Here is a 144,179-nt window from a genome sequence, read left to right on the forward strand (position 1 = left end):
TACAACCTTGCAGCCCAGGTCAGCTGCAGGTGTTTAATTGCAGCGTAGATATACCCACAGGGCCCCTCTTTTATCCCTGTAAGATAAAATAACTCCTCCTTACAAGTTATTTTTTAACTTTAAACACATGAATGAGATCCGATTTTCTTTCAGGATTCCCATTTTATAGAGATCAGAAATAACTGCATGATGGCAGCAACTGAAATTATATTTTTTATGAAATAAAATATTTAAATTACAAAATGAAGGGGGTACAGAGCCAAACACATTGAAGGAGAGGTAGCTGTGTTTTTTTTGACACCTGAAATTTACACCAGAACACCACAGCAATTAGGACTGTGGCCTAATTACTTTTTGGTATTGAATTTTTTCTTAAAAGTTTTCAAACAGCCAAAAGCGATGTTTGAGCTTGTTTTTTCACTGAAAACCCAAAAACTTTAATTAAAAATTGGTATTTCCCTTGCAAATACCAGTTTTGATGAAAAAGCCATTTTTCTTCAAAAAAATTAAAATGATAAATTTCAACCAACTCTACTTTTTATAAATATACCTCCAACCTTCAGTTCCATGGACCGGCTGTGCATGCAGCCCTAACAATTACTATTTTTCAAATGGTTCTAGGACACCCGATAAGTGCTCCATGAGAACAGGCACCTGCAAGAGGCAATTCTCAAAGGAACTAAGTACTTTGCATGCAGGGACCTAAACTCATGTAATTTTAACTTCTGAAACACTAACACCGTTCACCTGTTGGCCACTCCACTCGTGAGACCTGTAACCAAAGTGCAAACAAAACCTTACCCGTAACAGTGCTAAAGGAGGCTAGAGAAAATGTATGGTCTCAACTTGGTTAGTTAATTTGTTATAATGCCTTGAGATTCCTTTCTGAAAAGTAAACTTTGCATATACAAGCCACTGAAATACAAAGTAATGCTGCAGTTATAGGTATGTACTTCTTCCAAGATAACACTCTTGCATTTTTAGTTCACTTTCAGCCAAATGGTTCCCATAACACTTTACAAAAAATTGATATTTTAGGATGGGAAATTTAGCGTGTTGAACATTTTACTAGTAAGATGTATGTGTATCCCCCTTAGCACTTTGCTTGGATACTGTATCCCTTTTCTCCACCCTCTGGTCTGAGACCGTACATTCTTAAGACAGAGACAGTGTGTCTTTTTTGGGAGCACATTTTGGATACCAGCATGGACTAAATCAATATCTGCATATTGTGTACACGTGCTAGTGAAACAATGTGAAGCCAGTCACATGACAAACATTGAATTTATTATGTTCTTTTGATGACCTCATCTGCACTCTGCCCACTGGGCATACTTCTAACAATCCATGAGCATCTTAAGGTGGCTGCAATTAACATGTTCCATAAAAATATTTCCCATTTCTCCCAAATATGGGGCTTCAAGTTCAAGTTTGAGATCTTTTAACCATGAAGGTAAAAAAATTGCATACAATTGAAAACTGAAGATGACCAGCTTTCAATGAAACTACTTCTGTCTCTCACTTGTTAAGATATGAAACCTAAAATCATGTTTACCAGAAAAGTAGACTGTTTTTTGAGATAATTTAATCTATCCTCCTGGGGTCATAGAATCATAGAATATCACGGTTGGAAGGGACCTCAGGAGGTCATCTAGTCCAACCCCCTGCTCAAAGCAGGACCAATCCCCAACTAAAACATCCTTTGTCAAGCTTGACCTTAAAAACCTCAAAGGAAGGAGATTCCACCACCTCCCTAGGTAATGCATTCCAGTGCTTCACCACCCTCCTAGTGAAAAAGTTTTTCCTAATATCAAACCTAAACCTCTCCAACTGCAACTTGAGACCATTACACCTTGTTCTGTCAATTGGTGTACAATTGGTATACAACTGGACTCAACAGAAACTGGTTTTGCAGACAAAAAGACATGAAAAATGTTGTTTGCAGCATAGTTGTAGCCGTGTTGGCCCCAAGATATGAAAGAGACAAGGTAGGTGAGACATCTTTTATTGGACAAACTTCTGTTGGTGGACAGAACAAGCTTTCAAGCTTCATACAGCTCTTCCTCAGGTCTGGAGAGGGTAGCAGAGTGTCCGAATTAAATACAAGGTGGGACAGATTGTTAAGCATAAGGGGTTCTCACATGCTGTAGGAGACCACTTAAAATGAAGTGGAAAAATGCACCATAAAACAATATACATCAATGATATTTTAATCCTCTGGACAGATGACCTGAACTCCCTCAGACTTCCAACACAACTTCAACAACCACCACCCATCCGATGAACTCTCTGAAATACTCCCACTCCAGCACTAACTTCTTGGACACCACAATCAGCTTCAGCAATGGAACACTACACACAACTATATACAAGAAACCCATGGATCACCACATTAATTGCCATAGATCCAGTGACCACCCCAGATACACCAAGATATTTTATCTACAGACAGGCACTCAGAATTTGCTCCAAAGAGGAAATCTGGGATACACACCTAAACTCACTAAAAATCACCTCCACCACACAAGGACTCGCCCACCAGAGAAGTAGATTATATCATGGAATGAGCCACCCAAATACCCTGGGAGAACCTGCTTCAATACATAAAAAACCCACTGACTGCACACCCCTAGTTGTCACCTACCACCCCAAACTAGAACCCATATGGGGTATCAAATAATTACAATCCATACTTGATGGGGACCACTTCCTGAAAGAAATCTTTTCCAAACCTCCTCTTGTAGCTTTCAAACAACTGCCCACCAATCTGCCAAGTTCATCATCAGAAGCAAGCTCCCTACAGACTAGGGCATACCAACTTAAAGTGGAACCAAACCCTACCAGCACAACAGAGACAAAACCTGCAAGCCTGGACACAAAAACTGCTAGGAGGATTAATCACTCCCCGGCAAAACACACCTTTAAGGAGCCATGGGTCCTACACATGCCTATCACAACATGTACCTCATTCAGTGTATCAAATGCCCCAGCCACTATGTGGGTGAAACCACACAATCACTGAGCTCTCAAATGAACTCACACAATAAAAATGACAAAAGACATAAAAGACAAACACCCCATCACCAGTGGGTGAACACTTTTCACAAAACGGTCACTCCATGTCTGATCTCTTAGTTCTCATCCTCAAAAGAAACCTGCACATCATCTTCAAAAGAGAGCCTGGAAATTTAAATTCATAACTCTGCTGGACTCTAAAAAACATGGACCTAACAGAGGCACTGTCTGCATGGCTCATCACAACAATTTGTAATATGCACTACTGCCTGCTAACCCTTAATTGTCCACTTCATTTTAAGTTGTCTCCTATAGCATGCATGAACCCCTTATGCCTAACAATCTGTCCCAACTTCTATTTAATTTGGACACTCTAGTTACCTTCCCCAGACCTGAAGAAGAACTCAAAAGCTTGCTCCTTCCTCAAGCAGTAGCTGGTTCCATAAAAGATATTACCTCATGAAAATATTAATATTTTAACAATACTTGAAAATATTTTTTCTGTGCAATGAGGCACATGCAGAGCACATGATGGTGCGGAAGAGATTTGACTGACAATTGTTTGGCATGACCTGTATTACTCTGTATCAGACACACGGTTTATTCAGGCCATCCCAAACATGTCAATAAGACTTCTAATATAAGAGAATACATAATAGTCATACATTCTGCATACACAAACCAATGAAACATCACCACCTCAAGGTGAAATGTGACATCAGCTTAACAGTGTAAAGCAACTAATTACAACTCCAAGGATAATTTTAGGCAAGTAGAATATAACTAACCAATATGGAAATTGTTTAGGGTAATGTGGATTGAAGTCCTTTTTGCAAGTAGTACATGGAATTTTTAAAGACCACCAACTCCCAGGATTTCTGTTTTACATGCCACTCTTAGGAGGGCAGCTCCAGCAGCAGAACCACTCAACTGTGCTTCAGGGTTTTGTTTATTTGTTTCTAAAACATAATGGCAGCTCTGCAGTAATCAGCTAGGTGGAAACAACTAAGGCCCTGTCTATACTACCGGGGTAAGTTGACCTAAATTACGCTACTCTAGCTAAGTGAATAACGTAGCTGGAGTAGATGTAGCTTAGGTCGACTTACTGTGGTGTCTACGCCACTCTGCATTGATGGGAGACGCTCTCCCATCGATCTACCTTACCCTTCTCAGGGAGCTGGAGAGCCGGAGTCGACTGGAGAGCGCTCTGTGGTCGATTTAGTAGGTCATCACTAGACCCTCTAAATCGACCCCGCTGCATCAATTGCCACAGCGTCGATCCCTGGTAAGCGTAGACATGGCCTTAGTAATTCAATGTGCTGTTAACCAAAAAAAACCCTGGAATTGTAAAATTAGGCACATTTAGAAAACAGTGAAATGTACTAACATAACTCTACAAAAAGCTTCTAGGTTAATTACCAACCCAGTTCAATTCTACCAAACAAGTCACATAGGTACTAAAGTACATGCTCTTTATAAAGCAAATTGACGTATTCCTTCAAGAGTCTCCATAAACTGTTATAGTTGCAATATAGCACACAAAGTTTTCTCATGAGTTCTGGAAAATACAAAGCAAATATTGCTGCTAGATAGTCTTTATTTTCCTTTAACAAAATACACAAAGGCACAACATTCACTTATATATCGTCATTATTATACAGGTATAAATAACGCTCAGTATTCAAGTACAATCAAGTGCAGAGACTTCCTATACTGTATGTAAACACAAACTAATTTTGTATATCATGTGCCTTTGGCCCATCTGCAACATAGGTAATGCCAAAGGAGTTACCATGCAGCTTAGTGATGTTTAAATGCATTCTGTCAAAAAAGTTAAGACAATGACTAAGCTGTTACAGTTATGACGACATTTCCATACTGCTTAAGCTGAATGCCTAAAGACATTTTAGCATGTAAACATCTAGATATTTAAAAGTCACTCAATCCATTTTAATGGGTAAACATTAAAAAAAATCCTAAAAGTTCACAAAACCAAAACTCCACTTGACAAGTTGTTGCCAATTACTGCTGCTTATGTTCAATAACCTAAAACTTAGTATGCATTTGGTTAAGTGTATGGAAAATAAACCTGTAGGTAAATTTTAGTTTTCAAATATACAAATCTAAACTAAAGCGACCTGTGATTATGTTAGACTTCAACCAGCTGCACATTCTGCAGTGCATTAGCTCACTGAAAGAATACATGTTTAATTTTCAATATCCAGTAGTGCACATAGTTTCGACGTACTGTGGTAGTGAGGCAGTCTGAGCTCAAGAGAGATTTTAAATTATACCATTTTTGAAAAGCCCACCTGAAGAGTAACAACTTGCATGAACAAAGCTAAAAGGACTAGCTACAGAAGGCACTTGAAGTACTTATTCTGCTTCCAGGACAGGCTCATCATTTTGTTCAGTTGGAACAGCAGAATCGATTTTTGTAACTGAAGGTTCATTTTCATTTGTTGTTTCTTCTTTAACACCCTCTTCAGATAATTCAACCCCTTGCTGCTCAGTACTCGATGCCTCACCATCTATCTGGTCTGCCTCAATAATACGTGTAACTTGTTCTATGGGTTCTGAGAAAAAATAAAATCATTAAATTAATCATTTGATCACTTCCAGAAATACTGAATATACAGTTCACATTTGTAAAGAAGTGTGGGAAACTTACACTTGAACATTTTCTAATCACACGTTTAGAGTACTGTCACCGTATAAAAGTTCTTTATAAATACCAGGACCAACTTGCAATGGGTTGATATTTCTCTAATGGTAAGGCCAAAAGTAAGAATTTGCAGAGTTTTGTTGTTGGGAGAGAAAAGTAGACAATGGGTGGAAGAGATATTGAAAATTTGAAGCTATCAAGGCAGGCATTTATATATTCGAGCGTATTTGATATAAGATTACACACAAGAACATTATTATAAAATTGCAGAAACTTAAGCACTCAAAAGTTAAATATCAGAATTAAGGTTTCCTATGCAACCTTAATTCAGTACCCTTGTGCATATGCATTATGATATAGTCTTTAATTACATGTTCACATACCATTTTTTCCCCACAGGACCCCTGCGTCATTCTATGGACAAGACAGACTGAATCAGAACTGTGCAATGAAGGAAGCTGTTTGTAGGACCCCTTGCAGCTTCTGCAAGAGATGAGGCAGTTCGACCTGAGTTGACTAGTTTGTGATTTTTACATGTTCACATACCATTTTTTCCACAGGACCCCTGACTCATCTCTTGCAGAAGCTGAAAGGTGTGTAATATTTATAGTACTGGAGGTAGAGGGGTTTAGGTCTGCCGATAACTACAGGCCCAACCCCTCAACTACAGGGGAGGAGCCAATGAGCCCAGACTACAGTGGATTTCTGGGGACAACAAATGAAAAAAACCGGGCACAGAAGTGACGTCAGAGGTAAAGAATAAGAGCTCCAGAGAGAGACACAAAGCAGAGAACCCCAGACAGCACCCATTGCTCCTCTAAGGAGTTTAGGGAGTCAGTGGACACTGCCCAGAGGAACTCTGTCCAAAGACGTGAGCGGAAAAGGGACCAAAAATAGGCCCCATGGTCACAGAGCACCCCTCTGTCTAGCTTCCTCCTCCTGGAATGATGGATGACCATCTTGGCCAGCACCAGGAGGAGGTTGATGAGGAGATCCTGCAACTTTGTGGGGCCACAGATGCAGTATGCATAGATCAAGAGGTGTGGGGAAAAATATGGCCAGAACCTCAGCAAGAGGCTCTGGAGGAGCCAGAAGAGGGGCTGCAACCCGATGTACCCACAGAGATGTGCACCAGGGTCTTCTTCTCATTGCAGAAGGGACGGGCATCAGGGGATTTTGTGAACTGCACCAAGTACATGCCTGTGCTCACAGCCACCAACTGAAATGCCTGGCAGGCTGTGGGACCAAAGTGGAATACAGGCTGGCCCACCAGGGTTCCTCACCCTCCTCTGGTGGCAGCAGGTCCTGCCACTTGGCGTCAGGGCAGGACACAAAGGTGAGGATGTGGATGGTATAAAGCACGAGGACGTACAGATGTTCTCTGGGCAAGGTTTGGAGGCAGACTAGCTGGATGTTGTGCAGTTGGCTCAGGTGGCATTTTAGGAGTGACTGGGGAGGCTCGCAGGATAAGGATCTAATGATGAGTTTTGGAGGGAAGCATCCTCCTGCAGGACTCACTCGAGAAAAGCAAGAGAAGCAGGAAACAAGGCTGCCCTCAGTTCCTGGAGTGCACAAGAGGAAATGTGCAGGATGGAAAGCCCCATGTGCTGGCCAGTAGTTGCAGGGTCCACCTGGCCCCTCTGATCAGAGTCCAGGTGTGTAATGAATGAGGCAGGAGATGCAGGAAGAGAAAGGGTGGTCTCACAGTTAAGAATGCTGTCCTGGAAAACACTGCATTCTATCCCAGCCTCTACACACAGTTCCTGCATGGTGCGAGGCAAGTCACTTAAACCAACTTTTCACAGGTGGTCTCTCATTGTGTGTTCTTTATTTTCTGTATGCCCAACTTGAGATCCAGATTGGAATCTGATTTGCAAGAAGACTGAGCACTCACAGCTGCAACTGAAGTCAGAGCGGTACTCTCATCATATGAGCTGTTAAATTCTCTGAAAAATCAGATCCTAGTCAGTTCAAGTTGAGCACTGAAAGTTAAGGTCAGAAGTGTCCACTAATCTCCAAGCTTCCCATCCTTAAAATGGGGATATCACTACCCTCTCATCTCTCACAAGCGTTATGAAGATACATTAATGTTTGTGATGTACACAGATACTATAGTGATGAGCGCCACAGAAAGGCCCCCGGGGCAAATTAATAATTTTGTCTTCACAGGAGAATTTCAATACCATGCAGTAAAGGCATGGGGACACTAACTGAACAATGAGGAGGAAATAAAATATTTAATACTTCTCATTAACTGGGCATCATTTAACCTGCACACTGAATGAGGCAGGGGGTCCTCTGGACAAAACTATATGTGATCATGTAATAAGGCTATCACAAGGGAGAAAATTAAAGTTGGACAGACAACCTTAATTCTGGCATTTCCTAACTTCTGAGTGCTAAACTTTGCAACCTTAATATTAATTTTAATGTGTTTTTTTAAAAAAATATAATTGACTAGGTCTTTAAGAACACAAGCTATAAAAATAAATTCCATTATATGGCATCATACTGACACTCATGAGGTTCACCGGCAGGGTTGGAATCTTTAAAGCCACTCCACTGATCTCTGCAACTTGAGCTAATGTTGTAAATGGTAGCCGTAGAAGGTTGTCGTCCTCTACACGGATCAGCACCAGAGTGGTAGGACACACTGACAGGGGGGTTCACATATTTGGTGACAGAAAAGGAATGGGGAGATTCAGGCATCTTGGGTTCCATTCCAGGGTCTAGAGGGGAGTGTGATCTAGTGGGCACAGGCTTCTGCACATTCTTTTCAGCTTGACTCCTGCTCTGTTCCCTCTAACCAGTCCCTGTCTAGTCTCTTCCCCACCCATCTCATCATCCCAGCCTCATTCTCCTTACCTCACCAGTCTCAGCCTCCACTCCTCTGGCTTCTCATCCCAACCCCAGTTTCCTGGACCAGACAGTCTGTTTCATCTCCCAGATCCTCAGTCAGTCTCTCTGCTCCTCCTTGGCCTCCAGTCCTTCCCGCCCGCACTGGTTTTCTAATCCCAATTATTTTCCCCAGACTCCTCATCTAGTTTGTCTCTCTTACCTCCACCCCACTCCCTGGCTCCTTGTTCCAGTCTCAGACTCCCAACTCCCAGTCAGATTTCCTTTCATGCCTTACTTCAGTCCCAGTCTCAGACTCCTTGTTCCAATCTACTCCGTTCCTTGCCCAGTTCTTATCCTCTCTGCATTCAAGTCAGATAGCTTTCTCCTCCCTGGGCTCTTCCCCCAGGGTGGGTGGGAGTGCCATTGAAAGCACAGGAGAGACACCTTTCTTCTGCTATCAGTTCCAGTGCCCAGCCGCACCATAGCCTGGAGATTTTTAGCAGCTCAACCAAGAAGTCTGAGCATGTGTGAACTGCAATTTTTCAAAAGCTTATAGCAGCCAAATTTGGGTGGATTTTCAAAGGGAAAACAAAAGGCACATTCAAGCCCCTGAACTGAAGCATAGGGGCACACTAGAGGTCTCAAAAGAAGATTCCAAGAATATGAAAAAAATAAGTGAAAAGTAAGTTTTTATTAATTAAAAATAATTCTGGCAAAGGGCTGAACTGTTTGGGCTGAAACTTTCAAAAAATATTCAGCCTGAGGAGACACTATGCATAAAAAAATTTCAGCATAAATGCTTAAAAGTTGGCAAAGTTGTATGCAACTAAAAACAGGATCTTATAACAGCTCCACCTATTGTATAACAAACTCCAATGTTTAAAGCTTTCATGTGCAAGTACAAGGATTTAATGTTACATCATAACAAATTGGTTACGATTAATGTAAATGTCTAAAGTAATTTAGATCTCAGTAACACAATTTAAATGCTAGTAAAAGCTGTAATTATAGAGGGATAAAACTCTGAAAATTAAATTGAAAAGGACAAAATATTACAATACAAATCTCTTATTTCATTGAAGTCTTTGAGTATTAGCAATTAGCCTTGATTTAATTGAAGGGAAATACACCTACATATATCGGTCTTATACACAACAACTGTTGTAGACTGCTTAAGACAAATTTTAATATGTCAAAGCCATTACCATATTATAACACTTAACAAAAACCTGATTCCAACAGCCATGCATTTCTTAACATCCTTGCTTAATGTTTAGTATTAAACAAAAGCATGTAAACAGAGCCTTCTTCACAGTCAGCTAATGAAGTCAGCAGTCCTACCTTTACAGTAGGGAATGTTTCCTACAACAACCAGTGAGCTCACAATATTATAATTTCACAGTTTATCTAGGAAGGTAGGTATGAGAAAGTTTACAAAAAATCATGTAATAAGTAAATACCAAGTGTAAAGTGTATGATCTAACATGCAGCTTGTTTTTTGGTTTTTTTTTTAAGCAGCTGTGGTAGCGACACATGAGACCAGATTCTTAGATTGAGTGTGGGGAGGAACAGCAGGAGGAAGGAGAGTGGAAAAAGAAGAGAACAGAGAAAAAGACACTCACGGTTGTAACTGTTGTTCTTCGAGATGTGTTGCTCAGATCCATTCCAATTAGGTGTGTGCGCACTGCGTGCATGGCCATCGGAGAATTTTTACTCTAGCAACACCCGGTGTGTCAGCTGTGGAGCCCCCTGGAGTGGCGCCTTCATGGCGCTGGATATATACCCCAGCCGACCTAGCACCCCCTCAGTTCCTTCTTGCCGGCTACTCCGACAGAGGGGAAGTAGTGCGGGTTTGAAATGGATATGAGCAACACACTCGAAGAACAAGTTACAAAGGTAAGTAACCGTCTTTTCTTCTTCTAGCGCTTGCTCATATCAATTCCAATTAGGTGACTCCCAAGCCTTACCGAGGCAGTGGGGTCGGAGTGAAGTACTGTGGATTGCAGGACCACTCTACCAAACGCTGCATCATCTCTGGCTTGTCGGACGATGGCATAGTGTGAAGCAAACGTATGTACTGAAGACCAAGTAGTGGCTCTGCAGATCTCCTGGATTGGCACCTGGGCTAGGAAAGCCACTGAGTCCTTGTGGAGAGAGCGGTGAGGGGTGGGGTTGGAACACCGGCCAGATTATAGCAAACATGGATACACAATGCGATCCAAGAAGACATCCGCTGAGAGGAGACTGGGAGGCCCTTCATCCAGTCCGCCACCGCAACGAAGAGCTGGGTCGTTTTCTTGAATGGCTTCGTACGCTCTGTGTAGAAGGCAAGGGCCCTATGAACATCAAGGGAGTGTAGCCACTGCTTCCGACTACTGGCATGCGGTTTTGTACAAAAAACCAGGAGGAAAATGTTCTGGTTGATATGGAAGGTCGATACCACCTTGGGAAGAAAGGCAGGGTGAGGTCGCAGCTGCACCTTATCCTTTTGGAAGATTGTGTACGGTGGTTCCGAGGTAAGAGCCCTAAGTTCGGAGACATGCCTCGCCGACGGGATAGCAATGAGGAAAGCCATTTTCCAAGAGAGGTATAGGAGGGAACAGGTGGCCAACGGCTTGAACAGGGGCCCCATAAGCCTGGAAAGGATGAGGTTAAGGTCCCACATGGGGACTGGCTGCCATACCTGCGGGTAGAGACGGTCCAGGCCCTTAAGGAACCTACAGATCATGGGGTTGGCAAAGACAGATTGGCCATTCGCTCCCAGGTAGAAAGCCGAGATGGCTGCCAGGTGAACTCTGATGGATGATATATCCAGGCCCTGCTGTTTCAGCCTCAGGAGATAGTCCAAAATGAGAGACATGGATGCTTGGAGATGGGGGCGTGCCACGGTGAGTGCACGAGCATGAGAATTGCTTCCACTTAGCCATATATGTGGCCCTAGTGGAAGGTTTCCTGCTACCCAACAGAACTTGCTGCACCAAATGAGAACAGAGGAGTTCTGAATGGCTCAGCCATGCAGCATCCACACCGTGAGGTGGAGGGATCATAGGTCGGGGTGACAGAGGCGGCCGTGATCCTGAGTGATCAGGTCTGGAAAAAGGGGCAGCGGCACTGGGGCATCCACAGAGATCTCCAACAGTGTGGTATACCAATGTTGCCTGGGCCACGCTGCGGTGATCAGAAACGGCAGCGTCCTGTCCCTGCGCACCTTGAGCAGTACTTTATGTGCCAGGGGAAACGGCAGAAAGGCGTAAAACAATCGGCTCGTCCACGGGAATAGGAAGGTATCTGTGAGAGCCTGGGGAGCAACCTTGGAGGGAGCAAAATGCCGGGCATTTCCGATTGCTCCGAGAGGCAAACAGGTCGACCTGAGGAAACCCCTACTTTAGGAAGATGGAGTGGATGACATCCAAATGAAATGGCCACTCGTGGTGGTCCGCCAACATGTTCTGGACCCCTGGGAGAAAAGACGCCACTAGGTGAATGGAGTGGGCTATGCAGGACTCCCACAATCGAATGGCCTCCTGACAGAAGGGAGGAACGAGCAGCCCCTTGCTTATTGATGTAGAACATGGCTGTGGCGTTGTCTGTGAGGACTGCCACACAATGACCATGCAACCGCTCCTGGAAGGCTTGACAACCCAGACGTACTGCCATCAGCTCCCACACGTTGATGAGAGAGAGCTCGGATGGGGCCTATAGTCCCTGCGTCTGGATGTCCCTGAGAAGGGCACCCCATCACCAGGGCTGATGTGTCCGTGACAAGGGACAAGGAGGGCTGAGGAAGGGGACTCCTTTGCATACTGTCTTGGGGTCTAGCCACCAGTGGAGGGAGGCCAGGACCCTCTTCGGGATGGTGACCACCAGGTTCAGGCTGTCTCGACCTGGGCGATAGACTGATGCCAGCCAGGCTTGAAGCAAGCAGAGCTGTAGTCTGGCATGCCTAGTCACATATGTGCAGGAAGTCATGTGTCCTAGAACACTCAAGCATGTTCTTGCCATCGAGGTGGGAAGCTTTGAAGGCTCTGGATAAGGCTTGCCAAAGCTTGGAAACGAGCGTCCAGCAGGAGGGCTCGCGGTCGCATGGAGTCCAGGACCACCCCGATGAATTTTATTCTCTGGGTCGGTTCTAGCGTCGACTTCGCTACGTTGATAAGGAGGCCTACTCGACAAAACGTGTCCGTGACCAATTGAAGGTGGGACTGTACCTGTTCTTTGGTACGACCTCGGATGAGCCAGTCGTTGAGATACGGGTATACCTGTATCCGTCGTCGACGAAGGACAGCCATACATTTGGTGAACACCTGGGGGGCCGTAGAGAGGCCGAATGGAAGGACCGTGAACGGTTAGTGTTTGCGATTGACCATAAAGAGGATGAAACGTCTGGATGGATCGCTATGTGGAAATATGCGTCCTTCATGTTGATGGTGGCGTACCAGTCTCCGGGGAAGGTATAATGGTGCCCAAGGAGACCATGCGAAACTTCAACTTTACCATGAATTTGTTGAGTCCGTGCAGGTCCAGGATAGGCTGAAGCCCGCCCTTTGCCTTGGGGGATTAGGAAGTAACGGGAGGAAACCCCCCTGCCCCTTAGCTCCCTTAGAACCCTCTCGATCGCCCCCATGGCAAGGAGTATCTGAACCTTCTGAATGAGGAGTTGCTTGCTTGTGAGAGGGGTCCCTGAAGAGGGACAGGGAGGGAGGGTGGGGAGAAAGAAAATTGGAGAGAGTATCCCCTTTCCACCATGTGAAGAACCCAACGGTCCGTGGTTATGAGGGACCAAGCACGGTGGAAACGAGATAAACGATTCAAGAAGGGTGGGGTAGGATCCGGAACGAGGTCCAGTACATCATCCTCTGGCGTCCCTTCAAAAGTTTTGCTTAGAACCTGCCGAGGGCTTGGAAGGGCCCTGGCCCTGCCTGGATTGGTGGTTGGACGGCTTCCTCCTGCCATTACAACCCCGTCTCCTATAAAAATCCTGCCTTGGCCAAGAAGGGGGATAGGAGCGCTGAGGCTTAAAGGGCTTCCGCTGGGTAGCCGGCGTGTGCATGCCCAGCGACCTCATTATGGCCCTTGAGTCTTTGAGGCTCTGAAGCCTTGAGTCTGTCTTGTCCAAAAACATGACCTCTCCATCAAAGGGGAGATCCTGCAACATTTGCTGAAGCTCCAAGAGATACACCTCATTGCGATCCCTGAAGAGAGGGTCCCAGCGGCAGAGTCTGTGGTGTCCAAGGAGGCCTGCAATGAGGTCCATGCCACCCTTTTGCCTTCTTCCACCAGGGCCCCAAACTCTTCTCTGGACTCCGGAGGTACCAGCTCCTTGAACTTCACCATGGAGTTCAAAGAGTTAATATTGTATCGGCTCAGGAGCGCCTGCTGGTTCACGATCTGGAGCTGAAGACCCCCCGAGGAACAGACTTTGCACCCAAACAGATAGAGGTGCTTGGCCTCTTTTGACTTGGGCACTGGGGCTTGCTGACCATGCCACTCCTCATTCACTGAGGCCACCACCAGTGAACAAGGCTGTGGGTGACTGTAGAGACAGTCATATTCCTTGTAGGGGACGAAATACTTCTGCTCAACCCCTTTAGCAGTCGGGGGAATGGACGCGGGCATTTGCCAGATTGTTCTGGCCGTCGTCTGAATGGTCCAGATGAGTGGTAGGCCCACCCTAGATGGAGCCTCTGCGGACAAAATGTCAACCACAGGGTCCTCCACCTCTATAACCTCCTCTGCTTGGAGGTTCATATTCCACACCACTCTGCGCAAAAGGTCCCGGTGGGCACGGAAGTCTATTGGAGGGGGACCCGATATAGCAGTTCCCGCCACCTCCTCATCGGGTGAGGATGAGGAGGCCGCCACGGGAGGAAGAGGATCATCTGGAGCCCTAAGCCCGCGACCTCGGTGTCCGGACCAGGAACTGGACCTGGAGGAGGGCCTGGAGCCGGGAAGGACGACACCACAGTCTCCATGCTTCCAGGAGCAGGACAGCTGGTGGTGGCCTCTTGCACTCATGGCTCAGACGAGGCTGAACGAGAAGCCCCAGATGGAGCACCCTGGGCCTGGTGGTATGCCCAGGGCATCCAAAAGGGCCATTGAGTGGACCCTTGAGCAGAACCTTGCTCCTGTGTCTGCCAGTGTCCAGCCCGAGTCCAGGCAGCTGTGATCCAAGTGGCGGCGGTCTGAGAAACTCGACCCTGCCTCTGACTCTGAAGAACAAGAGGCGGAACGCGATGGCCACAGTGGTGCTGAGTGGGTCTGCGCACAGTCACATCGATGAGACGATGGAGAGCGGTACCGCAAAGCTAGAGATTGGTGCCGCGATGGTGGAGAGTGGTACTGTGACGCCGGGGAGCAGTGCCGGGACCTGGACCTAGGCCGCGACGATGACTGGCATTGGGAGCAACGTTTGAATCAAGATCTACTCCCGGACGGTGACTGGTGTATGGAGCGGTGTTGAGAACGGTACAGGGAGTCAGAGTGGTGCCGCGAGTACGACTAGCGCCGCGGCTCAACTGACGGTACCGGTGGGTGAATAAGAGCCAGCTTGCCCCGGAATGGTGCCATACAAACAGGTGCCGGTGCCTTGGTCTGCTGAGGGGATGCCGACACTGTCATGGCAATCAGACCCCTTGCAGCCACAAAGATATCTGGAGTAGACGGCAACTGGACCTCAACCACGCTGAGAGTCGGGGAGTCCAGTCGCACCGGACTCAACGGTTCCTTTCTCGATGCTGGAGTCAATGGTGCAGAAGCCGCCACTTGTGCCCTGGGACTCGGCTCTATAAACAGATCCAGGGAGGGTGGCACCTGCTGAGGTGGGCCAGCCTTTTCCGGTTTGTGGTGCCACTTCTGGCCAGGCGAGTGGGAGCGGTGCTGGACCGATGATGTCGGTTGTGGTGCCGGGGAACGTCGGTGCCGCGGGTCTCTATCAGAGTCCAACCGCGGTGCCATTCCTACCGCTGTTGCTGGGGCGCTGCGCACCAAAGCACTCGGTGCCAGGAGCTATGTTAAGCAAAAGTCCTGCTCCTTCTTAGTCTGGGGACGAAACCCCTTGCAGATCCTGCACTTGTCTGCTTGATGAGACTCCCGCAGACACTTCAGGCAAGAGTCATGGGGGTCGTCCATTGGCATGGACTTAGAGCAGGAACTGCAGAGCTTAAAGCCCGGAGCCTTGGGCATGAGCCTAAGCAAAAGATGGGAAGGAGGGAAAACCGCTTCCATCCCCACTAATACAAACAACTATACTATAACTATTAAACTGTGTAGGAAAAACGCTAGGGAGAGTGGAGAGCAGCAAAGCCAAGCTCCACAGTTCCAGTGACCGTCACGTAAGAAGGAACTGAGGGGGCGCTGGGTCAGTTGGGGTATATATCCAGCACCATGAAGGCGCCACTCCAGGGGGCTCCACAGCTGACTCACCGGCTGTTGCTAGGGTAAAAATTCTCTCACGACCGTGCACATGGTATGCACATACCTAATTGGAATCAATATGAGCAAGCACTCTAAGAAGAACAACCCATTGCCTATTCTCTAAAATTCTGAAGCAAGAGACTTTTGTAACACTTCTGCAGCAGTGATAGCATCCAGCCACCTGTAATTCTACACTCAAGGAATCCATCACTAGCAGCAGAATTTCAAGAATCCTGGCTTTTCATAATTCTGTTCACAAAGCCTCAGACACAAGAGAATTAAACCCTTTCTGAACTAGAAAAATCAGTATGTGATTAAATGGTTTCAAATTCAAGAATTCTCTGAAAATCTGCGTTATCAAAAGTGAAACAAGTTTATTCAGTTCAGCCTAGCACTCCACAGAATGTCAATTCTGTATGACAAGAATGGAACAGCAGAATTAGAGTTCAGGGATATACATAAAAGCTGTGTGAACAAGTTACTGTATACAAAAACTTTTCTGCATTGTACCACGCTTTAGCCACTATTAACAACATTTCACTCTAAATAATAAAGGTCATCCCAAAAGTTTCAAGTTAGAGTCCAGGGATTCACATTTTACTCACTAAGAGTGAAGTGTGACACAGGAAGATATTTGAAAGTTTTCATCTAGTTACACACAAAGCAAAATAACTATTTTCAATGCAGAATGCCAGGTTTCAGTTTTATAGACCACACGTGACATCAGCATTGTGTCATATAGTCAACTCCACTGTGTTGCATTTAGATTGAATGAGGTTTGCCAGTCAACCAAAGTGCACATTTTGGGGAGCTGTATGAAGTCCCTTTATTAAGTAAATTTTAAATATTCAGAAGAACCAACCACCTGTTAAATAAGGATTACTGGGTTAAATCAACTCTTCAACTCCCAACTTTAAAGAGTCTCATGCCCAGACTTGCAAACTACAGAACCGTTACTAGTAGTAAAAGCATGAGAGGCAGTGCATGCATCACCTAGTCTGGAAACATTCTGTAACAGAGGAATAAGACAGACAGAACGACTGACTCTCTCTAATAATTTCTTTAGTTGTTCCTTCCATTGGCAGAAGTGATCTCAGAACCTCCATTTGCTCCTTTGCATTGGGCAAACTCATTGTTATTTTTATTATTCTTAGTACAATGCAGGACAGCTTAGGAGTGGACAAAAGCAACCAAAGGTCTTAAAGTAACTCAAGTTTTTGCCCTTTATATGAATTTTCTCTAAGACTAGGTTTCCTTCTCTACCTTAGCAGACCCAGTGAAATAATCTGACTTTTAAAAATGTGCACTAGTGAGATACGCACTTTCCAGTGTCTCAAATACCTGCCTGAGGGATATTTGTCTCACACGTATTCTGTGTGCGTGGCTTCTATACCATGAGGAAGGAAGGAATACATGCATTTTAGTTTTTCTTGAAGGAGAAAGCCTAACATTTACACATCCATATGCCCGTGACAGTTCTGCCAAAGAGGTAGATCAGCGCTCCTCAGCAAGTCAGACTGAACTGAGTAAAAGGGTCAACAACTTAGGACATTTTTACACTGAAAAAAAAATCATATTAGAAGTAACTGAATCCAAGAAAATAGGATTAATCTCCTCAGTCCTCTGTGCCAGTGTCAGGAGGTCTGAAGAAAAAAAACACAAAAAAGACATGCGGGGGCAGAAATGCTTTTCTTCCAAAGAAAATAACTTATGGGTTTAAGAAATGGTGCCCTAGTGCTATTCCCTTACAGAGCTAGAGGATATTAAGCCTTACTGGTTAAGAGACAAGCCAATTCTTTGCCAACAAAGTTTGCTTTCAGATCCAGTTTCTTGAACAGTCATTCTGAGCGGTCATTCAAACCGAGCTAAATTTATTCCCCTATAGTAGATACTATGTCTCTGCTGCAAGTATCTCAAAAAACATATCTGACATTTGAACCAGTGTCTATTCTTCTGGAGCATCTGGTAGGTAGCCAAACAATGGAGTCAACACTTAGTCTTAAAGACATGCATGGTTGTCTGCTGAACTTCAGTCTACAATTCTGAAGCTCCCTTTTGAAGGGTAGGACTTTTTTACAGCTAAAATAGATGAGCCTGGAAAAATAAAAAGTATCAGATCATCTGCCATATTGGCCTATTGCCTGGCCTGCCCCAACTGCCATTAAAAAAAAAAAACTTTGAACACCTTTTTGTTTCTAGTAGTCCCCTTGTGGAAGATGGTCTTCATAATCTCAAAACATGAGATACCCAAACAACAGTCAGATCAGCAGTTTAGGAACGGTCAGATGTGCAGTAATCCCCTCCTGCTTGATGTGCAGTGAGGACTGTCCTCAGCTATAACTTAGCATCTGCTTTTAGATATTTTCTGAGAGTGAGGAGGTCTTGAGACCATTTGTCAACCAGCTGCAGGAAAGGAAAGTGTATGTAAGCAAGCCTAGTTGCTGCTTCTACTACCTGTAGATTGCAGGTACTCTAGCTAAGCCAAAGCTTGAGAATTCAGCTGTTTTTGCCTATCGGTCCTCTGGTTCATAGGCCAAAATGAATCGAGTATTGGACAAAAGTTATCTGTTCCTTTAACAAAACGGGCTTAGTGGGATACAGTTCGAATGAAACACTATTATGAAAAAAAATTAAACTATTTTATGCTGTGGAAAAGAGCTCTCTATAATACTTAACTATATTCTAGCTTTCCTTATCCTAAAAGGTAAATCACTTCAGACAAAAAAAGCTTTAATTTCTTTTGCACTTCTGTTTTGAACTTGTAACTCGGAAAGCATGTCTTGCACTGTTCAGTCTTTTGATTGATCACTTTAACAACCTCAGAATTGTTGTATACAGTGGATTATTTTTTTCCAGTTGGATATTTTTGGAACCCTATACAAATATCACTGTCCTTGTTTTATTTTAACGTGCTAAACTATGTAGCTTTATCATTCGACTTATGTTTTCTTTTAATCAACTGTTGGCTTGGGTTTAGGTGGAATTAAATTAGGGAATCATACTGGAAAATGCCACTTACTGGTGGTAGTTTAAGGTTTGGAAAGTACTATGGGTTAAAGTGCAAGTTCAACACTATTATATCTTCTATGTCTGTCCATGCAATGTGGTTCTTGTATTCAAATTAACAATCTTAAGATAGGCTAGGGAACCTAGAGCCCATATGAAACTCCTTGACTTACTCTACCCTTCTGTATTATTTGTTGCAATATTTTCCAGCACTGCAATCACCTTTGATTGATGGGTCTTGGAAGTTAAAGTTTACATTGAGTTAATGGCATATCAAAACTTAACCTCCTTTCCGGGATCTTTCTTATAACAAGTTTCTAATGGAAAACTCATGTCCCTGTCAGACAGAAGCCATGGAACTAGAGCCAGAGCTTTATTGGGGCAGAAGTTTTACTCCAACTATCCTCAGAGAAAGAAGTTTCTGTCCCATTCTTGACAACTGCAAATGGAAAAAACTGAAACAGAAGTTTAGGATGGCTTCTCAGTAGCTACTATGGCTTATCTGCTTTCTCTCCTCCCTTAGTAAACTGACTCATTTTTATATCACAATTTATAATCCTATCAACCCTTGGAACACTTGTAAAACTCATCAGAACCATACATGTTCCTTTCAGACACATTAGCACTACTACAAAGACTACTGCTTTCTTCTTCAGCCTTACACTATTTTTCCTAAGGATGACATGGCTTTAAATCCTCAAGATACATTTTTGCATCCAAGGGGGTCGGAGACTTCTACATAAATCAATGTATTTTGCTTCCACTGTTTCTTCCAAGACATGATCTCCATGGGGAGAGATTAGCTATATCTGTTAAAATGACTATTTTGTTTTATTTAAAAACTCAAATTTAAAAGACTGTCCATTTGGGGCTATGGGTGCCTTCACTGTCAGCTAAAAGCACAATACAAAAGCCAATTACAAAAATAAAATCAAAATAGCAGAATTCTTCTACACACCAGTCACTAGTCAGCATATTACATATTATCTGCCAAACAAAAAGCCTACAATCACAGCTCGGTCTAAATGTCAACTCAGAGAAACTTTGTAGGATGCTTAGGTCAGATCTGAGATACTTTAGAATTAAGCTGTGTACCACCGGGCCGGGGGGAGGAAGATGCTTTCCCAAAGGACTTCACAGAGAATGCCTTGCCAGAAGCCTGTTCTCTAAAGGTTCAAACTGAGTACCTACGCAGATCTCAAATTGTGGCAGTATGGCATAAAGAGACAGGAAGGCCCTTGGCCATTTAGGGCCTTGTAGGTCAAAACCAACACCATAAACTCTGCATGGAAGCCAATAGGCACCCAGTGCAGATTCTGGAGCACAGGTGTCACATGTGCGCCACGAGATAACACACTTATGAAGCATGCTGATGTATCATGCATTAATTTCAGCTTCCAAACAAATGTTAAGTATGACCACCTTGAAGAGCATATTACAGTAGTAAAAAGTACAGGCGACAAAAATATGAAACAAGGACAAGGTCAGCATCAGAGAGAGGACTGCCATCTCCTGATCAAACAGAGAGGAAAAAAAGTCCTTATCACTGCCACTTGTTGATCATCCAAAAGCAGCTGGTAATCTAATCAGACCACCAAACTACAAACTTTGGTTACAAGTTTTGTAGATTCACACTCAGTCAGGGGTACTGCTAACTTCCGCCAGCTTGTCTGCTTCCTTACTGCAACTCACCATTCACTACCTGAGTCTTCTCAGGATTGAGTCTCAATCAGCTCACTCTCATTGCACCCAGACACTAGGAAAAACACTGAATCATACTCTCTGGATTGGTGAGATATAAAGTTGGCAAAAAGAAAAGGAGTAATTGTGGCACCTTAGAGATGAACTAATTTATTTAAGCATAAGCTTTCGTGAACTACAGCTCACTTCATCGGATGCATTCGGCTGTAGCTCACGAAAGCTTATGCTCAAATAAATTTGTTCGTCTCTAAGGTGCCACAAATACTCCTTTTCTTTTTGCGAATAAAGCCTAACACGGCTGCTACTCTGAAACCTGTCATATAAAGTTGGGTGTCACTAACTCTAGCAGCCCCATATATGCAATGAAGAGGGATTAGAAAGTAGATCCTTGTGGTATGCCATGACAGCCCTGGTGAGGGGGAGGGAGGGAAGAGCAAATCCAATTACTATCCTCCATGGTCTATCAGGAACAAACAAAACAAACTAAGGCAATGAAGTGCAGCCCTGTCCATTCCCTTCAGAGATCCCAGGCATGTTCAACATCACCTCATGATTTAAGGTACCAAAAAGCTGATTGAGGCCTATCTTAAAATAAACACCTTATCTTTTTGCATCAGGTGGTTGTCAATACAATAAAGCATTCTGTGCCATACTCAGGTTGGAATCCCAGTTGCTCAAGGTCAAGTAAATCAGAAGCACAGATCTTCCAAGATTTGTCAAGATTTGCTGCCTTTCTACAGTTTTAATTGGATATAATGCTCTATTTTTGGTTATCAAATATTTTCAGCGTCAAGATTTGGCTTTTTCCAACAGGGACTAAATATGACGCACTCAACAGGAACATTTGGAGACACAGACCAACAGCTGCTGATCCCAAACAACAGGACAAAGAGAAGCACTTTACTTTAAAGCACTCTGTGCTCTGTCTTCAAAAGAAACCAGAGGAGCAAAATGGATAAAACTGTGCTTTGTAGCTTCTTAAAAATTCTGTTGGAGATTTAGTACTAAAATGACTCAGGTTTTAATCTACTATAGGAAAGGCAGCTACCATGGCTTCCCTAATGAATTTCTCAATTACTGAGATATATTGAGGCTGCCATTAGGAGCTCAATTCAAACATTTACTAAGCACTAGTCTTTTGATTTAGATGCAAGATAAGATGGTAGGCATGTGAGAGCAATTTACTCAACTAGTTTTCCTTAGGCACATCTCTGCTGGCTAATCTCTATCGAGTTGAGATCTGCAGAAGCAATTTCATGGAGAAAAGAAGAGCAATCACCTTAGTGTTTTAGTGTCAACAGGTACTTTAACCCCATCCCCCTATGTCTGTGACCCCAAAAGAGTATGCAGCAGGCTAGTGAATACTTGGACACAAAACTGGAGGGAGTGCGGGGATTCAACCCAGTCATCTTTACTGAAGGTGGCTAGTCGTTTTGTCCATGCGACTGTGGTTTTGCTATTTTGGTAATGGCATTAGCCTTACTCCAAGGCTATGGTTTAACAGGGTTACTGATCCAAATTATGTTTCTGAATGCTGTCAACATTTCGGTAGAAGTTATTTCCCTGTTGCCAACATCTGTTGTAATTATAATTAAACATACCCTTTTTTGCCAGTAGAGTTCCGTCTTAATAGGTGATCTGCAAAAGCCTTGCTTACAGTTTATACCTCATTAAAAGGAAAGTTTAGTAGCTTAAGTTTACAGAGTCACATTAATTAAAGCCTTTAAAATCAGTATGGGTTAAAACTACCTGTAAGCAGAGTTTACGCTATAAATTAGATCTGACAAAAAATGGCTCATTGAAAATACTTTTTGACAGATTGAGAGAAAAGATTATTTTCATAAGACAGCTGCTCAAATGAAATGCCTTGAACCAAGTCATGGGCAGTTTGTGCATAATGACAAAATTACAAATTAGCATCAACCTATAGTGCACCATCTAATATGGGTACAAAAAACATTTTCTTTTGGATAGTACAGTTAGAGAGTTAATATTTTGTTTTATACATCTATTGTAATAGATTAAAAGACAGCAGGTACAGTATTTATCTAGTATATTATATGGCTGAGATTTTCAGAAAATAAGGAAATTAGATACCCACATTCCAGTAACAATGGGTGTTGGGAACTTAACTCCCTTTTTCTGTAAACCCCAGCCTGTTTTAAAAATTTAGTCTGGTGCACATAGATTATACTTTCATACTTTACTTATTGACAATTAATTTACTGACAATCTGGATTGCATGTTTTGTTTTAAAACACCTTAATCCTTTTCTAATTATATCAGTGACTTCCCTGCTTATCTGTATTCTGACTCTGCATTCTACACAGAGAACTTTGGAAAATAAGAAATGGTTAATTCAAGGGAGGGATACTTTACAATTTTATCTGCAATAGCAGCAGGAAGATCTGGGTCTGTGTTCAATAAAGAACTCAACGTTTAACTAATATAACGCAAGATCACACTGGTAAAACCAAAATGATGGCCATCACGATTTTCATGATTAAAAATCAATTGAAAGATGATCTCATAGTTAATACAGTTCAACATAATATTGGGAATATTAATGTAACATACATGAGAAAATACAAAGAAAAAATACTTCTTTTTAGAGAAGCAGAATTACAAGGTATCTTTAAAAATGGTTTGCTTCGCCAGCAAGATTTTCCCTCTATGAAGGTTGAGTTCACAGATAAAAGAAACTACACCTTGGGCTGCTCTAATCTATGCGGGGGAAAGTTACCGATAGAATCAGCCTCGAGAGCAAGTGAGGGCTGTATACAGCTACTTTGGAGTTCCTTCACTTAGCTGCACTCAGAGTTTATTGGGTGCAACTAAGGATTGAGCCTGAAACCTCTTGGCTAAGGAAATTAAAAGGTAGGAAGACTAATAAAGCCAATATGGCTCCAGCAGAAGCTCTTTAATGATATGAAAAATCAAAAAGGAATCCTACACAAAGTGGAGAGATGGACAAACTGCATGGGTTTCTTCCTCCTTGTTGTTAATATTAATTGTTAAGCATCTGGCCACAGTTAACCTTATTAGTGAATGCTGAAACAAAATAGGCATTAAACACCTCAGCCTTTTTGATATCATCCGTTATTAGCTCTCCTTCCCTGTTAAGTAGAAAACCTACACTTTCCTTAGAGTATGTCTACACTGCAACGTAAGACCATGCTTGAGCCCGGGCCGAAGCCTAACCTGACCAATGTGAAAAGGTTAAAAAAATTGGGCTTGAGAAAAGACGACTGAAGGAAGTCCTAACAACAGTTTTCAAACAGAAGGGTTATTTTAAATAAGATGATCAATTGCTCTTTATGTTTACTTCTTGTCCTCCTTTCTGTGATGGGCTGAATCTGCAGTAAGGGAGATTTAAATGAGATGTTAGAAAACCCTTTTTAACTATAAGTGTAGTTAAGTTCTGGAAGAGGTTACTAAGGGAACATGGGAAATCCCCACCACTGTTAAGAACAAGTTGGTAAACACCTGTCAGAGATGGTGTAGGTTTTCTTGGTCCTGCCTCAACTCAAGGTTTCTTCCAGCCCTGCATTTCTATGATTTTATGATTAAGTATGATTGACTAGAAACTGGAGAACACAACAAGGCCCTGAATAAGGGCTAAAGCAGCAAGAGGCACTCCCACATCAGATTTCAGAGTAACAGCCGTGTTAGTCTGTATTCGCAAAAAGAAAAGGAGTACTTGTGGCACCTTAGAGACTAACCAATTTATTTGAGCTCAAATAAATTGGTTAGTCTCTAAGGTGCCACAAGTACTCCTTTTCTTCTTCCCACATCAGAGCCACTGAGCAGTTCCTTCACTGACCAATCAGAAAGGAACTGTCTGCAATGTTCTGGATAAGGTTATGTCTATACTGCAAAGAAAAACTCAGTGCCAAATCTCAGAGCCCAGGTCAATTGGCTCAGGCTGTAGGATTAAAAATAGCAGGATAAACATTCCCACTCAGGCTAGAGCCCTGGCTCTGGAAGCCAGAGGGGGTGGTGGAGCCTGTGCCCCAGCTTGAGTGGGATGTCTACACCTCTATTTTTAGCCCTGTACCCCAATGCTGAGGAGCCCAAATCAACTGACCTGAACTCTGAGACTCCATGCTTCTGGTTTTTCTTTGGGTGTAAACATACCCCTGAGGTACTTGAAGTTGGAGCATATTCAGCAAGTTAGAGCTCTCAAGCCAGCCTGCAGGTGCCTCACCAGATCAAGTTTCTCAAGACCTAGAGGCAGTTTCCCACATGACTCATGCTGAGGCAGGAGACATCAGTAATGAGAATTCTGTACAAGTGGTATTTTTAGAGAACTCACAGCACTATTAGCAAGTAATTAGACACTAATTGTGTGTGTTTTTAACCAGTTTAAGCCATTAAAGATCTTAATACACCACTACAAAAACCCCCAATTTATTAATCTGTCCTCTGTGCAATGGCAAAGATGATCACCCTGCCTCTTCATGCCACATACAAAGTGAAAGACAATGGCACTCTGTCCCCAACATGAAAAGATTACAACAGGAAGGGAGTTTTATTTGTTAAACTACTAGAACTATTTCCTGTAGTCAGCTGCCTTTTAAACCTCTTCAGCTAAGCACATAGTGACATGAACTGCTCCATACTCCCTAGCCCCACATGCTTTAGATCTTGTCTGGTTTGAACGGAACCGTAGAGAAATCCATACCTCTTTAGTAAATAATCAAAAGTTAAGTCTAACTGAAGATTCTTTGGTTTTAATTACAACTCTTTTCTAAACTCTCCTGAAAACATTGCATCTTCTTCTTGGCTGAACTCTAGACACCTACTGTATTTGCAGACTATAAAACCTCTCAAAAGGAACTTTGTTAAATTAAAATTGACAATTTGTCTTTGAACTCTTGATTTTAAGCAAGGCAGTTTTACTAGATTTTCCTGCCCTGGGGAAAATAGCAAAACTAACTTAAGGAACAAAGGCAGGAATTTCAACCCACCTCAACCAAATGACCTGCTGAAAAAACAGTGAAATTTAACCACTTAGGGGCAGATTATCTTGTTAATTATGCACATAATATACAGTTTAGATTTGATATTTGTTTATCAATAATAAAAAAGCCAGGGATTTCATTAAGCAGTATTTTCAAAGGGAAAATAACCTTGCCAGACATGAGTAAAGTAAGACTGAATTTTAAGGGGTTGTATGGCTAAAAACCCTTCAGCAATGCAGATGAAGAGTAAATCAAAAACACTAAGGAACAAACAATGCAAAATACACACACTACAGGAGAACAAAAAAGTTAGAATGCTTTAAAACTGCTGCACTTTAAGGAAAAAAGACAGAACCAAGAAGAGCAGTGACAAAAGGATTTCAATGAACATGAATAATGGCAACCTTCACAGGATTAGTACACACCTTCCTTTGGTGGATTCTCTTGTAGTTTTACCCCTCCAGAATGCAAAGGTCCAACCGTAGTCTGCAATTCTGTTGGCTGCCTCTTTTCACAACTGAAGTCTGGGAGTCGTGGAGCTTGTGGTCTAGTTTTTCTTGCAGGATTCAGGAAAAAGCAGTACGCACACCTAAATGCTGCACAGAAGATTACAAAAGCATACACAATAATAATCTCACTTTCAGCTCTGCTGCTGCTACTTGTGAACATTTCGGGTAATCATTACTAGGGGTGTCACAAACATCAACAAAACATGATTGTCTATGGAAGAAAAGTATTCTTAAAGATTTATAAGACCAGTTTCTTGGGGTTTTTTTTGGTTTGGCTGGGGTTTTTTTGTGTGTTTTTTTTTTAAATACATACTCCAGTACGGATATCCATTCCCTTTAAATTATTCTGTAAAATATTATTATTCAGTCATTTCCTTCACTGAGGGCTACACCTTGATGTGGTGGGAAGGCTTGAAAGTTCTCATGACCTGGAGAGCTTTGCCAGCAGGAGTTTAACTTCTGGTAGAACCACTCCAGCCAGCCAGGTCAAAGACTAGGGACCAGACAATAAGCAGTCCATTGCTGGGGTAGACAAGACTCCTAGCCCCAGTAGGCAGCTCGTCTAGGAGAAGACATACTCTGTATTAAAACTGGAGCTAGCCAGTCATGGCCCACAGACTTCGGCGGAGCGGCCACTTTCTTCTTCAGTCTGCAGCGACGTTTGGCTGTGGGCCATGACTGGCTAGCTCCAGTTTTAATACAGAGTATGTCACTTTGACCATCAATGGGATCTGCATATGATTGTCTCAATTGTTTCTCCTGCACATTGCAAAGTGCTGCATCTTTGTTTGGCAGACCACCCGTTACAACCTTCTGCACCAGTAGATAAAATGGCCAAAAAGGATGAGAGAATTACGACCAACTTGCTACCACTTTGAAAAATTATTTGTGTAGCTCATCCATCAGACTCAATGGGAGACTCCATTATTACTTGAAAAATAATCTGCTCTCATAGTATTTAGTAAGGAAAGCCACGTTTGTGTTGGAAAAATATTATATGCTGTCCAATAATTTAAAATACACTTTTACAGAAGACCAAACAAGTCTCTTTCTTGCACATTTGGACTGTTTGTTGCTCAGACGGATACACAGAATACATGCTGTCAGATCAGTGAGAAATGAAATATATTGCCTATTGTGCTGTATATTTTCTCCCAAACAGAGAGACAGACCCCCATGCGCAATGGAAAGAGAAGAGAGATGCCTGAAACTATTTCTTACACATTAGACTTACTGTAGTTTTATTTTGCCTCTTTTGTACATCATCTGTGTTCAAAAAAGAACTGGGTCTGTCTTAAGTTATTGTCAGCCATAAATTGACATATAACCTCCAGGGCTTGTTCCTACTCCTGTTTTGATGCCTCCTTGAGATCTTCTTGCCAAAACAAGATTTTCTATAAGTTCTGGTAAAGCGGAGAACTTTAACGTCAGATAGTTTTTAGCTATAAAACCCTTTTGAGGGCTATTCATAGCCCACAGTGATTCTCAAGGATGTTTTGGAAGAGGCTTATTTCTCCTGAATAGTTTTACACACACAATATACTCGGCCTGAAGGTTGTAATAAAGTACTTTTTTAAAACTTAAAATGTATCCTTAGCTACTGAATAGTAAATTACCATAAGTGGCATTTCTTAGCTTGTACTAAGTACTTAACTAGAATCTAAATGTTACAGTACTGTAACAGTCTCTCAAGAAGTACAATACTTATTTTTTAAAAGAACAGACTATGTAAGTTAGTTCTTACCAATGTATTCAAACTCCTCCTTCAGAGCCATACCATTATGAGAAAAACACTGTTGACATATAAGGGCATACCTTAAAAAAAAAAAAAAGAGTAAAAATACAGGTGTTAAGTTGAAGCTAAGTATTCAGACAATGGAACTGCTGTAGAGTATTAAAGCTGAGCAACTTTCAATATAGTTAAAATGTTAACAACAAGTAATGCCCAATCCATTTATGAAGAATGTACTGGTTAGCAGGGTCTCTTCATTTACACATCAGCAAAAGACAAATTTTGAATCATAATCTTAAGAATTAAACCAAGATGGTTAGGTCTTAACCTATCACATAGCTGCAATTTAAGTGTCTGTTTCATACTAGACTCAATAGAAGCCACATCAAAAATACTGGTAATTCAACTTTTATGAGGAAATACAATGATCTGATTAATAGTTCCTCTAACAGAGTTAGAAGGCCAGCTCAAGTGGGTTTGGGACAATTCAGCAGGCAATTAGTTATAAGCAATTAAAATGATGATACATGTGAAAAGAAATTAAGAGTCTCGGATGTTTTTAGGTGATGGTTTAATTCATTCTCCCACTCAAGCTTCAATAAGGCTTTTCTTTTTCATTAGTGCACTATCATTTTAAAACTGCTCCTGCTAGAGTTTACGCTTCTGAGAGTGGGGTAAAAGAGAGTTCAGGCAAGGCTTTAGAGAGCCAGTTCATTAGGAAAACTGTATATGAAGCCACCAACAAACATAAGCAGCAGAATTCTAGAACATCTAATCCTGCACAAACAAAAACCAGACTTTCAACTCATTGTGTATGTGCTGTTACTTACTATCAATAGCAAAATTTTACCTGTTCTGTGGACCATCACCAACTAAGTATTCAACAACTCTATCCAAAGCTCCCCTGTCTCGAGGAAGAATAGGTCTTGCTAAAGGAGGGCCTGGTGGATGGAGACCTAACAAATGAAGTAAGCATAATGAATTGACTTGTAACAACAAAGTCGTACTACATAACGTACTAGTTCTACTGTACATGCTAATACCGGGTATTAATATGTGCAGTAATTTTAAACGGTCACATTTGTGAAATCCACTAGGGAAGTTGTACCACTTTAGATAGTTGGACTGCAGCTAGTTTTCTTTTCTCCAACATGTTATTCTTAAAATTCAATTGCTCTTGCTGTTTAAATCTTTCAGTTTTATCAGTTACTAAATGTGAAATCAAAGTTATGATTTCTAAACCACTTATTTAAAAATACTGGTAAGTAAGTTATTGTTGTTCAAAAGTCAAATCTTTGAGGAAAAGGATTATAAAAAAAGCAAAAATCCACCCTTGTAAACTGAAAAACATTTGAAGGAATGTGTATGAACACACAGCATGTCCAATTCTCATTTATCTTAAGGCCCTTTAACACCATGTTGTCAGTGTAAAGAGATGCTTACAGTAGGTGTAAATATCAGAGCACGCACTGGTGCTTGTGTATTTGCTGGAATAAGGGATCTCACTTCAAAATACTTTTGCTCTCATTGCCTATGTTAGCCAGACTAGGCAGAAACTAGGGGCAGAAATTCACCTGCTCCTCAAATGTAGATTACCAAAAAGCCAAAAGGTTAGACAAAGTCAGTCTAGACAGCCCAAAATTAGAATCTTAAAAATATAATCTTGCGTATCAGCATCTTAATACCAACAATGGACAACAATCTCTCCTAGTACCAAAATGGCATTATTTAAAATAGGTACTGCAGAGAACAAATGAGAAATCCAAGATTGAACACAAAAATGCTGTTATAAGCAAAGAAATTAAGCAAAGCTAAAGAGTGATCTCGTTCTGCAGTACAGTAGTTCGGGAAGGCTATTGGTGCATTCTTCCCTGTCAATTTAAAGGATCAAACAGAAAAAAATTAAAGTAAATTTACGATCCCAAACTATTTCAGAGGGCAAGCCTTAACTTTTTGCATTGCCATGAGTACTACTGAAAATTTAAGACAGGTTTCAGAGTGGTAGCCATGTTAGTCTGTATCAGCAAAAACAATGAGGAGTCCTTGTGGCACCTTAGAGGTTAACAAATTTATCTGGGCATAAGCTTTCATGGGCTAGAACCCACTTCATCAGATGCATGGAGTGGAAAATACAGGAGTAGGTATAAATACGTGAAAAGACTGGAGTTGCCTTACCAAGTGTGAGGTCTGTCCAACCAAACAATTCAATTAACAGTAGGATACCAAGGGAGGAAAAATAACTTTTGTAGTGGTAATGAGAGTGGCCCATTTCAGACAGTTGACAAGAAGATGTGAGTAACAGTAGGAGGAAATTAGTATGGGGGAAATTAGGTTTAGGTTTTGTAATGACCCAACCACTCCCAGTCTTTATTCAGGCTTAATGTGATGGTGTCCAGTTTGCAAATTAATTCCAGTTCTGCAGTTTCACGTTGGAGTCTGTTTCTGAAGTTTTTTTGTTGAAGAATTCCTACTTTTAGGTCTGTTATTGAGTGACCAGGGAGACTGAAGTGTTCTCCTACTGGTTTTTGAATGTTATAATTACTGATGTCAGATTTGTGTTCATTTATTCTTTTGCGCAAAAGAATAAATGGACACAAATATAACATTCAAAAACCAGTAGGAGAACACTTCAGTCTCCCTGGTCACGCAATAACAGACCTAGAAAGCTTATGCCCAAATAAATTTGTCAGTCTGTAAGGTGCCACAAGGACTCCTCATTGTTTTTGGAAATTTATGAACACCTGTGGTAGAAAACCTGTCAACTGTTGCTTCAATGAGGTTTCATCTCTAATAGAGATGCCATATTATGGATCATCTCCCTCCTATTTGAAATCATGAAATCTCCCTTTTGGAAACTATAGCAGTTGACGCAACATGAAAAAAATAGCGATGAGAAAGAATTTACGTACTTTTAGTCAATTTTCATAAGTGTTTTGTCCTCTCAAATGAATTAATCTCACAATCAGATTTTGCTTCTTTTTGTCTCTCCTCACATATAGAAGTAAGACCACCCAACTCTCCACAGACCAGAGTTTGGGAACAGTGGGTCTGCTGTACAAGATATAGGCAACCTTAAAAACCTGCAAATTTTATTTCCTGTAGCTTTAACTCTTCTCTTCCTTACTCCTGAAGTTGTCAGCCACATTATGGAAAGATTCTTGTCAAATTAATTTTTAAAATCTAAAGTAGTCTCAATTATACAAAACCAGTCAAGTGTTAACAATTATTATTCCATTTCCCCAAACTCTCACATTAGCGGTCAAGAGTCAAAATTTGGCCAAGAGCTGAATGAATAATAATACAGATACCCTGTGATACACTGATAACAAATACTGGACAGATTTTACTATGGTCAATGCCAGCTGCCTCCTCTCCCATTACTGGATGCCTACATAAATACATTGAGTAGAATTCCATATTTTAAAGGGAAATTTGCCTCAAACCCAAAATAGTTCTATGTCCTGAAATGTGCAATTCTCTAATCTTCGGAAATAAATCTTACATTGCCATATCATTTTTCTAGTGTCCCATAAGCGAGTTTGAAAGTTTGTCCAGACTTTATACTGAAAAATTTTTTGTTCCAAATTTTAAGCCGTTCATCAGTCAGCAAAACCCAAACTGCTTTTGAAAATAGGGTAACAATGCAGGTGGTAAGGATGAATACCTTTGGCTCAGACTTCATCCACACTTAATAAATTGTTTCAATTCAGATTTGTTAAACATAAAAGTTAATAGATTAAAGCTACAATCCAAACGCTGATTCGTGAATAACCAATTTTAAGGTAAACAATGTTAACAAACATTAATTACAATGTACTGTTGCAGTACTATTCAATGTCAAGGCCCTAACATTTGACATCCCTCAAAATGCAACACAGGAAAATTTCTGACGATTTTTTTTGGTAATGATTCACAAACAAAACTGTACTTTGAATGAAAAAGGCCTTTGAAAACCTATGTTTAAGATAATAAAGAATGCTGACAGAAAAGGTTTTTTGTGTTTTCCATAACTCCCCATTCCTGCAATAGATTAAGGGGTAGAAGAGTGACATACATGTACTGAAATATAGAATGAAGAATTGCAAAATGGTAAAATTAAGAGCTTTGTTAGCTCTATTTTAATAATTTGTAATTCTGGATACCGAATGGGTTTAGATGAGGCAACACTTAGGCCAAGGCCTTGCCTGGCATAAGTGTGGTTTTGCCAATCCCTCTTTGATATAAATTGCCGTTTTGTATAAAATGATATTATTGCTAGCAAGATACATAACGTGTCACGTTGCAAGATGTAAAGAAGATACACAAACATGTAATGATAAATATAAAATCCTAGGTTTCTGGGAAAGCTAGGAACAGGGTGACATAGAATGACATGACCCCAAAACTGCAAAACCAGCAGGAAAAATTAGGTAAGTTAAGTAACTGAAGTTTGCACGTGCATATTGTATGGGTTACACACACGCACACATGAAGGGGATGATGTGATAAAAGCCTACTGGATAAAATTAAGTAATCTAGAAATGTGTAAAAGACTCAAGTGAACAAAGCCCAAATTACAGAGACTGCACCAGAAGCTGTAGGAATAGGACTGAAGGACTAGACCAAGAGATCAGAGAAGGCGATGATCATCATGGAAGGTGGAAGAACTTTCCAGTGCTCCAGAAGGCAGTAATTTGGGCCCATTTACCTATTCTATCTCGTCTGTTATTGGCATAAGCATATGTTCAGACATTATAAATTACAATACTTCTGTCTGAAGTTGTATAAATAAAGGCAAAAATTGATTAAGCCTAAATTGGGTGGACTTGTGACTCAGTTTCCCACTTTGACATCGAACAATGGCATCCCTGGGTGGGCATGAGTCCATGATGTCTTGCTCCTTGTGGTCACTTCCAGCTCTTCAGGATTATGAAGGCTCCAGATACTAGGATACAGATACAAGCCTAAGGCTTGGAAGGCTATAGAGAACAGTGCCCTGGCCTCCAGCCATGGTGTTGTCCAACACCCAGACAAGAAAGTAAGTTCTCAATCATAATGGAGGAGTATGTTAATATAATTTGCCACAGAGAGGCATTTGAAAGAAAAGTCTTAGCCAAGGAAGAACCTTGGGATATAGCTGAACAGACTTAACAGTAAAGTTGAGAATAATAAGAACTATAAAAATTCCCATGAAAAGGGACTGTATATGGAAGTAGTATATTTCATGATCTTGTGTCTGAGGAACAAGTTAAAGAACGCTGCAACTAGTTACAAGTACAGAATAGAGAGGTTGTGGCCAATGACCAAATGACAACCACAGTATTTGCTCTTGGTAAAAATCAGTCAGTGAGCTATGACAGGGAGAAACTAAGCACAACACAGATTGTTGTACAGTTACGGAAAGACGGAACACACAGTAATATGTCCAAGAATATAAAGTACAATCAAACTATAGAGAATTTAAGGAAACGTAAGGATATTGGTACTAGTGAGGACTTGTCCCATCTGTACCTTTGGGAAGAAGATAATGGTTATTCTGATTTGTATTCCCCCTCAAACTATAAACCTTTTTGCTAAAATGCTGGCCACTAGTAACACAGAAGATTATAGACCTCTATAATTGTTAAAAATTTGTATTAAGTCATGGAAGGACAAATTCAGTGGGGGATGCCACTCACCACAAGGATCCATGAAAATATGTTTGTTAAGTTTGTTTGTTTGTACTAGAAACAGAAAAAGGTTGGGAGGGGGCTCTGGGCTAGGCCTGGGGCAGGGGCTGGGGTACAGGAGGGGATATAGGGTGTTCACTCTGGGAGGGGGGTCAGGGCTAGGGCTTTGGGTGCAGGACGAGGTTCAGAGTGCAGAAGGGGGTATGGGGTGCTGGCACCGGGAGTGGGCTCATGGCTGGGGGTTCAGACGCAGGAGGGAATTTCAGGTGCTGGCTTTGGGAGGGGCCTCAGGGTGGGGCTTGGGATGCAGGAGGGGCTTCAGGGTGCAGGAGGGGGTATAGGGTGCTGGCTCAGGGAGGGGGCTGGGGTGCGGCCTCCCCCTGGGCAGAACTTACCTCCGGTGACTCCCAGTCGGCAGCGGGTGCAGTGAGGCTACGGCAGGCTCCCTGCCTACCCCAGCCACACACCACTCCCGGAAGTGGACAAAGTGCACTGCCCCTCTCTGCAAGCCCCGGCCCCCACAACTCTCCCGGCCAATGGGAACTGCGGGGGCAGTGCTTGCAGGCAGGACCAGCGCACGGAGGGAGACCCCTGCCCCTGCCCCTGGGGCCGCACTGGCTGCTTCTGGGAGTGGCATGGGACTGGGGTAGGTAGGAAGTCTGCCTTAGCGGCAGCCACACTACACTGCCAGAGATCAAGATCAACTGGGAGATCCTTTAGGATCGACTAGTTGATCACGATTGACCAATTAGTGACCACTGTTCTAGACTAATACATAGCCTTACTTCAAGAGGCAGCTTTGCATATACACACACAGACTAATGTATTATCATAATACATATATCTCATGCAATGTATTGTATTTTCCTAATAAAACAAGTTTTTTTTTGTATATTTTGAATATAAAGTAGGTTGAAAATCAGAAAAAAACTGAATACTTTTTGTAAAACCCGGGAATTTTTCGGTAAAAATTTGTTTAAACTGAAAACGAAGGGGCTTATGCTTTTTATATGTAATTTTTTGTTTTATATATTGTAGGCACCTATATTTTGAAGCACTCAAACCAAATACAAACTGAGTTTATATATTTGTGGCATAACTTGCCAACTGAGGAGCATCAAAAATCCACATTCATCAGTTAAAAATGTTTAAAGGGAAAGCATAATATTGTTAATATTTTGCAAAATGGTTCTTGGAATATTTTCTAAAATGCTTGTTAAACTGTATTAAAACAAAACTGCAGTTTTTAGGAACTGGCTTCTCTTGGGAGTTTATATTTGAATATATAGAAATAGTTGCTCCTTCATATAGTTTGCTTTAAAAATGTAGTAGTTGGGAATGGAACCCACAAGTGACTGAAGCAGTCACTAAATTGAAACCGGTATTAAGCTCAGTTCCAGTGTTGGTTCAGCCTGACTATTCACAACCTTTTGTGTTGGAATTAGCTGCTGCAGAAATAGCACTAGGAGTCGTCTTGGGTCAACATAGAAATTCAAAACTCAGACCAACTACTTACACATTGAGACACTAACTCCTGTAGAACAGAAATATACCTGGTATGAAAGACATATGTTAGCTACATTTGGGCTGATAAGCATTTTGCTTATATTGTGGGACCATCATCTTTAATTATCAATACACACCGCAGTACAATTCTTGTTATTTGCCCAAGCACTAATGGAAACCCCAAAGAGGGCTAATCAGTTAGTCACAATAATGAGGAAGCTGAACATCACACTATAACTATACGTAATGTGAAATGCAATGTTTGCATATATATATATTAATAGATGTTTCACAAGCTTTAAAAGATATCCGCATAGGGAAAATGCATAGCCTCATTACCAACAAGTATCTGCTGGACTGGTATAGGAATGAAACAACTAGTCACAGAGGTTAATATCCTCAGTAATCTAGCTGTGGTAACAATGTCATCTCTTAATTATAATTACTATACAAAAGGCTATTTTTTAAAAAAAAAGTCTGTCCGCCCCACTTTCACTACCAATAAAGTAAGCATCCTCAAAGACTCCAATTTTAAGGAACATGTACCATGTCCAGCCATATACCTCACATACTGGAAGACACTCACATGAATGGTGGCAAGCACCTTTTCTGGACTGCTGCACAGAAGTGCAAGCCAAATGGATCTGCTGATGTAATGCCCTAGGGGCCATGCAACCAATCTGTGGTATAGATCATAATAATGAAACAGAAACCCAAGAAAGAAATCATTTTTCAAACTGCCAGTACAGCTGAGTACCTAGAATAGACATAAAAAGTGTGAAATAAAGACTACTGTGTGGTTATACAACAGTAAAAATACAATCATGGAGGGAAAGTGTGCCCATTCAATCAGCTCAATTGGTGTTTTATTCTTAAAATTCAAAACTATAATTGAATCAAAATTATACCTATACTCAAATTTGTTGAGCCAGTAGTAGTAAGAGTCAACTAAGCTTAATTGCAAAGGCTTTGCAATTACTTCCTAACTTTAAAATACCTCTTGTAAAATTAAATTTGCACTTAAAAGTCTTTATTAAAATAATATACAAACCATTGAATTCACATGCAAGAACAATTAAATACAATATATAGAGTAAGTGTTACACCCAGTTTCTGGGATCAAATTAATATAATTGGGGAACATCCAGATATGGCATTTAATTTTAAGATACATTATGGATACCAGTGTTGATAATTGTAGTAATGCTTATAATGTGTTGTAAGATAAAGTGGATTTGTGGCTCAGTTTCCCACTTTAAGCTCCAACAAAAATCAGTTAATCTGATGAAAGCTATGAAAACGAATAGTTATGCTTTCTACCATCTCCAGTTGGCTTGAAGACCCCATCCTACCCTTATGGATGATGACCAGTTATACTGCCTTTATCACCTCCTCGCTAGACTACTGCAATGCAATATACTTAGACAAGAAGCCATCAACGCTTAGGAAGCTCAGAGTATAGAATGTTGAAGCATGTCACCTAAGCAGCATGGGTTACGATAAGCACATCAAACCTGCTCTCTGCTTTGACACTGGTTTCCCCACAGACTATCCAATCAAGTTCAAGGTCTTGATCCTGATCTTCCAAGTTGCTTAATAGCCTAGACCCAAGATATTGAAGAGTGCCTAAAGCACCAGAAGGAAGTGCACTCTCAACAACTCTGCTCCTCAGGCGCAACAGAACTTACTACCTTTAGTATTACTGCTTTAAGAGTAAAGCTCGCCCGTGCAGGAGATAAAGCCTTCTTTGGTGGACAGTCCCAGACCGCGGAATAAACTCCCACAGGAACTAGCTACCACCACAAACCTGAGCATCTACCACTTTAAGTGAAATGTACCTTTGCCTTCCCTAACAAAACAAAGCAACAAGTATTAATTTATAAATGTATAATACTAAACTGTACAAGATTTCCCCCCGGGGGGGAGAAGGTGAGAGAAAAAGTTAACCACACATGACAGATATTCATCAGATGGAGAGTTTTTTGCAGTAGTGCATTGAGCAGATACTACAGTCATGAGGGGCTGTATAAGAACCTAAAACAGAACACAATATATGGAAAAATCATGTTAATTACATGCTGTGTGAAGACAGACAAGAACCATAATTATACACAGTAAGGAGGGCAACCAAAGAAAGACAGTTACCTTTTTTTCTTTTTTGTAACTGGTGTTCTTTGAGATGCATTGCTCATGTCATAAGAATGTTCTTATGACCATAAGAATGTCCACTCCATTGTAGGTGTGTGTGCTCGCCACATGCACCGGTGCTGGAAGTTTTCCCCTCAGTGGTATCCATAGGGGACCAGCTCTGGTCCCCTCTGGAGTGGTGCGCGTATGCTGCGGTATAAGGGGTATTGCTGGTTCCCCCCACCGTCAGTTCCTTCTTGCTGGAAACTCCAACAGTGGGGAAGGAGGACGGGTCATGGAATGGATATGAGAAACATCCCGAAGAATACCAGTTACGGAAAAGGTAACTGGGTTTTCTTCTTCGAGTGCTTGCTCCTATCCATTCCATTGTAGGTGACTCCAAAGCAGTACCACTGGAGGCGGTTCATGGGCGTGTAGGAGTTCATGGGCGTGTCAACTGCAACACAGCTCTGCCAAATCCAGTGTCATCTCTGGCCTACTGAGGGATGGCGTAATGTGTCAAACGTGCACGCTGAAAACCATGTGGCGGCTCTGCAGCTGTCCTGGATGAGGACGTGCACTAGGAAGGCTGCTGAGGATGCTTGAACTCCGGTCAAGTGGGCCTTCAATACAGGTGGCAGTTCAGCCTGTGCTAACTCATAACAGAACCGGATACAAGAGGTGATCCAGTTCTAGATCCTCTGCGAGGACACTGGAAGGCCTTTCATCCGGTCTGCTGTTGCAATGAAGAGTTGGGTCGACCTGGGGAAGGGCTTGGTGTGCTCCAGGTAGAACACTAGGGCATGCCAGACATCCACGATATGCAGCCACCTCTCTTCTACGGTGGAGTGTGGCTTTAGACAGAGAACTGGGAGAAAGATATCCTGGTTGACATGAAAGTGGAACATCACCTTAAGCAGAAATGCGGGATGGGATCACAGCTGGACCTTGTCCTTGCAGAAAACCGTGTAAGGAGGTCAGGAATTAAGGGCTTTAATTTCAGATACTCACCTCGCCGAGGTAATGGCTACAAAGAAGGCAACCTTCCATGACAGGTGTGAAATGGAACAAGAGGCCAGGGGCTCAAAGGGAGGTCCTGTGAGCCTCGAGAGGACAAGGTTGAGGTCCCACTGTGGAACCGGATCCCAAACCAGTGGGAGGAGTCACTCTGGGCCTTTTTGGAACCAGATGGACATGTCCTGGAAGAACACAGATTTTCCCTGGACCTGCTGGTGGAAGGCCAATATGGCTGCCAACTGCACCCTGATAGAGGAAAGAGCAGGGGCTTGAGGCTTAAGGTACAGCACGTAACCCAGGATAGACTGCAAAGACCTTGTTGGTGAGATGCCATGCAGAAGAATTGCTTCTACTTTGCTAGGTAAGTCGCTCTGGTGGCAGGCTTTCTGCTTTCCAAGAGGACTTGCTGTACCTGGCTGGAGCAGGCCCTCTCCTGCGGGTTCAGCAATGCAGCAACCAAGCCGTGAGGTGAAGGGAGTGAAGGTTCAGGTGCAGGAGCTTCCCATGGTCTTGTGAGAGGAGGTCTGGGTGGCTGAACAGTGGCCATGGAGGGGCCAGTGCCAGATCCATGAGCGTGCCGAACCAGCGCTGGCGAGGCCACGCTGGAGAGATCATGACCACCCGTGTTTTGTCTGTTTTGACTTTTGCTAGGACCCTGCTGATGAGCGGAATCAGTGGGAATGGAGTACATCAGATCTCCCTCCCACGACAGAAGAACGGCATCGGAGAGGGAGTCCCTGCCTAGGCCCTGGAAGGAGCCGTACTGTTGGCACTTCCTGTTCTGTCTGGTGATGAACAGGTCCACTCAGGAAGTTCCCCACCATTTGAAGAGCAGTTGAACGATCTCTGGATGCAGGGACCACTCGTGGGGAGAGAAGAACCACCAGCTGCGGTGATCCGCCGGCATACTCCGGCTGCTGGGGAGGTGCGACGCCTCAAGGTGGATGTTGTGCTGGATACACAAATCCCACAATCCGAGTGCTTCCTGGCAGAGAGCCAACCATCAGGCTCCCCCTCACCTGTTGATGTAGATCATCGAGGCTGTGTTGTCTGTGAGTATCCATACCGCTCAACCAAAAAAATGTGGCAGGAAGACTTCGCAGGCTCGGCAGACTGCTCTGAGTTCCCTGATGTTTATGTGCAATGTCAGCTCCTCCGGGAACCACATCCCTTGAGTTCTCAACATGCTGAGATGCGCTCCCCAGCCAAGGTCAGAGGCATCTAATATCAGAGATACCAAGTGTCAAGGACTCTCCAACGGGACTCCTTCCAGGACCACCCGGGGGTCATTCCACTACTGCAGGGAGGCAAGTATCTTCGGTGGGATCATAACAGCCTTGTCCAGATGGTCTCTGGATGGGACGTAGACTGCTGTCAGTCACTGTTGGAGGGGTCACAATCTAAGCCTCACACAGCAGGCAACACAAGTACATGCCGCCATGTGGCTCAAAAGCCTGAGGCAGACCTGGGCTGTGGTGAGGGGATATGCAGAGACACTGGCAGTGAGACTCACCAATTGTCTCGAATCAGTCCTGTGGCTGAAATGCTCTGGCACAGGTGGAGTCGAGGACTGCCCTGATGAATTCTATTGTTTGTACTGGGATTACCATTGATTTTTCCTCGTTTATCAGCAGGCCCAGGGCATGGCACGTGACCTGAAGTGCTGAGATGTCATGCTGGACCCGAGACCTGGAGTGGCCCTTGATGAGCTAGTCGTCGAGATATGGGTAAACCTGGATACCCTGATGCCTGAGGTAGGCAGCCACCACTGCCATGCATACAGCCTCAGGGCTGTAGCCAGGCTGAACAGGTAATGAGCAGGACCCACCATGAAACGCGGGAATCATCTGTGTCCCTGAAATATCGATATGTGAAAATACGCGTCCTTCAAATCAAGGACGGCGTACCAGTCTCCTGGATCCAGGGAGGGAATGATAGAGGCCAGGGAGACCATGCGGAACTTCAACTTCTTGAAGATATTTGTTGAGGTCTCACAGGTTTAGGATGGGTCTGAGACCCCCTTTGGCTTTGGGGATCAGAAAGTACCACGAGTAAAATCCCTTGCCCCTGTACTCCTGAGGGACTTCCTCCACAGCCCCCACTTGCAGAAGGTCCTTTTCCTCCTGCACGAGCAGGTACTCATGAGAAGGGTCCCTGAAGAGGGATGGGGGATGGTGGTGGGAGGGACAGAAAGAAACTGGAGGGTATAACCCTGCGTCCCGGTGTTGGGGACCCATGGTGTTGAGGACCCGAAGTTATGGGAGACCCATGCAGAGAGGAAAGGTTGGAGAAACATGGGGAAGTAGGATCCGGGATACAGGCTGGTAGGTTGCCCTTGGGCGAACCCTCAAAATGCCCGCTTGCCATCCTGTTGGTTGCGGATGGAGCTCAACTGGGCAGAGGGCACCAGCTGGTGACCCTGCCAGCATCTGTAGCTTCTCCCTTTTTACAGGCAGGCTCCAACCTGGGCAGGCTCCCAGAGCCCTGGGGCTGCGGCGACAAACTGCTTTCTGGCCGGGCCCAGGGTATAGAGGCCCAGGGTCCACAGCATCATCCCAGAGTCCTTTAGCCCATGTAGTTTTGTGTCTGTTCCACAAACAGGAGGTTGACTACTGAATGGGAGATCCTGTATCGACTGTTGGACCTCTGTTGACAGACCCAAGTGTAGCCAGGATGCCTCCTCATTGAGATGGCAGAGGCCACTGTTCTGGCCACAGAGTCCGCCGTGTCTGAGGCCGCCTGAAGGACCACTCTGGCTACTACTTTGGCTTCTTCAAGGATTGCGTGGCACTCTTCCTTGGGGTCCTCAGGCAGTGAATGCTCGAACTTGGCCTCGGACTACAACATGTCGAAATTGTAGTGGCCAAGCAGGGCCTGGTGATTGGCCACTGATAGCTGGAGGCTTGAGGAAGAATAAGTTTTCCTTCCAAATAAATCGAGCCTCTTTGAGTCTTTGTTCTTGGGGGGGGTGGGGGAAGGGGTCGCTCCTAGTTGGTCCTGGCTTTCCCATTCATTAATGACCAAGACCACCAGGGAGCTTGGGGCAGGGTGTGTATAAAGGTATTCATAACCTTTAGCAGACACATAGTACATTTGCTTTGCTCTTTTGGAGATGGAGGGAAGCGACGAGGGTGTCTGCCACCCCCTCATGTAAGAGCAATGCCACCCTGGCTGGGGCCGCTGAGCTGACAATATCAAATAGGGAGTCCGAGGGTTCCTCCAGCTTCTCAGCATGGAGCACCAAGTTTGAGGCTACCCTCTTTAGTAGCTCCTGATAGGCCTTCACATCATCCTGTGGAACTGGATGAGTGGACCTTGTAAATCGCCTCATCAGGAGAGGAAGAGGAGGAAGCAGGTGCTGGAGGGTCTGCTGCCTCTGATGGTTGCTCTATTGGTCCCTTGATGGGGGCCATGTGAACTTGAGGAGTCTTTTCCCCAGTCAGCTCCATATTGGGTGGGAGATTGTGGCCGACGGCTTATGCAAAGCACCAAAGACCAACTTGAGCCCTTGCAGAAACCCCCAAGTATTCCAAAGGTAGGAGGGGTCAGGCCACAAAGTGACGGGTGGTGCCGTTGGTAAGGAGGGTATCCCTGGTGTGGGACCCTGGACTGCTAGTAGGGACTCTGAGGAGGAGGGATCACGACCGGGGGACCAGGACAGTGCTGACTGTCCATCCCAATCACGACTGTGCCAATCTCGATGCTGCGATGGGGGATCTGTCAGAATGTGATGATTCCCTGCGTCGAGCTCCCGGAGACAGATGGCATTCAGCGGACCAGCGACAGTGGCCTGGCAATCTACGCCTCATGCTTCTTGAGCGGTGCCGGTCCGTCAGAGAGCAGGAGCATGTTAGCTGCTGAAACAGGGAACTTCAGCCCAACTGTGGTGACCCATACCAGTGCTCCAGCGGCCAGTAGTGAGGCGCTTGGGACCATCGGATTGGGTTTCCAGAGTGATCCACACACTGGGGGAACAGCTAGGTCGGTCCTGGTTTTGGGGCTACAGGGATGGGAGCACTTCCATGGGCCTGCGCCATGCCACTGGTGATCAGCGTCTCAAGCCCGACAAGCGGTGCCCTGAATCTGGAGACCTGTGGGGGCTCCGTTGGGCTGGCCTCCTGATGTCTGAGGACTGATAGCTCCACACAGGGCAAGCGCTGGTGGGACACTCCCTGTGGTGGGGAGTGGTACTGCGCCGATGGTAACCACTGAAAGGGTCCCAGGCCCGATTTACCCCTGGAACGGGGCACCATCGTGACTGGAATTGGTAGCGCTAGTATATCCTCGCAGCCTGCAGGGCCTCAGGCGTCGATGACACGTCCAGGTGCCGAGGGCCCACATCACTGTCCGAGGTGGCAGGTGTGTCTTGGGGTGGGCTAACCCGCTCGACCTGAGCCGGAACCCGACTCCCACTTGGGGGGTCAGAACCTGCCCTTCTTGGGTCTTTGCTCCCCTCCGGCTCCCTCCTTCCCTTTGTGGGATATAGTAGATCGTCCCCTCATGGTCTTTCTTTGCCTTCTAGCCAGTGCTGGGGAGGGAGGCAGGATCAGTGACAGTCTGAAGACGGCACCAGCAGAGTGCTCCGCACCGATGCCATGGTGCTGGGAGCAGAGTCTGACCTAGATGGCTCCAGTTCCAGTGCTGATTCCATAAGGACTGCCCGGAGATGTTTTGTCTGAGGTTTGAAACCCTTACAGATATGACACTTGTCACTGATCTGGGTCTCGCCCAGGCACCTCGGACAGCTACTATGCGGATCGCTGATGGGCATCTTTTTTACAGCCGTCACAGGGTTTGAAGCCTGGGGATCAGAGCATGCCCTGCCCCTAGGCTGAGTCCCATCTGGGACTAACTCACTCACTCACTCCACTAAAGGGAAACTACTAACAACTGTAAACTATTTACAGGCAAGGTTCATAAGAATGACTGAGATGGGAAAGGGTCAGGCATGGTCATGCTGTCGTAATTAGATGGCTTTGAAGAGATCTTATCAGGGAGGCAATCGCGAGGAACCGGTTGTTCGAAAGTTGAGCTCTTGCTTGTACTGAATTGAGTCCTGCCCCTATGAACTCTATCCTTTCGACCAGGATTAGGATGGACTTCTGGAAGTTCAACAAAGGGCCCAAAATATCAAAGGTCAACTGGATGAACCATAAGTCAGCCTTTACTTCAGCTCTGGACCAGTGCTTGATCAGCCAGTCATTGAGGTATAGGAACATGTGGACCCCTTTTTCCTTGGAAGGCTGCTGCTACTGCCATACATTTCATGAAAATCCACAGGGCAGCGGACAGGCCAAATGGGAGCACTGTGAACTGGTGGTGATTTTGGTTTACTACAATCTTAGGAAACATCTGTGACCAGGGAAGATCACAATATGGAAATCAGCATCCTTTAGATCAAGGGCAGCATACCAATTCCTGGGATCCAGCAAGGGAATAATGGAGGCCAAGGAGACCATGAGGAACTTCAGGTTCCTGAGATATCATTTGAAACCACGCAGGTCTAAAATGGGTCTGACATCCTTGTTGGCTTTCGGGATTAGTAAGTAACAGGGGGAGAACCCTCTTCCCCTCAAGTTCCAACAGGAGCTCCTGAGAAGGTCCCAGAAGAGGGATGGGGGTGGGGAAAGCTAGGTGGACAGGAATTAAATGGTGCAACCCAGTTTTATGGTGTTGAGGACCCATCGGACCAAAGTAATGTGAGTCCAGTATCCAGGAAATAGGAAAAGCAGTTGGAAAACAGGGGAGTAACTGGATCCATTGTAAAAGGGGCAGTAATGCTGACCTTGAGTGCTTTGACAACTCGGGATGCCTGGAGACCAGTTGCAAAAGGGCCGACAAGGATGATGGAGGAGGCTGCCTGTGCCTAAACCCTCTAATTCCTTCTCTTCTGTCAGTCTTGACTGGCTGCCCGAGGAAAGGAATGGCTGGGCTGCTGTGGTCTGTATTGTTTTCTTGTACTTGCTAGTACATAGAGACCCAAGGACTTCATGGTCACCTGGAAGTCCTTAAGGCTGTGCAGCCTAGCATCCGTCTGCTCTGAGAAGAGTGACGAACCCTCAAAAAGAAGGTCCTGAATGGTGTGTTGCACTTCCTGAGGAAGTCCCGATATCGCAAACAGGAGCTCCTACACATCGTCACCGTGATCGCCAATGATCTGGCCACAGAGCCAGCAGTGTCCAGGGCTGTTTGTAAGGAGGCCTGGGTTACAGTTTTCCCTTCCTCGACAAGAGAGGAAAAATCCTGTCTGGAATCCTGGGGAAGAAGGTCCTTTAATTTGAGCAATGACTCCCACATGTTGAAGTTGTAGCACCCTGCTGATTTACTATACTCAGTTGTAGGCCCCCTGAGGAGTACGTCTGGCACCCAAAGAAGTCCAGATTTTTAGGGTCCTTCACCTTGGGAATAGAACTCAGGTGTTCCTGGCGGTCTCATTCATTGGTCGCCGCAACTACCAATGATCTCAGGGGGGCAGATGGGATGCATAAAATGAAACTCCTACCTCTTAGCCATGGGCAGCAGGTGAAGCCCCACTTTGGGGAGGCTAGCCTGCCGGCCCCGCCCCTTCTGCCTGAGGCCCCACCCCCTGCATGCCAGAGCCCCGAACTCCACTCCATAACCGGAGAAGCCCTGAGGGCCCCCCCACAACTGGAAGACTCTGGCCTGCCAGCCACAGCCATGCTGGCCCAGCCCCCCAAGCACCGGCACAGCAGACCCAAAACACCCTCCCCCCTCAACGAGCACCGCATTGGCCCCAGTGCCCAACTGGCCCACGCCAGCTGCTGGCTCCCTATCTCCTCATTCTCCCGGAAGACCTGCCGCAGGCTTGCTGCATCCTTCCTCACTCCCCCACCTCAGAGGGGGAGGAGGGACATGGAAAGCCAGTGGGGACCTCCTGAGAGGGAGGGGTGGAGTGGAGGATGTCAAACAGCAGCAGTAGGAGATGGGGTAGGGGCCATGGGGAAGGGGCAGAGCCAACACATCTCAGGCATCCGGTGGCAGGTCGGCAGCAGCTTAGCTAGGCTAGGGAAGGCTTAGCCTTCCCTATTATACCCGCTGCCCGTGCCCTTAGTTGAAATAAAGTATTTATGCTCCTGAGCGTTGGTGGAAGGGAGGCAGGGGTTTGCAAAAGGGCTTTAATAGGGTCCATGATGGCATCATGTAGTGGTGGGCCACTATGGACGGCCCCACTGGTGACAGGATGTCCAAGAGGCCATGTGTCACCTCCTTAACCATCTCCACCTGGACCCAAAAGGTCTTGATAAGCCTTATTGTCACCCAGCAGCAGAGAGTCTCTCGGTTCCATCATGACCTCATCTGGAGAGAAGGAGGAAGCTAAAAATCAGATGGGAAGCCTCAAATGGTGCCAGCACAATCCTGGTTTTCCTCCTGGGGTTTGGTACCATGTTCAGTACCAGAGTCCAGTCCTGGGGTGTGTGTGCACTGTACCAGAGTGCCCTGGCCTTTGAGACAACCAAATAGGATCTCTGGAAGGGGTCCCTGGAGGCAGTGGTTAACCCTCACAGGTTCCAAAAGGGCCTCTACATGGTGGTTGGGTCCCATAGGTACCATGGCTAGGCACCCGGAGGTCCCAATGAACTCAGTGCCATGAAAAAACGGGAGCAGCCCAGAGAGCAGCATGTTCAGACACTTCAGCGACAGGATGAAAAAAGAGGAACACACTTTCTCTTCTGATGAGGAGGTGGTGTGCTGCGGAGACCAGGGTGGAGTCATGCAGCCTGGTGCTGGAGAAGGTCATCTAGGGGACCTTGGTGCTGTGAATGCTGGCTTCCCTTTGGACAGCTGGCATGGTGCTGGTCTAGGTGGCAGCACTGACTCCCTGCCACTTGGGAGCACAACTGGTGCAGTTCTGACCCTCCGGCATGGTCATACGATCCCTTGCAGATGGAAACGCTTTGGGGGTCGACAGGACTGCAAATTAATGAGTACACTGGTCTTGATTAGGCCTCGTAGGACACTGCTACACTACGGCTATAGGCACCTGACGGTGCGGTGCCAGGGATGAAGAGCGGCCTTACACAATCTCACTCTGTCCCTGGCCCCCTTGTCCTTAAGTACCAGAGACCGGCTCTTCTCCAGGTACTTGCAAGCGTTTCTTCTTGGGCACTGATGAAGATGATAGGTACTGGGGAGCTCTTCTAGATGAAGGGATTGTGCTGCATTGAGGCTGAGGTGCTTGGTGCTGAGTCTGAGCGCAGCTCCAAGGCCGGTGTTAAGGCTGCCTCCACGAGTAGAATTTTCAAGTGAGCGTGGTCCTTGTGGGTCCAGGGCTTAAAGTCCTTACAAATTCGGCAAGGGTCTTTCCTATGAACTTCCCCTAAGCACCTGAGACAGCTCGAGTGCGAGTCGCTCGAAGGCATAGACTTGTTGCATGCAGCTCAAGGTTTAAACCCCAGCAACCGGGTCATGCCTCAGCACTGGGACTAAGGATAGCTTCGCTGTATAAAAGCGGGGTTGTCCAAACCAGTGGTTCTCAACCTTTCCAGTCTACTGTACCCCTTTTTAGGAGTCTTACGTTTTGTGTACCCCAAGTTTCACCTCACTTAAAAATTGCTTGCTTATAAAATCAAACAAAAATACAAAAAAGTGTCACAGCACATTATTACTGAAAAATTGCTTACTTTATTATCTTTACCATATAATTTTAAAATAAATCAATTGGAATATAAATATTTTACTTACATCTCAGTGTATAGTATACAGAGCAGTATAAACAAGTCATTGACTGTATGAAATTTTAGTCTGTACCGACTTCACTAGTGTTTTTTATGTTGCCTGTTGTAAAACTAGGCAAATATCTAGATGAGTTGATGCACCCCCTGGAAGACCTCTACGTAACTCCAGGGGTACACGTACCTCTGGTTGACAGCCTTTGGTCCAAATAATCTAAACTAACAAACTACTAAACTATTTACACTAAATTTTGAGTAAAACCACTAAGGGAGGAGATTGCCTAAGCAACAAGAGGTTCCAGCAACCATCACGGGCAATAAAAAGGAACTGAAGGGCAGGGTCGATGGGGCCCAATGCCACTACCCAGCTCTAAAGGCAGCACCGCTGCTAGCAGCAGCACAGAAGAAAGGGTGGCAGTGGGGTGCTAAGTCTGCTATAGAAAGTGATATTTGTATGTTAATATCACTTTTCACAGCCTCCCAGCTAGCAAGTCTGCTGTGAAGTCTATGCTAGTAAGTCTGTTGTGAAAAGTGATATTAAATGTACAAATATCACTTTAAGATAGCGTTCAATATAAAACATGTGTTTTTAATTTATGAGGGGGGTAGGGGGAGGGTCACACTCAGAAGCTTGCTGTGTGAAAGGGGTCACCAAAACAAAAAGTTTGCCAATCACTGTTTTAAGGTCACTGAGACAAAACACTCCCATTAAAAAGGAGTGGATACAGCTGAATACAGGTGTGAATATAAAGTTTTAGAACACTCTGACGGCATACTATAGTCTGGAAGAAAAGAAACTGAACACCTAAAATATTCTAGTAATAATACTTAAAAATTCAGTTCTCCATTTAAAGTATTATAAGACTCTCCATAACACTTTATACTGCAAGCTCATTTAATTGCTACATATGAATAGTCAATGCAGAGAAGTACATAAAGAAACCTAGAGGTATTAAACATGAGAACATGCTCCACAAGAGCATCTTCAAATCACTTGCATACTAATAACTCTCAAACCATGCACCTTAGTCTTCATGCTGTTATGGACAACTGTAATTAATATAAACATCAAAAGTAATCATTGTATGAAGACTGGTCATTTTTGCAAAGCTTGGCAAACTCTCAACTACCTGCTGGTTATTAATTTTCAAACATATGGGAGCTCTGTTGTGGTACACGTTAAATTGATTCTCTTCTACAAAATACAGTAATAAAAATGAATGAATATTCTTACTTTAGAGATAATTAAGCCCATTCGTATTTGTTGCAAGTGATGCATAGACTTAGGTGGAAAGATATTTACTCTGATATTGGATTTAGTTTAGACTAAAATGTTGTGACTGAGAGTGTACATGCACAAGAGTCAGGAAATCCAAAGACTGACTTCCACAGTAACCATGACATCTCACACAGGGTTTGCAATTTCTGTATATGAGAAATAAGTGAATCATCATATTATATACATATACACACATACATATATGACAGAAACTACATATATGCAAGGGAAACATGTCAGTTACTAAAGGAAACAATTTAGTTTGTGAAAGTAAAATATTAGCCACAAAACTTGCATTAAGAGTTTATTTTTACTTAAAAGAGTTAGCAACTATGCATTGCAATACACCCATTAAACACCTATTTCACTGTTCTATACTTAGAAGCTCAAATTCAAATAGACACAAGTTAGTTCAATGTGCCTACATCTTAATATTGCTAAGGAAAATTACACACAGTTAAATAATTAAATATGAGCAAACATTTAACCAATTATTTCAGCAACCCAACAAGGAGCATATGCTTTAGGTACATGCCAAGTTTGAACTTGTTAAACGCTGCCATTAAGTAGAGCTGTCTGACTGCAATACATTTATTAGTGGGAAAACTTCACTTTGGTAACTTAAGAAGCTAATCAGGATTTACTAAAAAAAACTTTCCCCAACACCTCAGTTTTAGTCTCAGCATAAAGATCATTTTCAAGTAGTTAATTGTTCAAGAACAGGGCATTACAATTAAAGTACCTTCTCTAATCATTCTATAGAATTTGCTACCATCATAGGCCAGTGTAAATTAACTTAATATGGTGAGAAGTTTGAATCCTGCTCCATTTAAAATCTTATCTCACTAAGTTGTTTTAAGGTATGGTAAAAATCCATTTAAAAATTCAAGTGCCCAATTTTCTCCGGGGGGAGGAGAGAGAGAATGAATGAATCAATGTACCGATGTATGTTATTACCTAATGTAAGCCAAAAACCCTAAAATAATCACTATAAAACCTCCAAACTGGGGACATAAGTCACAACTAAAAAAAACCTTCTTGGCAACAGTATAAAGTGAACAAAAACTTCTCCACAGAATATGGATTAAATTGCAAAGAATGTTAGCAAGTATTTTTCATGGAGAAATTCCATTCTGAGTTTTGACCCAGAACTAAGCTGAAAAAAAGCATCTGCAAAACAGGAGGCCCATTCAGAAGTGAACAGTTTGAAGTATCTTGTGTAACTCACTATTTTTTAAACATCACAACGGCTGCTAAACCCTTTTATTGGGCTACAGTATAAAATTAACATGCCATTTTTAGAAAAATCCATCTATCTAGCAGAAAAGATTTTTTAGGGTACACAGTATTTTATACTATAACTCATGCTGCATCAACATCCCTGCTAGAATAAAAATTTAAATAAATGTCAAGATGCATAATAAAATATGTGCCGAGTTTAGTGAGAAACGAATGTATACTGAAAGCGTTTTCCTTTTTACCTGATTTATACAAAATCTAGAGCTTTCCTAAACCACGAACATAAAAAGGTATGTTATTCTGTTGACTACAGAATACTGCAAAGTTTTATTGCCATTTAAACAAAGAAGCCATAACAGTTAAATGAGCTCAGGCAATAGGTTTCAGTATCACAAGGTGCCAGCTGTAAAGAGTTATGGCTAATTGAATATGGAACTCCTGCTTAATCAGATAACTGCTCTGCTATTTCCAAATGAAATGCCATTTCCATACTGTCTGAAAATGGCCTGTTTTATTGGTAACCAGAGAAAACAATATAAACTGTAAATAACATTAAGTGCTCTGTTTACCCATTCCAGGCATTGAAGTAGCAGGGGATCCAGGACGTCTTGGTAACACATTTGACTGGAAGGCTGATGCAACGGTTCTTTCTGGGGGTCCACCAGGAGCTGAAGCGTCCTTTTGCAGACCAGGAGATGCTGCTAGTGGACCTGGAGCTTTTGGAGATCCCTGTTTAGGGCTTACTGGGGTGGTTGCAGACACATTTCTTTGAGCTGGGGTCCGCTGACGAATTTCTGACAGGAACATGTACATACTGAATTTAATGTTCGATACCATATTGCAAGTAACAAAAACACAAAGTATTACTATTTTAATCAGTAAGAAAAGTAATAAGCAGGAAGTCAAATAAATGTATACAAGACTACACTACAAAGACCAATCATGCTCTGATTAAGCGTGCACTTCAATACAAGCAGTTTGATCAAATACACAATCCTATATTTTAATACTAGTATTTGGTTAACAACTGGTATATACTCAGAACAAAGCATCTCCAAAAGTGCACTAATAGAGAGGTAATTGCTTAGTATACATATCTTAGTATACAAAATGAGAGACATTAATTGCTAGAATGAACCTGCTATACTCAAACAGAAAACCTGAACACACTGACTGACCACTAATTTACCCTATAGTTTAAATGTTTCCAAATATTGTTTTAAATTCTATGGAAGACTAAGTCATTTTGACTGCAACTGGTAAAGTATTCAGTCTGAATTCCCCAGCAGTATTAGTAGTAAACACCCTTAATTTTCCAAATTAGAAAATCTAATGGTCCCTTCTTGTCTTAATCTATAGATTTCAGTTTGCCCAGTTCATCCACCCTATACTACCACCCTATTTTTTTTAGTGTGCTTGATTTGTTATTGCAGCAACAATGCACTGAGGGGGAATGATGTACTATGGTGCTCCCATCCTGCCTTTTTAAATAAGCGAAAAGCATGCTCAAACTGAATTATAGGCAGGTCATCAATATGGCAAACAATTTAAGGGGATCTCTTCAGTCCTCCTCACTCAGACAGAACTCCCATTTACAACAAAAGGAATTTTGTTTGGGTACGGCATTGGGCTTTGGGCAGTTGCAACAATTTATGGCAGAACTGAATAGCTGCTGACTTAGCCATCCAGAAATTTGTTAACCAAAAAGTGATACAAGTCAGGAACAGCTTTAATAGTGAAATAGCATTTCTCTCACACACAATTCTCCCCTCACTGGTTCCTAATTACCACTGGCACAACCATTTTCAGGCATCAGTGCTTGTCTCAAATATCTACAAAATAATGCACAACACTTGGAAATCCACCCTAAACACATCCTCCCCCACAACAATTTCACATTATCCAAATCATGGGCAGTAGGATGGCTCCCCAGTAAGCCAACTTCTTCCTGGGCCACCTGAAAGAAGAATTACTGGAAAAATGTGCCATGAAACCAACGATATACCTGACATACATTGATGAGATCTCCACATGCTTTTCACAACATGTGATGTACTTCATTCAGTGCATCAAATGCCCCAACAAAAACAATGTGGGTGAAACCAGACATTCATTATGCTCTCAAATGAACTCTCACAGAAACATGATAAATGACAAACACACCATCACCCATGGGCACGCACTTTTCACACAGCGATCAATCCAAATCTGACTTCAGTCCTCGTCCTCAAAGGAAACCTACACAACAACTTCAAAGATGATCTTGAGAACTTAAATTCATAACTCTGCTAGCCACTACAAACCACAGACTAAAAATACACTGGTTTTAAGACTCATTACAATTGTAACACACCTTACTGCCTGCTAACTCTTAATTTCCCACTTTATTTTAAGTACTACATGTGAACCTTTCATGCTTAACAGTATGTCCCACCTTGTATTTAGCTTGGACATTCAGGTCCCCTTCCTCAGGTCCAAAGAACTCTGTGAAGACTTGTCCTTTGTACCAACAGAAGTTGGTACAATAAAAGATATTACCTCACATATCTTGTCTGTCTTTAGAAACACACATTATAGTAATAAGTAAAGCTGGAATTTTTTAATTTATTTTATTTATTTTTAAGCACTGCAGTAGTGTGGACATTTACATGAAATCAGCAGATAAATAGTTTACTAAGCCCCTTTCCAAAGGGGGGGAAAAACTCACAGAACACCAGTGTCCACCAGATGAAAATTAAACCAGTAGTGTGCATGACTGATTACGTGCATGGCAGGCACTTTCTTTTTGATGGTTTTCCTTGTTACCTACACTGATAATTCACTAAAATTTTTGGTGACAACAGCTTATTTGAAGATTTGTGTCAGGGGTTAACTGAGATCAAAGGAAAACTGGCCACTTGTTATCTTTAGGGAGTGAATTGTCTCCCAAAACCTTAGATGCCACAGATTACTGTATATTCAAATAATCAAACATAGGCCAGGTCTACACTAAAAAGTTAAGTTGACCCAGCTACATTGCTCAGGGGTATGACAAATCCACACCTCTGAACAACACAGCTATACTGATCTAACCCCTGGTGCAGACAACTCTAAATTCACAGAAGAATTCTTCCGTTGACCTGTCTACCGTCTCTTGGTGAGATGGATTACCTATGCAGACAGGAGAACCCCTCCCATTGCTCCGTGAGTGGCTACACTTCAGCATTACCGTGGTGCAGCTGCACCACTGCAACTGTGCTGCTAAAGCATTTTAAGTGTACACATAAGCTTAGACAACACTTGTCAGCCTCCAGTGCTGGCAAAAGGTTAACTGACCTCCGTTCACCCTCACTGGGTGGTATAGGGGCCTACTGCTCTAGAAAGTATTGATAATTTTTATTATAAATTGGTGCAAGTAAGTTAATTTTAACCATGTTTTACATTCAAGTGCTTTTTCAGCCTGTTACGCAATTTTTACAGAAAAGTGCAGGTCTAGATCAAGAGGTAACAGTGTGTCTGCTGCACATACTGTATGGCAAGATCTCTTTCTCCTCTGAAGAGTGGAGACAAAAAAAGCCAAAGAAACTAGATTGAGAACAGACATCAGAAAAGACAGCTGTGATGAACCATTATTTACCAGGGATAAACTGTGCCAAACATGCTTCTCCCACTAAACTCTCTACCTTCCCATCCCTCCTACATCTCCTTTGTAAAATCCTAAATGAAGTACACGTGTAACATATTTCAGCCTTCTTCCATCTCTCTATCCCATTCTTTGTCTTTCCCTGCCAGTGCCCTTTTGTCTTGTTTCTGAATTCCTCCTTAGCCAAATCTTTTTTTTTTTTGGTAATTATCTTTCACCATCCTCCACTATACAGTCCTTCATCCCTCGCCCCAGGTAGTATTTTTTTCACCACATATGGAGAGCAAGGTCAGTGGGGCCCTTATTATCAGGACTGCATTCTGCTTTGTGCTGTACCAGGGGTTTAGGGCACAGCCTAACAGCCTCCAAAGATTTTGCAGAATAGAAGCAAGAAGGGAGAAGAGGGAGGAGTACTGATAGCTGGGGATACAGTAAAAGCATCTGGGATAGAGAGACTGTCAAACAGTGCATAAGGTGCGGAGGAGAATTCTTTTGTTTAAGCAATTTCACTGCTCTGCTGCTCTTGTGCTGGCCTGCAGGCTTAGAGAGGACGAAAGGGTTGATGGGAGATGGAACAGAACGAAAGAACTGTTTTCAGTGGTGTGGGTATATGAGGTGCCTTTTAAGTTTCTGTGCTCCTTTACCACTTACTGCTTTCATCAGCCGCACCTCAGTCAGCAAGAACAGGGTAGACAATGCTTATATGCCTATCCTAGACCAACTACCACTTCTCTGCTAAACCTCTGAATCTTTCTATTCCTAAAGTACATGCCATAGGCAATTTTTGCTGCAAGGTTTCACAAATGTTTGTTGATTTCACTGAAAACTGTCCCCACTGGGAGAAGATAATATTTTAGTAGCTGTAATATTCAAGTCACATTCACCTTAAAAGATCATGAAGTAATTTAATGCTTGGGAAAAAAAGCAGGAGTCCCCTTTGTCCAGCAAACAGGTATACCTGGAGTTACCTTACAAGTGGAGAATCAGTGTTAACAAGGCCAATTCAGTCAGGGTGGATGTGGTCCACGCCCACTCTCCAGGAGGTGTCAATACCAAGAGAGTGGGCGTAGACCACATCCACCCTGACTGAATTGGCCTGGTTAACACTGATTCTCCACTTGTAAGGTAACTCCCTTCTCTTCATGTGTCAGTATATTTATGCCTGCATCTGTAATTTTCACTCCATGTACCTGAAGAAGTGGGGGGGTTACCCATGAAAGCTTATGCCCAAATAAATCTGTTAGTCTTTAAGGTGCCACCGGACTCCTTGTTGTTTTTAGTCCTACTGTTTAAGACTAGAACTATATATTTAAAAAGCAACCAGCATTGCATTATTTCCACACATTTAGACAAATTCTTTTCTACAGACAAATGACTGCTATGCAATTGTGGATCCACTAGATCTTTGAAGTAAACAGCTCTTCAGCTTTATAGTTTCCATTTTCATCTCTTCAAACATTTTCTTTTTTTAATCTATCATGAGTGCAGTTGAGACCAATCTGGCCACACTTTCAACATTACTTTTCTTTTTAAGAGTACAGAATTTACAAGTATTGACATTTAAATGATAATTGAGTTTCTGATATCTACTGCACTTCTGACTAGTTTAAGTGAAAAGAAAACTTAATTAAGGTTTGCACATAATTTAAATATGTTGCATTAATTTAATCAAATTACATTCATGCAGACTTACATTTATCATATGGATCAATTTGAAATTGATATTTAATAGCACCAATAGTGAATTATATACTGCACAAACCAGAAGCAGATACTGGTTTCGTCTCGGAGTTACTACCTACTTTAAATAGTACTACCCAAGCCAAAACTTCAGAACCTAACAATATTCTTCTTGATGGCCTGACCTATAAGGTGAAACATCTATTAAAGAAAATCAGAGATTAACAAAGTTGATACTGGGCTGGAGGCAAACTAGTCCCATTTTCACACAGCACTTTGAGCTGCAATGCCTGTAAAGAGACTAGGAATGCGTTTCCAGGCAGCTTCGCTCTTCATCCACCACTACTCAAACGCTCAGGAGAGCAGTGATGATCTAGCTCTGGTGCATCTGCTGATCTAACTCAAGAAAAAGAATGAGGACTAAATGGATAAAAGATATACGCTAGCTCAAACAGAAGTTAGGGCTTGAGACAGGAATTGCACTGCAATTCTATGGCTGGTGTTATTCAGGAGCTCAGACTACATGATCATAATGGTCTCTTCTGGCCTTAGAATCTAGGACTCTAGGATTAGGACAGTTAAACATAGTGGAGAAGAGAAGACAGACTGTTGCCAAGACATCAGGAAACCAAAGGAGAAGGCTGTTTGTGAAAACAGCACACTGCAAGACCTGCACATTGTCACAACAATGGCAAGCAAGGATGGGCTAGTAAAAAAATCATGATAATTTTGGAAGACTGAGCAAAAGCAGAAGAAAGTGGATATTATTCAACTGAAAGGAGAATTATACAAACAGCTTTAGTGGCAAATTATAACCTATTTCATGTTGTACAAATATCATAACCAGCATTCCAGAAGCTGTGACATGTGAGAAAGTGATTTAAAATAGCCATGATGGTTTAAGATTAGGCCTCCTCAAGCTCTTTCCTTCTTCCCAAACTCAACAGATCATAAGCAACTGTGGGAACAGGATGAAAACTAAATAATGGTTTGACTATGTAGGAGTCTTCCAACCGGACTCCCACAAAAGCAGTCAGGGCTACCATGCAACCACCAAAGATATATAAGAATTGCCAAGCTCCCACATGTGCTCAGCTGGAAACATTAATCTGTTATTGAAAAATGAGATCCCTCTGATTCTTAATTACTTGTAGTGAACACTAGACCCTATGCAGCCCCATTGCTTTAAAAGCAAATTAGTCCTTAAAAATTTTTTTCTAGGCAATCTATCTTCAGTTATATTCATTCAACGACACATTTAGATTTGAAATAGTAGCATTATTGCAATATTATTGTAGCATTTCATATTTACTTAATGCTATCAATTTTAACCAGGAGAATAATTTAAGTTTTCCAAAAAAGACTAGTGTGTTTACAGCCCTATTTCTAAATTAGAGCCATTCCACTTGATGTGATAAATTTTACCTTCTCTTTTGGGGTGGGAGAATGCATGTTTCTCAGCATAAGCCTTTTCCCTAATGATTTTTAATACATAATCATTTTCTATTTCACTAGCATGCATAGTAGTACAAACTTTAAATGGAAAGGTCTAAAACAGTTAAGAACGGTCAGGTTTTAGCGCTCCATAAAATATTCAGGTGATCTCTGCATTAACTTTTATCTCTAAAACTTCACCCCGGGAGTGTTTTGACTAAGTAAAGAAAAATACAAATGCTTTGGTAAGAAAACCAAATCAGTCATTACATTAAAAACTCTGAACGTAACTGTTGATTGCAAACTAGCATTCTGAGGGATTACCAACCAGAAAAGTCTCATCTCTGAAGATAAACAAAACATGAATCTGGCTCCAGAATACACTATATCAACATCAAGCAGCATTAAACATTTAACTGGCTGAAAAAGCATTAAATTCATTCATCTAATAACAGACCCACTACTAAATAAAGAGCAACTAATAGGCACAACCTAATACCAATTCCCTCCATACACCCAAAAATTTAATCCCAGTTTACCACACAATTCCCATTTAAAAAAAAAATTAAAAAGGCAGACTCCTCTAGTGGAATTTGTTGCTATAAATACTGATCTTTCATGAAGAGCAGCAATTTCACAGAACTATTACCTTGTCCAGGTCTTGGAGTTGCAGATGCTCCAGCAGATGGTAGTTCAACCTCCTGTCAATTATAGTAATATTATAAAAGTGTAGCATCGAGAAAACATTTTTATAATAAATTAGTATTGATACCAGATTCCTACCTTTGCCTTCTTAGATTCTGGATCAAACCTTTCAAGAATTAATTTAGCAGTCTTATAAGTTTCCTTTTCCATTACTTCTTCAAGCTAGAAACAAAGGTTTCACAGGTCAAGACAGACTTCTTTTAAAAAAAGATTTCAAATGTTTATTTTTCTATTTGCAAGCATCACATTAAAATTTGCAAGAGTGTAAAGCTTAGTCCAACCAAGCATTACTGTGCTCAGCCACTTTGATTTACTCTATTCAAAGGAAACAAAATCTAGTTTTAAAAAATTGTTTCTAACTTCTAACTTGTACTCAATAGCTTTATTGCAAAGAAACACCAAATATTGCTAATTGTTTACATATAATGAGGAGAATAATTACATGCACCAACTTCAATAATGGAATGTGCAAAAATCTATCAGCTATCATTATTGGAAGTTATTAGACATGACAAGCAAATGACAGGCAATTCCTCAGATTTATTTCCTCATAGCACTTAATGCTATTAATTTAAAGAAGGTCATTAGCCAACTGCTTTACAGAATAAAGTCTCTGTGCCAATTAACTGCTGTCAGCATTGATTTTAGATTATTTATTAGCAGAAGCAATTAGCTTGCTGCAAATGCTGTGAAAACTCACTAACTGGGAGAACAGCCATGGAATTTGCTCAAGTGACTTTAAAGACTAAACTCTATCTTTATGGTTACGTTCAAACTGCTTTTCAGAAACAACTGAACATGTTAAGAATTTAAATAAAAATTTACTGAGTATTATGCATACTTTAGGGAGCATAATTAAAACACTTCATTATACAGCATTTTATTTACAATGCACTCAAGTGGCTTTATAGCTAATACATGGGCTTAATTAAAAAAGTAATCACTAGTAAAGTATCTTTTTAGCAGTTAATAGCCAACATCAGAAGAAGCTGAACTTTAGAACACAGATACACATAGTTAAGACAAATGGCTAATATGTACAGTGAATATAATGTATTTTACAGGGTCTTAGACGGATCTTATTCCTCAGATATTCCAGTATCAAATAATATTTTGTTTAGAGTACTATAGTTTCATATTATGTTTGGCTGCTGGTGTGAACAGTTGGTAACTTAAAAGGTCAGTGACCACAAAATTAAAGTTCTGTCAAACAGTCATTTATCGCTGCTAAGAAATAAATTTACTGAGACTTCAAGACCACTAGTTTGTAGAGGGTTGGATGGATGCAATTTTCATTTCTCACCTGCAGATTAGTGATAATAGCTTACCAACTATAATAGTGCCTTCTTATCCGGATAGATCCCAGAACATGTGTAAATAAAATTTACTTCATTCACAATGGAAATGCAGCATCTGTTTAACAGCTCACAGCAACACTCGCAATGGTTTAAGGCAGGAAATGAAATATTATCCAGATTGTACATTAAGCACGACTGAAACCACTAAATGATTATGGAGAAATAAAAAGCAATTCTCTAAACTGAAATTTGAGCAGGATATTGGGGTTAGCCTACCATCCTTGCAAAAAGTGCAATGGAGCTTTAGTATGAGATCAGAAATAAGGATTTAGAATACACATCCCTCAATAATATTTCTCAGGAGAAGGGGAGGCCAGAAGGGAAATCTCAATGTGGATGAAAGATTTGGGAAAGGAGGCTTGGGAAGGAGCCAGTTATGGTGACATACCACTTTATGAAGGCAAATGAAGGAGCACCTTGGTCAACCTCTGGCTCCTCCCCCAACTCAGAAGCCCTGAAACTGGGCTAATTACTTGTTCCTTTTCATGCTACTGGAGAGCAGTTAAAAGATGGGTGTCATGTTTTCATTGATCTTTGATAGCCACACAAGAGAAGAGGAAACTGAAGGCAAGTAGCCAGCACCACACAAAGGCCTTTAGAAAGGTCTCTGTGCACCTCCATTTTCCTCCAGCAGATAACCTGAGGAGAGGCTCCACAACTGTTTCAGCTCTCCTGTAAAACTGAGCCAGCCATGAAAGCTAGTATACACTAACACTATCCCATCACCAAGGGAAAGTAACACTCTCCCATTATGCCCCTCTGCTTTCCTTTGGGGAACAATAGGGGTCGGTCTGAGCGGTGGTGAAGAAACAGCACAGACTCTTCATGCCGTCAAAGGGTTATAGTAGCCTTTTTCACTCAGACCTCTTGCTGGGAGCACTGCCACTGCAGCTTTAGATTGCCTTCAGTTTCTTGATTCTACAGCCACAAAAATAATATGGGAGCAATGAAAGCCTATCCCTGATCCCCCCTCAGCATCAGCAAGGCACTGACAGATAAGCAGCCTTGCTCCAAAGCATCACAGTGGCCTATAGTTAGCATGAAATATCTGCTTAGTGAAGTTTTTACATGGTTCCAGTAGACTACAAACCTGGTAGTCCACTTTCAGTGCAAGGCTCTATTAAACTATTTTTATGGACAAAGGAGGATTCCCCATTCAAATGATCTGATGCTTTTTTCTTACAGCCTGTTAATGACAATCTGCCAAATAAAATAAATTCTATACCATTTTAAGATTAGACTCTCACCTAGTTATCCTGTGTATTGTGTCTGAAATGTATTGTCTGCATAAACTGACTGCAAGCCCTCTAGATATGAAGTGTAGTGCTAAACAGTGCTAAAATAAATGAAGTATTGCAGAGGATCTTGGAAGAAGTCAATGTTACATTTAAGGATACAACGAAAATTGTTGTTGTTAGAGGTCAAACCTAATAGCTTTTATTTCTTGATTTCTCTATACTCTATACACTTTCCATTAGTAATGGCCCCAGATCCTAGCAGGACCCAGCATCATGAAAGGCAGCTGCTCTTCATCTTAAAGAGCATGCACATGTAGTTCTACGTTCTCCACACCTCCCTTTCAATGTAACAAGACATCTGGAGAGGCTACAATAGGTCACAGGTTCTATTTTCAACAATATAGCTATTACATCCACTTCATCTCCTTTTCTGTTAGATGCAATCAATGGTGTCACCAAGGTATCAATGTCTGCCAAAGATTAGCACATGGACAGACTGCAATTAACTCAAAGTGACCCATGCAAGAATGAAGCAATGGGTGAAGTGAAGCACTTCAAAGAGCTAGCCAAGCCATTGACCTCTCTTCCGTAGGGCATCTTCACCTTCCATTCATCAAGGTAGTAGAGTCAGGTTCCTCCTGATCATCCACATGGCAACTCATTGGTGAGAAATCTCATTCACCTGCAGCTTTTAAGGAAACTATGTCTATTTCTTTCTTATAAGAATTAAGCCAAAGATATACTCTACATTTAGGTTAGATTACTGTAATTAAGTGCGTTTAGGACTGAAGGTGTTGACTACATGGAAAATCCAATTTGTATAAAATGCAACAGCCCAACTTCTCAGTAACCAGAGTCACAAAAATAATTGAAATCTCTCTGTACCTTGATACCATCCTACAAACAGTGGTTTTCAAACTAGCTCATCATGGTAAGCATATCTTAAAGAGATCGTCTTAAGGACTACAATCTCGCTGATTCATAATTTCATGGATGGTCTGCTCTCCAACTGGCAACCAACAGAATTTCTGTAGCAACTACATCAATTGCATATTTGGAAAAGTATCATCATCAATGCATTTTAAGCTTCTTTTAAATTTGATTTATCAGCTAAAAATTTGGAGAACCAGCAGCACACCATGCCAATAGCTAACATTCCATTCCACCACAAATGGTCCAAGTAGTTCAACTGGAGAACTAAAAGAATCCGATGTTCACTGAGCTGCAAGATTAATTCACATCTTTTATATAAAATGTATGAGTTAATATAGCAATCCTTTATTTAAAATAGGAACTAAAATGCATACATTAGGCCACAACAGTCTGTACTCTGAGTAGATCACAATGAGCCAACAGTAAAGTGAACAAATCTAGCCCTTTTTTGTGGACATTCCATCAAAAAGCAGACAAACGCCTCCAATTCATTCATTTGGAATTAAAATGCATTTTTTGTTAATTTTACTCTACAACATTAAATGTGAACACTCTGTACTCTATGAGACGTATTGTCTAAGACGGTCTCACCCTCCCTTCCGGTTCATGCAAAACTTTGCTGCTGTATTGTCCATGAGAACATGAAGATTCTGACCCTTGATGTGAAAGAAAAGAGTTTAACAGGCCATAGCCCGCAACTCCTGCACATTTGTGTGAAGACCCAAATCTTGTTGGGCTCACAGACCTTGACTTCATAAATTTTCTAGGTGAGCTCCCCAACCTAGAAAAGAAGCATCTGTAACAAGAGTCACTGTGGGTAAGGGAGGGGCAAAGGAATTGTCTGGGTCCATCCACCAGTCCAAGGAGGCTAGCATTCCTGCAAGGACTCAAAGCAGAATGTCCAATGGTTGACGATTCAGGGAGTAGAGAGACCTTAACTAGTCCTGCAATTTCCTGAGATGAAGTCTGGCACGCCAAACCACATATGGCCCAGCAGTCTGTGGCAATTTCTCACTCTTGTAAGCGGATGGGCTTTGAGGCCTATGGAAAACTTATTATCGCAAAGCTGGCCTGAAGTAAGAGCACCCTGACTACCACAGAATCCAGAATCACCCCTATAATTCTATTCTCTGAACAGAATATTTACCTGTCCTTGTTTATCTACATATCCTGAACATGTAAGAGATACCATATTTTGGAGAGACAGACTTCTACTTGGAGCATGGATCGACCTCACACAAGGCAGTGATCCAGGTAAGGAAACACTTGTACACCTGCTTTCCTTAGGAATGTAGCCACTGCCACCACACATTTTATAAATACTCTCAGGGTCATAGACAGGCCAAAGGGCAAGACCAAAAACTGATAATGGGCCTTGTTGACCAGATATCTTAGCAACCTACTGTGGCGTTGATAGTTAGCCACACAGAAACATGCGTCCTTCAAGTCGAGGCTAGCATACCAGTTGCCATGATCAGGGGCGGAGAGGATGATTATGGATGCCAGGGTGACCATGCAAAACCTTATTTTCTTTATATATTTGTTCAGATTTTGCAGGTCTAAAATGGGCCTGAGATCTCCTTTAGCCTTTGGGATCAGGAAGTAACATGAATAGAAACCTTCTCGGAGAAGAGGGGGAGCCTCTTCTATAGCTCTCAAATGGAGAAGAGACTGGACCTCCTGGAGAGCAACCTTGGGAGAGTGAACCCTGAAAATAGGAAGGAAGGAAGGAGAACATGGAAATAAACTACAGAGTATTTCTGTTCCACAATACATCGGATCCATTGATCTGTGGGACTCAGCAAATAGGAAATGGGACAACCCCTTGGAAAAAAACAGGGAAGGGAGATACTGCAACGATATGATCTGGTACTCTGTCCTCAACAAGGCAGTCAAAAAAACCCAGACTGCATCAAAGAGCCCACCACAGAAAAAAACTGAGGCAGTGTAGGTCTCCTCCTGCAGTTTCTTCCCCCTTTTTTGGGGTGGTCAGGCTGCCTAAGGGGGAAGAGTGGGTATCTCTGGAGAGACTTAAGGCAGAATTGTTTTCGTTTAGGGAACAGCATGTAAATTCCCAACAATTTCAAAGTGGCCCTTGATTCTTTGAGACTTTGCAGCATCTCATTCAACAGCCTGCCGCATCCCTGATCCCCCTCCTGCCCTCTAAACCCCTCGGTCCCAGCCCGGAGCACCCTCCTGCACCCCCAAACCTATCATCCCTGGCCCCATCCAAAAGCCTGCACCCCCAGCTGGAGCCCTCACCCCCCCCATACCCCAACCATCCGCCCCAGCCCTGATCCCCCTCCAGCCCTCCAAACCCCTCGGTCCCAGCCTGGAGTACCCTTCTGCACCCCAAACCCCTCATCACCAGCCCCACCCCAGAACCCGCACCCCCAGCCGGAACCCTCACTCCCCCTCCCACCCCCAATTTTGTGAACACTCATGGCCTGCCATACAATTTCCATACCCTGATGTGGCCCTCAGACCAAAAAGTTTGCCCACCCATCCTAGATCATCTGCTAGACCTCTTGAGGTATACCCAAATGTTTGAAGCCACGAACATCTGCACAAAGTTACTGAGGATGCCGTAACTCTGACTGCCGAACCTGAAGCAGCCTGCATAGAGGTCCTAGCCACCAGTTTGCTCTCTTATAAGGAGGTCTTGCCTGGCATCCTCTGGCAATTTGTCCGAGAACTTCACTACATTACCCCAGAGGAATAAGTCATACCTTCCCAGTAAGGCTTGCTGGTTAGAAAAACAAAATTGTAGGCTAGCTGGGAAATAAATCTTTCTATCAGAAAGGTCTAGTCTCTTTGCACCCTTCTCCTTTGGGGTAGAAGAAAGCTATCCTTGATGCACTCTTTCATATACTTTTGAGACAATCAAGGAACCTGGGAGGGATTGATATAAAAATGCTCTCAGCCTTGAGAAGGCACATAGTACCTTCCAGGAGCGCCAGAAAAGGTAGGGCCGGGGAGCCATGACCCCATCTCTTTTAAAAGTGGGAGGACTATGCCCTCCCACTCTTTACCAGCCACAAGGGCAAGCAACAGGGGAAGGAGGCAGAGAGGAGTGAGCGTGGGGGGAGGCCTTGGGGCGGCACAAGGAAGGGGTCTCGGGGAAGCGGGCAGCAGTGGCCCTTCCACTTTTAGGGAGCTTCCACTGCTCATGGTCCTTCTTTCAGATATCTTGGCTGTCAGAGGCAGAGAGAGAGGATGCTATTTTCCACAAGGCTCTTATAGGCTCCAGGATGGCCTCATTGATGGGGGAGCCACTCTAGAAGGCCCTGTTGAACCCCGAACATCCATGAGGCTATACAAATTCTCCTGGACCACCTCAACAGGGATATCAAGAGAATTAACTATTCTCTTTGAAAGGACTTCGTAAGCCCTGCAGTCATCTTGGACAGGTAAGGTGTCTCTAAGAGCCACAATCTCATCTGGCAATGACAAGGACGAAAGAAAGGAGGCAGAGATGGATCCTCCTGCAGCATAGTGGATGGATGTTCCAAAGGTTGCAGGTCTTGAGGGTTTTGCTCAGTACTAACGTCCTCCTCCTGGACCTTGTAGGGGTGCCTAGAAGCAGGGAGCATGCTCACAGGTTTCAGTAGGCCATGGATGTGACCTAGGACCACAACCACAAGTACTCCAAAGATATCTTTCTTGGAGTGTCTCTGTACCTCTGGTGGGCACCAAGAACAAAACACACTTGATGAAGGACAAAGAGTGCCGTCATCTGTCTTGGGAGCAAGGGACACAAGAGCCTCCTCAGACTTCACGAAAGACAGTGAGTCAGCTGACAATTGATCTGTCCCACATATCATCAATATTAAAAAATTAAGCATGATTTTACCCTTCTAATATTCACTATGAAGTAAAAGGTTACTCTTTAGAGGAGTAAGCATTCCAGAAGTAAAGTATGGCCAAAAATACTATTTTTTCACACTTAACAAAAATATTAAAGTATAATTAGTTAAATATAAACAGAGTATAATTTGAACCATGATTTGCTAACTCTTGTTAAGGAGCTATTTGAATGTAGAGGTGAAAAACAAGTTAGACGCTATTTACATGCTGTGAGGACATAAAAGGGTACATATTTAGTGAATTGGGGTGATAGCTCAGTTAACAGAAACCCCTCCTTGAATTTCTTGGGTTCAAAAGGGAGACAGCAGTTTAGTAGTTAGAGCAGACTGATTAGTCAGAGTTAGTTCTTATTCCCAGAGTTCCATGTGACCTTTGTCATCACAACTTGTGTTTCATTTTCCTGTCCTTAGAGCTAAGGGGTTGAGACTGAATGACTGTATAACACTCATACCCTTGGAGGAAAGAAGTCATAGAGGCATAAAATATCAATCAACAATACTTTCCCAGTTACACTAGGCTCTTCCAATTCAACTTTTAAATTATATTTATTCACACTAGGCCAATTTTCTTGACTAACTACATGCATAATCTTTAGAAATCTCTCCTTTCTACCATTGTTAAGTCTCAATTTCTATACTGGCTGCAGAACATTTGTCTCGTCACAGACTTCAACCTTAAAGAAATGTTGCTTGTTTGCCGAAATGCCCAGATTTCAGTTGTTTTCCACATACCCACCATTCCACCCTCATTCTTGTGTCTCAGTAGCATCCATTCCCTTATCCAAGGTCTCCTTCAACAAAAGCCAGACTCTTCACTACAGATCCAGATTCTAAACTTCTTGCACTGAATAGACTACTCCTATTTTAAATTTGTTGTTGTACCTTCATCATAATAAAGTGAGTAAAACTGTACACTAATCAAAATTCAGCCTCACTAGTCCTTTTACTGTACTAGAATTTAAGACTACTTTTGCTTCCAGGAAGTCAAGCAGCTTTACTGACATTTAGAAAGTTTTAGAGTGAAAATAAGTGTTCAGAAACTCTCCTGTTATTTGTTTGTACCTACTAGCACTTGTTTGGACAGTCCACTTGTAATGTAATCTTCCTGAGGGGAGATTTAAAAAAAACCTAACGGGCAGTCGCATCTAAGCCATTCTGAAGAAAAAAAGTGAACTCCCCTTTCTTCCACCACCACTCTAATTGAATGGGTCCCCTACTAGTGTCAGTTTACAGATACAGATCTCTAAATATGCAAAGGAGGAGAATTAGATGTGATTTCACTAGGATATTGGGACAGTTACCTCTAACTTGTTTCTATTTTATTTCAATTTAACCCCCACATCAGTAAAAAGGAAAACAGAGTGGAAGATGAGTAAGGTCACCTTTCCCTGTAATGGACAGGTACTGCTATCTGCTTTATGCTGTTTCCCTCCAAACAATTGACTGTCTTACAGATATCACTGGAGGAGGCATGAGTCCAAAACACACTTTTGGAGATCTTGCCTTAATACAGCATGCTAGTGACATATCCTGAAACATTTAGGCTTCTTAGATAATTGATTTCTAAGTAGGAAAGAATAAAAATATGGATTATTTGGCCCTCCTTCTGTCCATCATAAAGTGATATAATGCAGAAAGTTTTAGGATAATCTGTTTCAAACAAATATTCACAGCTTTTGCAGTTTCATTTCCATATTTGGTTGAATTAAGCTACCGAACAGTAAGGAAGCATTTTTGTAAGGACACTATTGTAGTTATGGCTGATGCACATATGGAGAAAAGATTCGGGGCTTCTAGTTCTGCCACCTGCTTGGCTGCTGTCATATCAAATCAGACCACATTAGAAGAATTCAAATAGTAGAGAGCAACTGAAAAAAAAGAGGGTCACCTCACATGTTTAAGATTAGAGAAGTACTGCTGAGACAGCATCTCCATACCTTGGACATAAAGTCCACAGGAGCAAAGAGATTCTAAGTAACTTGGAGAGAAAAATATATGAGGACCAAATTATGAAGGGAGTCTAGTGTCTTGGGTGACAATCTCTTTCCAAAGCCAAATGATTAGCACTTAAGTGTATGCTTGATAGCACAATGTAGAAGAATGAAGTGTAATCTTTGCATAAGTGAACAACGATCTTCCTTATCATACTGAAAATCAGAATGGAATAGTTCCCAACATTGCACCATTATAATGAAAGAAAGAATTCTTAAAGCCCAAGAACTCTTTCAACTCAAAATCCAGGCTACTAAGATTAAGTGTTGATCCAGGTGAAGCAAAGTACTTGCGAGTGCCAGTTTCAGACTTATTTGGAAGTGTTGTTTGAAGAGCTACATAAAAGAAGTGGATAAGCTCAGAGAGGGAGAGGCTGATAGGATAGACAAAAAATATGAAGTATGGAAGAGAGATTTTGGAGAAGAGGGAATGAAAGGAAGGAGATAGAGAACACTGCAGGGAGAAAGGAGGAAAAGAAGAAACTGTCAAGGCAATGCAGGAAAAGATACACTATAATCTATTACAGAAAAGAAAAAATAGAACAAAGCCAGAAAGGGAGATAAGGTAACAAAAGTTACATTTTATTTTTAACCTCAAGCAAACAAAGTTAATTGACGATATTACAATTAAATACAATTGTGTACTGTATTTTTAAATTATTGGGGTGTGATTTTAGTGACACAGCAGCACAGATATTTTTCACCTTGACTAGTCGGTTTAGTCCTCATGCCAGTGGGCTTCAGGTAAATTTTTCAATCCCCGATTAACTAGGATCAGATTGTAGATCCAACAGTCCCAAGATCATTGGCTTGATGGGATGTCCAAATAAACTAAAGTGAGACTGATTTTCAAATGCAAGAATCAATTTTGGTTATTTTTGGTGAGGGACAAGACCTCAAATTATGTATTATAAACACACTACAAAAAGATAGTTTCCTTTCTTTCTCACCCTATGTTCTATAGTCAATCTCAGTTAGAGCTGTAGAGAGAATGTTTAACAAGATATAATGGATAGATTTGAAAAAAATTTACTCACTATTTTTTTCTTTTGGGATTTTAGCTCTTCTAATGCTTCACCTAAAAAAAACCCCAAGATTTAGGTTAGTTTTTATATTAAAAATGTAATTGAAATATATTTCAGCATAGATTAACTGAATATTTCTCTCACTTGTGAGAGCCAAACAATATTTTCCATTCACTGGCCCCAAGTAATCCCAGTACATTAGCAAATCCTTCTTGTGCTTAGTTTATTTTCATGTAAGAGTTTTAAATAAGCCACCTAAACCTATTGGCAGTTTCAAGTTTTAATTATAAAGCCTTTTGAAGCACCACTTAATTAAACGAACTAGTACAGCACAAGTCCTGTTTTGACCTATATTAAAATTGGTGCAACAATAGCAATATTTGTTTAAATATGCTGATTCAGTTGACTTTACAGAAAACATTTTAGATTCCCAGATTCACATGTTTAATACAGTTTCTACAGTGCTGTTGTGGCTGTGTTGGTCCTAGGATATTAAAGAGATGAGGTTGGTGAGGTAATATCTTTTATTGGACCAACTTCTGTTAGTAAGAGGGATAAACTTTCGAGAGTGCCCAGAGCTCTTCTTCAGATCTGTGAAATGTACTCAGAGTGTCACAGCTAAATAGGAGGTGGAAAAGACTATTTAGAATAAGGAGTTAACACATATTTCAAGGGACCATTCACGGTGAAGTGGCCCATTAACAACTCTCCAGTCTTGGGGGTTAGGGGTTAGTGGATTACAAATTGTTGTAATAAGCCATAAATCCAGCATCTCTATTCAGTCCATGATTTTTAGTGTTTAGCAACATTTGTCTCTCTCACCATTTGGTCCAATAAAAGATATTACCTCACCCAACCTGTGTCTCTAATATATTTTATGCAAGTCTCATGCAGGCTAGTTGCAAATACTAGACCATTTCCAAACTTACCAATGGGATATATATATCTCATCCTGACAGCATTTCCAAAATATAACAAAACTACCAGAAGATCATCTCACTACTACAGAATAGAAGGGACAGCGTTACAGCCAGTAGGCATAACATCTAACCTCTATCTCTAAAAGAAAAAGAATTAAGTCAAATGCATGTGGGATTTTTCTTGAAAGTCAATACTAGTAGTTCAGTACTTATGGAAAACTCCCTGTAATAAGCCGGTGTCTGCAAAGTAAGGGAATGAATTCCCTTGATACTACCAATTCTCTGCTACTTCCTTTATAGGTCAACAAGACGAAAAATATAACTGTATTTACAGTTAATTTTTCCTCCCTTAGTGTTATTTAACAGCTGAATCCAGCTTCCTCGGTACAGCTCATTTTGTGGGCTCAAAATTTATTTTGTCAGCATCAGTTTTTCACAAAGATAGTACATAACTGAGAAAAGGCTATGATGAAGAAGAAACTAAAATTATGGGATTACATAACCATTATTTAGGCCATCACAAATTCATAAAAGAAGAAGTCTGGAATAATTTTGCATTATCTATGAATTGTTAGTCAAAATTTTAAAAAAAGGGTTTACATTAGTGTTTGTGTTCTCAGACAACATTGCAATTCTTGCTGATTTAGTAGGCTTCTTTCATCACAGCAAGGATATTTTATTTGTTAATTTATAACATGCACCAAAATGTATAAATTGGGCATACGTCCATAATTTAAAATAATTTATACAAAGACAGCTATCACCAATCCAGTTACCTCGTCCTCAGAAAAGAGCAATAGGGTATGGTGCAAGGCCTAGAGACCCACTGTTGTTGGGCCAGCTGGGAGAAGTAGTTTCCAGAGTCATAGAGCCCCCATATGATTAAATATTAAGGCCGCTTGCTCACACACTGTGACACTGACAGACTAGTGAACTGGTGTGTGACTAGGGTGACCAGATGTCCCGATTTTATAGGGACAGTCCCAATATTTAGGGCTTTTTTTCTTATATGGGCACCTATTTCCCCTGTCCCGATTTTTCACACTTTCTATCTGGTCACCCTAGGTGTGATCCATAACAACTCAACAGGAGGCACTGAAATGGTAAACAGGGCCATTCCTTGTAGATAGTTATTAAAGCCATGTTAAGCAGACTTGAATCTTTAACATTTTTGCCTGTATTGTTAGAGAATCAAGAATAGATACTATTTGTCTGTGTTTACCTATATCTTGTTAGAAGTTTAACAATGTGATCTAATTAGTTTGTAGATGCTAAAATCCTGTTTCTATCTTTTAATGATTCATTACTGTATTCTACTGAATCAAAGACTAAAGATGTAACGTATTGTAGGAACTAAATGTTATTTACTTCGTCTTCAGCTTACATTGTCTATGCTATAATGAACTGCCTTGATAGCTTGAATGGTTAATTGCCTTATGTCAATTAATACAAACTAGTTACCTATGTATGTATAGGAAGCATACGATTAGCTTCAAAGCAACAATATACCTTACCTAGTCTTCATCCAAGGAAGGCCCTTCTGTGACGATCGCTGTCAAGAGGCTATAAGCCTGCTAAAGAACTATAAAGGAAGCTTCGGGCCTGATCCTTTTCATCTCACATCTGCTTAAACATTGACAGGGAAAGTCTAAGCCACAAGACTGAGGCCTCCAGGTTTACTCTGGGTTCACCCTGGAATTCTCACAAAAGGAGTTCAACAAACTCGGCACCTGGATGTCTGTTGGACTATAACCTTTTCAATTGATTTCAGAAAGACTTTTACAAATCAGCAGTCTCACCATCTCTGCTATGAAACTAACCTAAGGACTTTACACACATTTGTATGTATACTGAACGATATATAACTCTCCTTTTTTCTTTTAGTAATAAGTCTTAGATTTAGTTAATAAGGATTGGCTCTAAGAATGTATTGGGTGAGATATGAAATATTCATTGACCTGGTGGGCAATGTATCCGGTCTTCTGGAATTGGCAGGACTTTAAGTATGGTGAAAACGGTTTTCAGTAATCTCTTGCTATATTAGACTTGGGAGCCAAAGACTGGATTGCTTAAAGGGGGACTGTATTTTGGATTCTTGGTAACCAGTGTGATATTACAGAAGCTATTTCGCTACTGGCTTAGTGAATCTAATCATAGAATAAGCCACCAGTTTTGGAGATTGTCTGCCCTATTCCTTGCCATTTTCACTGAGAAAGCACTCTCAATATGACCCCTCCAGGCACCATGGTCACATACACCATTACTGAATTTGATTGCCACAGAAAATCACTAGAGAGGCAGCCTCCCAGATAGCCCACACCATTTAAGACTTTACAGATCAATGACAACTCCTCAAGCTGCACCCAGAAGCAACAGGATGCCAGTTCAGTTGAAAAATTGGCAAATGTTCCAGTGGTTAATACTATGTAACAGACAAGCAGCAGCATTCTTCACCAAGTGCCACTTCCCAGTGGTCTTCAACTGCAGCCCCAATGAGCACTGTAGTATTTTTAAAACTTGGGCAATTCATTTTTATTGCATAGATCACTTTAACAGATTACAAGTGGAAAGGAAAGTGATCAACAAGTTAACCTCATGGAGCACCTTCCAGTGGCAATTCCTGGAAGTCATGATTAGGAAAGTGTCATATTTTAGCACTCAGCTAACTTTAGCGGATGAAAACAACAAGGACTCAGTACCAGATAGCCAGTATTTTGGAACCAGTGGTGTGGGGGTTTTGGGGATTTATTTTTATTAAATAAGTCCTAAGGGCTAGACTAGGTCCAGAGCAGAAAAACAACATCAAATGTCTACCCAAACAGATTAAGAGATACTAGTGACATGGAGTCCAGACACCCTATAAACAGAGATCTTTAAGTATTTCCAAATGCAGGACTCTTGAAGGAAGAGTTATCTGCATTCTCCTGGCTCACATTTTAAATAGTGGGCACTGAAATCCCCCCTACCACATCACCTGAAGATCACCTATTACCATCACCTCTGCCTTAGTCAGTGTAATCTTCAGCCATCCTACTCTCCTCCACGTTCTGATTTTGGCCAAGCACTGAGAAAGCACCACGTGCGTCTGATGAAAGTGAGACCGAGCTTCAACAAGAATTGATGGTGGCTCAATTCAACAGTCTCACTGTCCATCCTCCCCCAACAGCCACATTTAGAATATCAAGCAGTATGTAAACCATTCACCTTCCCCTGCAAAATATAAGATCTCCCCCACTACAGCTTGCTGTGAGAGTGAAAGAGACAAGACAGAAGCATGGCCTCCCAGCATAGACCCTGTCTAGAACAAAAACAGAAACCCCCACCCCACTGTCACTAGGATTAAGTTTAACAGTTGTACTCAGAAGGAAAAGAGTATGGAGAAAGAAGTCTGAGCTAGTCTGTTAAACACAGGTTTAACAAAAAGTATTAAAATTAATCTGTGGAGTTTAAAACATCTGTAAGCTTCAAATATCCAGGCAAACTACACAGATACTGTAGAAAGTGAAAAAAGTGCAACATATTAGCACCTGAGACACTGATACGCCTTCATCTCTAAATAAAATAATCCTAGACCACATTGAAAAATAACGCTATAGGTATATTTATATCCAAAATATTTAAGCAGTGTTGAATCAGAGGAAAGATGTTCAAAAAGTTATGTTGCTTAACGTAGTAAATTACAAGGTGTTTCAAATAACACAAGAACAATTCTTGAATCTCCTTTGAGTCATAAAACACAGGGCCAAATCTGAATTCTCTTCATGTTTTGCCTACATCAGTAAGGAGTGTTGAAGGCAATCTCACCTTTAATGAATAGGTCTCTTAATTAATTCTAAATACTATGGATAGACCCACCACCACAAATGCCTGTTTTTAAATTCTGCCTTAGAATTTATCCTTTTATTGGAACTCTGGCCATCCCTTTTGAACATTCTGCATTATTCTCATGCCACCTATCTGTACTACTTTAAAAAAATTAAATAAATAAATAGAAAAGACAGGAATTCCCATTGCTGTGGATAGGCAGCTCTCAAAACATATTAATATTACATCAAGAAAATGATGCTTGCCTGTCCCACTTTTCCATTTAGAAGACACTGCTTCTTTTTAATAGCATACTATTACAGCCATGCTACAGACAACAATGAAAATTGCAGTAGTCTCTTCAAAAGAAGGACATTAGAACTTATTTCATATAAACAGTCTCTGCCCTTACACACAGCATGAGAAAGTTAAGACAGTCAAAATACTGCCAGAGTATTTGTAGTAACTCTTTTGAAGCCTATAGTCAATCGATCTTATATACTAGTCAGGGGGCCATATGAGTTTCTGACATACAATCAGAGAGTTTAAGGCAAGAAGGGACCACTAGATCATCTATTCTTATCTCAAAAGTAAATGAAATCCACAGGAGATTGAACTACTGTATGCCACAGGCAGAGAATAGGAGGGATCAAGATGCACCGGTGCTGAAGGCCCCTGAATTGATCTATTACACCTCACAACACCCCTGTATGGCAGGGTGTTGCCATTTTATAGCTGGGAAGAAAAGAGATTAAGTGACTTTCCAAGGAAGTAAGTGGCAGAAACAGAATTTAAAAGTCTACCAAGTCCCAGCTCTGTGCCTCTACCGAGAGGTCATCATCATTCCTCTCCGGGAAGCTTATATTATATTGAGTCTCACTCCTACTAAATAGTTCCACAGGATTTGAAAAAGACTGAAAAGATACTTACTATTTCTTTCTGTTCTTTTGGAAAAGAAGAAAATGAGCACTGTTCTTATAAACCAGATTCTGGGGAAGGGAAAAAAGTTGTTTTATTAGTCTTAATGTAAACTAACTGAAAATAGTTAAATTTGTAATGGGAAGCTAACTTCTCCCTCAATTATGGAGTGACTAGCACTCCTCCAAAATGGTTTACAAGTAGCCTATTCTGAAGGTTTAATAGAAACTCTAGTTTCAGAGAACAGCTAGTGTCAAACACTTTCACAAAAGGTAGCATTGTTCCCCTCCAACATCTCTTACAAATGCTGCAAAGGACACCAACAGAAAAAGTAACATTACTCCTAGGTCACATTCCCCTTGTAACACCTAGTTTTTAAAGTAGATCATCTATAATCAAAAGGAGTACTAGTGGCACCTTAGAGACTACCCAATTTATTTGAGCATAAGCTTTCGTGAGCTACAGCTCACTTCATCGGATGCATCGAAAGCTTATGCTCAAATAAATTGGGTAGTCTCTAAGGTGCCACTAGTACTCCTTTTCTTTTTGCGAATACAGACTAACATGGCTGCTACTCTGAAACCTATCTATAATCACTTCCTTCAAGGAAACCATCCTTAGCAGCTATGCAGAAAGTAGTGAAAATCTTCACAAATATATTACGAAGTGAGAAGTTATGAATGATGCTCCAGCATTTCCTCCCATCACAGCACTGATTTACATATCAGTAATGTTTCTATTAAAATATAATGAAACAAATTATTACTATGTAAAGAGCTAATGAAGAAGCAGCCACAATGACAATGTCATATTTAATGGGGAAGTTTTAATATATTACCCTCCAAAAGTAAAGCAGTAAAAACCTATAATAATAAGAATTTTAAAAATAAACTTTTACGCTCACATATTTAGTCACATATTAGAATATGTAAGGATTCAAGCAAGGATTGATTTTCATGTAGAAACATCATAAATTCAAGGACTATGTTGCTCAAGTAATCTGCTGCAAACAACTTCATTTGCAGGTTACTTCTTGAAATATTTATCAAACACATACTAACCTGAGGACTAGACTTACCAGCTATATTAAAAAAACTGAAGATTTGGGAGGTTAGTGGGGAGGGGTCATACCAGAATGGTCCACAGAAAACAGCTATTGTGCACTTGCTACATTAAATCATTTTCCAAGCAGAAGAGTAAACTGACATTATTCTTGTCAGAGCCCTGTAAAATTGAATAGCAGCAGTGATTCTGACCCACATCTTGTCAGCTGCTTCATAAGACTTTGAATATTAGCAGAAACAATGGAGCAGTTTATCTACACTCTTAGGAGGGAAAAACTGCACTGATCTACATTCATTTTACATTAGTAAGGTTCTCCTTGCAGGCATAAGGATTAGAAACTTCTTTTTTTAAAAAAAAATTTAAGTGCTACTTAAAGTGATGACTTTGGCGCCTTTTGCTTGTCAGGAAAATCTACCAACTCCCTAGTAGCAAGTAGATTTTCAAGCCTCACTGAGAATTTTATGTAAAACCCTGTTTGTCATAGGCACTATTTAAAAATCTAAAGGCAGACACAGAATTAAATGAAGCCAATAATAAATATTAGAGGTCTGCATGAGGTTAAAGCAAAGAGTTACCAAACTCATGTTTAGCATCAAAAAGAATAAGCAAAATTCCACAAAGTTTTAACACAACACATTGATGTCGCTGATTAATAAGCACATACTTAGCATTTATATCTTATATTGCATTACTAAAATGCTTACAACAATTAATAGTCACAAAATCCTTGAGAGGTGAGTTAGTTAACTACTATCCCAATTTTCCAGATGCAGATGTCAAAGCACTTAGGTGAAGTGATTGCTGAAGGTCACAGACAACAAATCATTAACAGAGACAGAATTAACAAAGGCATACTATACTGACATTCCGCTTCCAAATTCATGGTTTAATAACTATTTTAAAAACAGTTATAAAGTAGTATAATGATTGCTGACATATTCCTTATATGTCACGTGAGTGGCACTTATTCTCTATAAAGTGATGAGACAATGATGCATCATGTGTCTGTAGAGTCTTAAATTGTTTTGGAGAGTATGCTATAAACCCAGAAGCATTATTTCCTTTAACCATTATTTATTTTTTCCCCAAGTCAAGTTTCTTTCCCGCACCACCTAGTGCTATATGTTGAGCAATCAGATAGTGCTATTAGTATTGAAGTTTCCATTCTAAATTCTCTTTTTTAGGACTATTATGTCCACTCCAGCTCTCAAATTGAAAAGGTTAAATGAAGAATCTTGTCAATTTAATTATCAGAGAATTTAAATAATTTAAAGTTTCAGCTGAAGAAATAAGACAAAATAATTCTGAATGGAAGTAATTGCAGTTTCAAGAAGTGAGGCTTTCTTATGTGCCACTATTTTTCTCAAGTCTTCAGTTATTTAAATGTAAGTATTTCAAAGTTAAAAATGCTACATATTCCTAGAACCTAGCTCACTGTACCAGCATCGGTAACATGCTCAGACCTTGTGGAAGCGAGGTAACACAGTACTGTTAGTGAGTGACTGCAGGCTGGGGGGGTAGGGGGCAGACATTTTCTAGTTTGCTTAAGGCAGAAAAATCTCTAGAGTTAGTACTGGATGGCACCAGGCATTCAACATAGATTCACCTCTTGACTGAGAAAGAAGACATGCTGGCAGCTGCTTGCCATTCATACCTGCCAGATAAAAACTGAAGAGGACTGGGCTCAGGAGAAAAATCAGACACATCCTTCCAAGTCATAAGAGCCTAAATTTAATTTTAAACATTCATATGCTTGGTGGTTGCCTGACTCAGGATTTCATGAAAGCTTATCGTTCAAAAATGAAATGTGTACTGAACTTAGAAAAACAGGAGAACAAAATATCCATTAGAAGATCAGACTAGTAGAAGAAGACAGGCCCTTGAACAATGGCAAAACTCATTTGCTATATTTGAGTATAAGAGGGAGGCTGACATAAATAGCAGGCTAGGTAAAAAGCCTTTTTCACAATACTACCGGGGAAGGGGGGAAACCTATTCATTCTGTTTGTCAAAGCCTACTTTGAGCCTTCATTTATAGATCAGTTCAGTCAGTGTATTGCTGTACATGTATATTGATCTACATGTTTTATTTCATGAAATATATATCCATTTTCAAGTGAACATCAATATTATATAGCAAGTTAGTACATATTTATGAATAGCAAGATTACTACATGTGCAAAAAGCATTTTAAAAGACTTCATGTAGTTTTGCTGTCCACAGTCTGCACAAATCAGTCTTGCTGTAATATCTGTATTAAAGCACCAAAAGGCTAAACAGACTTCATGCCTCTCCGATCCCAAAGATGATCCAAGGTGAAAATCCTGTCAAGCCTAAATTTCAGCAGGGGTAAAATCAGGGCCGGTGCAAGGATATTGTGCACCCTAGGCAAAACTTCCACCTTGCGCCTCCCACCCACCCCTCAGTCCGGGGAGCTGCGTGCGGCAACTCCGTGCCCCAGCTCACCTCTGCTCTGCCTCCTCCCCGAGCATGCCGCTGCTTCTCCCACCTCCCAGGCTTGCGGCGCCAATCAGCTGTTTGGCATGCAAGTCTGGGAGGGAGAGAAGCAGAGCGGGGCGGTGCTCAGGGGAGAAGGTGGAGCAGAGGTGAGCTGCGGCGGGGAGTGGTTCTCCTGTGCACCACCCCCCCTCCTCGTTACTTCCTGCAGGCGGCCCTCCCTGCGACCCCCTGCCCCAGCTCACCTCCACTCCACTGCCTCCCCGGAGCGCGCTTTTGGCCGCCCCCCAACCACTTGGCACCCTAGGCGACCGTCTAGTTCGCCTAGTGGTTGCACCGACCCTGGGTAAAATTTGAAACTAAACACAAAACGTTGAAAACAAGACACTTTACAAGCAAAGTAATCAGTTCAAGCAAACAGAACTAAAACCAACTTAGTAGCCATTTTGCCTACTCTATATTCAAAGAGTTAACAGCATCAGGGCTCCTTAACATTCTATGATAGGAAAAAACTCTATCAAGAATACTCCAGTAGAACAGCTCCTCATGTGAAACTCATCCACACGTTAAAGGGACACCATCAACTTTATTAAAAAAAATCAATTCAACTTGAACATTTACACAGTTTTGTTAGTTGCACCTAAAATGTACTTAAACTGAAAACTTGGAACATTTTTCTTTCCCAGTTTTAGTTTTTGCATTCGCCAGCACTTTGACTACCTACAAAGTATTTTGTTTGTGCAACTCTTTCAGACAATGAGGGGAGAAATTTTTTTATAAACCTAAACAATAATAAAGCCATAAAAACAGTCCGGGAAATTTAGGAGTAGCTGTTGCACCCTAATAATTTAAATATTTTTTAAAGGACTAGATTTTGAGTTGATGATATCCCTTTAAAAACTTAGAACAGGACAAACTTATCTTCAACCCAAATGAAACGGATTTTAAGGCTGTTCAGATTTACATAACCCGAGTGAGTCTCATTCTAATAAACTAAGCATCTTCAGATGTTGACACTTTTTGAACGGAAAAATCTTTAAGTTCCACTCCAAACCCAGACCCAGCAGACATTTCCCTCACCAAAAAAACCCAAAAACAAAATAAAAAACAAAAAACCCTACACCACACTCTTCTGCCTAACTACTCAGATCTATTTTAAAGAGAAAAATCCAGCAAGTTGTGATAACTCAAGGGTTGACAAAAACAAACCCAAGGCCCTGCTGAGATTCACTTTCCACTTCCTTTCAACAAAGAGACAGCAGTTAGGAAAAAGGCATATTTTACTTACATCAATGGAAATGCAAAAAATGGAAGCATCATAATCAGCCTTGCTGTCCATTCATCAGGAAGATACCACAAATATACAATTAAACAAGTAATAAGATAAAGAATTGATGAGTAGAGAAGTAGTCTTCCAACCCATAGCTTCTGTAGCCTCTGATTTTTTTCTCTAAATTCTTCTAATGCCTGGATGTCCTGTAAATAAAGGATTTTTAAGTGACTAGTGGCTGAAGGTAACGAATGCTTTATTAGGTTTGTTGAAGTTGAGCATTTCCGTATGACATCTGAAAACATTACAAAAGCAATCAGGCTTTCTGTACTTGACACTGTTTGTCCAACAAATCTAACATGTTCATAGCATGAACTACACCTTAATACATTGGCCGTGGCATGGACCACCTGCCCTTCATTCATGAGCAGATAACATTCCTTGGGCAACTACAGCAACTCAAGAGTGATATTAAGAATATGTGTATTTTTAGCTGCCTTAATGAAATTTAGTAACTTGGAAACAAGGGGGAGAACCAGCATCATGGGACCAGCCAGCTTTTTCTGATCACAGGAAAGTGTTCTGCAGTTTGAGTACTGTTGCTTAAACAGGCATCTGTGAAACTTCAAAATATGTTTTTATATTTTAATAGTACCATCTCCTGCTGTGACAAAGCTGAGCTATTGCAGCCACTTCAACTATATTTTTGTTTTAGTACTCCCTCCCATTAAGAATACAGTCCTGAATATCTTAACACTGTTTTGTTTTGTTTTTTTTGGCAGGTGGATGAATGATCTAACAGTGCTTTGTACTTTCAGTGACAACAGGATTACCCACACCTTCATTAATCTGACCAATGAAAATACTGACGGAATATTTCAAAACAGGTCATTGCTCCATAAACAGACAACTTTCACAATAGTTGACCAGAATCATACTAGATCACTGAACCGTCTCTTTAATTATTCTGTCCATGATCTTATTTTATCACTTATAATAAAAGTTGTAACACAACCTGTATTGAAGCTTTTCGAATGAGACAAATGAATAGGACTTTGTTCTAGTGACATTTTCTGGAGAATATAAAAATGAGAGCCTAAAAATTACCCTTAATTAGATTCTCCAACCAGGCCAATTTAACATTTATTTACTTTACAAGTTGTTGAAATGTAGACTTAGACTATAAGTTATGTAGCTATTTCTTGAGGAAGTGCTAATATTCAAAATCATTTAATGTTGGGGTTCTGCTCTCTACTTTCCTTCTCCTGAAGCTCCAAGTCTCTAGTACATCAATGCTCAAGTCTGGAATCAGCACCATTATAATTTTAATTCCATTACAAATAGGCTTGGAAGGATTTGATTTTTTTTTTTAAATCCGTAAACATTGATTTCACCGTATGCACACAAACCAAAAAAAAAAAAAAATATTTCCATTGACAATCAAAATAAACAGACAGGCAAAGCAAAAAAATGCTGCTTAAGAACTTAGATTTTGATTTAATGATATTTACTTTGTATATATTGACATGTGTGTTTTAATGGTTATTAAGCTTTAACTTTCTGAATCTCTCCACTGAGATTAAATAATTATTGCCTGATCCCCCGCCGATAACTTCCTGCAACTACAAAGATTTAAATAACATGATAAAATTCTAAAAAAAAGTTAAAATTGAATTCTGCCAACCCTAATTAAAAATGTACATAACCTCCTCTCCTAACACCCCCCCACCCATTTGTTACAAGCTTGGTGATTTTAAAAAACTGCCCAGATGTTAGATGTCTATTTCTAAAGTAAATAGAACAGGAATAGTGCAGAGGCAAAATACATACCTTATCAATTTTCTCCAACACTTCTACTGTCGAAGCCTTTGCCTGCTTTCGGGGAGGGAAAAGAGGTGTCATCGAACTCTACAGTGATACCCAAGATATTCTGTTTACAACATACTGCCAGCAGTATTTATATGTGACAACAGATTAAGGTGTTTTCATTCAAAACCAACAAATGAAATGTACTTTTACTTTGTACTCATTTTAATTGACTAGTTATCCACTTTCCGTGCACATTTCCTGCTGACATTAGCTGCTTATAAAGGCTCCTCTCCTAAGCCACACACTAACAAGGATGTGCACCCTGCCAGCAGACCTAGTACAAAGACCTGGTCTACACTACAGAGGTAGGTCCACGTAAGGCAGCTTATGTTGACCTAATTACGTCAGTGTACATACTACAGCCTTGTCCCGCTGATGTAAATGCCCTACTACACCGACATAACAACTCTACCTCCACAGGAGGTGTAGAGCTTATGTTGGTGTAGTCAGGGAGACAGTGTCTGTGTAGACACTGTGTTACTTACATTGGCTGTTGGCTGTCTTGTCCATTTCAGGGCTAGGTGCTGGAGCCCTGAAATGGGCAAGAAAGCCAGGCAGCTAGAATCCAGCTGCCCCCAGCTGTCTGCCAGGCTACACCTGCCTTGCTCCCCACCCAGCTAGCCTCTGCTCCTGGTGGGGAGCGGCACAGAGCTGAAAGCCCTTGCTCTCAACCCCACCCCACAGTTAGTTGAAGCACTCCTTGGGAGGACATCCACCACCAAGAGAAGGAGGGTACCGTGGTGGTTGATGTCCATGCTAATTACTGTGGGGCTGGAAGTCGAGCTAACATACATTGACTTAAGTCTGTAATGTAGACATTCCCTTAGAATATGGGTTCTCAAACTTATTGCACCACGAACTGCTTCTGACAACAAAAATTACTACAGGACCCCAAGACAGGGGATTGAAGCCTGAGCTCGCCCAAGCCCAGCTGCCCCAGACTCCACCCCTGCTCTCTCTCCCCACAGCAGCACCTGGGATAAGGGGGAGAGGTGCCTCTCCCTGGCCACAGCAGGTTCGCGGCAGGGTCGGGTCGGTTCTGGGGGAGGGGCACCTGTCCCCAAGCTGTGGCAGGTCCAGGAACGGACTGGGGCAGGGCCTGGGGAGGAGCAACTATCCCCTGGCTACAGCAGGTCTGGGGAGGGGTGCCTCAGCAGGTCTGGGGCTTGGGGAGAGGAACCTCTCCCAGTTGCAGCCCTGAGCACCTGCGTGGTGCTTAATAGGCAGCTGTACTGCCGTGCAGCTTAGAGGGAACTTAGCTTGCTGCATCAGTTATGAAAGTAAAAAAAAAAACTGGTTGAGCTCCAGCACCTAATTGCTTGAGCCCCAGCAACTTTTTAATCATAAATTAAGAACTCAGCTGCTGTGCAGGAGAGCTGCCCTTCATTGTTCTCTGGGTCTCACCTTTCCCCTACCCACTTCCAGTGCTAGTGATCTGGTGTACACACACAGCGGCAATAAGGAGGGAGGTAGATGAGACTTGGAGGAAGACAGAGAGAGGGGGTACATGTGAAAGGAAGAACACCTGTGGAGGATCTGAAGCTATTATGAATGTAGGATATGGAATAAATGAGGAGAGGAAATATATTGATGAATGAAACAAGGGAGGAGATGTGAACAGCAGAGACCAACCTGACATTCCAACAAAAAAGTCACGTGAACATTGCTGCCTATGTGTATTTGTTTTAAATAAAAATTACTAGCAACTGCAAACAGAATATTTTCACCTCCCAGGAGGATTTCTTTCAGGAATAGAGTCCATCTTCCAAAACACTGAGTTTTGAGAAAAGAAGATACATCTCAACCTGTTCATTATCTTTTTTGGTTCCCCCTCAAACTCACGTAGAGGTGTCAGCCAGATGGCACAACATGAGCAGGAAAGTTATATTTTACCCGTAAGGGCCTGGTAAAACATCCATTATACAAATTTGACAGGTTAAATCTTTAGAGGACTAGATTTATGCAGTATTTTTTGGTTAAAAACTCAAGACATTCTTTGGGCATGCAACACATATGAGAAATATACAGTGAATTTAGGTGAGCTGTAAATAGTTTGCAGTTTACAAGTGTTTTGTAAAGAAAGCTTTCACACACTCAGATATGCTAAAAAACCAAGAACAAACTAGACTATGGAACTTACTCCCGCAAGAGGCAAGAATGACCAGACTTCACCATTCATGTATTTGACCTCGCTTTGCCATAAGTTCCTCACACATCCCAACAACAAATGTATAAACTAAAGATACTAGTTTTCCTGCAGAATGGGACGGAAGGGAGATTTACCTCTATTTTTAAATATTTGCTAGACACTCTTAAACTAGTACATACATCTAGACAAATAAAGAATGATACTCTCCTTGATTGATTCACTAGTACCTAGGTTAAAAGGCTCAGGAACAGCAACCAAATCACAATCTGTTATGTACTGTTAGCACTGGATCAGGATAGATGTAAGTGATTATCAGATCTAGAAAGGGACTTCTGAAGGAATCCCTGAGGTGACAGTCATCTTCACCACATTTCTAACTATTAGAAATTCAAAGCAAGGTCCAAAGGCAGGACAAAGAAAGCAATAAAAGCTAAGTAAGGCACAAAACAGCCTATTAGTAAGGACATGCCCTAAAAGAAAAGGAGTACTTGTGGCACCTTAGAGACTAACCAATTTATTTGAGCATGAGCTTTCGTGAGCTACAGCTCACTTCATCGGATGCATGCCGTGGAAACTGCAGCAGCAGTCTGCTGCAGTTTCCACGGCATGCATCCGATGAAGTGAGCTGTAGCTCATGAAAGCTCATGCTCAAATAAATTGGTTAGTCTCTAAGGTGCCACAAGTACTCCTTTTCTTTTTGCGAATACAGACTAACACGGCTGTTACTCTGAAACCTGTTGACATGCCCTAAGTGGATTCTGAACCCAGGCCTAATCAGTTATACAGTTTTCCATTTGGGTAGCATGACCAATGTTTATTTGGTTATTGGTTTTCAATCAGCACATAGATGATTACTAGAAATTTCAGACTCAGAACAGTTTTTTGACCAAAGTATCATGAACAAATACTAACAAATTTATTTGGGCATAAGCTTTTGTGGGCTAAAACCCATTTTGCTGGATGCATGCAGTGGAAAATACAGGGGGGAAGATATACATGAACATGAAAAAATGGATGTTGCCATACCAACTATAACAACACTAATCAATTAAGGTGGGCTATTATCAGCAGGAGAAGAAGAAAAAAAACTTGTAGTGATAATCAGGATGGATGATGTCTTCATCATCTGGACCCATGAAAAAAAGCCCTTGAGGAATTCCATCATGATTTCAACAATTTCCATCCCACCATCAACCTCAGCCTGGACCAGTCCACACAAGAGATCCACTTCCTGGACGCTACAGCACTAATAAGTGATGGTCACATAAATACCACCCTGTACTGGAAACCTACTGATCGCTATACTTACCTACATGCCTCCAGCTTTCATCCAGACTGCATCACACGATCCATTGTCTACAGCCAAGCTCTAAGATACAACCGCATTTGCTCCAATCCCTCAGACAAACACCTACAAGATCTCTATCAAGCATTCTTAAAACTACAATACCCACCTGCTGAAGTGAAGAAACAGAATGACAGAGCCAGAAGAATACCCAGAAGTCACCTACTCCAGGACAGGCCCAACAAAGAAAGTAACAGAACGCCATTAGCCGTCACTTTCAGCCCTGAACTAAAACCTCTTCAGCACATCATCAAGGATCTACAACCTATCCTGAAGGACGACCCATCACTCTCACAGATCTTGGGAAACAGCCCAGTCCTAGCTTATAGATAGTCCCCCAACCTGAAGCAAATACTCACCAGCAACCACACACCACACAACAAAAACACTAACCCAGGAACCTATCCTTGCAACAAAGCCCGTTGCCAACTCTGTCCACATATCTATTCAAGGGACATCATCATAGGACCTAATCACATCAGCCACACCATCAGAGGCTCGTTCACCTGCACATCTACCAATGTGATATATGCCATCATGTGCCAGCAATGCCCCTCTGCCATGTACATTGGCCAAACCAGACAGTCTCTACGCAAAAGAATAAATGGATGCAAATCAGACGTCAAGAATTATACCATTCAAAAACCAGTCGGAGAACACTTCAACCTCCCTGGTCACTCAATTACAGATTTAAAAGTCGCAATACTCCAACAAAAAAACTTCAGAAACCGACTCCAATGAGCAACTGCAGAATTGGAACTAACTTGTAAACTGGACACTATTAAATTAGGCTTGAATAAAAACTGGGAGTGGAGGGGTCATTACAGAAAGTACAAACTATTTCCCCATCCTAATTTTTCCCCTACTGTTACTCACACCTTCTTGTCAACTGTTGGAAATGGGCCATCCTGATTATCACTACAAAAGTTTTTTCTCCTGCTGATAATAGCTCACCTTAATTGATTAGTCTCATTATAGTTGGTATGGCAACACCCATTTTTTCATGTTCTCTGTGTATATATCTATCTTCCTACTGTATTTTCCGCTGCATGCATCCGATGAAGTGGGTTTTAGCCCACAAAAACTTATGCCCAAATAAATGTGTTAGTCTAAGGTGCCACAAGTACTCCTCATTCTTTTTGCTGATACAGACTAACTCGGCTACCACTCTGAAACCTATGAACAAATACAGAATTCTATTCTAAACCATATCAAATTATTCAGAAAAGAATATTTCAGACTTACAAGTATTTTAGTCTCCTGAACTATCTGTAAAGATTTTTATATCATAACAAGATTTACTTACCCTCCATCGGGAAACTAATCCACCCATTTTTTAATTTGTGGAAATAGGTTGACTTGGTTGCTTATAACAATCTTCTGATGGAATTCACAGCTAGAAGTAAAGCATTTCTGTTTAAGAATACGCCAAAAGTACATTTTAAGATGTTTAAGGTGATATTTCACAATTGCATTCTAGAATATAAATTAAGTAACACTGCATATGGGTGTCTATCATCTCCAAATTCTTCACATACTCCTTCACTCCAGCCACCAGTTTTAGAACCTCTTTGTATTGTTAAGTCATTCTACTAAGTAGCTTACCAAGATTGTGGGCAAGTTTATGTTTTGTTTTGGAGATATCTATCTACAAGTAAAATACAAAACAACTAGTACTCAGAGCCCTTGTCTTCATTTAAGTGCCACAAATGTTATAATTTAGCAAATGAGAATGATTTAAGTGCCATGTAATTTAATTAGCCGTACATTAATTTCAACTGCAGATTATTTAAAATTCAGACCATGTTAAAAAAAATCTAAAATTGTCAAATTCAAATTTAATGTGAATTGAATGCTCTTGTGAAGTGTCAGATTGGCCTCTCTTTATGCCCAGAATATATACAATCCAGACAGCAGCAGTGCAATGGCCTTTAATACTTCTAATGGTGCAGCGATAGGTCAGTCTCCAGGTCCAGCTGTCTGCCAAGACTGACAAGGATTCCGATCAGCAAAAATCATAATGTGGATGCTTCACAGAAAAATGGAATAGCCACCAAGTTACTTCAGAGACCAATGAACAGCAATCATAAACCAACAACCTTCAGCCACGAGCTTGCCCAGATGGGTTCACACAGAATTTACAGATGATAGATTACATATTTTACTACCATTTCAGTCCCTCAATTTAGAATTTTTACCTATAAATGAGAAAAAAAAGTTACAAATTCCTATTTGTAATAACCAGAGATTCTAGAAAGCCATTTGCCATGGAAAAACGTGGAATTTGCATTTTTACAGAGAATCTTTCATTTTTACATTTTGTAAAAAAATAAACGTCTGTGTATATGTATATGTGTATATTTATACATACACATACCATATCTATATATACCAGAACCCCATTTATCCGAACCTCCATTATCCATCTCTCCATATTAACAGAGCCAGCAGCTGCCCCGCGCTGACAATGACTGGGGCTTGGGCACCTCTGGTTCAGTTAATACAAGGAGGCAAATAATGGAGGCTCAGCTAAATGGGGTTCTGCAGTCTATCAATAAAACATTGTGTTCAACAGATAACTATATATCAAGGCTAGGGAAACTACAGTTCAGCATTTCATTTTAATTGTGGGAAACACTGGGATTTTTATGGTTTTTATCAGATAATTTTTTTTTTAAATCTCAGAAAACTAGGATCCCTGTTAATAATAATAATCCCAACCAAAAAACAAGGGTTGTACCAAGTCTTTTGAACTAAGGAGATTGAAGTAACACTGTCTTTAAGAGAAAAAATCCTTCATTTTAGCAGAGGTATTAAAATTACCATTACTAATTATCTTTGGCCAAATTAAAGATACAGAAACTCCATCTAGATCCAGATTTCTTCTCAAAAAGTTTAAGAGGTTGTCAGAACAAGGTAATAACACAGTACACATAGCCACAGCAGTATTAGCTGTAGTGAGTGCTAAGTAACTCTTTCACCATTTAAGAAAACCAAAAATTTCCATGGAAGCCAGAACTATGAGAATGCAGTTAAGTCTTATGATTCTGAAAACAATCCTTAAAGATGCTGAGAAAAATCAGTATTTGAACTACTGCAAATTAAAGCAAAGAACAGATGGACAGATCAACGTTGCTGCTGCCAGATGACTAATCAAGAGGGGTGAGCTGCAGACAGGGAAAAGCACAAATACTTTCTGGGTCCCTTAGATTTACCCTGTGGATAGCCACTTCTACAACAAAGTTCACAATGAAAGAATAATCTATTTGTTTTAATGCTAAAAAACGTTTTGTTAAAGTTTATATAACATCTACTTGGCAGTCACATGTAAGGCGGTGTATGCCAAATATGTATTATATGTTTGGACCATTCTGAGCAGACACTTTGCTCTTGAACACTTTTAAAAAGAGATGCCGTTTTTGTTGCAAAAAAAAAGAAGGGCTAAGCTACAATGTGTCTAATTACTCACCAGAAAGTTTGCATTCTTTAAAAGGACAAAAACAATCTCAATGTATATATTTAACTTGGCCTTATTAGTATCACTTGTCTATTTTGAAACTTATTTGGCAAATATCTGTGAAAGAAAGCAGTCTTGTCAAAATGTGGGTATGGACACGTTCATATGGACTAGAAATGTGACTTGCTTTACATGTACTATTCTGAAAAATCAGACATTTTTAAAGGAATGATATTTGATATGAACAGCTAAATTAGGGAAGCAAGTAAATTTCCTATTCTTTATTTATATGCCATGTATTATATTTGAAAGACTAAGCATTCCCCATTGTTTTGGTTTGCACATGAAGTACATTAGCTGCCAGCCCTTCCAGTACCACTCTTCTTCCCCCATGTCTTTCTTCTGCAGCTCTTTCACAAACAACCACAGGACAGATTTCCTCCAGCTCCTCCATAAATAGAATATCCAAGGGCCTCTTGCTCACTCTACTTCACATCACTTCTCTCTCTCACACACACGTGCACACCATTAACATCCTAATATCTATCCTGACAAAACTTCCCCTTTCCTAGGCCTCTTTCCTTCTCATGCCCTTGCCAATAGCAAGTTACAGCTTATTTCTGCCTCTCTATGTCTCCACCAGCATGAGCAGAGTTCCTCTTTTCACTCTGATTGTCAGTGCTGTGATAGAACCTTCCATAAATATCACCACATATTACTGAAAATGCAACTGTGTTACCATGTGCAGTATTTGCTATCCCAATGTGGCAAAGCAATAATTTAAATGTCCAAAGCTTATCATTTAAGATAAAAGTTATGTGGAAACATTTTATAGTCAATTCCTAAATTGAGAGATTAAATATGTTGACAGTATTGCTTCAACCAGAGAAACTAGCTTCTGTACATTGCTTTATAGTAATCAAGAAAATCTATGTGAAAACTGAATGGTTGGGAAAATTAAAGGGCTGAATGAGGCAGAAGGGAAAGTTTTAGGTTAAGCTTTCTTTCCTTTATTTATTTTTAAGGGAAGTTGACCAGTCAACTACTGAGCAGGAAGCCCCATCTCTATAAAACAACTCTAGGAAAAACTAGCAAAAATCAGAGGAATATTTGCATGCTTAATTTGGTGTTCTGCTAAACTTGTTACAACAATTGTGCAATTACAGATTGCTTTCTTCAGGTAAGACTGAAATATGAGCATTTTGTCTTACTTTAGAACTCAAATAGAACCCTAACCTTAAAGCAAAGATGACAAAAGTGTCAGACCCTCCAACAGCCATTCAAGAAAAAATGGTATCAAAAATTATATGGAAAGTCCTATTTTCAGCTTCAGATTTCTCCACACTACTATAATAAATAGGAGTTTTGTAAAATGCAGGTGATCTCAAAAAATGAGTTGAGATCCTTTAATTTTGCAACCTGAAACACTTATGTACAATATTCTCAAAATTTAAAGTCACCTCAATTCAGATAATATACAAAAGGGATTAATGACTATTAAGAGTTTACAAAACTGTATGTAAGACATTCTATTAGATGATTGCAAGGATTTTTTCCCCCTTCAATAGTATACATAAACAATTGTTTGCAGTCTTCATGACAAAACCATTTTCACCCAGAATTCATTGATGCTTTCTCTTGGCAGTTCATTGCCAATGCAACAACTACAACTGAAAAATGTGGAAGCCCATTTTGAAAGTCAGATCCAGAATTAGACAGCTTGATTCAGTTGATTCCATTCTCTAAATCCAAATAAAATCTTTTAAAGACACCGTTAACTAACAAAATATAATCCTCGTAGCCTTGATTAAAAAGCCCCAAAATGCTTTGTAATTAGAATCACATAATATGATTTGATCTTTATTCCAGCTTTTTTTGAAAAAAATCTTCAAGTACTATAAAAACAGTCAAGATTGCATAAAAACAGTTGATGTGTTCAAATATGGTGGTGCCTAAATCATGTTCTTAAATCTATATTATGTCATTGATTTAGGAGTCTAAGTTTTAAACATGCATTTTTGGCCAGTTTCATCATCATAATTTTTTAATTCAAGAAAGCCAACCCTGCAGAAAAGACAACTAGATGTGGAACAGCCTGAAACAATTCAAGCTTCAGGATGGATAGGCCCTGGAGACTATACTGTTCATTTTTTTATAAGTTTCCTTATCTATGTTGCAAAAACCTTAAATTACTAAACAAGTTATTAAAATCAACTCTGTTTTTCACCATTATGGCTGCCTGTTTTTGCATCCCAGTTTGAGCAATGAAAATAGACTCCTGAATTTAATTTTAGTTGTTTTTCCCCCTCAGTTTCAGGTTCTTATAGATTAGCACATGCACCAGTGCTGGGTTGCAAACCCTGTAGAGGAACATCTGCTAAAAATCTTTCTATTGATTAGTTTTTTAAATGTCATTGGAAATAAATAATGGTGTTAAGTTTTGTAAAACCTTATTTTAAAAACAGATTTAGGATCAAACTGGACTTCAAAGAGACCAATTAAGGAGTTTACTGGATTCACAGTATTGAGCCAGATATGGGAACTTCCCTATGCAATGGTATGTCACTCTGGTTGCGAAATGGTCCTTAGTAGACTATGCTTTTGATAATGAATTAAGGAGTGGTTTGGTTGAGCACTTTTTTCACTCTAGTTTTCTACAGCTGCCCATGAAAACAGTAGCCAAAAGACACTAAGGCTGCAGTGAGGCTACCTGTTCTGATATAGCTGCACTGGAAGCTAATGTAAGCTACTCGCAGCTACCTTTTGTCTGCAAATCACTTATGAAGCAGATTCCCCTAACGCTGTACCACCTGCTCCGTACTTTACAGAAGTAGGAACAAAACCAGACAGGCTTTCCCGAGGCCACCCCCACCGGCACAATGCTCGTGTGCGGGCGCAGGGAGAACAAGCTGCCGTGTCACGCTGTAGCTACCCTGTCCGACTCCCCCAGCCTCCCGGGTCACTGGGAGCTGCTTTGGCGACTGGGAACTAGCTCCCCTGAACACGACGAGACCCGCCCCCCTTCCCCAGCCCAGCCCTTGCCGGGCGCCAGGCCTGCGCGCCAGGGAGCGGGGCCGCCTGTCAAGCCGGTTGCGGGGGAAGCTCCAGGGGCAGAGCGGCGAGGACCGGGGCAAAGAGGGCACCCATCACCGGGCCGCCTGGGGAACCACCCCCCGCCGGCCCGCGCAGAGCCCCGGGACGCGCTGGGTACCCGAGCAGAGCCCCCAGTACCTGCCGCGGGCCTCCCCCGCGCATCCTGCTCTCGTCTCTGCTGTCTCCCGCCGGCGCTGACTGGACCACCGGCCGCTCAGCTGCTCTCCCATCAAACACCGCGCGCCGCGCGCAGCCAATCGCCGCTCCCCGCTCCCCCTCCCCCCCCGAGCCCGGATCACGTGACGGGGGAGCGCCGCGCAGCTGGGAGCTGTCGGGCGGCGCCGCTGCTGTGCCAACGGCCGTCGGGGCGGCGCGGGCGCCTCGAGCCCCCCGCAGGGCCCGGGCAGCGCTGGGTGTGCACCCGGCGGGGCGAGATGGCGGTTCTCTGCAAGCCCGGGGCTCCCGCACTCCGCCGCGCAGTCCGCCTGGCCTCGGAAAGGAGCCGGGAAAGCGCGGGTGGGGGTTGAGGTGTTTCTCGTCCTTCCCGCTCGTCTGAGCCGTTCGCAGCCTTGTTTCTTCGTTAAGGGAGGCGGGGTCCACGGGTCGCTGGGCGATGCACGCGTGCTCGTGTTTACAGGTCTTTGCCTGGGAATAAAGACAACGCACGTTGTTGGGCGGCTTTGTCGGCGCTCACATCTTGACAGCAGCAGCGCAGGCTTCCCCGCGCTGCCCTGCCCGTAAAATGAAACAGCTGTCAAGTGCTCTGCCCCTGCGCTTCCCGCACAGAGCCGTTTGAGGCCAGAGAACACACCTGAAGAAGAGGAAAAGACCCAGGATAATTCGGGAGAGGAATATTGATGGGGTTGTGACTGAGCAAAATTGCGGGGGAGGAATAGCTAGTTGAGGTCCTGCCGGGGAAGCAAAGGTTTGTAGAGCGCAAGGACATGGGGAACGTTGTAGGAATGGGGGCAAATAACAGCTATAGGAACATAATATATCGAGACAAAAAGATCGGGAAAGAGATGAATGAGAAGAACAAGGGGGAGAAGAGGAGAAGTGCACAGCAGAGATGTAAATAGGGACTTTTTGGGTAAAGCCTTTTAGGTGAGAATGTAGCTTGAATTTGATCTGGTGATGGAGGCGGAGTGACATGGGAGGAGAGGGAGATGACTTAAGAAGCAACATTTTGAACAGACTTGACCAGGGCGGACTGAGATGCAGTGAGGCCAGAGAGGAGAAGCTCACAGTAATCAATGTGAAAAATGACCAGCACATGAAGAGAGGAAGTTGGGGTTCATAGGCAGTCAACTAACGTTATCTGTGCCTGCACAAAACTCTGAAGATGTAAATTATATTAGTACAAGTATTGTTAAGGTGCTGCTAATATATCTCTGGAGTGAATTGTTATTCTGTCTCTAATTGGGAGCTATTCCTGAAAAAACATGCAGAAGCTTTGACTAGTGTAATATGTATGTGCACTAATTGTTGGCAAATATAATAGATACTTTTCAGAGGCGGCATTTTCTTGTGGTTGTAATTCTAGTCATTGATTTTGAGCCAGAAATCCCTATGTCCTTTAGTACTTACTTACCCAGGAAACTACCTCTCTCCCACACAGCTGCTAAAAGAGATTTATTGAGATAATTTTGGTAACAGCCCCTAAATGCCGCAGGGCTAGAGGCTTGGAGTTGGGAACCTGGACTCTGGGATTTGCTTTTCACTGTTATATCAGTCGCTATGGCAGGAATTGCAGTCTCTTCCCACTCCTGGTACATTGGAAATGTCAGCAGCCAGTGAAAGGATGAAAAAAGTAATGTCGGACAAGGATGCCAAACGGTGACCTTTTGGAGAGGGAGTACTATTTCTCAAGCATCCTGCCAACTACAAAGCAGTTATGGTTAGATACCAATTCCAGCTTTGGGAGCTGGTGATATTTTAATTTTATCACTTTCCAGAGGAACAGAAAATGACATCAAAGGAGCTGGTGGCTACAGGATGTGTCATACTCAGTTGTCTTACAAGTCACGATGCTTCAGAAATATTGGGCAGTGGGCCCAACTATTTCATTTGTTAGTCTTGCTTCAAGTCTGATATTAGGCTTTTCATCTGATGCTCAGGCTCATGAAGAGAATCTCCAATTCAGAGGGGTAGCATCTCTTCAGAGCCAAGATGCTAGGGAAGAATGATAGTCTCTCAGGCTCCTACAACTTTGTCAGAGGAAGAAGTCCTTCACATCACCTGCCTTCCAGTACCAGGGCATTATCTCTGTATCCTTGTACTGTTTTCCATCTGCAATACCTAAAACAGCAACCTTTTTATCAGGGTAATAGGAAGCACATCAAAATAGGTCTGCTTTGATTTTATGCCCAGTGATCCAGAGTGTGTTTTAACATCTACTTTCCACCCTTCCTCTTCTTTCTTTGTGAACTGTTTAATCTTGTAGTATAGTGTATGTTTCCTTAGGCCATGGAGTAGAATCACTGTGGATCTGTAGGTCAGCTTGGCTATGCAATCCAATTCCACTCTGTGCTGCCTTCCAACCAGTCTGTCTTTTTTCTGAGAAAATGACTAGAGGACTCTTAAGATTCTGCCTGAGGTTGATGGGGTCATGGATTCCAAGGCAGTATGCAGGATCATTGTGATCATCTAATCTGGCCTTCTGCATAACACAGGCCATAAAAATTTCCCAGAATAATTCCTTTTGAATTAGAGCGTGTCTTTTTACAAAATCATCCTGTCTTGATTTTAAAATTCCAGTGATGGAGAATCCTCCATGACAGTTTGTAAATTGTTCCAATGGTTAGTTACCTTCACTGTTAAATATTCATGCCCTAGTTCTAATCTGAATTTGTCTAGCTTCAACTTCCAGCATTTGGATCTCGTTATACCTTTGTCTGCTAGACTGAAGAGCCCACTATCAAATATTTGTTCCCTAGGTAAGGTACTTATAGACTGTGATCAAGTCACCCCTTAACCTTCTTGTTAAGCTAAATACATTGAGCTCCTTTAATGTATCACTATCAGACCAGTTTTGTAATACTTTAATCCATACTCCATAAACTTGACACCTCAATCTTCTTTAAAATTAATGTTGCCCACAACACTGGTAAGTGGCAACTCTGTAGATGTAAAGGATATGGGAACACTTTTGAACATTCCTCCAAAAATCCCCACAACTTCTATTTTTGGAAACTTGGTGTGCTGATATTAGCTCTTTTTTCTGTATTCTCATCTATTGTGGTCATGTGATATACATACAAGATGATCTAAGAAATCTCTTCTACCACTGATCAAGACTTGTGTGGTTCAAATGCTTATTTCTTACATCAGTGGATATGAGGTGCTTGTTCTCAGCTATTCTCAGATATGTGATTTACTGAGTATATCCCATTGCCCTACATCTAGCTGTCAAAAAAGAATTCTCTAGCAGATATTAGTCATAGACTACAGGGACAACACAAGATGTCTCTGAAATAGACTGCTGTTTGATTTAGCAGAAAGAATTGAAGAGTTGAAGCTGTACAATCATTTAATAACCTTGGCTCCAAACAGTTGCCATAAGAGAATACTATGATTCTAAGAGGATGCTTTCATGACACCATGGGACAGTGCTTTCCTAAGGGTTCCTGAAGCTCTAACCCAGGAATTGGCCGAGATATTGGACTTTAAGATTGTCATGCTTTCATATATAGAAAAACTACTCTAGCGCATATGTAGAGCTTTTTTAGATCTCCATCTGAAACCTGTACAGTTAAGTTAATGGTAACTATACAGTCGTGCAGTTTGATATATGTATATATTTCAGGTTTTTTTGGGGGGAGGGGGGGCTCAAAAATGCAATAGCATTAACGAACTGGAGGAGTTCAAGCCTTTTAGGCCAAGGAGCTGATTGTTTGTCTTGCTGATGTTTATTTAGTCAACACAATATAAGAGTTCACTCTGGAGATTAAAATAGGGATGCTGTGTCTGATCTTCTGCAAGTCATTTGCCTTTGCTGCTGACACTAGGGAACTCTTCCTTTCAGCCTCAAAAGGTGTTCAAAGCTAATCTTATTGCTCACACACGGGTGTCACAGCAGTAGAGTACCAACTGACTACAGTTGGGGCCCATAAGCAGGACATGCCTCAACTCAAAATCAAACTAGTGAAACAGTCAACAAAGAACTGTTGACCAAGATGGATATGGGATGGGATCAATCCCAGAAGTAAAAACAGCCTGGCTGTATCTAGGCTTTCCTTTTTCCTCAGTGAGCTCTGGTCACTTCCTTGAGAGTAGTCTAACATTCCATTGACTAAGCCTTCCCTTCCCCAGGAAGGCTTCTCATCTCACCAGTTTACTATAGTCCCCAGATCTGCTGACTAAGCTTCTTCTAGGGCTGTATGTTCTCCCCTCTAGCCTGTTCCCACTTGATTACTAACTGCAGCTGCCGTGCACCCCGTCCTGGCTTGAAATTTCTGGCAGAGGATTGTGATTGTGGAGCTGATAAAAATTTGTCTCCAGGACAGGCCATTAACCTCTTTTTGCCTAGCATAGTATGGGTTTGTATACCACCTCCCTGATATAAATGTACACACAAAGTGAAGGTAGTATGTTTACAGGTTCTTTGGAATTCTGCAGCCAAAATGGTTTTTATGAGACCCTTCCACTTCCCACAGCAACATCCATGTAGAATTATGATATCTGAACAAGCAGCTGTGGCACTGAAAACCATTCCTATGTCAAATAATACCATCCATCAATGCATTGATGACCTTGTGTAAAATGTTCAGGACCAGTTGATAGAACACGTGAAGAAGAGTCAATATTTTGCACTGCAGCTTGATAAATCCACAGTCATAGCCAATATGGCTCAGCGTTTGTTACATAAGGCTTGTACAAGCAGGTACAACTGTTGAAGAACTCCTTTATTTTGCAAAGAAATCCCAACCCAAATAATCAGTGAGGAAATGTGCAAGATCCTCAATAAATTCATAGTGGATGAAGATCTTAACTGGGCTATGGTTGTGGCAGGGCTGTACAGTGTGGGTCAACAGCAATGACGACAAAGGGGATTGCAGTACGAGTAAAGAAAGTGGCACACGCAGCAATGTGGACACACTGTATGATTCAGTGCCAAGCTACACATTAAAGTTGCAACCTGAAATACAAAAGGCCCTCGACAAAGTTATTAAAATTCCATGTAATGAACACACATTGTTTTAGTATGCTATGCAAAGAGATGGGCTCTGACCACATAGCTTCTGTTTCAGAGTAAATTCAGGTGGTTGTCACATGTGAAAATATTTTAATTGTTTTTGAATTGTGAGACAATCAGAATTTTCCTCCATCTGACAATAGACCTTGTAGATTACATATATAATGAGAACTTTTTGACTATGTTAGCTTACCTGGTGGACATATCTGCAAATTGAATGCACTGAATGTAATGCTTCAAGGTCGGAATACAAATATACTAGATATGAAAGAGAAAATCAAGAGATTCAAGATAATTTATCTTTGGAGTTGCCACATTGAAACAGGGTTACTGAGATGTTTTCAGACTTCTTTTAAAAGGAGAAAGTGAATGTGATCAAAATGTTATTAAAGACCAAATATTAACTAATTTGTCTGGATTGTATTCCTATTTTAATTAATACTTTCCTGGAGTTGAATATGAATCTCTAGATACTGACTGAATTCTAAACCCATTCTTAGTAACAGTTGATTCCATTCCAATTCTAAGTATCTCAGCTCAAGAAAATCTCTTAGAATTCCTGAAGACCAAGTTTTCAAGTCTAACAATCCAGGAATTCTAGATTTCTGTTAAAGGAAACTCTGGAGAACTCAGGAACATAAGAAAGTGCTGCTTTCGTTTGCTTCCAGTTATTTCTGTGGTTCTGGGTTTTCAGCAATAATTTCTCTGAAAAGAAAACCTAGAAATCCATTAAACTTGGAAAATGGCTTACATTTGGTGCCATCAGAGATTCCACCAAATGTGCAATCATGCAGTTCGAAACAGGCCCATTTTTCTCATTAAACTCTAAGGCTACGTCCAAACATACCAAAACAATTCACATGTTCAAACTGTAGTTTTAAAAACCTGGGTTAGATCAGATGATATAATTAAAGTCCATGTAATTGAATAAATTTGTTCAACCTTCCGAACCCTAGTGTCTCTCTTGAATCTAGTGTCCTGGGGAAGTAAAAAAATTATATTTGTCTGTGGGGAGCCACCAAGTTTTAAAATATCTAGAAGGGAGCCACAGTACTAAAATGTTTGAGAACCATGGACCTAGGGCCATATTGTGTTATTGGTTTTTAAGCAGTTCTTGCCAATGAAGTTCTAATCAGAGGCATAAAATTATACATCTAATTAATTTGTAGGTGCAAAGCTGAGTCTTTCACATGCAAAATTAAGCAATACTTTAAGTGTGTATCTGCTAGCTGATAGTACACAGCATTCTCTTTCCTCTAGTGTACAATAAGTCTTGATTTGTCTTTCTGTGAGATTACATCTTAAAGAAAAAAAAGCAGTGTTATACTTCTCGTGAAGCTAATACAACCAAATACGGAATTATAATCTGAATCCAACCAGAGTAAAATATTAATTAGTCTGATTTAAAACTGCCCCCTACAAAGTATTTAAATTTTGTATATCTAAATAAATACCTCACTGAATATAGCTTCTTACCAGAGTGGAATTGTTTCGATCTATACTTACCTAATGCTGTGTAACCACCCTAATGCTAGTGTATATTTATTTGCATGTTTATTCAATTTGCATCATAAATAATTAGGGCCCTATCAAATTCGTGGTCATGAAAAACATGTCATGGACCATGAAACCTGGTCTCCCACTGTTAAATCTGGTCTTTTGTGGGCTTTTACCCTATACTATACAGATTTCATGAGGAAGAACAGCATTTCTCAAATTGGGGGTTCTGACCCAAAAAGGAGTTGCAGGGGGGTCATTAGGTTATTTTACGGGGGCCACGGTCATAGGCACTGAGTTTTTAATCTGCCAGGGAGAGCACTCCCCCTGGCTCCACCCAGGTCCGTCCCCCACTCCACCCCTTCCCCCATGGCCCCACACCCACCCTGCTTCTACCCTTCCCCACCCTGCTCCTGCGCCTGAGCATGCTGCGCCCTAGTTCCTCTCCCTATCCCCCAGTGTTACACAAAACAGTTGATCCGTAGCAGGTTCTAGGAGGGAGGGGGAGACTCTGATCTGTGGGGAGGGGGAAGTTCTGGTAGGGGGGCTGCCGGTGGCTGCTCAGCACCCACCATTTTTTTCTCCTGGGTGCTCCAGACCCGGAGCACTCACGGAGTCAGCGCCTATGGCCGTGGTATTGCTACCCTAACTTCTGCACTGCCTTCAGAGGTTGGTGGCTGGAGAGTGCTGGCTGGTAGCCTAAGAGCAGCTCTGAAGCTGGTGCCCCACCAGCAGGAGTGCAGAAGTAAGGGTGGCAATACCATATCATACCACCCTTACTTCCGCACTGCTATTGATGGCAGCTCTGCCTTCAGAGCTGGGCTCCCAGCCAGCAACCACTCTCCAGCTGACCAGCTCTGAAGGCAGCGCCACCACCAACAGCAGCGCAGAAGTAAGGGTAGCAATACCACAAACCCCCCTACAATAACTTGCGATCCCGCCCAGTCATAAATATAAAGGGAAGGGTAAACACCTTCAAAATCCCTCCTGGCCACAGGCAAAACCCTTTCACCTATAAAGGGTTAAGAAGCTAGGATAACCTCACTGGCACCTGACCAAAATGACCAATGAGGAGACAAGATGCTTTCAAAAGCTGGGGGCAGGGAGAAAACAAAGGGTCTTGGTCTGTCTGTGTGATGCTTTTGCCGGGGACAGAACAGGAATGGAGTCTTAGAATTTAGTAAGTAATCTAGCTAGGTATGTGTTAGATTATGATTTCTTTAAATGGCTGAGGAAATAAGCTGTGCTGAAAGGAATGGATATTCCTGTCTGTGTGTCTTTTTGTAACTTAAGGTTTTGCCTAGAGGGATTCTCTATGTTTTGAATCTAATTATCCTGTAAGGTATTTACCATCCTGATTTTACAGAAGTGATTCTTTTTACTTCTATTAAAATTCTTCTTTTCAGAAACTGAATGCTTGTTCATTGTTCTTAAGATCCAACGGTTTGGGTCCGTGGTCACCTATGCAAATTGGTGAGGATTTTTACCAAACCTTCCCCAGGAAGTGGGGTGCAAGGGTTGGGAGAATTTTGTGGGGAAAGATGTTTCCAAACAACTCTTTCCCAGTAACTGGTTAAACATTTGGTGGTGGCAGCGAAAGTCCAAGGGCAAAGGGTAAAATAGTTTGTACCTTGGGAAAGTTTTAACCTAAGCTGGTAAAAGTAAGCTTAGGAGGTTTTCATGCAGGTCCCCACATCTGTACCCTAGAGTTCAGAGTGGGAAAGGAACCTTAGAATCATAGAATCATAGAATATCAGGGTTGGAAGGGACCCCTGAAGGTCATCTAGTCCAACCCCCTGCTCGAAGCAGGACCAATTCCTAGTTAAATCATCCCAGCCAGGGCTTTGTCAAGCCTGACCTTAAAAACCTCTAAGGAAGGAGATTCTACCACCTCCCTAGGTAACACATTCCAGTGTTTCACCACCCTCTTAGTGAAAAAGTTTTTCCTAATATCCAATCTAAACCTCCCCCACTGCAACTTGAGACCATTACTCCTCGTTCTGTCATCTGCTACCACTGAGAACAGTCTAGAGCCATCCTCTTTGGAACCCCCTTTCAGGTAGTTGAAAGCAGCTATCAAATCCCCCCTCATTCTTCTCTTCTGCAGGCTAAACAATCCCAGTTCCCTCAGCCTCTCCTCATAAGTCATGTGTTCCAGACCCCTAATCATTTTTGTTGCCCTTCGCTGGACTGTCTCCAATTTAGCCACATCCTTCTTGTAGTGTGGGGCCCAGAACTGGACACAGTACTCCAGATGAGGCCTCACCAATGTCGAATAGAGGGGAACGATCACGTCCCTCGATCTGCTCGCTATGCCCCTACTTATACATCCCAAAATGCCATTGGCCTTCTTGGCAACAAGGGCACACTGCTGACTCATATCCAGCTTCTCGTCCACTGTCACCCCTAGGTCCTTTTCCGCAGAACTGCTGCCTAGCCATTCGGTCCCTAGTCTGTAGCGGTGCATTGGATTCTTTCATCCTAAGTGCAGGACCCTGCACTTATCCTTATTGAACCTCATCAGATTTCTTTTGGCCCAATCCTCCAATTTGTCTAGGTCCCTCTGTATCCTATCCCTCCCCTCCAGCGTATCTACCACTCCTCCAAGTTTAGTATCATCCGCAAATTTGCTGAGAGTGCAATCCACACCATCCTCCAGATCATTTATGAAGATATTGAACAAAACCGGCCCCAGGACCGACCCTTGGGGCACTCCACTTGACACCGGCTGCCAACTAGACATGGAGCCATTGATCACTTCCCGTTGAGCCCGACAATCTAGCCAGCTTTCTACCCACCTTATAGTGCATTCATCCAGCCCATACTTCCTTAACTTGCTGACAAGAATACTGTGGGAGACCGTGTCAAAAGCTTTGCTAAAGTCAAGAAACAATACATCCACTGCTTTCCCTTCATCCACAGACCAGTAATCTCATCATAAAAAGCGATTAGATTAGTCAGGCATGACCTTCCCTTGGTGAATCCATGCTGGCTGTTCCTGATCACTTTCCTCTCATGCAAGTGCATCAGGATTGATTCTTTGAGGACCTGCTCCATGATTTTTCCAGGGACTGAGGTGAGGCTGACTGGCCTGTAGTTCCCAGGATCCTCCTTCTTCCCTTTTTTAAAGATTGGCACTACATTAGCCTTTTTCCAGTCATCCGAGACTTCCCCGGTTCGCCACGAGTTTTCAAAGATAATGGCCAATGGCTCTGCAATCACAGCCGCCAATTCCTTCAGCACTCTCGGATGCAACTCGTCCGGCCCCATGGACTTGTGCACGTCCAGCTTTTCTAAATAGTCCCTAACCGCCTCTATCTCCACAGAGGGCTGGCCATCTCTTCCCCATTTTGTGATGCCCAGCGCAGCAGTCTGGGAGCTGACCTTGTTAGTGAAGACAGAGGCAAAAAAAGCATTGAGCACATTAGCTTTTTCCACATTCTCTGTCACTAGGTTGCCTCCCTCATTCAGTAAGGGGCCCACACTTTCCTTGACTTTCTTCTTGTTGCCAACATACCTGAAGAAACCCTTCTTGTTACTCTTGACATCTCTCGCTAGCTGCAGCTCCAGGTGCGATTTGGCCCTCCTGATATCATTCCTACATGCCCGAGCAATATTTTTATACTCTTCCCTGGTCATATGTCCAACCTTACACTTCTTGTAAGCTTCTTTTTTATGTTTAAGATCCGCTAGGATTTCACCATTAAGCCAAGCTGGTCGCCTGCCATATTTACTATTCTTTCGACTCATTGGGATGGTTTGTCCCTGTAACCTCAACAGGGATTCCTTGAAATACAGCCAGCTCTCCTGGACTCCTTTCCCCTTCAAGTTAGTCTCCCAGGGGATCCTGGCCATCCGTTCCCTGAGGGAGTCAAAGTCTGCTTTCCTGAAGTCCAGGGTCCGTATCCTGCTGCTTACCTGCGTCAGGATCCTGAACTCAACCAACTCATGGTCACTGCCTCCCAGATTCCCATCCACTTTTGCTTCCCCCACTAATTCTACCCGGTTTGTGAGCAGCAGGTCAAGAAAAGCGCCCCCCCTAGTTGGCTCCTCTAGCACTTGCGCCAGGAAATTGTCCTCTACGCTTTCCAAAAACTTCCTGACACACCTTGACACACCCTGTGATAAATGAAGGGTGAGGAGCTCCCTTTTACGGACACCCAGCCAGACAGCAGCTATAAAATCCCTCTTAGTAGCTGTTCTCTAATTGCTCTACCTGTAAGGGGTTAAAAAGTGTCATTGCTATGTATAGGTAAAAGAAAGTGAGTGGGCACCTGGCTAAAAGAGCCAATGGCTAGAACTAGGCTAGAACTTTTAAAACTTGAACAAAGGCTCCCCTTTTGTCTGTCTGTGGTTATTCTCCCGGGGAGAGGCAAACAAGGCAACAGCTATGCTGTAAGAAGCTTTGGGCCAGGTATGAAAAATTCCTCAGTATCATACCTAGAAACTACTCATTTGAAACCCCAGATATGTAAGTAAATCAGGAAAGGTCTAGGAAGATGCGATTAGATTCATCTCTTTTTATTTCTTTATGGCTTATGGACTCCTCTGTGCTAACCCCAGGTGCTTCTGTTTTGCTTGTAACCTTTAAGATGGACCTCAAGAAAGCTATTCTTGGTGCTTAGTCCTTGTAGTTGCTCTTTTAAAATCTAGCTATAGTCTGAGTTCCCAAATGTATTTTCTTCTGTTTTATTAATAAAATTTACCTTTTTTAAGAACAGAATTGGATTTTTGGGTCTTAAGAGGTTTGTGCATATGTTGTTTAATTACCCGGTGGCAATAGCTGATTTCCTTTTGTTTTCTTTCTCAGCTCTTCCCTCCAGGGGGGTGAAAGGGCTTGAGGGTACCCTACAGGAAGAAATTCCCAAATGCGCCTTCCTGGGCTCTCAAAGGGGTTCTGTACTTGGGTGGTGGCAGCATCTATCAATCCAAGGTCAGAGAATAGCTGTAACCTTGAGAGTTTAATACAAGCCTGGAGTGGCCAGTATTAATTTTTAGAATCCTTGCGACCCCCACACTTTCTGCACTTGAAGTGCCAGAATGGGGAATTAGCCTGGACACACACACCCCAACTCCTTTTTGGGTCAGGACCCCTACAATTACACCACCATGGAATTTCAGATTTAAATAGTTGAAATCATGAAATTTATGATTTTTAAAATCCTCTCTGACTGTGAAATTAACCAAAATGGACCATTAATTTCGTAGGGCCCTATGAAGAATACGTCATACTTATAACTCTCTCCAGAGTACTGAACAAACAATAACTTATGTTTTAAAAGAAGCTTTTTTCAACAAAAACATTTTGAAGTAGCAAAAGATGAAATAAACTTAAAATTATCTGCAGCCTTTAGGACAACTTCTTTGGAAGAATTTTTCCCCAGTAACTTAAGAGTTGAACTATGTTCTTCCCCTTCTTCATCAAGGAGCATTTCCCTCCATTCATAAAGCATATATGCATCAGCAATGTATGTATTAAACAGCATAATTTGTTTTCTAAATATATATATGGTCCCATATGTCCTTAGAAAAATGCCATTTGGTTAAGAGAAGCTTAGCGTTGCTAACTGGGATGTTCACTTGATGGTTTTAATTAAGCTGCCAAAAAAATTTGAGCAACCTCTTAAAAGTAGAGCCTTTTAGACTTTTCTTTCTCCAACTAGGGAAGGCCATATAGATTTAACTCATTCAGAAGCAGAGTAAGTTTTGATGAAGAACAGAACATGGACAATCTGATGAGACACTAACCAATGAAAGAGCAATTTGACACTTACATGCTACTGTATGCTGCATTTCTTGGACCACACCTGGAGTACTGGATTTTATGCTTCCTTGTGCCAACAGGTGTCACACTGCCACTTATTACCTGGGCTTCCACAAGGGGAGGGCAGCTTTCACTTCTGATAATGCATAGGAGCCCAGTGGTGAAAGCTTCCCAAAATTTTCAGAGGCACGGTTCATACCCCTCTAACTGAGTTAATACTTTACTTTTGGAACTGCATTAGAACAGGGTCCGCAAAGCAAAGGACCTGGTGTTGAGCATACCTTGTGCTGCTACAGCTTCATCTGGGCAGACATTCCGCTGTTAACAGAAGCCAGCATAAATCAGATCTGTGTCAAGCCAATTATGTTCAATTTAAATTATATGCTCATCAGGGCAGGGATCATGTTTCCTTCAGGGTCTTATACAGCATGATCACACTGTTGATACTTAAATGATAACTAGTAATTCTGGTCTTGTCAGACAAGGACATTAGCTGTGGGACTGGACATCTCAAGAGGACCCAGTCCTGCTCCCACTGCAGCCACAGGGAGTTTTAACACAGATTCCAGCTGGAGTCTATAATTGTTATAGAATCTGACACCTCTAGGTGAGTAGTTAAATCCAACCCAGATCCAAGGTTCTGCACAAGTAGCAAAAGATGGCAACTCCACCACACATTCATTTTCTCCCCCCATATTCCCTACCTTGAAAGCTTCTCACTGTTTTTACTGGATCTAAAACAGGGACTTGGTCTAGATGATCCAAGGGTTCCTTTGAACCTTACACATCTATAAAGTTTATTCATCCCTCTTCCAAAGGAAAGCAGCATTATATTATTTTTAGAAAGGGTATCTTATATAGTAGAATCCAAAACAAGACTTGCAGTCTATTAAAAGATGAAATATAACCACTTACAGTATAAAATTGTTTGACTTCATTATAGTGAACAAGCTGCAAAACCATTATAAAATATAGCTATTTAAAAGGAAAAAAATCAATCATAAAACAAACATTTATCTGTTTAATATGTTTGGCAATAGTTGTGCCACAGCAAAAATTGAGTCCCTGCCCCCAGGAAAGAAGGAGCTTGAGCTTAAGGACTGGGGCTAAGAAGCAATCTAGAGGGAGGTCTTTTCAGAAAGGCTGGGAGGCTGGAGTGGGACCGGCAGACAGAGCCCTGCAGTGGGACTGGGATCCTGCAGGTCCCGCAGGACCCACTGTCATAATAGCAGGACCTGGTAAAATGTATTTTGTTGCAAGCAGGATTGGGTGGGCAAAATTAATGGACTCCAGTAATTTGTGGGGAAAATACTTTAAAACTTTTAATACTTAAATTTAAGCAAGGGATAGAATGAGATTTGATGTCAATTATAATAGGAGTTAAGTATTTTTTTACATAGTTTAAGCAAGATTTGTTGTATGCTTTTAGTGATAAAAACCACATCTGAATTCTGTTTATATACCATTTAACTGACGTTTTTTGGTTTGGGGTTTGTTTTTAGTCTGGGGAAATCTGTCTCTCTTGTGGTACTTGCAGGATCAAAGGTTTTTGCTGGCAAGGACGGGATAAAAATGCAAGAAACAATGCGGGAGCGAGTGGGAATGGGTATTGTGGGGCGGGACGGGAGCGGGATTAAAAAAAAAAGCCCCATGCAGGGCTCCCCTGGCAGAGCTCCCTTGCTCAGAGTGAACTGGGGAGCTAAGACCTCACACCCTGAAACAAGGGCAAACTCAGTGGCAGATTTGGAGTTAGCAGGGTCCTGTGTGCAGCTTCATTTTTGGGGACCCAGCCAAGAAAAAGAACATTCTCTCTTATCTCCCCTCTCCCCCTGTTTTTGATTCTTTTTTTCTTCATCCTCCTCCTACATTATAAGTAATGGGAAATAAATGAAAATAAAGTGAGATACCTTGGATTGGTGCAGGAGGTAGGCTCTGGGAGGAAGTTTGGGTGCGGGCTCTGGGATGGGGCAGGGGGTTGTGGTGTGGGAGTGGGTGAGGGTGAGGGGTTCAGGCTCTGGGAGGAAGTTTGGGTGAGGGATGCAGGCTCTGGGCTGGGGCAGGAGGTTGGGGTGCGGGAGGGGGGCAGCACTTACTTTTGGCAGTGCGGCTTCCAAAGTGACCTGCACACACCCCTCTGGCAGTGGCTCCTAGGTATGGGAGCGGGGTCAGCAGGTCTCCGCATGCCACTGCCCGCAGGCACTGCTCCCATTGGCCTCGGTTCCTGCCCAATCGGAGCTTCAGAGTCAGAGCTCAGGGCGGGGGCAGCACATGGAGACCCCCACCCCCAGGGGTTGAAAAATGATAGAACATTTTTTAAAATGCAACATTGAACTGTCAAATACCAAATCAAATTTGCCCAGTTTTCAAATTAACTTTTCATGATTCTTCTTACTGCTTGTGCTGGAGTTCCACATGGTATGTAAAAATCAACTATATTCTTTTTACTTCCTACTGTATGGGATTGTTTACAAGTGGAGTTATTCCAGAATAACTATTCTACTTTAAATCCACACCTTAGCTTATTCCAGAGTTACTTCTATGTTTAGACAAGCTCCATTACTAATAATATGTTTATTCTTCCATCAGAACTTGGACCCTGATTCAGCAAAGTACCCCTATTCCACAACACTTAAGCAGGTGCTTAGGTCTCATTAAAGTCTATTTGCCTAAGGCAAAATAAAAAAAGGTGATTCCCATTAGTTCTTTTAATTTTGCTGTGCTGGTGTAAGCACAGGATTTGTCCCACCATGGTAGGGAAATTTTTCTATGCATACAGTGCCCCAGCTGAACTGAGTGATAAAAGGATCCGAGTCCCTGCCCTGATTCACTTCACCCCAGTACCTGCCCACCTTGATTTTCCCTCCTGGTACTGTGTAAACAGGATTCAGATCACACAGGTAGAATGAGCCCAGGGGTTCTTGGCTGTTTACCTCAATCTCTCCCTGGGCAACTTGGAAAGGAACAAGGGTGCCCCTAACTCCAGGATACTCCTATCCTTACTCATTACCCTTTTAACCCATAACCACTGCAATTCACTTCAACATATATACAATTTATTTACAACAAAAACCTTTTCTTTGGATATTAAGGACATTTCATGATGTAAGCACTGTGAGGAAATGATGTGAGTAATGTTCAATGCAGCAGTTTCTAAAGTGCAATAGACTTTACAGTTACAACATCTATAAGTTCAGTGACTTCTTCCTGAACCTGGATGTGGTGCCGTGAGGCTGCTAGTGTGGCACTCCCCCAGGATGCATTTGGACTTTATGTGACAGAACCCATTCTCCTCAGGCCAAAGCCCCCCTCTGTGTCTGGCACTTAATGCCTTTTCGACAGACTTGGGAAAGACACCTGTCTCTTCCTCTCTCCCTAGACCAGCGCACACGACTCCACTGCAAGAGCATGAAACTCATCCCAGCAATCCCTGATGCTTTCTAGCACTTCAAAGATGTTGGGGTATCCCAAAACAATGGTATTCACAGCTTCAGCATTGGCACTCCACCGTGTCCCTGAGTGTGATTTGGGCAGTGGGAATCCCTTTGGTAGTGAATCTCGAAGAATCATCCAATGACTGGTTGATGCAGAGAAAAAAAAAAAAGGTACAATTCTTGGACAAATCTGAAAAAAGAAACTGCTTCAACACAACAATCCACAGCAGACTAGTCAACAAAGTTGAGTGAGTGCGCAGCATGTGGTATGTAATCGACCAAAGCATTGCACTCTTATTTTTGCCTGAATCCCTGAATATTTGCTACTCATATTTGCCAAGCTAATTGCCATTGTGTTTCAATCCAACAGTCTCATCTAAGCCACGAAATGGCAGACCACACTCAGCAAGAAAAATGATGGTTTCAACTACGCATTGGAGAATGTTCTTCCAATAAGCATGAGCTTCCAAAAACTGGTTTTCCATTTGGGTATCAATTCTGCCACTAACTTTCTTTTGGGCATGGTAGCTGCTAACTGACAATGTATGCTGCTCACTCATCGCATGATTAGTAACGTTTGCAGCATTCTGCCATTCAATCATTGAAGCCTCTGCAGAACATTCTCCACTTTTTGGAATCAGAAAACAGATGGCAATAAAAACAGTACACTTTCTTCTTACAAGGTGAATAGATGAGCCATTCTCGCATGCCAATCTGTTTGTTAGGCTTCACATATTCAAACATTGATTTGATCAGATAACGATTCGGATTGGTGTACTCTCGCTTTGTCAATGAAAAGTCAGCATCTAAATTCTGGCATTTCTGTGGGAACCTTCTCAATCCAATATGCAATGAGATCTTGAGAAGTCAAGTCCCACTCACCTGGATCAACGGAGAAGGATATTTTTGTATTACTATTACTGGGAAAGTCTTCAGAGGAGTGGGGTGAGACTGCAGCTAGAGAAGTCACATGAGGCTGCTCCTTTTCATCAGGCACAGGTGCAGCAGGTTCACTTGGGCTGGCATTTGCCTGGACTTCCTTATCACCAGACTTAAAATAAAAGTAGGAGGAAAAAACGTTGAGAGAAGGAGTACCTTTCAGCGCTACATCTTGTCTTTGCAGTCTTTCTTTGGCCTCCTTCAATTTCTTCCATCCTCCTTTCTTCGACATGGTTGCTATTGTCCAGTGTAGGCCTATTTTGTACAAAGTTAAATATTTCTTGGGCCCACACTTACTTAGCCCACAAAGACAAAATCACAACCACCATAAATTGAATTCACAATCTTGATGGATTAATTTGTACAAAGCAATATCTAATGAGACAAAAAATTTCTGATGGTTCCACTACCATTGCTCAGCTGTTACTTCAATATGGAATGGAGGGCCTACAGTAGGGCCTAAAAATAGGAGGGCTAAAAATAGGCTTTAGCCTTATTAGCCTATGGGTCAATCTGACCCTGCATACACTGGGTTGATTGGTAAACTAAGGGCTAAATTGTCCTTAAATGAGAAAACTCCTGCTGGCCTCAATAGGATTTGTACTTCATTAAGGACAACAGGATTTGGATCCAAGTAAATATGATGCTTGAGAGCCAATTCTCCCTGCTACTGGGTGTGTAACTCCCATTCAGGATTGCTACCTGTGTGTATAGGGTACAGACAAGTGTAGAAACCAGATATCAATTTTTTCACCCTGAATGCATTTTAATGCCTTATTAGTTAAGCTGGAGAAGATAGGCAATGAGAAAAGTCCTAATTAGTTGTATATATTTTACTGTTAGCTTTTGATAAACTGTTCAAGACTAGAAAGGTAGGTAGAGAAACATTAACATTCTGTGCATTTCATACTTGTTTCATAGAGTACAAAAGGTTACTTTAAAACACAGTTCTAAACTTACATATAAAATTGTTTTCAGCAAAATACTGAGAACTGGATCTGCTAATAAGCTTTGTTCTGGTTGGAAACCAAATGGAGCCATGCAATACCAGAATGCCAGAAATAGGACAATAAATGTTTTTGGCACAGTTTCAAAGCTGCATAATGCCAGACATAGACATGTAAAAGTAATAGCAAGAACTACAAAGATTATAAAAGAAATAAAAGCACAGTTCGTAATTCATATGATCATGTTAAATAGCAGGCTTATAAAGCAATTTGCGTAATAAGAGCCACATGTAATTGTATCAATGTACTTCACTCAGTAAAAGATGATAAATATTAGAACTCCCCTTAAAAGCAAATTTACATTTTGAAAGCTGAAGAACAGTAACTGATTGCTTTGTATTTATATTTAGATGAATAGCTTCTGTTTGTCTTTTCACATACAATGACATAAAATAAGCTTTCTTAGGGATTATGAAACTCAAAAGCATGCTGACGGTTAGAACTGGTTTCAACTGTTGGCTGTTCTGTATCACAACTGTTACTATTTAAAGTTGCAGATAATTTAGGGCCCAGTCTTGCAGTTCCTTCACATGTGGTACTTTCAGTGATGTCGACAGGAGTTCCACGTGCGGAGGGCCTCCAGGACTGAGCTCTTAACATATAAATATTTAATATGTGCCTGTGAATCAGAGCCTGAGTTGAAGGACTGCTAAAGCCAACACTCCTCCCCCTTTTTAAAACAAAACTATTTTATTAAATATGGGTAGAGGATAGATAAAAAGAGGAATTTCCCATATCAACGTTTTTCACCTGAACCCTGGTCTGTCTACAAAATACAGATTTCAAATATTAGAACTGAGGGTCAGTTCAAGACTACTTTGGTTACTCAAAGAAACTTAACATGATTTAAGACTTCTAATCCGTGAATGCTTTAAAATATGTGGGGGGCCTACATGGTCTAGCAATATATGATGCTGTAACCTAGGATGGTTAGGTTTAGATTAGCAGAAGTTAGGATACCATTTATATGCAATGAATTCTGTTTCCATGGTATAAATATAGCACCCTTGTGCTCCCTTGCTGCCCGATTTATAAATTACCATCAACCAACCAACAGGGTGGGCTCGTGAAAGATAAAACCAACATGAAGGTGCTAATGAATGAAAGATGGAGTATAAGGCAGATGGGAAAGAGTAAAGTCTTAGATGAACTGTCAGTTCCTTAGGCAAGATAAGCCAGAATGCTGCAATTGAAATGAACAACTGACTCATTTTTACAAGAGATTGAGTCCCACTGAGAATAAGGGAAATTATCAGGAAAGGTAATAACATAGACAGACAGAAGGTAATGGCAAAGTTTAAGGACAAAATATGTATTTTGCATTAGGACAAAATATGTATTTTTGTTAAGTCTGAGTTACTTTATAAAGTAATATTTGTTAACATTGTATGGTGGTATTTCTTTCACACCAGAGAAACAAATTGTCTTGTGATACATGTGCACAGCTCTCTGTGATTTCAGATCTTTGTGAATAATCTTGTTCTACATATACACATTTCTGTCAATTCCAAGTGTAGATGTGTATTAATTCTGAAAATTAAAAGCTCGCATACAACAGAACCTCACTAATTCTCACTCAGCTAATCAACATACACCATAGCTTCAACACAAAAGGTGGTAGTCTCTGATTTCTTAGCAAAGATCTAATACCAGAGTGCACTAGTGAGGTCTCAAGACTAAAACATCAATATTATACACAATATTAACAGACCAATATTGTCTCATTGTTTCCTTGTGCTCCCCCGTCTGTCTGTAAACTCTTGTCTTATACTCGGGATGAAAGTGGGCCGGTACAGCCTACTAGTAAGATATCAGTACCGGCCTTACACAGCGACTTTAAAGAGCCGCCGAGGCAGCACTTTAAGGAGGGTCCTTTGCCGCAGCAGCACGTTAACATCACTGCCCCTTTTGCCGCCACCACCATCCCCATCCCCAGCATGTCGGCAGCCCTGCCGGTAGGTTCCCTACCCACAGGACTGCCGACACGGGGAGAAAGAGGGAGTAAAAGGGACAGCTGCCCTGGGGCTGGCAATTTAAAAGGGCCCAGGGCTCCAGGCTGTCGCCACCGCTACCACAGCAGTGGCTGGAGCCCCAGGCCTTTTAAATCACTGCTGGAGCCCTGGGCAGCACACGCCAGGGAGCACCAATGGGCTGGCTGGGGGAGGCTGAGCCCCCCAGCCCCACCCCTTCCAGGGGAATGCTCCAGGTCCCCGTACCGGTAAGAATTTTATGTTACTTTCACTCCTGCTTATACTTAGATTGTACGTTTTTGGGGCAGGGACCATCTTTTTGTTCTGTGCATGTACAGAACCTAACACAATGGGATCCCTGATCCATGTCTAGGACTCCTAGACACTTCTATAATAAATAAAATAATAAATATATTACGAAGATATACAAATTAATACTAAGCATTATATAAATAAATTAATGTTGATTTTGTAATAGGAATTCTTACTTATTGTGTGTGTCTGCTTACTCATTTACCAAACCCAGAAATTCTCTGTGGCCAAGATTTTCAAAAGTGACTCATGATTTTGAGTGCCCAATTTGAGACAGACCTTAAAATATCCTGAATCTCAGAAGTTATTGAACACAGAACTTTTGAAAAACAAGCCTCTTTAAAGTGTCCAAAGTTGGACATCCCAAAATTAAGGCACCCATAATCACCAGACATTTTCTAAAATCGTGGCTTGTGTCTCCTTGTCAATTATATGAATTAGCAGAATTTGTCTCAATTTATGCCAATTGTTTCTTTGCTATTAATAATGTTTTTATTATAAATTCAAAAACAATAAAAATATGTTATCGCTAGGAAAAGTACAACCACCACATATATTCCTAACAATCTATAAATGCATTCCTACAAACTTTTTTATTAGATAAGTCTGGACATAAATTGGCCAGAAACACAGAACTTCATATGAAAAGGACAGAACATTGAACAAAAAACAGCATAAATCCAGAGTATTAGACTTTAAGTAACATATATCCCAAAATTCACTATCTTTATAATGTAATTTTATCATATAACTGTCTTAGTCACACAGATCAGCATTTAACTTGTTTATCTTTAAGTTAAACAAAATTCAGATGTCTCTAAGGAAGACAATGCTATAGCATAACCATATAAGCTTTGCATATGAAATTCAATTTTAGCTTTAGTAGGGGCTGTCAAATTGAAGACTGTAGTATAAGGCCAATATCCTTAATCAAATTCTATCACACAGAGATCAGACATTTGTTTTTATTCAGCTTATCCAAGAGTTTTTTAGCAGCTCCTGGGTCCTAAAATAGATAAATTTTCCTTTGGTATTTTGCTTACTTTTGCAGAGTACTTGATAGATATCACCCCAGTTTTTAATTAGAAAAGTTATTATTCTATTAATTAATAGAAGAAAAACCATACTCCATTGCTTGTATTTGGTGGCCCACATCTGGGAAAATCCTGATTGTCTGCCCTTCTCTTTCCAGTAATGGTATGAATTCTCTTCTTAGTGCCTGCTCCTTCTACCAGATGAAATCATGAGAGACCTTCCATTAATTTCAACTAGAACAAGAGCAAGCCCTTTATCCCTGCACATGGAACACCCTTCTTGAACTGATCCATAAAACAGCCACACTCTTATTTTAAGTGTCCCCCGAGGGCACATTACTTCAATCAAAACCTACAAGAAAACAAAGGTTATTTTCTATTTAATCTAGTCTTATATTTTAACATATTTTTTGCTCCATCACAGGTCATGAGACTAATTCTCCATACTAGAAAAATGCCTGATGAGTGGCAAAAGAGCACACTGGTCCCGGTCTTCAAGCGTAAAGGAGATGTGCCAGAATGTAGTAATTACTGACCCATCAAGTTACTGAGTAACATGTTGAAATGACTGGAAAGAATTATTGAGAAAAGACTTTAAGAGGAGCTGAAAAATCAAGTATGCCACAACCAATTTGGGTTTATTCCAGGAAGGTGAGTAATGCAGTGTTTCTGGCCTGAACATTGCAGGAGAAGTACAGGAAAAAACACAAAGAATTGCACTTCATGTTCGTGGATTTGGATAAGGTTTAGGACAGAGTTCCTAGATAAACATAATGGCGATGCCTGCAGTCATGCAACATACCAGAGATATATGTTCGAGCTATCATGGAGGGTAACACCACAGTAGTGAGAACCAGCTGTGGCTACAGTGAGTCATTCACTGTGAGGGTTGTCTACATTAATGATCAGCCTTAAACCCTTTCCTATTTGTAACTGTAATGGATACCTTGACTCAGGAGATTAGGGAAGAGAGTCCATGAAGCATGCTTTTCACCTATGACATTTTATGCCATGAAGAGAGAGAGAATCTGTAAAGTGACCTAGAACAATGGAGGCCTGCATTAAAAGAAAACGGCTTACAAATCATTCAACAAAAGATGGAAAACATACAATGCTTCATTGAGAGGGACAAAAGAAGCCAGTAAAATGAAATGGTATAAAGTCTGTGCAACAGTTTAAATACAGTAATTTGTTTCAGTGTTGAGACATGATGGTAATGTGTATGAGCATATTAGGATCCACATGAAGAGTGCTTGGTGTAAACAGAGGGAGTTGACAGGAATTCTCTGCAGTAAGTATATGCCATGTGAACTAAAAGGGTATAAGATTATCATTAGGAAGCCATGCCAAAGGAGTCAGAATGCTGGCTAGTGAGGAAGAGCGATAAGAACAACCACCAAAATGTGAAAGCTCAGGTGGACACTGGGTAAGACAAGAGCTGATAGCCAAGACAATGAAATTATAGAAACCCCCCGTCATGGAATAGCTGAGGAAGTATCAATGGAGACGGTTGGGTCATGTGAGACAATAACATGTGGGATATGTTGGCCAACGAGTACAAGAACTAGTAGTCACATGACAAAGACAATGAGAAAGGCCAAGAAAAAGTGGTTTGAGATGTGGAGGCAGACATGAAGAAGGTTGGTGTCAGCTTAGAAGGTGCATTTGACAAGAATGCTTGGAGATGAAAAACAGGGGCCAAGAGACTAGGCAAAGAAAGAATTTGTAAACTTTCGCCTTTAGACCTAAATGTTTTCTTCAGATAAGTGCACACAGCTCTATGACTTCAGTGGGAGCTGTGTGTTCAGAGGCTCCTATAATAAAGGCTGTGCTAAAGGGAAAAGCCTCAATCCTGTGCCAATACTAAGTAAAACACTTTGGTGAGTGGGGTGGTAAAGCCCCACATGGGCTGGTGAGTGGGGGAATTCTCATCCCTGCCTCCAAGCCACAGAGTTGTAGAAGGGCCACTGCACAACTGCCACTGCTGCAGCAGTGTACACAGGATGTGTGGCCCTGTCATGCCTCCTCCAGGTCACTCTGGGGATTAGCTCTAGAGGCAGATGCCCCCTTCCACAGTTGGTATACCATCGCCACTCTGATTCTCTAACCTGCAGCCCCCTCTCGCTCCAGGAACTGCAGCATCTTCTTTGTGACTTAGCCCTCCAGCTAGGTCACTCAGCATTCCCCCTTCCAGGATATATCAAAGTCTTTCTGTCAGCTGTCCTAGGCAGTTTTCCCATTCACTGCCTCAGGTCTATGCCATGCCTTTGGTAGGGGAACCTGGGCCCACCCTCCTCTCCAGGTGCCAGTCCAGGGACCCTCAGCTCAGCAGTTCTGGGCTTTCCTCTCCCAGCCTTCACTCTTCCTTCCCTGGACTGCTTCCTACCACTCTGTTTCCCCTTCTCACTCTCTCTCTGAGTGTACCAGCTCCCAACCCTCCTCCCAGGGAATGACTGCAGCCTGCACGCCTCTGCAGCTTACAAATACTCCTCCCTCTTTCCAGCAGCAGCCTGTGGAGTTAATTGGCCGACCTGGCCATCTTAACACCTGTCAGTCCTAAGTGGGGTGGACACCCCATCACAGTCCTCTTAGTAAAGGGAATGGCCAGTGAATCCATGTAGCTGTGAATCCAACAGCCATGCCCTCAGTCTGCCACCAAATCTTTGGTGGAGGTTTCTGCCACCACAGAAGTGGGCTTCACAATGTGCAGGTTCCACCATCCATCACAGGAAAACAATACTGATTCCATTGTACCCAGAGCATGCCTCACCCACAGTGAGCCAGAGCTGGATTTGCCCCTTAGCTATTAAAGATGCATGATAAGGATTCTTTCAGTGTACAAAGACAGTCACATGCCTTCTTTTATAGAAGACAGTATGCTATGAGGAGTTCATAACAGGCTGGCTTGCATTTTGAAAATCTCTGCCTTTGAAATCAGAATGAAATGATCCACCCAGCTGCAGACAATTAAGACTAGCAGCCTAGCATAATAGGGTGGGGAACTTTTAATGGGTGTTTATAGATTGGAAGCATCAATCCCTCTTTTAAATGAAAGAAGCAGAGAAAGAAATAGTACGTGTTAAATGATAACTCTGAATTCAGAGAGCCCTCACAAGCAGAAGATCTGTTATCAAAGAGCTGTCAGGATACCACTCCTTCAAGAGAACTCTGCTCTTCAAGAATCAGTAGCAGGGGGGAGTTACTTAAAAAAAAAAGTTATTTAAAAATATTTCATTAACATTTTCAGCTGTTTTAAAGGTTAAAGCACATGCCAGAAAAAGTATCTGGTATGAGAGACAAAAACAAATATTGCTCCATGAAATCACTACACTAGCATAAAAACACACACACACTTACTTAGTAGGCTTAATGTGAGAATTTAGGGAACAGTATTCCTCCCCCCTTTTTTGACAGGAAATACTGTTTAGGCATTTTATATAGAGGGTTCTGCATTTGTGAAGGGATAATTTGCTCTAAAATATGTGGGCAACCAGCCTAAATTCTCTAATTGAGTAGTTTGCTCATAACCTAAGGCCATTAGGTGAATGTAAACTGTTACAGGCTTAGTAAAAAAAAAGTCCCATTAGGATTTTAGTATTTGTATGTGGTTGTGGGTTAGTGTGACTGTTTCCAAAATCATGGATTAATGAAAAGATCTTTTTCTCTGAGTTTGCAAATACCTGCTTTGAAATGCCCAAACTCAAATTAAGCCAAAGGGTTCTTTATTCCCGACCCCTCCTCCCCCAAAAAGGAAAAAAATACTTTTACAAGATCAAGGCTTTACTATGAGTTCCAAGGTGAATTATCTAGGATAAATCACAGACATATAGGCTTTTTTTTAAAAAACAAGAAAATCTCCCTCTTTATAAAACTTTTCATTCATTGAAGGCTCCCATAGTGATGCCTAGTTCAGTTTTGCTCTTCACCTTAATTTTGGGAGCCAGCTATGAGTACAATAAAAATGTCCAATGCAAGACTTACTTTCTCATCTAATATGAGAAAACTATGGCCCTTCCAGAAGTATTTAGCCTCAAGCTTTGTACACATATTTCACTAGTTAATGCTCATTATCACGCAAGATGCTCATAATTCTATGAGGAAGAAGACAAGTTTATGTGCAGATTCTGTATGCTGTTAACATTAAAACTTATGTTTTACCTACATTATACATATCCTCAGTTGAACAGTCTGTTCCTCTTTCCATTCCCAAGTTACCTTTAGCATTTTGTTTTTACTAACTTTCATATATATGCAAATGCTAAGAAATTAAGAGGAACCAGAAAACTAATGAAAATTAACATGAATGAGTGAGCCTGAATCCAGCCTACTATTTATAAATGTCCATCTGGGTAACAGGAAAAAGTATATATATATATTTGTATTTTAATTCTCCAGAAATAACTCAATCATTTGATTTTAAAATAGCTACCTTTATAGTTTTCCATATGCCTTCCTTTTTTCACACATTAAACTAGCTATAGTAGTGTTGTGACTGACAATACGACATTCCATGTTACCATTCCCCCTTGACTCTGAACTTTATATCTTAACATATAACTTGATAGGTTATTTCCTCTGAACTAAAATCTGGCTTCTCTCTTGTTTGGTTCTAAAGAGTCTGAACTCTTTGTTATTTTCTTTGTACCAAATGAGACGTGTCCCCATTAGAATACACAAGCCCAACTTTTGTTCCCTTGAAACAGAAGCTGAAACAAATGCAAAGATGACATTCATAAGATAGGATTGCAGTGTCGCGGTCTTGGACATTACCTGGCTTTTTCTTATAACAAATTGAACATCTGCCTGAAACCACTTTTAGAGTGTTAGACTGAAATCCCTACCCAAGAGATGTTTTAGCACAACAGTATGGATAAAGAACTATGAACTCCAAAGAAACAAGGTTCTAAAACAAACATGCCTTGAAAGAGACTCGCTACAGGAGAACGAGTGTGAAAAACTAGTTGTGGCAATGGAACCTGGTGCTAAACATTAAGAGAGAAATCCTGGCCCCACAGAAATCAATGGGAATTTTGCCATTGAGTTAAATAGGGCCAGGATTTCACCCCAGGAATTCCCACTGAAGTCATGGAAACTTCCAGGTACAGCTCAGCATCTCTCAGGATTAGGCCTCAAAAGCACGGCTCTTCTTGCAGTGGCAGTGGCTGTAGAGGTCCTAGATCCCAAAAGTGGTACAATTTCCTCAACAGTTGGCAAATTTGCCAGTATAGTACAGAAGAACCAGAGGAGAATCTCAGAAGTGGAAGACAAAATGCCCTGCAACAAGGCCAGGTTGGTGTGCTCGGAGGAAGGATATGGAGACAATGAAAAAGAGCTGAACATTCTGAAAACCAGGGCTCCTAAGGCAAGCTTCATATTATACAAAGAGTCGGATTGCCCAGGGGATTAAATGAAATAACCCCAACAGCAGCTTCCCCAAGGCATTAAAATTGTATGTAAAAGGGATTAATTAAATAGAATTACATGGCTTGTTCCATCTCCCTAATGATCCAAAAAGATCAGTGGTAATTATTATTATTTATATTCTGCCATTGATGTAAGTGACATTCTACAATAGATAAAGTGAGATAAACACCAAGTCCATACTCTGGGGACTTTAAATATAAAGGCACTATGGTGCCTTTATAAAGTACAGCACAAAACAAACACAGAAACATGCAATTGTAGAAGGTGGTTCTTCAGAAAAGTATTGAAGTAAGGAGGGATCTTGATGTACATTAAGTGGTAAGTTGCTCCAGCCATATCAGGAAGGCATGGAGTGGATGAAGACAACAAAGGTAGCAGTCAAAAGAGAAGTGTGTACGGACTGAATGGAAGCTTATAATGAAAATCTACAGCTAAAGGTTTTGGAATTGGTCAGAAAAATTAGTCAGCTTGACACTGCAAACCCAGTTCTCAGATTCTGAGATGATGCTGAACTTTGGATATGAAGTGAAACAATTGGTGACAATCAGGAGATGCATTGCTGGAATTAAGAGGGTGCCTCTTAAAGTAGAAGGTTTCAGCAATGCAAGGCCTGTTTAAATCTGATTGTGCATAATTATATAGGGAGAGAAAGAATCAATTAAATCCCTCCCATACTTCTGGCATTACTATGACAGCTACTGATCTGATTCATGGTCAGATGCACATCATTTGAGTTTAACTCACAACCTCCCTCCGCAGTTCTTTTAGCGGCAGCTGATGGAAACTGGGCTACAACCCTGATCTGGCATTTGTCAACACCACCACAGCTGATTCAGGTCACAAACTTTGGGTCCAATTCCACATTCACAACTCTGGCCCATTGCCATCCAGATCAATGCAGCCATAACACCGAACTCAGTACCATTCCAGCACCATTTTAATTTTAAGAAAGCAGAATGGAAGGGCTTCACCAATGACCTTGATGCCGTTGTAAAAAAGAACAAACCAACAACAGAAAATTATGATGAGTTTCTCAATGTAGCATGCACTGTCTCGAAGAAGCATATTCCATGAGGCTGCAGAACAAACTATGTACCAGGGCAAACATCCAAGTTATCAGATCAGTATGCAAGATACAAGCAGAAATTTGAAGCAGACCTATTTGCTGAGTATACCATTGCAGCTGGCAAAGAATTGGTCTCTGCAGTAAAGGCGGAAAAACAGAAGTCATGGCAGAATCTCATTCAGAGTGTGGACATAACCCACAGCAGCACGAAAGCATGAATAATGGTCTGGAAGCTTAACAATGACCCAAGGAAGGCAGAGCAACATTACATTACTGCAGACCAGGTCACACACCAACTTCTAGAAAATGGCAGGGAACTGAACAAACAACCCAAGACAAGGCTTAAGCAGCAAGAAAACATAATTTGTGGGCACAATACCAATGACCAAATTAATTTCTAGAACTAACACCCTCAAGAATGGCAAAGCTCCCAGTCTAAATTCATACTGAACAAATCAAACATTTGGGACCAAAGTAGTCAAGTTGTTTAAGACATGTTCAACCACGTACAAAGTACCCAAGATCTGGCACCAAGCACATGTTGTGACACTCCTGAAGGCACAGAAGGTCACAATGGAGCCGAAGAACTTGAGACCTATAATCACTACTATGTCACCTCTACAAACCATAGGAGCATCTCATTCTAAGCCGCCGAAAAGCACTTAATCCCAGAGCAAACTGGATTCTGCCAAGGCAAATCATGCACTGGTCAAGTGCTGAACATCACTCAATACTTCAAAAATGGCTTTGAAAAGTGTGTGGGAACAGGCACCATATTAGTTGACCTATTAGCAGTGTTTGACACAGCGAATCACTGAAGGCTCCTCACTAAAATATACAACGTGATGAAAGATCATCACCTTACATGACTGATGCAATCTCTACTAGAGAACTTACATTTTTACAGTGAACTATGCAGGAAGCAGAGCCAATGACAGCAACAGAAAAACAGTCTACCATAAGGGAGCATACGGTTGCCAATAATCTTCAACATCTACGCTAATGATTACTTAGTCCCATCTCAGCAAAAGAAGTTTTATCTATGCTAATAATATATGCTTTCCTGCCCAAGCCAAGGATCTCTTCCAGATCAAAACTACATTAATATCAGTGCTCTCTGGGCTCTCAGTCTATTACACCAAGAATCACTGTTGCGCAAACCCAGCCAAAATGCAACTGAGTCTCTTCCAACTTTGGAATTGTGAGACCAATAGACAACTCAACATCACCTGGAATGGGGTGTCACTTGTCCAGTATTGAAATCCTGTCTACCTTGGATGCTAGACCACACTCTCTCCTTCAAGGTACATGTGGAGAAGACAAAAAGCAAAATTAGCATCCAGAACAACATACTCAGGAAGCTTGCAAATTCAAAACGGGGAACCAACTCAGCAGTACTAAAAGCCACCGCCCTTGCACTTTGCTATTTGATGGCCAAATACACATGTCTAGTTTGGGAAAGATTAGCTCATGCAAAGCAGCTGGACCCTATGCTGAATGACAGCTAACCTCTATATCACAGGATCTCTAAAACCAACAAATGTGAACAGCTTTTATGTGCTTGCCAGACTAACTCCACTGACTATTAGGAGAGCAGTCACATGCTAAATGGAATGCTTACGAAAGATACCAAAGATAAAGATACCAAATGTCTGTTACATAGCCACACTGCAGCAGTTAGTGCCTGAAATTGCAGAAGAGCTTCCTAACTGCAACAACCATTTTTAAAAAATTACTGATTTCTGCACAACTGGAAATGTGGTGCACACAGCTCAAAAAATTAAATGAGGACAACAAAATGCACATTGATACTGCCAAATGCCTTTCCAGAGGTGCAGAGAAAGATTGATAGAGTTGAAGATATTTAAATCATCTCCAAACAAGAGTTGGCAGGTCAAACGTCAATATGCAGATGTGGGGCTATTCCAATGACCCAAATATATGTGACTGCAGTGACACACAAAGCGTAGAACATCTGTTGGTCTACCGACTCCTGGAGGAAAGGGTTGACCATGGAAAATCTTGCCAGTTCTATAAACCAGGCCATGTCATGTGCCCAACACTGGAAAAACTATGATTGTGATGGAAAGACACAAGAACAAGAAGTCTGCGCCCGCTTTCTCCTCCTCACAGCCTGCTGGTCACCAACAGGAGAAGTACTGAGAGCACAGGAAAGACAGTATCCCTGTTCTCAGTTTCAGTGGCTGGAACCACAGTGGTCCCCAGCTGCTGGGAGGAATAATATACTGCATGGAAAATCCTATCAGCCCTGAAATGGTCTGAAACATGCTGTCACCATATGGGGATGGCATATGCAGAGTCCACTGAGCACACAGGAGTTGTGAAGTGATGATGGAGCATGCTCAGTGCAGATGGAATCTTCCATGAATTTAGCTGCCAAGTGGGAACTGAGATTGTTCAGAAGTTTATAACCTGGTCAAATTTGGATGGATTTTCACAGGAATGGCAAGAATCACATGTCTGACCCTAGGGTGACTCCCCTACCAAATTTCAAGCTGTTGCTCCAGAGCATGTAGACACAAGAGCCTCTCAACAAAACTGTTGTAAGATTATTTTTAACATGGGCAAATATATTTCACTAATCTCATTCTTGGAAATGACTATTTCTTTAAAGCTGAAACTTTTTTTTTTTTTAAAAAAAAGAGAAGTCAGCCTCAGGCAGATACCTGACAGGAAATTTCACCCTTTATGGTTTCAGTTTGGCAATATCACAACCCCCTGAAAACAGGGTCTTATAATGGGAAGTGTTGGGCAACCTTAACTATCGGGCAATCTACATGACCTATAATGAATTTATAATTCATTTGAAAACAGAATAGTAGTAGTATTCATGTACAAATCAAGATTTTCTGTGGAGAAGAAGTGAATGAATTTTCATCATTCATTAATCATTTTCATGTCTTCGTCACTAGTGTCATGACTCCAGCAAGATCAGCAGCTAGCTCCATTGGTGGTTCTGGTTTGTGTGACAGTGCAATACAGCCTTTCCATATTCACGCCAGAGCTGTTAATACGTTATGATGACTTGTCAAAGAACTGCTTTCTGAGTTGTTCTTTCACACAGTTTTTTAAAAAGTACCCCTCCCAAGTAAATTAAAAGCAGCAGTATTCTATCACATTATAGATCCTGAACTTTGAAACCAAAAACAGAAGGATGATTTTCTTATTAGTTGCATCAAATACTGTTGTTCTGAATTTAATTCATTACAGAATCAGGCTCACATTCAAAAAGAGTCTTCCTATGCAACAGTGGAAAGCAAATGATGATTTTATAGGATTGGGAAATTTGTTAGAAGGGATCCATCTCATTTCAAAAGAGAATAGCAGACTACAAGCAGTATATGCTTTCCTCCCTATTCCTTCTAAGCCTTGATTTCTGCACGTAAAGGTGCACTGCTTCCTGATCCCACCTCCCAAACCCCAATCTGGAAGGCCCAGCTAGCTCTATGGTGCTTCAGGAGTTATCCAGTTTCCACACACATGATCCTGCTCTCTCTCCGAGCTCAAGTCTCGATCCCCTGCGCACGTGTGCACACACGCACGCACACACACACACACCCCCAAGGCCTGCTGTCTCCAAAGAGAGAAGCAAGATACTAGAGGTGGGCAAGTATCTGGTGTGTATGTGGTGGGAATTCTGCAGGTATTCTAATGTTTAAATGAATTCTCTTTGATGGCATTCACAGGCCCTCTTCTGTTTGCGTTCTTGACTATCCTAGCATAAAAATGGGAAATTTTAACTAAACATTGCAGAATATCTGCAGAAAGCCTAAGGCTATGGCTACACTTCCAGCTGGAGATCTAATTCCCAGTTCAAGGAGACATATCAAGGCTAGCTCTGATCTAGCTAGTGCACTAAAAATACAGTGTAGCCATGGTAACACTAACATGTTACCATGATAACTAACAGGAGGGGCTAACCACCCCAACTACTGTTGTGGCAATTAGTCTAACTTTTGCCTTCTTAGGAAATTACCATGAAAAATAGGTCAATTTATTTTCAATAAAGAATGTTACAAACAGGTGCAAGACAGAAGGGCTGGATTAGTCCAAACAAAAATATATAATGATATAATGCAAGAACAGTTGAGATTATGCTTGTTAAAAAACAGATGATGCAGGTCCCCAAATTAATGAACCAAAATAGGTGTGTAGGATATTAGGCCCAAAAGGTGGACAAAATAATGAGGGGATGGGCTATTCTACCCATCACTCCCCTTTTGGGTCCTTAAAGAAAGACTTCGAGGGAGAAGTAAATACAGAGAGGCTATTGAATTGAGCTTTACCATCATGGCTGGTCTCTCACCATATTCTGGGACCCTGAGCCTGTGTCATCCTGATTCTGACTAGACCAGGCCAGAGAGAGGGATCCTGAGGACATCATCACCTCTACCAGCTCCAGCTGAATCCCATACACTATCTGGGATTAAACGGGATCAGATGTTAGCAGCAGCAGCTTCAGCTCATCTCAACTAAATTCTTGTCTTTTACCCAAAGAATAGTTACTATATTTGATACCATTGAAAAGACTATCAAATAAGATGGGGGGTTCCTTCTAAAAAAAATTTTCCAGGTAAAAAGAAAGGGAAACAAAAATGTTTTTAAAATGCCTTACTTAATACTTACGTTTCAGATGTTTTCACTGTTTTTTCTTTTTTTCTGTAATAAAAAGTTTAAAAGATTTTTAAGGGCATGTTTGCCATGGTACTAAGCAAGCTGAAATCTCCATATACCAAATCATAGAATCATAGGACTGGAAAGGATCTTGAGATGTCATCTAGTCCAATCCCCCGCACTCATGGCAGGACTCATCCCTGACAGATGTTTGTCTAACCTGCTCTTAAGTGATGGAGATTCCACAACTTTCTTAGGCAATTTATTCCAGTTCTTATCCCAGACTTTGTTTAACACTGTTTAATGTTGGACAGTGACTGGGTTAACATCTTTGGCCCATTTATTCCATCTAAGTTAATACAACAATACATACCATCTGAGATGCTAAGTACCTACTTGGGCAGCTAGCCCCTCCCAGCACTCTGACTATGCTTTATTTTTAGCCCATTAGCTCAACCACAGCTAGTGCTGGTATGTCTCCCTGTGCTGAGAATTACACCCCCAGCTCAAAGCGTAGACCTACTCTAAGTGTCAGAATCGGGTTCCCCATGCAATACATGACTATGAATTTCAAAAAATTTATAAATGTCAGTAATAGTACAAGAACCATGGTTCTAACAGGCACACTCAGTCAGGGAACAGAAACATACCATGTGGCCGATGGCAAAAAATTAAAAAAATTAAAGCACGGGAACTAAGTTTAAGCATATACATTGCCTTATTTTCAAAAGTGTTGACCACTGATATGGAGCTTCAGATGCTGAGCACCTCTGAAAGTCAAGCCACTTTTATTTAAGTGTTCAAATATAGAGTTAGGGATTTGGAATGCAGAATTTGACAATTAAATGGTCACAAACAAGCAAAAGACAAAATCATTCTTAGCCAAAAATATTTGAATTTAAACAGAAAATGAAAAAAAATATAATCTGTTGGTAGACATTTCATAAACAGAAAAAGTAGTGATATTACTGGAATAAGACACACAGAATTAATTTTTCACCCATTTCTACAACTATGAACTGCCTTCGCTCTTTTCCACTGCCTTTGTGCTGGGAAGAGTGACCCACCAACAGGTTCCTTCCAGGAATGTCTCCAGGATGATATTCATACCAGGTGCAATGGAGTTGCAGCAGGCCAATTTCATCCCGGTACCTCTAGAGGAGATCGGAACTAGCTCTGAGTAGATAGTTCCATAAATCTTTGCTGTGCTAGAACCTGACACCACATTCTGCCTTCTCCAATCTTTTCATGTTCTTTGAGATCTCTCATCTGTTGTTGTCCTCCCAAGAACTATGTTCTACCCTTGATCTCTTTTAACACATTTTTATATTAAATCCTGAAAAGGATTTTATATCAACAGTTTAAGCTTTATTAACAGCCTAAGTTGATTTTATTTTAGCTTTAAACTGTCAAGTTTCTTGGGTTTACATTGGAAAGGGCTTATAGCATGATAAAAATCACAAGAACCCTAATTTTAAAATTTGTGGGTTGACATAAATAGTACTTACTAAACTGTCCTGCACAATGGATACAGAAACAGGATCTAACAATTCCAGGGAAGAGAGGAACAGGATCAAAGCCAGGCTTCAGAGACGTATTTAATAATGTATTTCTGGTAAAGCAATAAAGTTTATAGTTAGGCCCCTGTTCACAAAAAGGACATTGTTTTGCTATGTTCTTCTTGCAAGTGTTATTTTATATGTTATGCATAAAGACAACTGTCAGTTCCATATGGGTGTACCAATGTGTTATGGAGATTAATCAAAAGGAAATATGTACGTTAAAATTGTGTGTGTCATTAAGAATCCTCATATTATGGTCAACAGAGTGAATGCCTAATGCATAAAGTTGCACTGGACCTTCTGCACTTCTGGAAAAGTGATACAGATGGAATTGTTCATGCTTTTATTAAGCCAAATATTCTGTAACAGGGGGGAAAAAAAACCAAGGGAAATATTGTGTGAAGATTGCCCTCACTGTGCTTTTCTACTGCCCTTCAATATAGAACATTGACTTAAACACTATGATAGCAGAGGAATGGAACGGAGAGATAGATTTTTACTATTTGAAAATGCTTGGGAGGAAAATACTATGTTGCTGAGTACATAGACGCATACTATGTATTGTATTTGAAATTAAGGTACATTTTAGTTTTATTAGATGATTATAGATGTAGTCATTTGAATCCCAGTTTCATCCACTGATTGTTTTTGGCCTGTAGATAAGCAGCAGCCCAAAGCCAGCAGCTGATACATAGCATGAGCCTCCTTGATGACTTCACACTTGTGAACCAACTTCTAAAAAACACACACATCTGAGATGTCATAACTGAAAAACAAAACTAAGATTCACTACACCCTTCATGTTAAATGGGGAAAATGAAATAGGGGGAGACAGAGATAATGTGGAGCATGAAAAGAGATAGTTGGAGATGAAAGTGAGATTTAAATTGTCCTTCCTCCCTCACCTCCAGGTGCCAACCAAGCCTTCAGTAGCACTTTGCATTGTAAAAAGAAACCCTGAAAGGGAATTAAACAATGTTCCAATTTTAATTTTTATAACAAAGTGAGTTAAACACAGCTATTGGTCCTTTCAGCAGAAGTTTTTGGCCCCACGGGGATTAATGTCGCCTGAAAATGAGAAGATCAACAGTACATGAAGCTGGGCTGATGAGAGTATTATGAAAGGGAATGCTGACAAAATGCTGACATAACTCTGAAAGGATGCTACTGTGTTAAAAACAACAATACAGGGACCTTTGTTGTAATGCTGACTTATGTAAAGAGTAGATAAAAGGAGAATCATCTAAAGATTGAATTAAAGTCATGTTAATGATCAAACAAACCCACAGGAGAAAGGAAATGGAGAGAATTCTAGCATAATTCCCCATCCCATTGTGTCTATGTACTGAAGCATACATAACCCTACATCATCCAATCTCAGTCAGTGAATGAGCTTCCATAGCCTGCAACAAATGTGCATTGGTTATTGTTAAGTGACTAACAATGAATAAATAATGATCAAATGAGGATTACAGGAAAATGAGGAAACATCCAGAAAGGCAACAAAACACAGCCCTAGTATGATCCAGGAGTTCTCAATTGGCAATGAAGTCACTTAAGAAGCATGAAATAAAATTATACAGGAAGACAGACAGGAAGCAAACCAAGAACTTAATGAATCCTACTGTGCAAAATACTTTTAAAAATGTGCATCTGCTTTCCACACCTACCAGTGAGGCAACCATGGGCTCCACAAGCTGAGCTAAGACCTGGTATAAATTTTCACACACACACACTTTGAAGGAAATATTTCCCAAAATTGAGAAAATGAACTGCTTTGAAGTGTTATCAGTACTAATTAATAACTTCACTTTGGCAAAGCTAGAAATACTCAGGGCTTGATTCTCCACTCTGGTGCACCAGGGTCATAACAGCAATAGAACTCTATTGATTTCCATAGTAAAAACTTATGTAACAGATTTGAGAACTGGGCCATTGGTTTCATGTACCTGTTTCCCTCACATGTGCACCTTAGGATGGCTCAGGGGAATTTAGAGAATGAGATCCTCCCATCGTTCCAATGAGATATAGAACTGTCCCACAAGAAAAAAAGTGGCACTGTCCCTGGACTCTGTAGCAGCTTCATTTAAATTAAAAACATAGCGTTTTAATTAACGGAATGAATAGTATACTCTGTACAGTAACTCCAATGATAGTCACATTTATATACAATGTGATTTATTTTACAGGGACCCTATATTTTAGTTTTCAATATGCAAAAGATTTTGTATTGATAACACAAGTGCGCCATGGAAATTGTCTTTTGGGGCAGCTGGAAGTTTTGGCTAAGTAAGGGCTTTTGGCACCTTGAGAGGCAGATTGGGGTTGTGGGATAAAGCAGTTAAAATGAGCAGGAGCGAAGTAGTCATTAGTGTTGATATTTAAATTGTTATTAGGTAGCCAAGTTAACACCCCACTGAGATGGATCCTCTCACTCCGATTCACTCCTCTTAGAGCTGTTGTCCAGTCTGTCTGCAGATTCTGGAAAACAACAATGCATTGTTTGTAATTGGTATTCACTTCTGGTTTTCAAAGTTGTCTTTAGAGCCCTGAGAACTAGAAAACCAATATTTTAAACACCAAGACTGCAGGTTCTTGAGCACAGTTCTGTGGGAGGAGTGGATAACGGGTGGATTCTGAGGCTGCAGTTGCCAAATACATTGAGCCCACACCATGCTCTTTCCACAGAAGAATGTACATGAAATATAATTAAGAGGAACAGCTACCTTTGTCTGGTGCCAGTTGTTTTTGTAGGGTTGCCTTGTTTATATTGTAAACAGGGGAGCCAAAACATGTACATTCACTGGAGCCTATTTTTAATCATCCATGAGCCTTTCCAAGATAGCAAGTGAATCTCCAATTCTTGTAACCCATCATATGGTGTGGGGAAATTTCCCTTTCCCTGAATTTGGCAAAGCAGCATCTCACTATCATTAGGAGGTGAAAGATTAATTCTGATATTTTAAAGAGTTTTTTAAAGCTGGTGGACTTAGAAATATTAGCAGAGTATTGAGAAGTAGGCAAGAACCAGCGGTTTTGAAGATTAAGGATATGCATCCAAAAATGGCCATCTTGCAAAAGCATGGAATACTACCAATACAATAACCCTGTCCTGTGAATCTCAGCCCATACACAGTCATACATGCTACCAGGGAGCACTGTCATTATAACGCCTGGTCCTGCTTCACTATTGGCTTACTGCCATATCATCTCCCAGGTCTGTTAAAGCTATAGAGGGAGAGTTACTGCTTTTTAGGGCAGCAATAACTTAAAATGCAAATGCACTGTAAATTTTGCTGCCTTGACAGTGCAACATGTCACATTGTTTTTAACCACATAGAGGTAAAATGTTCAAAGGACCAAAATAATCTGTTCCAACTTACAGCCCTTTCACTTACATGCCACCACTTCAGTGGGACTGTGATGGATGAAAAGGAGGTTAGGATTTGTCCCTGAAGCTTAAAGTAATGGCGAGGCCATTTCTAGATATAAAACAATTGCTGGTTTCAAATGTAACTGATGCTGGCCCCAACTTGAACCACCTTTTATACACATTTACCAGGGGCTAAATATTCACACAAGTGTACAGTAGTTTGTTTTCACTGCTTTTGGAATATTTTTGAATGCAGATCACATCTCTCTTTTCCCCCCACACCCTGAGTTAGAATTCAGTTCAGGTAAATATAGACTATCCCTTAGGAAACTAAATATGGCAACTACTCAGAGAGATTAAATGAGATTGTATGTTGTTTCTGTAAATTGCAATTAGACAGCCAACAGCTTCACCTGTAAATACCAGATTGTAAAGGATAAAAGACCAGTGCCTGCTTCCTTCAGTAACATGCCTGAGTTTTTTCCCCCAAAGAGACAAAAAGCCACACACCTTTTTGCCAATTGTACTGAAAAATTATTTCAGTGGAGCCCATCTAATTGGGCACATCGCATTTATACCATAGCTTTCCCCATTATGTGACCACAAAAGTGGTCTTGGTTCCTTAACGTGTGAAAAGCAGGTGCTGTAGAGACAGAATGCTTCTCTCTTAGGTGAAACTTACCCCTCTTCAGGAGGGCTCTATGCTACTGTTGGGATGAGGCTCCATAGTCTGTAAAGGTAGTGGAACAAGAACACTGTAAATAAAGTGCATGAAGTGTTTTACCAGACCATTTCCAAGAAGCTATAAAGTAGGTAGGAGTAAGTCCACCCTGCTACAGCTGCCTACATCCAACTGTGGATCTAGCCCCAAATCTCCTATTTTTGGGCAAAGATTCCTAGTAATAAATAAATAAATAAAAATAAATAAAATTTAAAAAAAAATCAGGAGACAATGTTATTCACCTGAATCATCTCTGAAGAAAATATTGTTCAAAGTTTCCCAAGACACATTTCTAAGAGCTGTTAAGGATTTGAATTGTTCTAAAATACAGATAGTTTTTCTTAAGTGGCTAGAAAACAAGAGCTTTATTCAGGACAATCAAGTCTATTGTTGAGAGCGGGCCTATTGTTAATTTTATTTAACTCTCACATTTTGTTCTCTACCTCCCAGCACCTCTCTTGAGCAACTGAATGAAATGCATAGCACCCTCTGAGAGGGCAACCAGTGCTGTATTAGAAGAAGCGAATAGTGATGCAGTTTACACTTCTCTCTCAGGCCTCAACCAAAGCCCAGCGAAGTCCATAGGAGTCTAGAAGCCTTGCACAAGCACCACTCAAGTCCTCAGAATAGGGCATAGGTGTCCTTTTCCACTACTCTTATAGACTACATAGCCTCATTCCAACAGTAATACAAAGCCCTCAGCTCCTGGGCTTTTTACAGGTCCTTCCCATTCCTGCCCAGCTGTGCCTGAGTCTAATTAGCAACCTCCTTGTAGCCTATATCTCTCCCCTACCAGCTGCTTAATTGGTCAGTTAGGCTCACCTGGCCTAATTTAGCTTCTTAGGAGTCAGTGTGGGGAATATACCCATCACATGGTCCATCATGGTTCTGGCTCTAACTCTACTACCCACACTCACTCACTTTGTTCCTCTACTTCATGCTTCCTTCCTTTGTCTTTTGTACCATCTGGGCTAATGAATTAATTAGCCTTTTAACTCTCTCCAGCCCATCCGAATCTATCGGTTGAAAGCAGGTCCCAAAGTCATGTGTGCAGCAGGGCAACTAATTGGAGTTGCAGTGAGCAGAGTACTGGCCTAGCTTCTGTTGCTCAGGGTGTTTTACCAGCACCCCCCGGCCTGGCATGGATGGACACCAGAGACCCCTGAGATATGGTCCATCCCGACCAGACCTACACCGTCCGGGGGCCACACCATCTTTGATAACTTATATTTGGTTCTGAACCTCCTGGAGCTCGGGTGTAAGAACGGTCTGTTGTTCGCCCTCCTGTCCCTGGACCAGGAGAAGGCATTCAACAGGATGGACCACAGGTATCTCCTGGGCTCTCGGCGGACGTTTGGCTTCAGGCTTCAATTTGTGGGTTTTCTCGAGGTGCTGTACATCTCCCTGGAGTGTTTGGTCAGGCTCAACTGGACCCTGACTGACACTGTCAGCTTCAGGCAGGGGGTGTGTCAGGGTGTCCGCTGTCAGGGCAGCTGTATACTCTGGTGATCGAGCCCTTCCTCTGTCTCCTCCATTGTAGATTGACGGGGTTGGTGCTCCTTGAGCCAGAGATGCAGCAGGTCCTGTCAGCGTACACTGACAACGTGCTCCTCGTGGTCCAGGACCCAGGTGACCTGCTGCAGGTGGAGGCCTGCCAGGCGATCTACTCGGCAGCCTTTCCACCCGGGTCAACTGGGTCAAGAGCTCTGGCCTGATGGTCAGGGCAGGGTGGCAGACAAGCTCCCTCTCACCTACGCTTCAAGCCATCAGGTGGAGTGCGGGTCCACTGCTCTATCTCCGTGTTTACTTTTCCACCACGCATCCTTCTGCGTTGGAGAACTGGCAGGATTTGGAGGCCAGGGTGGGTGAGCAGCTGCGGAGATAGACAGGACTCCTCCAGTACCTCTCCCTGAGGGGGAGGGTACTGGTACTTAACTAACTAGTCCTGTCCATGCTCTGGCACCAGCTCAACACCCTGACCCCGGCTCCAGGGATCCTGGCCTGCCTCCAGAGGATAGCTCTGGAGTTCTTCTGGCCAGGACTGCACTGGGTCTCTGCAGGGGTTTTGAGTCTTCCCCTGGAGGAGGGAGGACAGGGCCTGGTCTGCCTCCACAGCCAACTCCATGTATTCCACCTCCAGGCCCTGCAGAGACTCCTTTATGGTACAGGTAGTCCGGCATGGAGCACGTTGGTGCACTCCTTTCTCCTCCGCCTCCAAGGGCTCTGATACGACCAGCAACTCTTTTTTCTCCACCTGAGGGGTCTTCCGCGAGACCTCTCCAAGCTGCCGGTCTTCTACCAGGACCTCCTCCGGACCTGGAAGCTGTTCTCGGTGACCAGGTCTGTTGTGGCCACCGAGGGGGTGGACCTCCTCATGGAGACCCTGCTACACAACCCCTAGCTTCGTGTGTAGGTGGCGGAATCCCCCCGGTGCACTGGAGGCTGGTCCTGGCAGAAACCACCAGAACTGGAGACCTCCTGGACTACAACAGCGGGCAGTTGGTGGATCCCCAAGCGCTCGGTCAGCGCATGGGGCTCTTCACCCTCCTGCGTGTGCTCCAGGAGAAAGGGGCAGCCTTGTCACCCACCTCTTGGGTTTTTCTTGAGTGGGTACTGCAAGAGGGTGCTCCCCACCCACCCCTTACCCCAGGCCCTCCGGACCTTTTCATGGGGCCCCTGTCCCGCAAGCCCTACTGGCTCTGTCCCTTCCACAATCTAAGACGGCTGCATGCCCTGCAGTCTGTTCGCTTCCAAAAAGTGCCAAGGAAACACCTTTATACGCTCATGCTCCACACATTTCACTTCCTCACCCTCATACCCTGATGTTCCACCCTGATACCAAATAGCGGGACTATCTACCACCTGTGGAGTGTAAGGAACCCCCAGTGGGCCAGCGTCTATTCCACCCTGGTCTCACGGCCTGCTGGGGATATTGGTTGGTGGCTCCTCTATGGACATGTACCTGGTGCAGTTCACCCCATCCCTGACACCTGCCCCTTTTGCGGCATGAGGGAGAACCTGGCACATGCATATCTCGAATGCACCAGGTTGCAGCCCCTATTCCGGCTCCTCCAGAACCTCCTGTTGAGGTTATGGCTGCACTTTTCCCCACACCTGTTTATACTCACACACCCTATCCATGGCCCCACAAAGTCGTGAGACCTCCTCATCAACCTCCTCCTGGACCTGGCCAAAGTGGCCATCTTCAACACCAGCAGGAGGATGCTAGACGAGGGGATGCTCTATGACTGTGGGGCCTATTTCCGCTCCTCCCTGGTCTCATGCATATGGGCAGAGTTCCTCTGGGCAGCTTCTAGACAGCTTCTGGCTCCCTAGATAGCTTTGAGGAGCAGTAGGCACTGTCCAGGGTTCTCTGCTCGGTGTCCCCCTCTTGATCCCTAGTTTTGAACCTGTAACCTTCACTCCTGACCCTGTTATTCCTCAGTTGTCCCCTGTATTCAGTTGGTTCCTGGGTCCAGTGGTCCCTCCCAGGATTTCCAATAAGGCCAGAGACCCCTGAGACCTGGGAGGGCACCAACCCTGTCATCATCGGCATCCCTGGCCACCCAGTTCCCACTGACATCCCCCTCTTCTTCTGCCTGACACCACTTCTACTCAGGCCTTGGGGATAGTGCTCCTGTCATGCCCAGACAAGCAGGAGGGCCCTACCACCACTGTGTGCAGTCAGGCAGGGCCCACGAAGGAGGGGGCAACTGGATCATCTCCGGACTTGAGAGAGGGTCCACGTCAGGGAGAAGTCTCCCTTCCACCTTTCACTCCACCCCTGCCTCCCTGATGCCATCGCCCTCACCCCCTGGACCCACCCGCTTTGGCTAGCCCTCCACTGTCACCACCACCTTGGAGGGCTGAGTGCTTTTTCAGGGGAAGCACAGCAAGTGGAACATGTGAACTCAGCACCTCCATCTTGGCGTGGAGGGAGAGGAGGTCCCTGTAACACCATGAGGTGGCTGCTGCTGCTGACCCTTTCACTGCTCCCCCCGCCCCTGTACCCTCATCCCCAGCCCCCGGTAAAGTCAGTGGGTGGAACCAGCTAAGGAGACATTTGACATCAGATGGGAGAAGATGTCACCAGCTCCCAGAGTCCCTTTCTGAGGAGGCCTCGGAGGGAGCCCCCCCACCCTTTTGTCATTCATGCCCTTCATCGGCACCAAGCTAGAAATTGTCCCGGTTTCTGACCGGGTGGACCTGTGGTGGTGGGTGGAGACCTGCACTCCATCTTCTAGGAGATCATGGCCCTGGGTCTGACCCCTGTCACTCAGGGGGAGGACAGTCTGCATGATGGCTTTGTTGCACCACCCTCTCTTCCTCTCTCTCTCTTTCCCCAGGCGGCCATCTGCACTCTCGCTTTTGGGGCACCCCGATTCTTACCCACCTGCCTGGCCATAGAAGGCACGCCGTTCGAGGCTGCCAGACCCATTATGATAATGGCTGGTGCCAAGCAGCTGGGCCCCAAGTCTTTGGGTGTGTCCCTCTCTGAGGCAGTGCAGCTGCCCCTTTTATGATCTGGGAGCCTGGACCTAAGTAATCCCCTGCCTGCTGCCATGGTTGTGGGTGCCCCCAGGCCCGGCACTGTAGAGGGCCTTCTTCCCACATCTGCCCCCTCTACCCCAATGCCTGGTCAAGTGGTGCCATACCAGTGGCCTAGTTGCTGAGACCCCTAGTCCTGGTCCTGCTCCCATCCCTGGTCCTCATCCTGCCCTTTATCCTGATTCTGTCCCATCCCCACCTCTTCCCCTCCCCCCTCTGCTTCCAATGTCACAGCCGCCCCCGGGATTGTCTTGTTTCTCTTCTCTCCTGACAGCTCCCGGGAGGTGGCTTTTGTATTTCCCTCTCTGAGCCCCCCCCCCAGGCTGCTGCTCTCCCTCCACTGCCACTCCTCGTACTGGGGACTGAGGTGGGCTGTGCAGCGCCTGAAGAACTGGTGCCACGCCGGGGGTCCACCCCATGTTTGTCAGTCTCTATAGGTCACAAGGCCATTCCAGGGGTGCAGCTGGAGGATGACTGGGAGTCTATGAACCGGGCCCCGCGTGTGCTGCAGGATGAGCTCCACCATTTCCTGGTAGACATTTGTGGCTCCAAGGGCAAGGTGCAGCTCACTCGCCAGCGCTGGCAGGACTTCCACCTCACTCTCTGGGCTGTGAGGACCATTTTGAGAGAGGGTAAGGGGACCAAGAAGCAGGATGCTGCAGCCTATCGGCAGACCCACTGCTTCCATTGCTCCCTGATCACCTTGGGGTTGATTGTAGGTTGCTGCGCTGCAGGGCCCTGTGAGAGCTGGCAGTGCTCCTGCCCACGAGGATCCTCTCTTGCCCCCATGATGAATCTGACCGCCTTCGGTACTCTGAACACCCAGGGCAGCAAGGAGAAGACCTTGCTGACTGCAATTGTGGGGGTTTTTTTGTTCTGCTCAATCATTCCACCATCCTATAGGCCCAACCTTGTGAGGTGGTGATTGTCTCTTGCAAAGTGATGAGCACCTTCCACTCCCACTGAGGAAAGTAGTGAGGTCAATGAAAACTGAGATGCTCAGAAGCACACAGGATTGGGCTTTGTAGACTTTCATCATCAGTGCTGGTGAAAAAGGTCCCAATCTGAGGGGCATGAACTGACATCAAGAGGTCTCAACAACCCTGCCATTGCTAAATGGTAGAGGGGCCCCAGGGCCTCCTGAAATGGAAAAGATTGGGAACTGCTGGAAAAGTGCATCAAAGTGAAAATGTTCTAACCATTGAAACTCCAGTGTTTTTCCATGTATCTAATACTGTGCAAAGCTGAAATTTGGCAAAGAATTGTCTGCTAAATGCAAACTCTGCTGAAATTTTCTTAGTCAGAGTCAGAAAAAGAAGATTATTCGGACCCAATTTTACATTTTTAATTACAAAAGTCTATGGATACAAAGTTACCTGTTGTCAGGACAATGCCACAATGATGCCAGTGCAAGTCTGTAGAAGTGTCCGGTTACAAAGTCAAAAAATGATTAAGCAGTATCAGCACATTTTTATGGAAAATGGTTTGATACTGAACCAGTGTCAGTGACAGCTTAAGGCGGCTCACTTTTCACGCTCAGGTGAATGACAAACCAACAAGAGTTTAAGTAGATCACTGATGACACTGTGAAAGTGAGGACAAAATGCCACTGTATATGGCTGTTTGCTTAAAATATCAAGAGTAATAAAAAAGAATTTCATTACTAAAAGGGTTCCTATATAGCTAGGTACACCAAGAAACATCTAAAAATATATTCATTAAAATAATATTGATACTGAGCCATCATCTCATAAAGGCAAGGAAGTCAAGAGTCAGGACTGCTACAGGTTATATAAACTGAACCATTGTGCTACATCGAAAAGCCTGCAGTCCAAATGGGAGCTGGACATTCAATGAGTGCAGCATTTGCCCCTTCAATTCACAAAACTCTTTTCACCAATGAATAAGTATTATTTTTACATTTTTAATTACAGTTAATGTCTCATCTAATGCTGCAAACAGCATCCATCTTGTTGAAAAGCAATGTCATTTATGACATCACAAAGCAACTATGAATGCACCACCAACCAGGTTGCCTTACTGATAGAACATCTCAACATTTTATTTTGCTAAAAGCCATATCATCTCATGCACTGTAGTGTATACACGGCTCTGTTGCAATTTTATGCAATATTCTAGTATACATATATTTCTAAAATCTCTGGATAAGCATTCCTCCCTGCCACATTCTGACTTACGGAACCAGAATATGGCTTCCACTATATGCCAGCTGGGGGCCCAAAGCATACAGTCTTTGCAAAGCTAACCATATTTTACAGCATCATCAAGAAACACACTGGTGCTTTATATAATTATAATGGCTCCCCTGCCAAGAGTCTTTGGGGTATTATAAAGTTCTTTCATTTACTGTGTGGGTAATTCCAAGAACCTCTCACCTGAGGTACTCAGTATCACCCAAATAGTAAATGAGAGAAGTTTATAATACACAAAAGAGACAGGCAGGGGAGCAGTTATAAATATATAGCAGCTGTGAGAGAACACAGTGGAAGAAACTGTAAACTACTTTCCAACTTGCTTTAATTTTTATGTAAATGTCCAAAGAAAAGACTTATTATTTAAACCAAATATAATATCCCATTTATATTAAATTTGGTTTAAATAATAAGTCTTTTCTTGTGACTATTAAGTCTGTATTAAAGGTGGCTGAGGACTGTTTTACATTCTCTTGTATAGGCCTGCCGGTGTCACACATGACTTCACTTTTCAGCAAGATGGCACTCAGTTGAAAAATACCCACTACAGTAAAAAATGTGTGATAAGATCCCACAACACTTGAAAATGGTACATCCCACTGGGAAAATATTCACTTTTCCATGAATTGTCCAAATATTGGTTCAGCTGTGTTGATTTTGAGAAGATTTCTAACTTATTCCGAATGATGAATTGGATAACTTGACTGGTAGAACATCTTTTTTTTCCAAAGGAGATGCAGGCTCATGCAATGGAATGGGCAGCGTGCTGTAGTGAAGATCTCATAACACACCCACCTGGATTTCCTTCTGAAAATACTTCATTTTAATAAACTGAGAAAGGATTTCCAAGGAGCAAGAGAAATCAATCTAGCCAGCTTTCTGTTGTTTCCTGAAGCTTCATCTCCTGTCTGCCTATCAGGAGCTCTCAGCAGAGCAGTGAAAGCAGCTCTTGGCTCCAGTCATGCAAACCCTTACTCATGTGTCTGCCCACAGCTATGAAAACAAAGTTTTTCTACTTGCCTACCTATCCTGCTACAGCCCTTTGTTTACTCAGGTGAGCTCTCCTGGATCCTCCACATTGGGCATTCAATTTATACACTCCCCCAACCTGCCTCCTTCTCTGCCATGACACAACCAGCCATCCTCTCTATGCTTTATTTCTCCACACGCAATTCCCACCTAGTGTATTTTATCTTACATTTACATACTCCTCAAATATCCACTATCCTCATCCCATCTACAGCAACCTGGGCTTCCTCATGCTCCTTACATACTTCCCAAATTCAGCATTCCCCCTAAGCCACAACAACATTCTAAGATACCCCATTCCACTACTCACCCAACTACCACAAATCTCTCAGTTCACACACATATATTTCAAATTTGCTAGCCATTCTAAAAAAGAATTCAGAGGCAGAAAAGTTAAAATGCAATATTTACTATCCACTGTATTATTCTTGGTGTCAATAAAACAGAAACACTTGTTTTCTTACAGGCATTATGGTCTAGCCAAAACTGTTCATGGATACAGACAAACTTATGCTAATCCTGTTTTATTTGTATTATGTAAACACTTGGTGACTTCCTATCTAAAATGACTTTCTCCGGGTGATGCATTTGACTCTAGGAATGCAGTCTAAGGGATATCAGTTTGCATGGCTTCTTGAGAACTCCATGCAAGTTACAATACCTTGAAGTTTTGTGGTTAACAGTTGCTTTTACAGTATTTCCCCTTTTCTTGTTTACTCATTGTTAATTTTATTATACTACTCTATCTAAGCCCTGTTCATTGATCAGCCTAGCCATCACTTCAGTGGCACTTCCTTAAGGGCTAAAATGCTTTAACCTTTGAAATTTAATAAGGGTTCAAATCTCATCTCAGATCTGCCCATACACAGAGCAAAAGTGAAAAAACATATGCATTTTAGCTGGTGGCAGCAGCATAAGATCAAAAGCATAGCAAAAGGTCCATTAGTTTAGATATGAATTCCATACTCCACAAGGCCTATTAGGACAGATATGCATCCTCTGAAAAAACTTACTAGGACAGATATGCTTATTCCCAAAAAATTATCCTCCAAAAAGCCATGCTCTGGCCAAAGTGGGAAGTCAAGTCTAAGTTCTATACAAAGTTGCAATCCATATGTGAAATCCAACATTCAAGGACTTTATATAGATTAATGATAACCTGTATGAAATTTTTGGTTCATAAACCAGTGAAATACATTTGTCCATATCGGTAGCTATTTCCTCAGCAGAAATTTAAGTAATGTATATGGGTAATATTCTTTAATAAGTAGATGAACACAATGTAACAAAAGCTACAGTACAATAGTTGCTAGTTAACTCTTTCAAAGCACCACGTGGAAAAGAATACAACTAAATGGAAATTGCTTATACAAAATGTGAAAAGCAACTGCAGAACTTTATAACGTGTGGCATGCTGCTCAATGTAATTAAAAGCATATCATACCCTGGTTTTATCAAATGAGCCATTTCACAGGCAAAAGCTCAACCTTTGACATCCAGCTCTTTGTTGAGAAAGAGATCATATGTGCTGATCTAAGACCTTGTTGAACTCAGGCTATTCTCCATTGGTGATGTCTCATAGAAAGGGTAAGATATACATTATTTTTTGGATATTGAGAATAATATACCAAAATCTATACATACCGGCTCCCCTGTTGACCTCAGAAGAGGGTTCAAAATCCAGGTCCTAAACTGCAGGCATTTCACGGATTGTGACTAGGTTATCTCAGAAACCACCTTACCCCCCTTGATCTCCTGAGACAAGTAACTTTCAGGTTCAAACTACCAGGCGATGAGAACATAGCATTCTTGATGGTGTGACCCCAGCTTTGAAACTCAAATTTCTAAAAAATTAGAATGACCCCCGCACCTGATGTTGTTCCATGAAGGTTGTGCTGACAAGAATTCAGCTGCAGGATATAGCCAGTAAAGTAAACACAGCCCAGGGCTGTCAGTCAAACTGTTCGCTAGGCGACCTTAACAGGTCCATGCATGTGCAGAAGGAATTCCTTATCTAAGGAGTGGGCAGTGCTCCAAAACCCTTGGCACGCCACCAGCGTCAACTGAGTAAGGCAGCTGTTACGCTAACCACACGTTGTGAATTTAGTGGTAATGCAGGATAGCGCAGCAAGGCTGCAGTTACATGGAACTCGGAACATCACCTATAGTCATGAATCGTACGAAAGGCACCTGTTAACCAACGATAATAATGATTGTTCATATGACAGGTGGACGGACCTTTGTTGACTGGTTGATTGTCCGATAGCTAGTAAATATAAGTTATGTGCTTTTGGTATCTTGTTGGAATTATCTGTTGGACAGGTTAAACCACCATGACTCTGTCTGATCAGCAGAGCTCTGGTATTCTATAACCGCGTTTCTTCCATAGAGCTGTTTATTACTTGCCAAAACTCCACAGGCAGGGACCAGACAGGTAGCAGATGGAAACCCGTGGGGAATACTATCACTTAGAAAGTCCAGGCTGTATAGTGACCCCAACATGCAGACCAAAATGTAAAGCATATCTTTTCTATAGGACCTTCCCATTGCATCAGTACACTTATAAAAAGATAGTATACACGAAGTTATGCTCTTCTGCCCCTGAAGAATGGAGAAAGTTAAAAATTAGGTGAAAACCCAAGATAGATAAATAGCTGTGACAAAATGCTCTAACCACCGCAGCAAGATGTTGCCATATGTACAAGCAAAGTGTATACTAGATCTCAGCTACATTATTTGTGATTGCAAAATCATAAATAGGATATGAGAAATGGTGGAAAATATATATCTGTCTTTCAGATGTGGCATAAAACTGACATCCTGCCCATTTGTTGACATTAAAGGTCCCACTGCTAAGGCTGGATTTTATTTATTTTATTTTTTCGCGGAAAAAAAAGGCCATTTTTCATAGCACAAAATGGTAAATTTTGTGGGGCAACATTGCATTTCATAAACAGATATTTTAATAGGCACTGTCAACCAAATAATGCTTTATAAGGCACTAGGAATGATTCAGTGCATGTCTGGAAAAGGTGTAAAGAACTTCTATTCACTTTGAGCTTGTTGAAATCTTATTGTTTTCTCTAGGAGGCTTTGTATGTGGGTCAGGCTTGAGTCAGGGACCTTTTCTATCATTTTTCCTGTCTTCCCCTAGTGCAGCTAAAGCAAGGACCACTCCCTGAAGAGCAGACCATTGAGAGCAGCAGGGGCAAGAGAGAAAAGAAAACACCTTGTTTACATTATGGGGGTAAGTCGACGTTGCTTAGATCAACTTACTGCCGTGTCTACAATGCGCTGGGTCAATGGGAGACACTCTCCCATCGACTTACCTTACACTTCTCATTCTGGTGGAGTACCGGAGTTGACGGGTGAGCGATCTGCGGTCGATTTAGCAGGTCTTCACTAGAAAGTGTAGACATGCCCTCAGGAGATCAGAGGACTGCCTCTAACCCAACAAAATCCCTTTGGCCCCCTTTTTAACCTCTGGGCTTATCTACATTACGTCATTAGATCGACATTCCCCTCATTGGGTCGAGTTTATAATGAGCTTGTCTACACTACAGAGCCCTTCCCGCCGACCTAAAGGGCTTTTAAAATCGACACCTGTACTCTATCTCAGTGAGAGAAATAGCACTAGATTCGACCTTCCCAGGTCGAATTAGGTGTCATGTAGACACAGCACAGAGTATTTTGACTTGTTTGGCCTCCAGGAGGTGTCCCAGAGTGCTCCAATGTGTCTGCTCTGGACAGCACTTTCAACTCCACTGCACTTCAGCCAGGTAAACAGGAAAAGCCCTGGGAACTTTTGAATTTCCTGTTTGGTCAGCATGGAGAGCTCACCACCACAGCTGACCTTGACTGCCCAGGTACGCAAACGTGCTCCAGCATGAGGCATATGGGAGACACTGGATCTCATTGCTGTGTGGGGAGAAGAGTCTGTGCAGGCAGAGCTCTGAACCAGCAGAAGAAATGCTGACATCTATGCCAAAATTGCACAGGGCATGGTGGGAAAAGGCTAAACCAGGGACACACAGCAGTGCCGTGTGAAAATAAAGGAGCTCAGGCAAGTGTACCAGAAGACAAGGGAGGCAAATAGTCACTCTGGTGCTAAGCCACAGACATTCCGCTTCTATGAGCAGCTGCATGCGACTGTAGGTGGGGACCCCACCAGTACCCCAACACTCTCCATGGATACCTCCCAGGGGACCAAGGTGGCCCCTGGCAACAACGAGGAGGACATTGTTGGTGAGGAAGAGGAGGAGGAGAATGCGCAGCAGGAGGATCCATTCTCCCCGACAGCCAGGGCCTTTTCCTAACTCTGGAGCCAATCCCCTGACAGGATCCACTGGTGCGGGACTGTGATGGTGGGGAAGGCACCTCTGGTGAGTGTAATAACACTACAGAGGTTAAATGCAATTGTGGTTACTGTTTAATTTGAGGTAAACAATTGTGATACAGTGACAGTCAGTTCAGCCACGCAAAGGGTGCTCCCCGGAAAAGCCTGTTTATGTGCCACGAGTTTCCACACTAAAAAATTTCCCCTGGTGTGCCCTCACACCGCCTTCCCTTTCTTTGTGCTTACCATGCCTGCCTGCAAACCAAAATCTGCTGTCCAGCTCTCTGCCATGTGTTATACCTTACTGGCAGGCTCTTCTTTTAAAACACAAAATTTGGCCAAGTACCTCAGGGAACGTATTTGCTGCTGTGAATTGTTTAATTCATTGCAACAGTTAACCTTTTGTTTTCAACAAGGTATGCTTTTCCTTGCAGCTGCAACATTTTCTTTGGGTGCTTCCTCCACTCCAGCACAAAGGCTGTCCCAGATTAGGAGGCAAAAAAAGCAGACAAGGGAAGACATGTTCTGTGATTTGATGCATTCCTCCAAGGCTGACAGGGCCCAGCTCCATGCATGGAGGCTCACGCTCTCAGAGAGCATGCACATCAACTAAGAGGGCAGGAAAGCAAGCAGGGAACAGGAGCGGAACACACAAGAGGAGATGTTGTGGCTTATGGGGGAGCAAACAGACATGTAGAAGAGTCTGGTTGAGTTGCAAGAAAGGCAGCTAGACCTTAGAGTCCCACTGCACCCAGTGATGAACCAGCTGCCTTCCTCACCAAGTTCCATATCCTCCTCTCTTAGTCATCCTAGAATGCGCGGTGGGGGGAGAGCGTGGGGGAGTTCCATTATCCCTTGAACTCAACTCCAGGGAATGGTTCATGGAGCAGAAAGCTCTCATTCCCACAGCTTTGATTGTTAGACAGTGCAATTGTAATAAGCTATGTGTCCTTGCCCCTCCCTCCCTGTGTTATCAGGCCCTTACCTGGTTATCATTGCTATTCATTGCTGTCTCTGTTCAGTGTTTGTTAGCATAATAAAAAAGCATGAACTGAGTACAAGAGGCTCTTTATTCACTGTGCACACTGTGGTTCATGGGAGTTTAGTTTACAGGGCAGTACAGGCGAAAAAGAGGGAAGGTTGGTAAGGAACACCACACACAACTGTCACATCAGTGTTGGATCATTCATTAAACTGGTTTTCAAAGCCTCTCGGAGATGCAGTGTGCCTCGATGTGCTCTTCTTATTGTCCTGGTGTCTGGCTGCTCATAATTGGCAGCCAGGCGCTCTGCCTCAACCCCCCACCCCGCCAGAAACTTTTCCCTCTTACTCTCACAGATATTATGTAGAACACAGCAAGCAGCAACAACAATAGGAATATTGCTTTCACTGAGGTCTAACCTAGTGAGTAAACTGCACCAGCGCCCCTTTAAGACGTCCAAAGGCACGTTCTACCACCATTCTGTGCTTGCTCAGCCTATGGTTAAACTGCTCCTTACTACTGTCCAGGCTGCCTGTGTATGGTTTCATGAGTCACAAGAGCAAGAGATAGGCTGGGTCTCCAAGGATAACTATTGGCATTTCAACATCACCAACGGTAATTTTCTAGTCTGGGAAGAAAGTTCCTTCTTGCCACTTTCTGAAGAGACCAGAGTTCCTAAAGATGCACGCATCATGTACCTTTCCCGACCATCCCACGTTGATGTCGGTGAAACGGCCCCAGTGATACACTAGAGCTTGCAACACCATTGAGAAGTACCCCTTTTGGTTTATGTACTCTTTGGCAAGGTGGTCTGGTGCCAAGATAGGGATGTGCATTCCGTCTATCACCCCACCACAGTTAGGGAACGCAGTCATGGCAAAGCCATCCATTATGCCCTGCATGTTTCCCAGAGTCACTACCCTTCTTAGCAGAAGTGAATTGATTGCCCTGGCTACTTAGATCACAGCAGCCCCCACAGTAGATTTACCCACTCCAAACTGATTTCTGACTGACCGGTAGCACTTTCATTTTTACCTCAGCAAAATGGATTGAACAATAATGTCCACATCTCTCAGGTGTTTCTACATTCGTGTACAATATGTGAAAAACTGATGACATTTTTGAATTTCGTGTTTCATTAATTTTTTTGTAAATGGCAAGCAGTCCATTTAACATTTCTTGTGAATCTCATGACAGCCATTAAAGTAATACAATTTTATCAATGGATCTTCTCTTCACTCCCAGGAGCTGGGGTGTCAGGTTCTTTCCAAATCCCAGTTCCAAATCCCAAACTGGTTCTTTCGAAATCCCAGTTCTCCCAACCTCAAATTCTCTCATCAATTTCAATTAGAAAAAATTATCTTTGCTTTCTGTTTGGAATAATTTTGTAATGGCACTGGGCATGATCAGATGGCTGCTGCCTTCCACCTGCAGGCAGCTGCAGGGAGAATTTAAGACAAGCAAAATTTGGAATTTGGAAAACACCAAAACTGAAGTGATTTGTGTGTCAATCTGTGTACAAAATGCTGTGGGGGAACTGTGCATGAACAGTACTGTACAAATGTCATTGACTGTATTTCCTGCTCATACATATGATGAATATGCTGTTGGGGCTTTATACTTCCAGCTGAACACTGTTTATTTCTCAAATAGTAATAATCACAATCACTATGAGGGTTTACATCAAGTCCAAGAAAAAAATGACTAGAAAACTCATTCTGGATTGGGCAGCAAGATGATGCTCAAGGAACACAAAAACAACCCCCCCACCTTCTCCCCTCCCCAAGTAAACGTAAGTAGAAGCCCATTAATATACACAAGCATCATGTGATCATGCATCATATTTGGCAGAGTGTTGATATAGAAACTCAGCCCATAGCCAGATCCACATAAAGGTCTGCCAAAACAAGCAGAACAGCATCTGGCATAGGCTGGGCTGCCCTTATATCATGAAAAAGTGCCTCCTTTTCCACTTATTCACTTTTTTCCTCCCAGCAATCAGTGTCAGACCTTTAAAGCCACTATGATATCCTATCTCAAATCCATCCTTAAGACTCACTTCTACCAGAATGCCAGTAGCCCAGCCCCCCATGATAATAGCTTAACAGATGGCAAGCTGAGACTATGGCCACTGATCTGCTTATTTGTCTGTATTAACAGAGCCAAACAGAAACACCCTATATCTACAAATTCTGTATCCATCTAGTATATGAAAAAATAAGCCTGTATTACTGTTCCCCCAGTCCATTCCATTTCTTTCCCCCATTTGTTGGCTTCATCCACCTGTTACATCTTGTCTTGAACAAAGGCTGTGAACTCATGAGGGCAAGGACTGTTTTTTACTATATGCCTGTACAGTGCCTTGCAAAAAGGGGCCCTGACTTGATTAGGACCTCTAGGCGCTACCATCATACAAATAAATAATAAAGTGATACACTGAGGGTACACCACTCAAGCAAAACAAAGAAATTGAAATAGTCTTGAGTCAAATGGCAAATGCTACTGACATACGGCCTGATCCAAAGCCCATTGACTACACTGTATTTCAGATCAGACCCCAAGTAACTATGCTTTCCCACTGTGGAACAATTGAAGGATCTACACCTGCATTTTTTTTAATGGCTTGAGGTTGGGGACACATTGGGGGAGTGGGAGGAGAGAAACTGGTACTAGCTTGACAAGGAGCCCAAGGGGATGAGTAAGAGACTAGGATCTACTGGGCGAAGGGCCTGGAAGGAAACTCTGATGAGGAGCATAATAGAGAGTGGAGGGAAACTGGGACTTGAACAAGGAACCTGGAGAGCATAACTAGGACTGGCTGGTCATGGGAACTTGAACTGGAATGAGGAACCCCACGGGGTGGTTTCTGGGACTGGGATGAGGATCCAGGGTTTAGGAAGAGACTGGACTAGCAAAAGGACAGGCTGGAGGGGACACAAGCAGAATTGGGAGAACAGGGACAGAAGGGATTTTGTCCTTTAGAGCACATTCCCCTCTAGATCCTGGAACTGAATCCAGGACTCCTAAGCCCAGTGTACTCAAATGTCTGAAACCCAATGAAAAAATATGCATGCGTCATCCCCTTCTAGCTGCTCGTCCACAGGGAGGATCACAACCTGTTACCGCTGTCAGTTACGTTGTTAGCTCAAGTGGCAGAGGTCTCTGTGTTGACTCTAAATGTTCCAATCCTGTTGATGACCCATTTAGGGGTGGGTATGATTCCACATGATGGATTTTTTTCAGTTTATTCTTTTAAAGAACTTAGGAAATTACACACAAAAAACTATGTTAAAACAATGTTAAGGTTGAAAAGTTAAATACTCAAAAGTTAGAAAATGCCAGAGTTAAGGTTACCTGTGCAACATTAATTCAGCCCCCTTGTGCATTTGTATTCTCATACAGTCATTAATTACGTGATCACATACCATTTTTTTCCACAGGACCCCTCTCTCATTCAGTGAACAGGATACACCTTAAACTCTTTGTGCCTCAGTTCTCCAGCTGTAAAACTGGGATAATAGTATCCCCTCATCTGACAGGGATACTGTGAACATAAATTCATTAATGTTTGTGAAACATTCAAATACTATA

The 144,179-nt window shown here is 42.2% G+C and overlaps 1 protein-coding gene across 6 annotated transcripts; it reads right to left on the reverse strand.

Moving 5' to 3' along the window:
* Positions 1-4,594: 4,594 nt before the first annotated feature.
* LNPK (lunapark, ER junction formation factor) lies at positions 4,595-89,802 on the reverse strand. 6 transcript variants are annotated; one of them, XM_073305930.2, is made up of 13 exons: positions 89,690-89,779; positions 84,308-84,397; positions 79,469-79,510; positions 77,657-77,844; positions 72,859-72,917; positions 67,217-67,257; positions 56,872-56,955; positions 56,738-56,789; positions 49,922-50,146; positions 28,694-28,799; positions 27,856-27,926; positions 26,028-26,198; positions 4,595-5,591 (listed from the first exon to the last, which is right to left on the reverse strand). In XM_073305930.2, the coding sequence occupies exons 2-13, from the start codon at positions 84,332-84,334 to the stop codon at positions 5,392-5,394; spliced, it is 1,266 nt and encodes a 421-aa protein (XP_073162031.1). In that variant the 5' UTR covers positions 84,335-84,397; positions 89,690-89,779; the 3' UTR covers positions 4,595-5,391. The 6 variants fall into 6 exon arrangements, with proteins under 6 accessions (XP_073162031.1, XP_073162028.1, XP_073162032.1 ...); XM_073305927.2 differs by having other exon boundaries at positions 79,469-79,513; XM_073305931.2 differs by lacking the exon at positions 84,308-84,397 and having other exon boundaries at positions 79,469-79,513; positions 89,690-89,786.
* Positions 89,803-144,179: the final 54,377 nt, after the last annotated feature.

This window comes from Lepidochelys kempii, chromosome 11 (genome assembly GCF_965140285.1).
Source record: "Lepidochelys kempii isolate rLepKem1 chromosome 11, rLepKem1.hap1, whole genome shotgun sequence".
Taxonomy (NCBI): domain Eukaryota; kingdom Metazoa; phylum Chordata; order Testudines; family Cheloniidae; genus Lepidochelys; species Lepidochelys kempii.

Bases quoted from the DNA above. Each gene is read 5' to 3' on its own strand.
- LNPK (XM_073305927.2), bottom strand. From the start codon at position 84,334: ATGGGTGGATTAGTTTCCCGATGGAGG. The intron at 77,845-79,468 runs GTATGTATTTTG...CTTTATTTACAG, and splicing joins TGTTGGAGAAAATTGATAAG to GACATCCAGGCATTAGAAGA. The intron at 72,918-77,656 runs GTAAGTAAAATA...TCCCTTCCCCAG, and splicing joins TTTTTTGCATTTCCATTGAT to AATCTGGTTTATAAGAACAG.